Source organism: Neolamprologus multifasciatus, chromosome 20 (genome assembly GCF_963576455.1).
Source record: "Neolamprologus multifasciatus chromosome 20, fNeoMul1.2, whole genome shotgun sequence".
Classification (NCBI taxonomy): domain Eukaryota; kingdom Metazoa; phylum Chordata; class Actinopteri; order Cichliformes; family Cichlidae; genus Neolamprologus; species Neolamprologus multifasciatus.
In genome coordinates, this window is record NC_140458.1 from 11,284,832 (window position 1) to 11,406,727 (window position 121,896).

At 40.0% G+C, this 121,896-nt stretch overlaps 4 protein-coding genes across 9 annotated transcripts; 2 read left to right on the top strand and 2 right to left on the bottom strand.

The window, feature by feature from the left end:
• The first annotated feature begins 16,612 nt into the window (after positions 1-16,612).
• Positions 16,613-20,964, top strand: spmip11 (sperm microtubule inner protein 11). The gene is made up of 4 exons (XM_085145213.1): positions 16,613-16,795; positions 17,188-17,364; positions 17,448-17,571; positions 17,655-20,964. Exons 1-4 carry the CDS (start codon positions 16,705-16,707, stop codon positions 17,701-17,703), a joined length of 441 nt encoding a protein of 146 aa, XP_085001339.1. The 5' UTR covers positions 16,613-16,704; the 3' UTR covers positions 17,704-20,964.
• Positions 20,965-24,543: 3,579 nt separating this feature from the next.
• LOC146494490 (adenylate cyclase type 6-like) lies at positions 24,544-71,588 on the bottom strand. 2 transcript variants are annotated; one of them, XM_085145211.1, is made up of 24 exons: positions 71,363-71,588; positions 66,641-66,898; positions 65,567-66,506; positions 37,496-37,645; positions 35,766-35,887; positions 34,982-35,093; positions 34,625-34,752; positions 34,333-34,491; positions 33,707-33,848; positions 30,828-30,956; positions 30,702-30,730; positions 30,469-30,616; positions 30,263-30,360; positions 28,733-28,820; positions 28,530-28,646; positions 28,287-28,439; positions 27,995-28,170; positions 27,763-27,783; positions 27,386-27,415; positions 27,063-27,195; positions 26,604-26,867; positions 26,312-26,516; positions 26,091-26,215; positions 24,544-24,812 (listed from the first exon to the last, which is right to left on the bottom strand). In XM_085145211.1, the coding sequence occupies exons 2-24, from the start codon at positions 66,658-66,660 to the stop codon at positions 24,684-24,686; spliced, it is 3,618 nt and encodes a 1,205-aa protein (XP_085001337.1). In that variant the 5' UTR covers positions 66,661-66,898; positions 71,363-71,588; the 3' UTR covers positions 24,544-24,683. The 2 variants fall into 2 exon arrangements, with proteins under 2 accessions (XP_085001337.1, XP_085001338.1); XM_085145212.1 differs by lacking the exon at positions 71,363-71,588 and adding an exon at positions 69,996-71,332.
• Positions 71,589-80,176: 8,588 nt separating this feature from the next.
• On the top strand, positions 80,177-109,254 carry cacnb3a (calcium channel, voltage-dependent, beta 3a). Of its 4 annotated transcripts, XM_085145218.1 has the most exons (15): positions 80,179-80,540; positions 81,400-81,492; positions 97,270-97,389; positions 98,504-98,626; positions 98,770-98,885; positions 98,971-99,050; positions 99,151-99,170; positions 99,730-99,807; positions 100,904-100,962; positions 101,077-101,177; positions 101,710-101,861; positions 101,941-102,036; positions 103,018-103,188; positions 103,411-103,456; positions 106,606-106,720. In XM_085145218.1, exons 1-14 carry the CDS (start codon positions 80,460-80,462, stop codon positions 103,438-103,440), a joined length of 1,320 nt encoding a protein of 439 aa, XP_085001344.1. In that variant the 5' UTR covers positions 80,179-80,459; the 3' UTR covers positions 103,441-103,456; positions 106,606-106,720. The 4 variants fall into 4 exon arrangements, with proteins under 4 accessions (XP_085001342.1, XP_085001344.1, XP_085001343.1 ...); XM_085145216.1 differs by lacking the exon at positions 103,411-103,456 and having other exon boundaries at positions 80,177-80,540; positions 106,606-109,254; XM_085145219.1 differs by lacking the exons at positions 80,179-80,540; positions 81,400-81,492 and adding an exon at positions 91,380-95,373.
• Positions 109,255-110,772: 1,518 nt separating this feature from the next.
• On the bottom strand, positions 110,773-120,394 carry ddx23 (DEAD (Asp-Glu-Ala-Asp) box polypeptide 23). Of its 2 annotated transcripts, none has more exons than XM_085145214.1 (17): positions 120,245-120,394; positions 118,747-118,904; positions 118,498-118,617; positions 117,941-118,034; positions 117,791-117,856; positions 116,933-117,071; positions 116,713-116,846; positions 116,056-116,168; positions 115,829-115,972; positions 115,240-115,465; positions 114,956-115,101; positions 114,655-114,832; positions 113,021-113,263; positions 112,774-112,925; positions 112,577-112,685; positions 111,603-111,777; positions 110,773-111,490 (listed from the first exon to the last, which is right to left on the bottom strand). In XM_085145214.1, exons 2-17 carry the CDS (start codon positions 118,902-118,904, stop codon positions 111,267-111,269), a joined length of 2,421 nt encoding a protein of 806 aa, XP_085001340.1. In that variant the 5' UTR covers positions 120,245-120,394; the 3' UTR covers positions 110,773-111,266. The 2 variants fall into 2 exon arrangements, with proteins under 2 accessions (XP_085001340.1, XP_085001341.1); XM_085145215.1 differs by lacking the exon at positions 120,245-120,394 and adding an exon at positions 120,062-120,209.
• Between the last annotated feature and the right edge of the window lie 1,502 nt (positions 120,395-121,896).

The window sequence follows — 121,896 nt, forward strand, 5'->3', positions numbered from 1 at the left end:
TGCAAAATAGTTACTTTAGTGTGTCAATAGATAGCAGTATTACATTTTCGGAGCAGAGATTTGTGGTGCAGATAGTGGTACGGTGGTTGGGTTATGGTTATGGGTTCAAGCTGGCTGTGGCCTCTCTGTTTATGGGTTGAATAATGTCTGTGAAGGTTCTCAGTCATCCAGGTCAAGTCATCGTAGTCTAAGGAGCTTGGAAAGAAAAGCGTCTGGACTTCCTTAAGTTGCTTGAAGACAAGGAGTTTTGTCTTTGGGATGAACTAGTTTTTTGTGGCTGGGTCTGAAGTACACTGGGATGTGGTGCTTGGAGAAGAGTCTCCTGAGTTTTTCTGATAAACCTGCTACATAGGGGATTACAATGTTGTTGCGTTTGTCTTTGTGATCCTCCCTAGTTGTTGTCTGATCTTCTTTTCGGTGCCTCTTTGCTGAATTGATGAAAGCCCAATTACTCCTAAACACAAACTTAACCGCGTAGTATATGCTGTACTGTGTAGCGAGGAATGCTCAGACCTCTACATTAGAGAGACCAAACAGCCACTTCATAAATGCATGGCACAACATAGTAGAGCCACCTCGACGGGACAAGACTCGGCGGTCACTCTTTTGAGGACACCAATGTTCACATTTTGGACAGAGAAGACACATGGTTTGAAAGAGGAGTGAAAGAAGCCATCTATGTCCACTGTGAACAACCATCTTTGAACAGAGGCGGTGGCTTATGACACCAACTGTCTGCCATCTATAATCCAGTTTTGAGATCCCTTCCCAGACGCCTTAACCCCCACTCACATCCTGGGCCTTTTGACCTCAGGAAATCACCCAATGGGGTGGGGCAAGGTCTCACAATGAGTTCACCTGAAACCATATTGTGATTGCTGATTGTGACCTACACCCGTTTTCACACCTTGGCTCATGTGATTAGGTATTGTAAAGGTAAATAATTAGGATCATTTGTCCTTCTTGGGTCGACACTCCCATGGGGCTTAAATCTGGGACTCTTCACCATTTGACCTCAGAAGTGAAGAAGCTTCTTGGATGAGAGGTGAAACGTGTTCAAGCAACTTAAAGAAGCCCAAACGCTTTTCTTTCCAAGGGTTGAATAATCTTACTCTATCTTGACTTCCACCAAAATGATGCATCTTAGTTTAACTTGTTATTCTAAATTGGCCGGAGATCTGAATTATTGCTTGTTTCTCTGTGATGACCTGGTAACCCAGCCTAAGTGTAGCATCTCTCTTTCTGAATAATAGATCTGATGGCACCTGGGAATTGGATATGTGCTTTAGAAAATGGTTGCATATGGAAAAGATCAATTAATGTCACAGTCTTTTTGTCCCCTCAGAAGCAAATACCTGCCACTATACATGTCCAGTGTTACGGATTCAAATATTGGGGATGGATACAAGAGGAAAACCAAAAATAACCACACTGGTCCGGCCGGGTCAAGTCAAACGATGATTTAATGAACACACGCGTGGGAGATGGACACCATACAGCAGACAGCATCAGATCTCAAAATGGTGGAGCCTTGATCAAACTCTTATGGCCTCTAGTGGCCCCCACCTAATCATAAAAGCCTAAACATTCACATTCTTTCTCACACACTGCGCCTAAGCTACGACCTTGGCTCCCTGTTTATCTGCTCCTGGTGAGATGGGGCAGTATGCTCTGTTCTCTTCTAACCAGACAAATAAGGCGATGACTTTCTGTGAACAGTATTTCTTATAACTCAGCAGTATAATGCATCATAAAACAATATCATTCATTCACAATAAATCAACAGTCTAATGTAATGCAAATCAGTTTACCAAATGTAATAGTTATCACCTTCTTCTAATTCAGGAGCATAATGCAAACTAAAACTACATAATAATTCACAATCTTTAATTAGGGGTCTAACATGGCATAAAATAATATCATAATCCGACAATTCCCCCTGATGAGCTCTTTACACTTAAAGAGCTCACTTACACCCTGCAATCCAGTGTTGCCGGGTTCATTTCTCCTTACTCCTGAGGCCCTTTGTCCCCCTGTTGGGTGAACCATATGTGAGATGACCTCTATGTTTGCGCAGTTCAGATGCAAGAAAAACTTTTATTACAACAACAATAATAGGTACAGATGATACTCCCATCACTCCCCAGTTCTCCCACAGCTTTATTTTGGTGCTACCTTATACCCTTCAAACGTACTCAGACTAGAACCTCTGTCCGAGGAGCTTTTAACCTTTTTTTATTGCTGTAGGCACCAGTGTCTTCCAGTCGGTGATCCTCTGCTCTTGTTTGCTTCAACCTCAGGGGTTAGACAACCCTTCAGTCGTTGCACAGATCAGGGGATTATTCTGCCCCGATTTCAAACAATGATCTGTGTATTCTGGGGTCACCGCTGTGTTCCCCAGAAAAAGGAACAGGAACGTGTCCCCCTTTTGACCAAGAGCCTCTCGAACGTCGTTGGTCTGGTGTTCCTGGATTTCCGCCAACCCCTTCATGGTTATTGTTGTGTTTATGGGATCCATCCTTTTGAGGTGACTAACTGGAGCCCAAAATGCCATGACACTTGAACCCAGTTGATGTTTCAGCAGTCACCATGTCTATCACTGCTGCGAAGAATCCTCGTATATCTGTGACCTCGTCTGGTGTCTGTTCCTTTCTCTGTAAGAGACAGAAAACCAAAACACCTCTCTTCCTACCTCTAACAATCTAATGTTGCTGTCTACTGACCTTTTGGTGGTTCAGAATTGGTTTAGAACATTCAGAATGTCCCAAGGACTTATCCTAATTTAGTGTATATGTGTGTAAGCGTGTTTGCATTTAGCCCGCTGCACTGGCATTTCCTACACTTTATCAGTCCGGACTATCGCCGAACGAAGCTTATAACCTTCAAAAGACCGAGTGCCAACTCATTATAAGCACATTTGCAAGATATGTATAAAAATAATTAAAACCACTCATTCTAATAAAAGACATAAAAAACAAATTAGCCATTTCTAATTCTAACATGTGTCAATTCAACGGAGCTAGAAAATTAAAAGAACAGGTTAGTGACCTCATATCTTAGAAAGTATCAGCCTTTCTCCTATCCAGTGTCGTTGCTCCAATCTTGTTATCCTGTGTTAGGGAATGAAATCAATTTAATTGTCATATTAGATCTGTTCAACTCCTGGCTCCGCCCAGAGCCTGCGTCTTCACAATTGTCTACAAACAAAACCTGTATTAACATGAACTTCACTTCAACATGAACTTGTTGACTACTTTTGACACCTGTAAATAGAAGATTAACATGAAGTTATAACAATCACTGTAATACAAATATTAATATAATGTCAATAGCTTCAATAAATGTTCAATGCAATGCTTGTTATATGATTCTGATGTAACAATAATGCTGATGGTAAAATAACAGTAAAACACCCACTTTTTATCCCTTACTGACCACAGCAGGGGCCTCTATGTTTTAATTCAGCCATGAATCCAGCTCACCTGATTCATCACTGAGCCCCACGGGCACTGGCATTTGACAGGGTGGCGCTGCATATTCTTCCTTTAATGTCACTATTTTCAATCTGCTAATTAGAATGCTTAAACATGAAGTAGACTACGTCCACAACAAGTCAATACAGCTGTAAATGTGGCCAATTATCAATCTATTACCAATCAATAACAAACGACAGCTTTTATTTTATGCATGCTTTTAGTCAACCACTCACCCAGAGGATCTTCAACCCCAGAAAATTCCTTCTCCTCATTTAATGAGTCTGTCCTCCTTCCATGCCCTGGTAACTGGTCCATCCAGAGCCATATCATCTTGAAATATACATACAACAAGCCAAACCACACCTTGATCACACCAACCCTTTTCCGCCCTGAAGATGTCCAACGCCATCTTAGTCTGGACTGTCAAAGGTGACTTTAACGCTGACTGTTCCGACAATCCATTTTATAACATTTCCTGGTCAGATTAGCCAATCTCTGCACACTGGAATAAACATAATCAACTTCCCACTTCTGATGATATTCCTCCCTATTCTTTGCAAGTACCCCCTTTTGGTGGCGAGAAACTGTTGGTGTGGTCAAGTGGGTGCTGTAAAAACAAAAGCTCAGGACAGAACAGTTATCAGTCACGTACTTCATACAAAATTAGCATATATTGAATTTCATATTGATCCTCTGAGTGTAATGGTACATTTTAATTTGAATTTATCAAAGCTAAACACATTAACAACAACAACAACAACAATACCTACGAAGCCTTAAAGCGAGACCCCACAAGCAGCTACAAAAAGAAAGTTATAGCTTGCCTTCAAGACTTGGAAAAGGACAAAATCATTGACCGCCTTACTTATCACCGCCTTTACCCAGGGGATGCCATACCCTGCATTTACGGACTTCCAAAAATCCACAAGGAAGCTGTCCCACTCAGACCCATAGTCAGTAGCATAAACTCAGCCACTTATAACATTGCAAAACACCTTGCTACCATCCTTGCTCCTCTCGTGGGGAACACCCCACACCACATCAAGAACTCCACCGACTTCACTGACAAGGTCCAGAAACTTACCCTGGATCCAGATGAAACCATAGTGTCCTTTGATGTAGTCTCTCTCTTCACTTGCATACCCACCACGGAGGCAGTGGAGACTGTCAGAAAACGACTACAAGAAGACAACTCCTTGGAGGACAGGACCAACTTCACACCCGATCAGATTTGCACACTGTTAGACTACATATTTCAAATACAACGAAGGCTATTACAGACAAAAACATGGCTGTGCTATGGGCTCCCCCGTGTCACCTATTGTAGCCAACCTTTACATGGAGGAAGTGGAAAGGAAGGCTCTTGGCTCTTTCAAAGGAAGAGTACCCAGCCACTGGTACAGATATGTAGACGACACCTGGGTCAAAATCAAGACACAAGAAGTGGAATCCTTCACTGTGCACATCAACGCTGTGGATAAAAACATCAAGTTCACCAGGGAAGACACGAAGGATGACTGTTTGCCTTTCCTGGACTGCGCTGTGCACATTGAAGAGAATGGCAACCTCAACATCGAAGTTTACCGGAAGCCCACACACACGGACCAGTACCTCCTGTTTGACTCCCATCACCCTCTGGAACACAAACTTGGAGTAATTAGGACCCTACACCACCAGGCAGAACATGTTCCCTCTAAGCCTGAAGGGAAAAAGAAGTAACACACACATGTAAAGGAAGCACTCAAAACGTGCGGCTATCCTAAATGGGCGTTTTTAAAGTCAGCAAAGAGGCACAGAAAAGAAGATCAGACACCAGCGAGGGAGGATAAGAAGGACAGGCGCAACAACATTGTCATCCCCTATGTAGCCGGTGTATCAGAGAAACTCAGGAGGGTTTTCTCCAAGCATGACATCCCGGTGTACTTCAGACCCAGCAACACACTCAGACAAAAACTGGTTCACCCGAAAGACAAAACGCCAAAACACAGACTTAACAATGTGGTGTATGCCGTACAGTGCAGCGAGGAATGCCCAGACCTCTACATTGGAGAGACCAAACAGCCACTTCACAAGCGCATGGCACAACACAGAAGAGCGACCTCCACAGGACAAGATTCAGCTGTCCATCTGCATCTTAAGGATAAAGGACACTCTTTCGAGGATGCCAATGTTCACATTTTGGACAGAGAGGACAGATGGTTTGAAAGAGGAGTGAAAGAAGCCATCTATGTCCACTGTGAGCGACCATCTTTGAACAGAGGCGGTGGTTTACGACACCAACTCTCTGCCATCTATAATCCAGTTTTGAGATCCCTTCCCAGACGCCTTAAGGCCCACTCACACCCTGGGCCATCTGACCTCAGGAATTCGCATGATAAGGTGGGGCCAGGTTTCACAATGAACTCACCCGAAACTCTGGCTGATTGGGACCCACACCCAGTTCCACACCTTGGCTCAGGCGATTAGAGGATCATCAGGGGGTCCTTTTGTCCCTCTGTGGGGGGACACTCCCACCAGGGTTATATCTGGGACTCTCCACCATTTGACCTTAGAACTGAAGAAGCCTCTCGGATGAGAGGTGAAACGTCTTCAAGTAACTTAAAGAAGTCCAGACGCTTTTCTTTGCAAGCTCCTTTGACTACGATGACCTGGATGACTGAGAACCTTCACAGACACCTAAACACAATAATTTTTCTTTATTTTGCTCTTGTTCTTGTGCAGCACCACATCTCAGCACATGCCCCTGTCGGTTCTATCTTACTTTTCTAAATTATTGACTATTTCAATGGAGAACCTAAATGACATGGACCAATGTTTGTCATTACATATCTCTATTTTGAATGTGACAAGTCTATCATTCCCTTGTTATTCATAGACATCAATAGAGTTTTTTTTTCTTTTTTTCTATCAAAATTAATTGGCTTTTTACAGTGGCCTGCTATGGTTAATAATAACATGTTCAATCATGAGTGAAATCAAAGCTTCTCTTCACTTTAGCATTTAACATTCCCAACAATATAATGTGATACATTAATCGAAACACAGCTAATAAAACACAATTTTCTTAATGCAAACATCAGTAACTCAAAATTAGCAACCAAAGGGTTAAGTCTGCAGTTCACACTCATGTGAAGCTACAGCCTTCTCCTTTAGTCTCTGTCATCCTTCTGTTCCTGCAAAAACAAAACAAAGCAAGACAAAACATCCACCCTTCTTTTACAGACTGGGTGAATTGTTTGTGGGCATTTACTAATCCTAAAGTCGGTACCGTTTTTGTCTCAGTATCAAGTCAGTTTAAACTTTTAGTCGTCAGTCCATCACAGTCCAGTCACATGCATACATCCACACACATTCATACCAGATATTGCTGATAATGGAGTCTCACACGCAACCTATTCGAGCCTCCATCACCAGCAAGATGACGTCATCATTTTAAAGGAAAACAGTTCCTTGTTTTTTGACTGGATTGACTCGCTGCAATCCTTTTAGGCTCAGGACTTCTCATGTGATCAATGTCCCATATAAGTGAATTTCTCCCAAGCCCATTATAATCATGGAGAAAAATACTTTGCAACTATTTTCAGTAAGAATGTTTTATAGCGCTTTAAAGTTCAATCTCTCAGGCCTGGATTAAAGAGCTGATTTATTAAATCAGGAACTCACAAAATACCAAAATATCACCACCGGTGGATCACTCCTCTCAGATGTTCTTATTTCAGTGCACTGTAACAAAAGCAAAAACAAACGTAATCAATAAAATACTCATATAATAACAAATACTGGGGCCCGTTGGAAACATGTCCAAGCATAAAACCATCTTTCTCTCTCTTAGAGAAAGAAAACAATCCAAACCTCACTGATAAAATCAACCTAGTGTTAAGCAAAACCCAAAATCAACCAAAACTTCACCAGAAAGTTTTCCTCCGTCCCGGGACAATATTGTGTAGGCATACAGGTACCGTAACTTCTTTTTGCACTGACAAAAAACATGTTGGACTTATTTGATTCAATAGTGGACACTAGTTGCACACAAATGTTTTGCTTTGGTAGAAACTTAAACAACTGAGTCGAATCAACACAACCTTTTCATATTCAGTAAACCTGTGCATTTTGAGTTCATAAAACACAATTAAAACATGTTCAGATGGAGTAAGTTGAGCTCCTGGAATATTTTAATCCTTCACAATTCTGTCATTTTATTTCAACACTATTCAATAACTTTTATCCAAATTCTACTTGGTCCCTTAAATACTACATGTTGTCTTCATATTGCCTATGATTCAACAAAGTCTAAATTCTGGTTACCATAAAAATTGAATGGGTCTACAACAACTACCATCCTCCTATCTTTATCCTGATTGCAGGAGGGCTGGGAAATAACCCTGAAGTGATAGGTTACGAGGCAGGGTGCACTCTGGACAGGTCACCAGTCTATCACCTAGAAACAAACAACCATTTACACTTACATTCACAGATAATTTAGAGTCATCAATTAACCTAGCTCTAACAGCTGCATGACTTTTCACTGTGGCAGGAAACCAGAATACCCAGAGAGAAACCACTGCAAACTAGCCAGACTGTGGTCTTGCACCCAGGACCTTCTTACTGTGGAGCAACAGCACTCACCAGCATGCCAACAATATAGGAAATACAGGGAAGCTATGATTTCGTGTTGAATTTTGTACAGATCTTTAAAGCCTGAGGCAATTGTGTTAAATACCCGTGGGATGCTTACGTAAATCCAAGGGCTGGCCCCCTTTTCTTTTTTTTATTTTATTTTTTATTTTTTATTTTTTTAAATTTTTTCAGTGTGTTCCTCCTTCAATTAAATCTCAATCACAAAAATGTGGCGCTCCGAAATAAGGCTCACACCGTTAATTCATCATTTTCACTCTGTACCACTGCTCCTTAACAGGCTGTGTGAAGCACAGTAAACAATTCAGTCGAGGCCTTGAGCCATAAACAGACATCACTCACAGACATTGTTTTCATAACCAAACTGCTTTAGACCCTGTCCCCTAAATCTACACAAATGCCCTCTGGGTGACATGAAATGCATTTAACCAATTAACAATCAATGGCTTCTTATTGTTGTAACAAATTCTGTATTTGGACGTTTGTGTGCAGCATTTTGCGTATCAGCATAGCATTTGTTAGTAAAGCATTCTTCATTGCATCAGCGTGTGTGTATCACTCTTCACTGCACAAACATGTGTATGTGTATGTGTGTGTGTGTGTGTGTGGCTCACTTCTCAGTGAATTGAATCAGCATTTCGATTTGTGTGCGTGTGTGTGTGTCATTTCTCAGTGAATCAACGAGTGCATATGTGTTCATATGTGTGTTTCTCTTGCTTCTGAGTCAGTGTATGTAAATGTGTGTGTTTGTGTGTGTGTTTGTGTTCATCACTTTCCTGTTCTGGTGTTCTGGGTAAACCATGGCCTGAAGCCCGTGCCCTGGGGTCCTGCCCTCCCCCTTTTCAGTCCGTTTGGGTCCATTGGTGCTGCTGCCCAAAGTTCTGTCCATACTGGTTCTGGCCCCAATTGAGGCAGTCCTTTTCTCCAGTGTCCTGCATCTTCTCCTTGTCCAGCTCCTCCTTAACTTGACCCTTTTTGCTTCTGTAGGTCCTTCAGGGTTTGCTCCTGCTGTTGGAGCTTCTCGTCAGGTTTGGCAACCTCCTGCTCCAGCAAGCTCCAGCCTGATTTAAAGTCCTGTATCTGGGACTCTAAGCCTGAGTGAAGGGTTCGATTAGCTCCTCCTGAGCCATGCTCAGTTTCTGCTCTGATGTCTTGAGCTCTCACTGAGGGCAGAAACCTCAGAGTCTTTTCCGTACACGTCAGATTGAAGTTTATTGATGTTTTCCTTGCTTTGCTCCACGGCCTTCTGTAGCTCTGCTGTTCGGCTCTTCTCAGAGGTCAGCTCCTGGCTGAGCCCCGACACCTGTACCTTCAGCTTATGTTCTTCTGCTGCTTTTGTCCAATCTGAGGTGCCTTCTGACCTCAGTTACTCCTCATGTCTCTGGCACGCCCTTTTTGCTGCCCGATCCTCCGTGTTGGTCCGTCACTGTCCTGCACAGTTTTGATGCAGAGTTGTTAAGGTCAGCATTTTTTGCTCGGCCTCACTTTTCATCTGGGCTTAATAGACGTCTCGTCACAGCTCTGTCAGCTGAAGCTATCTGGAAATCTCCCCCGTGTAGTGAAACGGGCCTTGGATTTAACGCTCTCCGTCTCTGCTGCATGAGATCTTTTTCCTGCAGCACTGTTGACATTCTCAGGCTGTTGTTGTGGGTCCAGCTGCTGTAGCATTTGGTCAGGGTCACATCAAAGATGGTAAAGGGGAGAGCAAAGATGGTAGAGGGGAGAGCAGGCGTCCAGGTCAGCCTCGGGTTTCGGGGCCGACAAAGCAGCCTGTAATTAAGCATAAAGAGAAAAAACAAAAACAAAACAAAAACAGACGAACAGGAAAATGATGTTGTTTTGGCTGTGTTGTTCAGAGAGGGGCCAGGCCCTGTGTCAGCCTTCTCCCCCCCTTTTTTTTGTTTTTTCTCACTATATAATCAACTCATAACCCACCAATTTGACAGGACAACACAGGTACATGTTAAAATTCTTAAGATCATGTTTAATAATTCAAAAAAGGAATTTTATTTCATTCAGTAATCACTTGTATTAATCAATCAGAGGAAAACATGTCACAATTTGACTCTTTTAACCACTAAATTTGTTGTTTCATCACTGGTTGTTCATACCAGTGTCTTTCTTTTTGAAGTTAATTTGTTGTCCTGCAACCCAGAGAGTTTATTTGTTAGTAGTGGATAAACTTTATCATTTAACATCAGGTGTATGTTAAGTTTCGCTGCTTTAACCTTGCTGGAAATCTTCACGTGTTCATGAGTGTAAGCTGTTTCTTCATTGCGTGTATGTGCGTTTGTGGGTGGGTTATTTTAACTTTTTCTCAAACAAGGCATTTCTCTAATTGTGTGTTTTTAATTTTGTTTCCCAAATTTTGATTTCCCACCTTAAATAACTGCATTCCATGTCTTCAGCCAGGAATTAGAGCTTGCTTGTGAGATTCAGGGACACATGGTGCCAAAAACAATTCAGTGAAAAACTTGCCTGAAAATTTCCAGTGATGATAGCCGATAACTGGAGGAGATGTCCTTTAAGCTTCTTTTTCGGGTGGGGACAAAGTGAGAGGTCAAGCTGTAAAATTTTAAGCCAGAGCTTGGCCTGTCTGTCGTCCCAATTTTGTTAATCTATCCTTTTGCTGCTGTACTCAGGTCTCCAGGTTGAGAGAAATCCACCTGTATTAAGAGACTAAAACATTCATTTACTATTTTTCTTACAACATCCATTTGGTTCATCTGCCTAGATTTTACACTCTCTCTTGGTGCATAGTTCACACAGTCAGGCAGTTGCCTTTTATGGGCATGCAAATTTCCGGTCACTCACCCCCAGCAGCTGCAAAGCCGTCTCTCCTATATCAAAACACAGCCAAACATTAAACATTCACCGTAGTCATTCAAAACTTTATTTGTAATATTATAATCAGCAAAATCAGCGTTTTAATTACAGGCATGTATCATTGTTTGCAAATCATAATTAGAAAACACAATAACACGCTAAACAGGAAGTCCTCTGTGGGCTTCAAAGCAGCCACCTCATTTGCATGTTCACACACTATCTAAAAATAGCTCGCAGCGCTGCAGCGCGCTGTCGTCACACACAGCCTCGTTTCACACTCAACTCTCTATTATATTACAAAGACGTCTTATATTTACAATCACTCTCAGGCCTGAAAGTTTTAGCGCCTACACAATTTTGACAAATTTAAGTTAACGGGTCCAACCGAAGAAAGTCCAACTTTTTTGTAATCAATTAACCAGTATCAGCCTCTAACTGTATCTGGCCTCATCTCTAAAGTCCCTAACTCAATTTAAAGTGTCCAAAAAAGCGCAGATACCGTTCAACACGGTAAGTGGTCCAACCACTAGTTATTTTGGAGTGCCCCAAGTTCCACAGTGACCAACTGACTATCCCTCAAAGAGGACAAGGCCTAGGCGTCCCCGGCCTTGGCAAGCGTTACCTCTGAGCACTGCGCCTCTAGTGGCCTCTAACCACCGTTCTCACAAAATTTATAACACTTTTAAACCGCCGTCAACCCTCTAAAACAAGAGTGTGACTGACGCAGATGCAACGTTATGGACAATGGAGCCTCTAACTCTCAACATGGCCAACACAGATGCAATCCTTTAGACCAATGGAGCCTCTAACTCACAAACTGACCAATTCCCTATCAAACTTCCTGAGCCTCTAACTCAGTATTATTTTCCTTTACCTTGAGCCTCTAACTCAGTATTATTTTCCTTTATCTTGGGCCTCTAACCCAGTATTGTAACTTATAAGCTTATTTCAAGTTTCAAAACTCATGAGATTTTTCATCAAAATCAAAACAGGCCTTCACCAGTAATTTCAGTGAGTAGACTTTTAATTTATACAGTCCAATTTGGCACAGTTTGGATTTACATTCAACAGGTTGTGCCTCACCTTTAAATGTGCCGGCTTGCCCACTCACGTCAGACCACTGGCTCGTGCCTGCCCGTTCAACCACCTCGGACCGTCCAAACCTCCAAAACTTCCATCCCAATACCACAGGACGAGCCCCCAAAACTGTTACGGATTCAAATATTGGGGATGGATACAAGAGGAAAACCAAAAATAACCACACTGGTCCGGCCGGGTCAAGTCAAACGATGATTTAATGAACACACGCGTGGGAGATGGACACCATACAGCAGACAGCATCAGATCTCAAAATGGTGGAGCCTTGATCAAACTCTTATAGCCTCTAGTGGCCCCCACCTAATCATAAAAGCCTAAACATTCACATTCTTTCTCACACACTGCGCCTAAGCTACGACCTTGGCTCCCTGTTTATCTGCTCCTGGTGAGATGGGGCAGTATGCTCTGTTCTCTTCTAACCAGACAAATAAGGCGATGACTTTCTGTGAACAATATTTTCTTATAACTCAGCAGTATAATGCATCATAAAACAATATCATTCATTCACAATAAATCAACAGTCTAATGTAATGCAAATCAGTTTACCAAATGTAATAGTTATCACCTTCTTCTAATTCAGGAGCATAATGCAAACTAAAACTACATAATAATTCACAATCTTTAATTAGGGGTCTAACATGGCATAAAATAATATCATAATCCGACACCAGCAAACACACTTTGCTACTAATATTCCTAATAATCTTCTAAGTACTTTCTTCATAGGTAAAGTGTGTGTTTTAAATGCAAGCAATGACAGTAAAATAAGGTTTGAGGAACCACTGATGTGCAGTGTGAATAGAATTACAACAGCTTCATCATGCAGTACTGTGAATGCACTCACCATCTGTGCTGGCATCATCCTCCAGTAAGATCTCTGTGAGCAGGGCAGCAGGAGCTGTGTGTAAGACACTGTAGACCGTCCTGAGGAGAGCGGACCAGGCCTCATTATGAAACACTATGATCACACTGGTGGTTGGGAGGCCAGGACAACGCCAAAACGTCCATTCCGAACAGCTGTCAGAGCCAAACTGAAAGTTAACCCGTACTAGATTTTTAACAAGGGGTACAGTACTGTGCAAAAGTCTTGAGTCACACACATGGAAAAACAGTATGTAAGGGAAAAAGAGAGTTTGTATAATTCTAACTTGAAAGCCAATATTTGGTATGACCACCTTTATTCTTCAACACAGCCTGAACTCAGGCAAGCTTTCTTGTCATTTCTTTAAGTAGTCTTTAGAAATAGTTCTCCGGGCTTCTTAAAGGACGTTCAAAGCTCTTCTTTAAATGTTGGTTGCCTTTTGTTCCATTTTCTGTCAAGATAACAGACAACTGCTTCACTAATATTGAATAATATTGAAGCAGTCATGACCCAGAGACCACTGATAGGATTCCACTCTGTTTTTCTATCCAGGTATACCTCTACTGTACTGATAATGTGTATGGGATCGTTGTCATGCTGAAAAATGAAACAATTTCCAATCAGATGCTTTAATGTGGTATTACATGGTGGATCAAAATCAGACGGCGCATTTCTGCGTTCATAATTCCATCAATTTTGACAAGATCCCCAACACCACTAGCGTGAATGGACCCCAAACCATGGTAAATGGTAAATGGCCTGCATTTGTATAGCGCTTTACTCAGTCCCTAAGGACCCCAAAGCGCTTTACATTCAGTCATCCACCCATTCACACACTGGTGATGGCAAGCTACATTGTAACCACAGCTGCCCTGGGGCGCACTGACAGAGGCGAGGCTGCCGGACACTGGCGCCACCGGGCCCTCTGACCACCACCAGTAGGCAAACATGGGGTTAGTATCTTGCCCAAGGATATTTGGCATGCAGCCAGGAGGCAGCCTGGGATCGAACCACCTGGTTGACCTGCTCTGCCACCTGAGCTACAGCCAGACTGCAGACACTCACTGTTGTGTGAGTGTCTGCAAAAAAATAACCAGTGAGGTTATTCACTTTAGAGCTCGTGTGTCTTTGCCCAGATCACAGAGGAGGGAGATACAATCACTGGCAAACTGGTTAAACTGGTTTTTCTTAGTCCATTTTACTTTCACTTTATGGTCTTTACCATTTGCGCCCAGTGCCCTGGGATCTTGGAGAGGCCTCTGAAGGTGAGGCTTGAGCTCCTCTTTAAGGTAAAGTCTAGGAGAACAGCTGAGACCTGAAGAATCTGGGAACACGCTATTATGCTCAAGGATGAGTCCCCTGAGTCTCCCCACACTACCAAAGGGAGGTGTGGTGGTTGTGGAGGGGCTTTGTAAATGATGTAGTATGAAATGAACAGCAAACTCAAAAAGCAGGTGATCGCTAACTTTACTGATCGGGTGAATTGATGGCTGAAGAAGCACATGATGAGCACAAGGAAGTGCTGACATAAAAGAAATGAGAGAAAACAGTAAAAATCTTTAAGAAAGCAATTATATAAAGTTTTACTTACTAAGTCATAAAGAAAAGCATTTATTGCTGGCAAATGTGCTGAATGGTCTAAATAAAACCCACCAGCATGCTTTTTTTTTGTTATAGTAAGTATATTATTAAACTCAATTTCCATGTATATACCAGATTTCATATGATATTTATTTTCATCTATGATTGAGTAAGAAGTGTTTACAAATAATATAAAATAAATATATGTGAAAATAATGATCTACAGAACAATTACTGCAGTTAACACAATGTTTATATTGTAAATTCTAATCAGCACTTACACATTACCCATATCCCTATATGGGTCTAAGTGTTAAACCCATCCATTATTGTTTTTTGAATGTGTAATTTGGCTGGTTGTATGAATCATTTAATCAATCAAAAAGAACAACAACTGCTCAAACCGGTTTATTGTTTGGAAGTGATGTTTTATTTATTCCACAGCTTTTACATGTTTTCTTCGCTGTCTCTTGTCTTAGCTTGTTAATTGTCTTTAATTTTCTATTCTTTTAACTTGGATTTTTACTGTTTTCACACTTTTCTTGTATCCTTTTTATCTTTTACTGCAAGAGTTATTTTTAATATTGTATATAAAATTAGATCACAAACACAGTTTAAATAACATTATACAGCAAATATTCTATTTTTGTATAACATGTACTAACCTTTACGATACCATAGGTGAAGTTGTTAGTCTAAAAGTGAGTTATAAAGACATTGAGTTGTAAATTGTTACTTTTTCTACATAGGGTTTTACCCATTAATCAATGGCTTTTAAAAATTTGTTGATATATACAGCAAAACACCTCGTATTTTTAGTTTTATTTCATCTGGGAACTGGCTGTGTTTAAATGCCTTCAGGTGATCTGGACCAAATATTTACAGATCACTAACTACTTCTGACTTCCTGACATTGTTTTGTATGCCAGGCGGCAGTAGCGGTTTTTGATACGGGCAACACGGGCGGTTGCCCGGGGCGGCATCGTGGTGGGGGGCGGCATAACGGGCATCGGCAAAAAAAAATTAAAAATTGCTCGTACTCATGCTGCCCCGACATCAGCCAGCGCATATTGGGAATGTCATAGGCACCGATCGGTTTTCTATCGCTCATTTGCTGGGAGTAAGGACGCCCTCCATTTGCGAGGTGCGCCTGCTGCTTGCGGCACAGGGAGGAGAGGGCGGGGCGGCGGGGGATTCTCTGGCTGGCTGGCGCAGCATCTAATAACCAACACACACTGGTGGAGGCAAGCTATGGTTGTAGCCACAGCTGCCCTGGGGCAGACTGACAGAAGCGAGGCTGCCATATCGCGCCATCGGCCCCTAAGGAAATAATGTGGATTACAGTTGCTCCAAAAAGAAATGGTAAAAATGGTAACAGTAACAGACTAAACTCCAAACAATACATTATGTTACAGATTTTAATATTAATTAGTCATTGTCAATTGTTGATTCTTCCTGTTCTCATTGTATGACGAATTATGATGGCTGTTTGGTAGCCGTTTGCATACAATGCATACTCTCTCTCTTCATATGTGTGTGTGTGTGTGTGTGTGTGTGTGTGTGTGTGTGTGTGTGTGTGTGTTTCTCTGGCAAAATTCAGTATGGTTCCGACAACAGTTTTATGTTAATGTATAATCCTTAATATGTTTTATGTGTGTATGTGTGTGTGGGGGGGGGGAGGGGAAGGGGGGAGAGGGAGTGTTCGCCCGGGCGCCAAACAGGCTAGGACCGCCACTGCCAGGCGGTTTAAATTATTTGTGTGAAATGTTAAATGTATGACAGCCCACACAGATTTTAGTTATAGAGTTATTTGAAAATTGTAGAACAGTGAATTTTGAACCCTTAGAAACCCTTAGAAATTAAATTTACTGGTGCTTTTGAGATATATCAGTATTGATGCTTAAATTAAAAACAAATACTTCATAACGTTAGCGAAACACAGTTTTATAATCACTATCTGTTTTCCTTTTCTAACTGAACCTTTTTTATGCCAATATGATTACAGATTTTTTCTTTGTAATGATGTGAATCCAACAGATATGCGACAGCCCTAACTCGCACCAGTCATCTTTGAAATCTAGCAAGTTATTTATCATTAAGTTGGTTAAGTTAAGGCGGGGCTTGTTGCCATGGTTATGTGTAAACGGAAAGTTCTGGTTTATTTACAGGGGTTTTGTCTCTGGTGTGTCTCTACGGCAGGTTCGGGCAGACAAACTGTGCAACGTTATGACCTTTTTTGGTTTGACATACCTGGGTTATCAGAACCCGATAGGCGATAGAATGATACTGAATCCCCGGGAACCGTCTAATCCTAACGGTAAGGAGAGCTTTGCTTTCGCTTGTGTGAACAATAGGTCTGAAAGCGGGGCTCGGTTGTCTTTTGGCCTAGAGTTACCTAAAGGTTTAGCTACGTGGAAAATTGGCTCATAATTTCAAAACTCTTCAAAAAGAATAAAAGATAGCAGTCTGTATTTGGAGTTGATGGTGTAGACATTTGTAACTAATTTATTAATACCTAATTTATTTTCACAATCTTTTGACTTTTTATTTGGTCAGTAAAATAGAATTAAATTACACTCAGTAATTGCATCTCCCCTTTGCCTTCAGAACTGCCTTTATTCTTTGTGGCATATTGTCCTTTAGGGCCCTTGACAAGCTTTATTAGACCATATTTAGTTGTAACAGCAGTGGTAACATATCTCATTACAGATGGCAACATCAACATCAAAGCCGGGATGCCACCTTCTCTTCAAGAACAACCGAGACCCCTCAGATGTGTAGAGGACCGCCAACTTTCCGACCAGCCTCTTCCCCACAGCACTGACATACACAATGGGAGCCATGAGAGATGCAAAGCGATGATCAAGCGGCTTCAAACACCTAGATGTGAGTAAATATAACAGATGTGAATGTTGATGAGTAAACAGCTGCATCAAACAATGACAGCCTTGGTTTCCTCTGTTCTCCAGCTCCAAACCAGCTCTACATGGTGCCTCTGACAGAGAGCCAGAGGTATGGCTGGATGGTGTCCAAGAACCCTGAGCCATGGATGCTAGTCAGACGGTTTCCCCGAAAGAACAGCGAAATGACCAAGTATGTAACATTTTCAAATCAAATAATCTTTTTGTTTTATTTTTTATAACATGTGAGTGAACTTGTTTTTATTACTTTCATAGGTTTGCTAAAGAAATGTTAAAGACGGACCCGAACTTCAGCCTGTTATGAAAACTTTTGCAGTAACACAAATTACCTCACACATAAAAACAGCAACAAACATGATGTGAAAACGTGAAATTAAACTGACAACATGCACACTTTTAGAGGGGTTTTTTTTGCCTCATGCAATAGTGTTAAGCCTATTTTTGTAATGAGTGTGCTCTCTTTTTTTACATTTAAGTAATTCTTTGAATGACATGTACAGTATTAAGCCTGTAGAAAGTTACTGCTCAGCCAGTTTTTGGAGATGTAAAAATGTTGGAGGGTTGCTCATTAGGAGAAAAACAAAAGGGTATTCAGTCTTAAAGTCGTTAAAGCAAGGAAAAACAGGATTTGCTTTACTCCATAGTAAGGTACAGGGCCATTGATGCATCACTAACAATAAGGGTCCTTACATCTCAGATCATTGAATTTTTAGAACATTTTCAGGGAAACTATCTCTGATTTCTGTCATAATTTTGTGTTTAAATCATCTGGACACAGCAACTTTTCCTTGAAGACTAGTCATTTCAGATGAGTTACTAGTTTTTTTCAATACATTTAATATTTTTTTCTGTGTTTATTTTTACTTGTTGAATTTTAATGCCTCTTATTATTTTTTAAACTCAGTATGACTTATCTGACCCTTCCAGGACAATGTGCATGCATATAAAGTGGGTGTGAAAAATGAAAAAAGTACACATATATTTTACAAAGTTAATGTCTCAGTTTTAATTTGATTACAGTTTGGAAACTATTTGGATATTTTTTCTGTTCAGATCTGCTGATATTGTTGTTTCTGTGGTATAACTTGTGTCATATTTGCTAAATCCAGCACGAAAGTTGAATGAAAAGAGCATTTCCATAATTTGTATCACAAAAAAAAATCATTTTTAGAAAATGTTTTGCATGTTTTAGTTTGCATTATTGTGAAATACAACTATATACAATTTACAGATTGTCACTAGTCATTTTTTGCATTGTTAATTTCTTCTTTTTTTTTTATTGTGCGCTCAAATATGGAACTTTACAAGACTACTTGCATATTTGTTCCACATTGCATGGCAAATGCATTTTCTGAAATTTTTTTTATATGTATCTGTCCCAAATTATAGGTCATGATTTATTTTTATGGTAAGAAAGACCAGCGAAAATTTCAGGCTTTTGGTTTTTGAGGCAATCATGTTCAAACATTGCCTCCGATTTCAAAGTGTGGGAAAAACATGGTGGAAGTGGGCCACCTAAAAATATATATTTATCTTGAAAAGTATTTGATATATAAAGCTAAAATTTTGCAGCAGTTGTTTTATAAATTTAGAATCACAAAATCTTTAAGCAAAACAGAAGTCTAGCAGAAGGCACACAATTATTTGAGATGTAATGAACGAACACAATTCTCTTTATTATTTTTTTCACAATCATGACTAAAGTCAACATTCTGCATTTGACTTATTTAGCTAGAAATAGACAACAGTAGCTGTACAGATTACAAGTTGTACCATTTTTCTACTGTTTAATGCAAGCTGGCCTACTCTGATGTTGTGACATGATCAGAAATCTGACTTAAATGGGCATTGCAATTAAAAATTCCCATCGGGAACTCAGAAATTCCAGCTTCAAATGGAACTCACCATTATAGTCACCATTAGAGTCGCTTTGGTGATTCTTGTATTACCTCCTTACACAGAGGATACACTGGAGCATCCTTTTTGAAAGGAAAAGAGATAATGCCAGCTAACAGTTCATTTTTCATTCCATGCCATGACGTGCTGATATGTTTTAAGACTTCCAAAACAACTTACATTAAACTCACGCCTGATATTCTTGTGATGTCATTGCCTAGTAGGAAAAGGTTGCATAATTAAAGATAATGAGCTCTTTTAAAATTATTAACGTGAATTGAAGTTTTACCATAATTCATGTGTTAGTTGTGTTCATTGCTGTATTGCATTATTTAATATTTCCATTTATTAAGTCATACAAAGCCTTTAAAAAAGGCATCTAATTTCACCTTTTTAGGCAGTTTTTTTCTCTTTAAAGTACCAACCTTGGCAACCAATTTAGATTTTTTTCACCAGTGGTTCTCATTTACATGGCATTAAAACAGCCCCATAAGAAGACAGAGAGAAAAGATTTAAGATGTGGATTTTGGGTTTCACCACAGCAAAACCATGTCAGCAACATCCCCTTTGTTAAGGAGCCATGTGTAAGTGCAGTGATTCCTAAAATAATCAAATAATAACTCTTACAATTACTTTTAGAGTTGAGATGCTCATGGTAATTAAGGTTGGTTACTTACAGTTAAAAACAAATATAATTACGTTTGAAAGTACATATTTCAATTTAAGTCATAAAACAAAAGCAGTGTGTAAGCAGTGTTTGTAGACTCAGAAAGTAAGTCTACAAAGGTTTCAGCTCTGTTACACCAGGTGAGGGATTCTGTCACTTCTGTGCTGGAATCTGGGAATATAAATACGTGTTTGAGCGAATTTAATCTCTTATATATTCATCTCATAAAGTATGCATGACCGCAAGTTCACAAGTTGCAGTAACTGATCCTGAAACCCAGTCCTTGAAGACTTCCTGTTTGGCACTGGAAATCAAAACTGCCAACTAGTATGTGATGACTGAGGCTTCCTATTTCCTATTTGTCTGAAATATATTTGCCTCCTCCAGTGCTGAAGCAGTAAAATCAATACAGTATTGGCTGACACTGGGATCCTTCAGCAGAATGATAATGGTTTGTTCCCTGAAATCTAATTGTGTCACAATTTACTTCTTTGAGAAACACAAAACATAAAAAGATTTCCCTTCCTGTTTATACTCAGGTCAGCTAGTTTCTGTGTTTGTGCTGTGAAGGGTTTCTCCTGTCTCTTCATGCTCATTTGTTGGCTGTTATACATGCTGGTGCTATTATGACTGCCTCAAAGGCCACAACAAAGAATGGAGTCACACCACCCACTGAATAGGGATTACCAAAGGTTTATTAAACTTAGTAATAATCATGGTTCATGTAAGGCTGTATCAGTGGTGCAAAGCCATGAATGGATAAGTTGGCAGATGTATGTTTAGAAACTGAATTAAGGTAATAAGTCAAACAAAACAAAACAAACAGGGTTGCCATTGCATGGAGGCGGTGCAAACACTGTTAGAAAAGGAGTAGTTGGAGTGAAGACAGGGTGAAGTCTCAAAAGGCGGGGTTCAAATGTCCCTGGCATTGTGTGGAGGGACAGGTTTTCCAGGAAACTCCTGCAACACACACACACACACACACACACACAGCAAACCTTGCACAAAAGCCTGTGGCCATAACAGATACCAACAGTTAGAAATCGGTAATATCCATCCAGTTATTTCCCCTTATCCAATTTGAGGTCAATGAATGTGACCCTCAAAGGTCAGAGGGGCTGGAGCTTATCCCGGCTGCCATAGGGTAAGTGGCAGGGTACACCTTGGCCAGTCTCTCAAAAGGCTAACACAGTGAGACAGACAACCATTCACATTCATACCTATGGTCAATCTAGGTGAACCAATTAACCCCACTAACTGCATGTCTTTAGACTGTAGGAGGAAGCTGAAATACATATAAACACCACACAGTAAGGAGTAAGGCCCTGAACAGATGGTGGATTTAAACACAGGAAATACTTGCTGGGAGGTAAAAGCACTAACCGTTACGCCACTGTGCTGCCCTCAGCAGCTTATATATGCCGATAATGTTGGTGCACTGATCATCAGGAGTCTTTTCTCATGTTTCCTGCTGCTGTTGCCCTTTACCTCTGAGAATACCTTGGTTTAAGGGCTTGTTTCCTACACATAAAAATGATGGATTTAAGGTCTCCCTATATAAAAAATCCCTTTTTTATATAGGGATTTTATATTTTTTAAAACCCTTTTTTCTTACAAAAAAGGAACTCAGTTCAATTTAGTTTTAATTATATATCACAACAGTCACCTTAAGGCGCTTTATATTGTAAAGACCCTACAATAATAGAGAAAAAAACCCAATAATTAGACAGCACCCTATGAGCAAGCACTTGGTGACAGTGGGAAGGAATAACTCCCTTTTAACAGGAAAAAACCTCTGGCAGAATAAGGTTTAGGGAGGCTAAGACTACTGGAGGTTTCTATAAAGCAAAGATAATGATTGAGTCACATTCAGCATCATGAGCAAAAATACAGTCGCACAAAACAGCCATTGATTTTTTTTTATTTTTTTCTTCAAGGGGAAATGTTATTTTTCTCTTTGTCATAGTCCTCAACTCTTCTCGTCCTTCAAAACTTTGCAAAAAACAAAACAAAACAAAACAAAAAACTCCCCTTTTCAACTCTTCCAACTCAGGGAAAAATACAAATAAAACAAAAACAAATACGGAAGGATTCATCAGGCCTGAGCAAAAACACTGTTTCAGTAGTATGGGGACAAACCTTCCTTCCCTCTCCTCTTCCCCTCCCCTCCCAAAAGCATCCCAAGAGTTAACAATCAACACAAGTCTATGGACAGCCAATAGAAATAGAATACATACAATGAACATCTTTATAATAAACTCAAGTGCATTTTATAAACTCTTTGCTTTATACGAATCACTCTTCATTGGTCACAGTTCATGTGATAGTTGGTGATCTCCGTTGCATTACTGTCCTCTAGACGCGAGCCCGAGTATCATTGCACAGGAGGGACCAAAAGCACAAGGCTGCGTGAGCTGGCTTTGGTACAAACGTGATCAACTGTTGGTTGCCACTGCTAAGTGTGAGGGAAGAGCTGAGTCAGGGCTGATCCTACAAATTAACAGAAAGCTGCGCCCGGGGGAACCAAGACCTTTACAACGATGAGAAAGATAACGTTAAAAAAAAAAAATAAATAATAATAATGTCGACAAGCCCTTGTCCCTCTCTCTCTCTCTGCCCGAACATTAGCGGTCCAGGCAGGGAAAGCAAGCACACTTCCCGTTTAGTGTTAACCTGTGATTTGTTTTATGTCAACTTAAGGCAATCAGACTCAGCAATCAGTGCTTTCATTTTCCGCTGAGGCGGGTGTAATAGAAGAGAAAATATGTGTAGGCCTACCAACTCGACCTTGTCCTCTTTAAACAGCGTAACACGAGGGATGCTGTTTGTTACCACTGAGGACTTTAACGTGTGTGGAGGTCACCGAAAAGCCTGGCTGAGATTTACAATACTGCAGTAGTGGCATGAATTTAAAAAAACAAAACAAAAAAAGCAAAAAACAAAAAAAAGCACAGTGATTCATTTGTAAATGTGTGTGTGTTTACTGCTATGCTTATGTGAGCATACACCACTTGGGCTCTGCTGCAAAGGCAGCTAATGGTTATTACTTACTATACATGATCACACCTATCGTCAGCTTAAAAATACTGTACTGTACATCAGGACTGAACAGCAGAACTCATTGGCTGCAGTTGATCAGTTGGTACCAGTGAGCTGGAGCTTTACGACTGGCATTTTACAAGAAAGCGTGCTGGTCTTTGATCCTCTTCATCGGAATGGAGTCATCATATTAAGCATAATAATTAATCAGAATCATCATAATAATAACAACATTAAGAATATACAAATGATGGATACAGAAGTGATACAAAATACCCTACGCTGAAAACGAACAAAAATGAAAACCAGATACCACAATCAGACATGCTTCAAAGCAGTTATGTTTGGCAAGAAAGCAGTTTCATTGTATCATAAAAACCTCACAGTGAAAATAGTTATGCCCCTTCAGGATTACAAAGCACAGTATTCAGTTAAAATCAATATATATTAATTTCCTTCATCTATTTCTTCTTCATAGAAGAATCAGGCTGTGCGATACCGATGCATTGAAATCCAAAGTTTCTCCCCCTCCCCCCTGAAGGCTCTGGAACGGGTCTCGGATCTAAGTTCCTTCACTTCCATCTGTACCGAAACAATACGTCTCTGAAAGGGAAGGAGCAGTCGATGGCGGTGTACTGTCACGGCCGAAAAACCGGCTCAAGCTCTAAGGAACCAATCGGACATGAAGTGAGGATGAAGAGGGGCCAAATCCTAGCTGGCTCTACTTTTACTGCTCAGGTATAACCTTCTGATAACATCCTTAGTCGTCTTTAGTCAGTTTTAAGTTAACCTAATTTAACGATCGAGGTCAGCGTTTGAATTTAGGGTTCGTGATATGCTCTTTGCTGCCTGAATGACAGACGAAATAAATGTTTTGTACATATTCTAAAAAAGGGAGGGAGCAGACTTTGTGGCCAGCATTTGGGCAGAAAGACGGAGGGTTCAGGCCCTCTGCTTAAATAACAGAGGTGGAGATCATTGCTAACTCTAGCAAGAACATATCCACACGTCTTGCCTTGCTTTTAGTAAATACTTTAGTCTTTGGTCAATATATTCCTCCTCAGTTTATACATATATTCATACACACACAAATATGCATGTACATACACACTTAAAAAAACGTGTAATAAACTGGATATTTGTGTTTCCACACTTTTTCATAAAGGACCCTTTTTGCACAAAACATCGAGATCGAAATAAATAATTAATGCAGAAATAAAACATGAGTACCTGTTTGTAATTCATGTGAAATTAAAAAAAAAAAAAATACAGAATAAGAAAACAAACGAACAAAAAGACCCAAAGTAAAATAAAAAAGTAGCCGTATGTACAGCGTTAATCTTCTTTTGACACAGGCTAAAAGGCGTTTTAAATAAACAGACTTTGCATCTTTTCAAGAAGCCTGAGAGAGAGGCTAGACATGAGAAAAAACACGTGTCCTTTGACATGTGCGGGGTCCAAAACGGCCGTCAAACGAGAACATTTTCCTCTCATCTAGAACACTTTCCGTTTGAAGTCTTCAAAGTTTCTCTTTTTTTTCCCCCTCTTTGCTCGGGATTCAAGTGGTGGCGTCTCTAGTTCTTAGCCGCTCGCTCACACCGCGAGTCCTCACTCAGTGGTGCCGTGTCCTTGCAGTGGGGGGGTCATCCCAGCATCTGCTGCTGCTGCCGCTGTCTTGGCTGCTAACTGTTGGGCGGTCCATCATTCAGGAAGTAGGTTGTCATTTCGCCTTTACCTTTTACCTTGACGACCCCACGACACTCAAGCACGTACCCTTTGCTTACAAGCACCTGGTAGAGGTCTGTGGTCACCTGTAAAAAGATTTACACAACGATTTACAAAAGAGCACAATATTTTAAAAGCAGTCACTTCAAACTCTTCGTCTGTTTTTGCACTGATAAACTTTTATTATGAAGCTGACAAAATGAAGTCAAGAAATCTTTACATTTAAAACTGAATTAAGCAACTTTTAATTTAAATCATATTGATGCTGGTTAAAATGTAAATAATAACCATTAAATCTTACCAAAAATATTTTAAAAAAAATCATATGTGAAATGTTGAAACTGAGATATTTGAGACCTGCTTTGTTGTTTTTAAAAAAATAAAATAAAAATTATATTCTGGTTTTGTTTTGTTTTTCACATTTAAGACAGTGTCTGAGCTTCTGCTAATAGATAAAAGTTTAAAAACAAATTTTATCTCACTGTTTACAACTTTACAATGCTAGCAGTAGCTTTCGCCAGTTTTTTTTTTTTTTTTGGGGGGGGGGGGGGGGGGCAATCCACTGTCCACAAACACTTCAGCACTAAACTGAAGAGAGACACAGTAAGCAAAAGGCTGCTGAGTTTAGAGAAGCACCCAGCAACTAAAAAGCTCAATATCTGCTCAATAAATTTCTCTCAGAAAAAAATGCAAATAGTAAGCTGCTTTGAGTTCCAATTTTTATTTGACTATTGTTAGTTTTTATTTGAGTATTGTGAGTTTTTACTTCTTTATTGTTCTAGTATACTGTGATTTTTAATATCATGATATCGAGTCTCTTGCTGTTACTTTACTCTTTCAGTTCTGTGATGTCTCTTGTGTTCTTGTTTGAGGCTTGTCTATTGTCTATTGTTTGCATAGTAGTCATGTTCCCTCCCTCAGTCTCATTTCTGCGTTTACACTTTGTTCCCATTGTGTTCATGTAGGTCTCTTACATTCTGCTAAGTGCTTGTATTCATATCTCTATTGGTCTTCTTTGGTTATTTCTTATTTTACTTTGAAGTTTTGGTTTCTTTTACTTCCTGTTTGTCCTCTGTGTATAAATAGTCCTGCATGTGTCCTGTATCTGTTACTTATGTGCAGTCCTACGTTTTTTATTGCTTTAAATTTTTGTTTTTGTTCTGTTTTCATCTTCTTTCTATATTATTTCATTTCAGTATTAAAGCACACCTGGACATCTTATCTCTAAAGTGTTTTTATTTCACATTTCTACAGCAATCTATAAATGTGCAAATATAAAATATTACCATCAAATCCACCCAGTGATATTCGATTACTCCCTAATAACCAATCTGGGCTGATTTTATTAGTTACAAGAAACCTACCTGTATGCAGTCAGGTACACCTGTGCTATCCATACGACTGGCCACATTGACTGTGTTTCCCCAGATATCATATTGAGGTTTCCGTGCTCCAATAACCCCCGCAACCACCGGCCCAATGTTCAGACCTGTCAATTCAAGACAAAAACCAAAAAAAAGTTAAACTGCACCAACAAAACCAGCAACGTATAACCACCGTGTTTCCTCCTCTAACTTCCTCTTACCTATCTTCATCTGGAAGTTGTTGAAGGAATGCTCGTTGATATATTTCATCTGCTCTCTCAGTCTCATGGCATAGTCAGCTAGTGCAGTAATATGGGAACGGCCTTCTTTGTCATAGGTGGAGTCGTTCAGACCTGACGCTGCCATGTAGGTGGAACCGATGGTCTTGATCTTCTCTAGCTGCCTGTACTTCTCCTCACTGATGATCTGAGAAGTAAGGAGATCACAGATTGTGACTGCACCTGAGAAACAAATGACGATCACACGCGGCCTTCCGAGACAGGCTGAGTTTACCTCGTCAAAGTCTGCGATGATCTCGTTAAGCAGCCGGAGGCACTCCACTCCCTCATTATTGGCCTCCAGCTCCACGTAGAACTCGGAGAAGTTGCTGATGGAGGCGAACATGACGGCTACACACTCACAGGACTGGTAATACAGCTCATCGTTACGCCGCTCACGTGCCAGGAAGTGAGCAGCTACGTCCTTCGGTAGGATATTATGGAGGAGGCGACGATTGTAGGCTTGCAGCTCCTCCATCTCCTCCTTCTCCTCTGTGGCCTGGAAATGGAGGTTATTTATTAACTAAATCAGCTCTTATAGACACAGTGATAAAATAATATAATAATTAATTTCAATTAACCATACAACAGCTCTATCACCTTTTTACTCATGGACATGTTTGAGGTATTAATGGAAGATCTTTTAGGTTAACATTGTCAGGTGGCGCCCTCTAGTGGACCCTGATGTCCATACCTGTAATTTCCACAGGAAGTCGAGGCGTGCAGTAGATTCAACCTGTTGGGCGTGCAGGTAGAGTGCCAGGACAAAAACTGTGAGGATCACTGGAGTCATGACCCTCAGGGACACTTTGGTCACAAGAAACGAGCTGCGGAGAGAATGACAAGCAGTGAGATTAAAGAAAGACTACAAAAAAAGCATTAAACAGAGAAGGAAACAAGCAAAAGATCAACAAGAAAATAACATTTAAAGAAAGGTGATGTTTAAAATTGGGCAAAATACATTATAGTAACTGAACAAGATGCAAAAATTAAAAGTAACACTGAATGTAGGCTTACCACTGGTTAGTAGTTTCATTGAAACTGAGCCTTAAATAAAAAAAAAACAACAACTTTTAGTCAGTAGAAATAAATCATTTAAAATGATGATGCGAGAGATATTTACATCAGTAGTCTAAGGATTTGATTTTGATATCAATTTATTTCATGCTACATATTTGCAGCTAAAGTATAAATGGAAGTAGATTTTTAGAAAGAGACAATGAAACATGTTTTAAACAGTGTGGATTTCAATCTAATGGAATATGTATGTATAGAAGTGAAGTGAAGGAATTAAAAGCTAAATCCACAAATCGTACTATTTTGTTTGTGTTCTGACCAAATATTTAAATGGCAATGGTTTAAATGCAAAAACATCAACAATAAAAAAAACTTACCACTGAGTTTCATTTAAATCACTAAAAACAGACAGAAAGATTCAAATATATTAATAAAATGCATTACAGAAGCAAAATCAATGGAAGAGCAAATAAGGGTATTTTAAGTATTTTGATTTATCCTTAAATTACTGAAAATAAAAATCTTCCATTCCCTTTCATCCCTTAAATTATCAGTACAAATGGAATAAACTCTCTCTGCGACTTGTAATTTCACACTTGTTTCACTTACATGGCATTGGAGGTGACAAAGAGGTCTGCATTGTCAAACAGTGCTACTTGTGGCCACTCCACCAGCAGCAGGAAGGTGAGCTGGATGAGCAGCATGAGGGCCAGCTTCCCTATGCTGCTGATCTGCAGGAACACGGAGCAGGCCAGCAGCGTCAGCAGTACGCTGTAGCTGAAATACTGACACAAACAGGAGGCAGCGGCGTCACCAGCACGCATCATCGACGATAGGTGTCAGGAAAACACAAACGCAAATCTGAGACTCTCCTTTTAAAGCGTGTGGACCGTTTGCTCACCTCAGGAAAGGGGCAGGAGGGGCCTCGGCTGGGGCAGATCTCTAGACCCCCCTCGACGGACACATTCAAGCTGCGGATCAGACAGGGAGTCACCGCAGAGGTGTTCAGCTTCTCAGCGACGCATTCAGCCAAACCCGTGGTGTCGCAGGCAAACTGCATGAAAGTGAAGCAGCACGACTTCAAACAATGTCGCACAAAGTTAGTAGCCGCGCTTAATTTGTTTAGCGATAACTTTGATCTCACCATATTAACGAAGGCAGAGATAAAGACGAGGATAATGGAGAATACTCCGACCAGCGTGCTGTTGGTGCGAGACTGGACAATCTTCTTCGAGACAGTCTGCATCGCAGCTGGAAAAATCTGCGAGCGGAAATGATGAACATGTTAAATACACGGTGAAGGCAAGAAAAAGAAATTTGGTATGGAGTCCAGGTGACCTGCTCTACCTTGATGCAAGAGTATATGGCACAGATGAAGAGGATGTTGGCGAGTATGATGAAGATACTGATGTAGATTCCCAGCATGACCGGGGTGCTGCGGGAAAGAATAGAGAACACAGATTATAAAAGGACTATACAAACCGGTACCAGTCCGTGAGTCGCTTGGTACAGGGCCGCAAGAGTTGAGGCTTGGGTGTGAAATTTATGGTTTTCGGGGGTTTTGTTGGTTTGTAGTGTTATTTTTCAAATGTTTTTTATCGTTAACTCGGTTTCCCTGGGAGTTTTCCTGTGTGTTATGAATAAATCTTCTTTTTGGGGGTATCGGCACTGGTTTTATTTTGTTGTATTTATGCGCGACACCTTAAAGGCCGGTCCGTGAAAATATTGTCGGACATAAATCGGTCCTTGGCGCAAAAAAGGTTGGGGACCGCTGGTCTAAAATGAGTGTGGGGGCTTTAATCCATATTTGTGAACATCTGGAAAAGCACAGCAGCATGACAGCCTGTGACTCTAAGGAGGTAGGATAACTAAAAATGTACAACCCGTGAGGTCCTCATCAGTTCTTATTAGTCACTAAAGTGGGCGGAGCAACCTTCGGGCAGGTTCAGTTCACCAACATGTGCAACATGTTGTTCAATCACGTTTTACTGGAACAGTGTGCATCAGTAGGGAAAGGTCAGATCAGCAGTCAGTTACACATCAGGAGTGATGTGTATAATAAACTGCACTCAATCAGCTGACAACAAGGGGCTTAAAGGTGACACAACTTGGACATAAAAGTGGATTTCAGGAGGAAACGTTGTTGCACTGTGAAAGTTTATATTGTCAAAAAACATTGGGAGCTTAAACACTTTGGCGTGAGAAAAATTTAGATATTTCAGAAATAAAGATGAAATTATGAAAACTTTTTCATAATGAAGTCTTAGAATTTCTACATTAGCTGCAGCAGTTTGGTCTTTATGCTGAAACCGACAACATTTCGCCATCTTTAACCATGGCATGCATTTTTAATTTCTCTTTGCTATTTGGGCTGACTGGGACCTGATGAATGTAAAAACAAATAATTTTTTTTACAAGATTTTTGTTTCTGAGAAAAATGAGATCCATAAATGAGGAGATAGGTTTTAATTTTTGATCGAGCAGTGGCAGTATCATGTGCTTGTACGTGAATATCAGGCCCTTGTAGAGCAAAATTTTGTATTTTGGTCTAGGCAACCCAAAATGTGACGTCCACATATGTGGACGCCAGGTCCTAGGAGGTTAAAGTAAAAATACGAACAAGATCAGATCTCATAAATAACATCAGCATGTTTGTTTTTGTTTTGTTTTTTTTTATTAATATCTTAAAATGTTTTACATCATTGGGATTGGATCTTATCTGTAAAAGGACAGATAAATCATTTCAGCTGTGACTCATGCAAAGGTACTCTCACAGAAACCAAGAATAGCTACAAATGAGCCTAACGGGTCCCCTTGATGGGGTTATACACAGAAGCATTCGCAGTAGAGCATTATGGGAATGGGTGAAATACTCACTGTGGAAAAATAACAATCTGTATGAAGGATATGAAGCAGAATACCAGCAGAGTACAGGCAACATAGCCTCCAAAACGATCGTCCACCTTCTTGGAATACTGCACAAAAAAAGAAGAAATCAGAAATAATAGGAGTAGACTTTTCCACACATGGCTGATATTTAAGATAAAGAGCTTTAGGCAATAATGAGGCATCACAGTTTTAACCTTTTTCTCCAGACTGGAAGTCTGGAAGGTGAGTAGAAACTTCTTAACGTGGTCTTTTCTTAGCTGGTCGATGCTGCGAGCGTCAATGGCCCGTCCCAGAAACTCATCCACCTCGTCCTCTGGGTTCATGGCTTCCTGAACGCCACGGCTGCAAAAAGAAGAGGCGCAGACTGAGCAGGCGATAACAGGGGTAACCCAATCAGGCAAAGTGGTGCGTCAGAGTCCGTGCTTACTTGTCTTTACTAGAGGTTTCATCAATCCCCTGGAGAAGAAAGAGAGCAGACAAAATTATGGTTCTGGCAGAAAAGCTGCAGCGCCGCTCTGTCGCTGTGAAGCAGCGCGTCGATGTCGAGTCTCACCATTTGTCTGAAGACTTTGGAGTCTTTGGTCCTGGTGAAGGTTCTGTCGGGAACCCAGCGTGGCATCAGCCCCTCATTAGAGTTGGCTCTTGTCCGCTGCATCTTCGCCATCATCGCCTTCTCCTCCTTCTGCTCGGAGAGAACAACACGAAGGCTTGACCAACTGTTCTCGTGCAACACAACATGGAGAACGACAAAATGTGTGACTGAGGGTTTGTTTAAATTCTGGCTTTCAATTTTCCCACGAGGCAGCTCGGGATCTTCAAGAGGACTTCATTCACAAATTATGCTTTTTCAGCTCTGTTTCCTTCAATAACTATTACATCTTCACTATCTGTTATATCGCCAATGTGCTTCAATACCTTTGTACTTTAAAGTAGTTCAGAAATATAAATTCCTTTGAAATGAATCATTTTATTAAGCACTTCATTCTTTTTTTTTGCCAGCACAACTGGGAAAAAATAATTAACATCCTACTGTTAAGATAAGTGTAACCTGCTCTTACACACAACTCTTATCTGCTGATTTATGTTATAATAATACATGCTTTATAACAGGTCTCATGACTCTGTGATTGGCTGTGTCGCCTCACAGCGAGAAGGTTCTGGGTTTCAAACCATCATTTGCATGTTCCCTCCCCTGGTACTCTGTCTTCCTCTCACGGTCTGAAGACACCATAGGAGCCTAAATGCATTTTTATAATTAATGGAATTGTGTTTATTTCATATTCCGTGTTTCCAATGTAATATGTTAATACTTTTTAAATTGGCAAGACTTCATTGTTTTAAGCAAAAGTGAATATTCATGTTCAAAATAGGATTTACAGAGATGCAGGTTAGCTTCACTGGCAAATCTAAATTGATTGTAGGTGTGAATGCAAGCGTAACTGGTAGACTGTCTCTGTTTTTGCCCTGCGACAGACTGGTGGGTGTATCCTGCCTCTTGCCATAAGACCGCTGGCACAGCCTCCAGTCCACCATGATCTTAGGTTGGATAAATGGAAGAAAGTGGACGGATGTATTCCTGTGCTCATGAATACGATGTGGAAACAGGAGAAGCTGAAAGTAGGCGTTTGGTGAAGGGACGTGTTTGTTTGCGCTTTTTGATTTTGAGACTATAGATATCAGGGGAAATCCAAACTGTGGCCATATTTAATTGTGTTCTTTTTTTATATAATGTTTCATCTTATCAAGCTATTTTGTCCTTTCTTATTGTATTTTACTCAATTTGAGCTGTTTTACAGGTTATGTAATGTTTTAGCCAGAATTCCCCACTATATTTTATCCTATGTCATCTTACATGTTCCTCTTGGATTAGCAGGAGGATTTTCCTTTTTTTTTTCCCAAAGAGGTAGCTGTTTTTCCAGCTGCTGTACTTCCTGGATTATATTTCATATTTCAGCAACACCTGAAGCAACACACTCCCACCAACCCTTCTTTTGGCTTTAGAAGACAGGCCTGTTTTCTTTGGACTGATCGCCTGCTAAAGGAACAAAACTCCCAGTTTGTCAGTGGAATGGTATTCACACTGTATCTATTAAATCTATCTGGTCAAATTATGCCCTTAACATTCATAACTTTCATCAGACTTTCTGAAAACTTTGCCATTTAGACAATCAGATGATTTTTTTTTACTCTTGAAGTTTAATGTCATGGAATTAGTCAACAAACTCAGAGCCAATATCGAACGTTGGAGAGTGCTGCCTTTAACTATGACTGTCAGGGTGAACCCTATTAAAATGGTGAGTTTACTGACTTTACTACTTTACCTACTTGTGGCTACAAGTCACACTGAAAGTCTAAGGCCCATCTACACAAGTCCAGTAGGGTGGGAGGCCTTGGGCTTCTTCTTCCTGAGACTCTACTACTGGGCAGCCAATTCAGGAGCCTTTGTTTATTGGAAGTGGATAGACCAATCCAGTGATGCAAGCAATGACCCTCAGTTCATTGCTTGCATCACCTCAAAGACCTCAAAGATTCTCCAGCGGTGCAATCACAGACAAATTAATTTTTTTTGTTAAGAAATTTGTTAAGAAATAAGCAAATACCGACCCGGATAAAAGTACCAATGCGAAGCTCATAGTGTCTCCTTACATGGCATAACCATTCTTTTATGCCTGGTCAGCTGGATGAGGTGTTAGATGCAGGTAGATGCAGACTGTGACTCTGGCAGATGTGTTACGGACGAGCATCATTTCCTTTGTGCCAAATACGGTCTTCCAAATGAGCATGTATTACACATTACTCATAAAAAAAGTAAGTAAAAAGTAAAAAAATTACATCATTTTTTTACTCGTTACTTTACTCTGTGAAATCCCTGTCATGTTGACACATAAACAGTACAACTCTTCTTTAGTATTTATTTTTTGGCCCTACACGACTGGCATGTTCTCCAGATGGACTGGACCATAGCTTGGTGATTTTTGGATGCTCCATAGAAACCTTTAAGTCTAAATCTCCATATACCTTTGCATATTAAATTAAGGTGGGTTTATTTGTTATACAGATGGAAGAAATGCATAAGTATAAAACAGATATTCAGGGTAGATCTAACAGAAGATGGGGGCCTTGTCTTCAGCGATACCAAATGAACTGTCACAAGCAGTGACCTCCACTTTTTCCTCAAACCAATAGGATGTTGAATTTTGTTTATTTATTTTATTTATGTTCTTGATTCCGTTTTCTTAATGGCAATACTGTCATGACAGTTGCATTGTCATCTGATCTCTATGTATATTTTTAGTGTGTGGCTTTTTGTTGGTCCCTTTCTGGTGGGTTTTTTTTTCCAGGTTCGGCTAGAAAACTCTGACCAATGTCTCAATTTGGTGAAGATTTCCCCGCCTACACCTCTTATATTTGTGTGTATGTTTGTGTACTGACCCGTTTTTGGCTGCAGCCAAGGACCAGGAATGTCTCAATGCTGTTCTCCTTCAGATACGCATTCCTCTCACCTCCAAAACCTGGCTCCACCTCATAGTCCCCATTCAGATACTGCAACGTGGCCTTTGTGATGTGGATCCGCCTGGCAGGGACGAAAAGACCAGGAAGTGGCTTTATGTGGGGTGTTTATTTTTTTTGTTTTTCACATTAAAGGCATACACAGGGGGACAGCAGGCATACATAAATAGCTCCAGAACTACTGCTGAACATAAGTCAGGAACATGTTAGAAATGAATGAAACAATTTCTTTTTAATTTGTTGCAAAACAACGTTCAAGAGCACAGAAAGCTTTTCAAGTCAAGTCTCAAAATGGCCACTTGTACTTCTTGAAGTTCAAATATGATAATTTCATAACAGGAGAGCTTTTAACAACCTCCGACATCAGTACGAACTGTATCACCACGGAAAAATATGAATACCAGACAGCAACAAATTATTTTTGAAGCAGTAGCAATTTAAAAACATCAAAACAAAGGGTAAAAAAAATGATCGCAGTAAGTGACCGTGCATTTGGAGTTCTTAAAACACTGTGATAGTTTTTACAAATTGTAAAAACTCGCTCTCACCCTGCTTTGCCTCCCGCCTCCATGTGATTGGCCAGCGTGACATCATTGGACCACACATCAAACTGCCACTTCCTGAGTCCCAGCACGCCGCAGTGCACACGGCCACTGTGAATGCCGACGCGCATGTTAACGTTGACCCCTGTCACCTCACGCACCAGCCTGGAAAACAGAAACACACACACACACACACACACGAGTGTCTCATCAGCAGTGGGAGGAATATGCAAAACACTGTAAACAACGCAGAAACAAACACCACATACAGGTGCATGTATACACTGTTTTTACTCACGAGATGGCCTCTATCATGTCAACACCCATCTCCACGCAGCAGTGGGCGTGGTCAGCCCGGGGTTCAGGCAGCCCGGACACGCAGTAGTAACAATCACCCAGAATTTTAATACGGAGACAGTGATTCTCCTGAGGAAGAAAAGACAACAGGACAAGATAAAAATATAAATAAAAACACACATCCCCACAGGAAGCACTTCATACTTCTCACCTGCTTTTAAACTTAAAACAAAGAAACAGAAGAAACAGCAAAAGATAAAAAAAAATAAATAATCCACTATCAACACTCTGAAACAACCCTTTAAACTGCCAAACTATCCCTTTTAGAAACAGACACAAGTAATGGAAGACTGCTTACCGACGCCAGTTTGTCAAAACGGGCAAAGAGTTCGTTTAGTGTCATGACCAGCTCCTGAGCTGTGCACTGAGACGCCAGGCTGGTGAAACCCTCGATGTCTGCAAACAGAATACTGAGGACGAGATGAAGAGGAGCAAAAACAAAACACAGTTAATCCTCGATCATGAGAGATAAAAACCAACGAAGTTGATTCAGGTTGATTTAGCTACACCTCAGCGATATACTATTGCATTATGTTACTATCAGGGCAGATGACCTTGAGAGAGGAAGGGTGTTTGACCTTAAAGCATCTGTGTGTGCGTGTATGTGCGTGCGCACGCGTGTGTGTGTGAGGGACTGAGTGCACCGTGTTTGCTCAGTGCTGTAATTGAATGTGTGCTGAAGCTTTCCATCTTTGGGGATTATCTTATCTTGGCTGCTGGTGATTAAGTATTCCCTCACTAGTGTTAATTAGCCTCCACTCTGCCAAACCACTCTACCGTCTTCTGACTCTGTGAGCGCGCTCAAACATGTGTGTGTTTTTGTGTTTATGTGTGCACCAATGTGAGTTAGCCATTCTTAGGATGAATTTATGGTATGATTTTGTTTATTTTCTCTTCATTTTATGGGATTAACAAAATCCTAACAGGCTTTTTTATGCTTTACAATGTCACATGTTTTTCAGTGTATCACGATATGATCTCTCTTACAACGATTATAGAAAAGAAAGACGATTTAGTAGCTAAAATCTGAATTCATGGGTTATATGTTACGTTAGGTGTTGAGGCCACACGCCCCAGCTGACCTGACATTGTCGTGTTTCTGGATATAGATCTTATGAAACATCATGTCTTCCTTCTTGGCATTGATGTCAGCCTTCATCTCCATGGCAACATGCCTCGGCAACACTGAAAGCAACAGACGTTCCTGGAAATCACAAAAAATAAACAAGGAAATGCAGATCTTGTCAGTAACAATTTTGTGGTTACATTTCTATATATGTGTTTGTGCCTGTGTTCATATTATCCCATTATTTACAGAGACATTTAGAACTGATATCTTAGAGTGAGTAGCTCCGTCCAGATTTAGGCAGACAGGACGTGTTTTTTCTGATTTGTCTAACAAGTGTTGTCAGTGCATGCAGAGCCTGATATGCTGCACTTTTCTGCACCCCAGATGTTATCCTTAAACTATCAAAAATAAAAGGGTGCCCTTTCCTTTCATTATCATGAACATGTCGGCATTTTTCTTTCCATCGTTCATGGAGGAACATCCCGTCAGCAGCTGAAAATACTTATCCTATCCATTTGAGAGACAAAAAAATGCTTTTTAGTCCTCTGGATTCAGTAGCATGAGCTAAAAACTACATTTGTTTGAGGAAGTTACTTATTTCATTAATTCAGTTTGTCTGTTGGCAGGAGAACACAAAGATTAATGGACAGATTTGCATTGAGTTTTGATAGTGAAATTTTTCCCAAGTTAGAAGAATCATTTGATTAGCCTTAGACAGATATACATATATTTCTTTATATAGTTTTATATAAAGATGTCTTTTGTAGGACCCAGGATTCTGTCGGAGCACCACACAGGAAATGGATGTCAGCACTGAGCGTGTATTTATTGATACCCTGTTTTCTGGGTTGGTCTATTGATGCTGATCTCATATGCCTGTTGCTTCATTTTATGGACACTGTGCTGTGAGATGGTGCTAATTCTTGGGTTTAGAATAAAAAAGCCACTAGAATGTACCACTGTCATGCCTTTACAGTCTATTGCTTGTTATGCCTCTCTTCAGCCCTCCTCCATTGTTGATAAAGCCTTGGCTGGCTTAAGAGTGCCTCAACTTCCTGCTACATCTCATCATACTCTTCACTCAAATGTTATTCACGGTATGAGTTGCTATGTTTAAATTTATTAATTTAAACATAGCAACTGTTTCAAACAACTCTTGTCTCAATCTCTAGTTTTTGTTGTTGCTTCATACTGAACCACAGATAGTTCACTTTAACTGACATACATCTTTACAAAAAGAAGAAATAAATGGACTGTGCAGGCCGTACGCTTTCAGAAAGAGTCAAAACATTTCAATAGTGTCTTTCAATAATGAAACTGTTTGAGTATGGTGGTGTTGGTGGAGAGCCCTCCTCCACACCAAAAGAGCTCATCAACAGCCAAACCAGGAATCAGCAAAGGTTTACATGCAGGTATATGTACTCATAAATGTACTCATGTACATCTGATGTTCTTTTTCCTGGAGGACGTGCTTGTGTAAGTGATACTGTTCCAAGTAAAATGAGGGTGTTATATAGAATGTAGATAAACTCCTGACGATAAAAACGAGTCAAAGGTGTTTCCAGCGTCTTGGAGAAAGCAACCACCATGAATTAGGAGTGTCGCTAAATGTCGCAACATCAAGATCAAAACGATAGAACATTTATGTTCATTTCTAGTCATTAAACACTGACCCTGCAGAGAGACTCTTTGTGTTCTGTTGCAAATAAGTGCTGGGAGATAGAATTGTGTGTGCAGGTTTACCTGTTGTTGATTCTCCCTCTGCAGATGAAGCCGGGCCTGAATGTATCCTCTGGTCTCCTGGAAGGCTTGTCTCTGGGAAACCTCGGCAGGGTAGTGGGTACAGATGCCAATGATGTTGGTGCACAGGAAGATCAGGACATTAGCACTCACCTGGAGAGAGTGAATGGGGGGGGGGGGGGGGGGGGTAAGAGATTATAAAGCATTAGAAAAGAAGAAGGAAGAGGAATAATCAAACATGCACTAGCAACGCAGCTTTTACTGCTAGAAAACGGTCTGTATTAGGTACTTTAATCTTTATAACAGTAGTGGCAGTGATGCAAACAGACTCAGAGATACAGGTGTTCAACTTCACTTGTAATCCTTCCATAAAAGGACACAAAACAATAACTGATGGCAGGGTTTGTGTTACACTCATTGTAAGGGTGAAACTACGACACAAGCGGTGTGAGTTTCATTCTGCTGGTTACCTTTTTTGTCATTCTGACATTTCAGTTCTCTGTTTGTCTCAAGAGACTCATGACTGTTTGTGCATTGAGGCGCCTTTACACCGTGGGCCGTGTGTGAGAGAAACTTGGTAAAATATTCCATCGTCAGTCCAAAAATAAAAGTCCTAAATCACAGACGGCCGGTTTGAAGCTTTGCCGACCAAAATCGAGTCAAGACAGATGGTTTCCAGCAGGCTTCAGGAAGTAACAGAAACACTCACATCCTGTTAGAGCCAATGCTGATTTAATAAAATGCTGGCTGTTTTCTGTCAGCTATGGAGTCTCAAATAAACAGTAAAACAACAAATTAAAGTACTATAGAGGCAAATACTTCAAACAAAAAAAGCATGTTGTGTACTTTTCTCAGGTTTGCTGCAGGACAGATAAAAGGCCAGGTGCAACCACAGGACCTGAACAAAAACATTAACACATAGTTAAAAATCACATAGTTAAAAATCAAACGAAGCCAGAGCATCATGTTTCATTCTGGCTTCGCTTCACTAGCTACCTGTGCTTTTTAGAGTCATCTCTGACTTTACTTCACCCCTACACTCCTGTCCGAACTCTCAGGTCATGTGACCTAAGCAGAAGCTCAGGGGGACAGAGCAGTCTATTGCTGCCCCGAGGTTATGGAATAAATTGCCTTTTTGCAGTTAGACTGTGACCAACCATGACCTAAAACTCGTCTTAAAACACAATTATACTTCCTTAGTATTGAGCCACTGCAATACAGAGATCTTACTTCTTTTTAGTGGATGGTGGTTGTTTTTAATCTGCTGCGGTGTGGCATGTGATCTGCATGTGATTGATTGTCAGGGCTACACGTCCGTACAGCTATTATTCTAGGATTCTTAGAAGTTCTTGTTCTCCTAAAGCCTCAGTAAAAACACCAACCTTCTTGTGATGATGGTAAAACCCTCAATGTTTTTTGCAAGTAACAATAAACCGGTTGCCTCTGGGCGACCACTTTTTAGATCAAATCAATTACACAGGTTTCCTTGTGGGACACAACCTGTCCCCTTGGTTGACCCCTTGGTTTGCTGCACTAATTTTAGACAGACTGGTTGACTTTTTTTATTCCCAACATATGAATATAACTAAAATAACCAGATTGGCTAAGGGTTGAAATAATCAGTGTTTAGTTGATGACAATAGATTGCTAGCACAATCACACATAAACAATCTGAGTCCGTCTCTGCGCCTCGTAGCTGGTGTATTCTGGTCCTATGTGAGAGCGAGGTTTCAGAGCGCGTCATTTTGCAGTTGAATCGTCAGTCTGCAGCAACTACATCGGTGTTTGTGGAGGAAGTTCAGAACTTCTGTTTCAGATGTTTAAGGTTCTGATTTGACTCTTAATGTAAGTACTTAAATCGAATTTCTGTGTATGTAGACCTTAACCGATTTGCTATTTTCACCAATCTGTCAGTTATTTGCAATATTATCACAAACAGATTGCATGTAACTACCAACTGAACCTCGTTCAATCACAAAATAATAGCAGATTGACTCCATCATATCTTAGTCTTGACACATCAAAGTCCCTCTGAAGACAGCAGCTGACTGCAAGTTGTTGTAGACGTGCTCTTTAAAGACTCTTTAAAGGTGACAAGGTCACATAAAATAAATAATTGAAATAATTTTTGTTGTTTTTTTGTGGTCTCCAAGCACCGTTTTCATTAGTGCGACTGTAGCATAAATAGATCACAAATGCTCATAGCGCAGATCACAGATCGAATATAGTCCAGGAAATCTGTAATGTGTAACATAAATGCTCTGAGCAAATGCCTGCTGATTAGAAGTCTAAATGAAATCTAAGTGGTTCAACCTGGCCAATGGAAGCACACGTCTGTTTTTTTAACATAACATTTGATCGATAGTTTATTTGGTTGCGAAATGATTGTGATCAAACTGCTACACACAGCAACCACTCTGCAGGTAAACAGACTAGTATTACTGGAATAAAGGCATCATTATGCTGTTCCTGTATGTCCACATTTAAATGATGTTTCTCATAATCGTGATCAGACTATTTGTATAAGCCTTTGGATAGTCAAAATCCAATCTCTGTACAGATGCCTGGAAAAGTCATCGTCTGCCACCATGTAACATTTATTAATAAACAGAATAAACGTTACATGGTGCAAATTCAGACCGAATATGAACTAGGACTTAAACAGATTAGAACACTGCTTCTTCTGAATATTTATATTAATTTCATATCTATTTATTTTTAAATTATTTCTCCAAAACTAGTAACACACACACACACACACAACCCCGTTCAGCTATCTTAGTGAGGACCTTCATTGACATAATGGTTTCCCTAGCCCCTTACCCTAACCATTAAAAATGAATGCCTAACCCTAACCCTTACCCTATACCTAACCATAACCTAATTGTAACCCTGACACTAAAACCACATTTTGAGCCTCTAAAATGCCTTCAAAGTTGTGAGGACCGGTGAGTGCGTTCTCACAAGATAGCTAGACAGGATTATACACACACACACACACACACACACACACACACACACACACACACACACACACACACACACACACTTCCTGACAGGAAATGGTCCTGATTGTGGGATCTGTTGTCCCCTCTACCCCTCACAGCCCACTGACCACTTAATAATATTTGCAGCTTGGCTGTGTGCTGCTATCTTATTTTGAAGTGTTTGTGGTTTAAAGCGCTGCTGCCATGGGATAACCCCCAGTATCCAAAAATAATAATACAAATGTCCCCAAACGCATCATGGGGATTGCTGCTGACCCCACATAAGACCACTTCCTTCAGAGATGTGCTCTTGTTTACAGCTTAAATGTGACACCTCTCACAGTAGAGGATACACTTAGACAGTAACAAAGGTTGTCTGTGCACCAGAAGGAAACCCAGAGATGATACATCCTGCATCAAATATCAACAGGAGCAAAGAAACAGATTTCAGGCCTGTAAAGTGGAAACTTCAATCCAAAATATTTTGTCTGTGTTACCCAGCGGTTTTTAACAGGGAAATCTGCTTTCCAGTCCTTCTGCTTAGTGTCTTTCTGTCACCAAGTGTATCACACACTGACATCTTCTGGGTGGAAATGGAAATACACAGAGATACTTTGTGCTTCAGGTAATGCTTTAAACATACCTTAGAAACAAAAAAACAGACAAAACAAGACCATGAAAGAGCAAAGACAGCACTTTTCTTCAACTATGTAATAGCTATTTTACACTTACTTTGACCCTGTTCTTTATTTTATCTATGCAAACACATAAAAGATTCCTTATTAAAAGCTTGTTTAAAAACAAAACATAATAGAAGTCAGCAAACCTTTGTGCACTGTTAGGTATTTTTGGAAAACAGTTCAAGAATTTAGGCGCTCCTGAGTCCCGTGTTGTCATGGTCTCCGTTTTAATTGTTGGTTTTGTTGTTTCTTTGTGTTTTTATTTACTCCTGCCTTTTGTGTTGCTACCCCTCTGTCATTGACTTGAGTGTTTCATGTCTCGGTGTTAGTCATTTTCCATGCGAGAGGCTCGCGACCTGTTCGGGATTCACCCTGAACAGAGCCCTGAATTTGATAAGCAGAAGATGGATGGATGGATGGATGGATGGATGGATGGATGGATGGATGGATGGATGGATGGATATTTTTGTAAATGATGGAAACTGTAAAACCACAACAAGACATTTAGTGTTATAAAGTTAAGATAAGGGTTAGAAGCCAGAAGCAGCCATTACTGAGGTTTGGAATGCTGACTTCGGGATACAGAGACCTACCACCATGCTCTCTTAGACTAAAATTCATAAATACTATTGTGCTCAGTATAGTTGTTGATACTGACATCAGTACAGTCAGCTAAAATATTTTATATGCTGCAAGACCATCAGAAAATGATTTTCTGTTAGTGACATACAGAAAACAGGTTTCTGGTTTCAGTGGTCAAGCTGTCGCTAATAGATTGTTACAGCCTCCACGTCTCTAAAAACAAGACAGGCCCCGCAAAAACTGGAAAAAACGTAACAAGATTTGGTTTAAAACCTATTTTTTCCAAAAACCATGATGGACTAAAACAATTAATTATATTATGGTGAGCAAAATGAGAGCCAGACTTTATTATGTGATTTTATGTTACATAGAATAAGCCATGCAAGTACTGAAACAACCAAAATGTGCTGAAATCAAAGATCACTAGACTAGATAATGGTATTAACTGTGTGCATTTTACTTTATAGTCAGGTTTGGCATGCATGTCTCAGTGGATTGTTTCCAAATTCTTTGAATGTCTGTATTCATCAGTGAGCACATATTATTGAAAGTAAATAGAGAGATTTTACATTACCTGACTTACAACAAGGCTAAGACTAGGTTAATGCTGTACAACGAGCGCCTTAGGCCTGTCATAACACGTGACTCGGTTTTGGAAATGCTGCTTCACAGCACGAGGTGATTTAGAATTTGTTTGGTTAATCTCAGACTCGGTAACCCAAAAGAGATTCTTAATCTCAAGATTTTCACTTGCTGGTTAAGTAAAGGTTAAAAGAGTCTGAAAACACATTTCTGCAAGAACTTGTTATCCTTTAATGTTAAGTAGTGCCTTTAGGGTGTCCGTATAGCTCACTGAGTTGAGCAGGTGACCCATATGACGTAAGGCTTGGGTTTGAATCTGCCCCGAGGCCGTTTACTCTGTGCCTTCCCTGTTCTGTCTCCTCTCCACTGTCCTAACACAATAACGTCTAAAAGCCCCCCCCCCCCCCCCCCCCCCCAAAAAAAATAGAACCTTTAAAGGTACAGCCAGATAGCTCAACCTTTGCAGCTTAATAGACTAGAGTCGCTCACATGTGGAAACGGTACTTTAAAGTTAATGCTGGGAATCTTCAATCTCGTTTTCCAAAATTATAATACATTTTTTAATCCCATCCTCAGACAGGATCGACTATTCCTCCTCATGAGTGGTTTTAATTTCTCTCCTAATTTCTGAAGCGGCTTCTTTAAACATTCTGCATGTTATGTGTTTGTGCATTTCTTGTATTGCAGCTTTATGATTTTTTTTTAATTTGATTTCTTATTTTTTTAATTTAATTTTTATTTAAGTGCACAAATTGAGAGTACTTGCTAAAAAAAAGAACAGCCTTTCTACTGTCCCAACACTGATCAAAAGAATCCTGCTTAACTAGAGAGTTTGCATGATTAAATATATATATATAAATATATATATTGCAGCTGGAAAGTAATTCTAAGAATAGCAGCAGAGGATTAAGGTAAGCCAAGGTGACATAGTTTACAGAGCATCACAGACATGAGAATAGAAGCAGATGGGTAATGGGGACAGGAGTTTAAAAAGAAAGTAAACACAGGGCAGGGCAAAAAAAACAAAAAAAAAAGAGAAAGAAGGAAAGCACATAATGGATAACGCAGATAAAACTGAAGAATGACAGATGTTGAGGGGAGGAAGGAAATTAGTGGTAAAAACAGAAGCGGCATGAGGAAGGAAAAAGACAATGTGTGGATGACAGGAATAAGAAGCGTCCCAGTAAGAAAGGGAGGGAGGGAGAGGACAGATATGGGCCACAGTGACATTAGGCAGATGGCTCAGAGCGCTCAGCTCTGTTTACATTACTCTCACTGTTCAAGCAAAAACAGGCATGAGACAAAAGTGAAACCTGCAGCACGATGCATGTCTGCAGGTGAGAGCGGCCTGTCGGTCTGAACGTGGGTGAAGCTGAGACTTCTCTACATGCGAGCGGGTCTTCTTTCCAATATTTAATGAGCTGCAGTATTTATCTGTTGAGATCCATTTAATGTCCGCATCGCACTCCAAGCGTCTGAGCGTGCAGCCTTCAAACTAATTGCTTGCTTTTCTCAAGAGGGCACAGGCTAGTGGGTTTACAGAGTACACAGTAAAGTCCTGTGTTTACGCAACAGCACTCCACCTCTTTAGCAGCTCGGCTTGGCAGCGTGTACCTGCTACCTGTAAAAGGCCACCACACCTGCTCGTGTCCTCTAAGTTCAACAACACCCTCATTTATCTAAGGGCGTCACTTTTCCCAGTTTAATCCGGCGCCATTATAATCTCGCCACTACGCATCAGCAGGTGAGATTCACGACTGGACTGAATTACCAGCTCGGCTTACAGCCCACTATAAATGTTATATTCGGTTTGCGAAGACCGAAATGTATCACGCCACTGGAACGTCATATAGTTTTTTTTTGCCATAAAAGCAGTTGTCATTTTCCCGTGGGTGACATGATGGAAGCAGCCGGCCAGTCTGTGGAGAGGACCTCAGCCTAATCCCTGGATATCAAAATGGCATTATGTAAGAGCTGCTCAGATCTACACAGGAAAGCCAAAACAGCAGTAACACTGGCTATTCTGCAGCATAGATTAAAATGCACTTAGTCACAGAAAGCCCCCATCAGCTTACAAAGAACACGAGGGTATAATCAATAAATGATCAGCATGACTATATGGATGCATTGCTGAATCAATAACAACCTTAGTACAAAACAAGCAGGGTGTTGCTCTCATATTAACCTCCAGAGTTAATATATAAATAAAAAAAAGACTGCGTAATTATTTATCAGTAATAATCTAAAACTGCTGAACTTTGTCATCATGAGCTGAGAAATTTAAATTAAATTTTTTTTATTTATTTATATTTATTGATTATAAAAGTACATTTTTTGCTATGATAGAGGAGTGCTTAATTAAATAAATATCAAATATGGCTATAGAATTTTGGAAAAATGCAGAAAACAGTGCAATATTAAAGAACAACAATATTAAAGATCTACTGATGCCAGAACATCTGTAAAAACTAATGCTCTTAAGTTTGAAAAATTCTCTCAAATGGCTTCAGCTAAGAGTTGGACCTATAGCTGATAAAGAAAGACTTTCATCTTTTAAAAGATAAGCTTAAATTCACTTATATTGAAAAAAGAAAGACAAAAAGTAAAAGTGAATATGGTTACAAACCTCATTAATTACTAAAGAAAAGTAAGAATTGCTGTCTCTGCTAAGATGATTGCTCATAATTATGATTAAAATTAGTTGTACTAAGCATTTCAACTGCAGCCTCTCAGCAAGGGATTAAAGTCAGTAGGAGTCGTCCTCTGGGGATCACGAATGTTTGTACAAAATGTCATGGAAATCCATTGAAAAGCTGCTCGCATTTCCGTCCCCAGAGCCACGCAGCCAGCAAGGCTAAAATTAAACACACACACTAAACAAATGAAGTGCTACATTTGTGTCTTCACTTGTGCTGTATGTGTAAGCATTTGTCACAACAGCAACACTACACCTTTTCTTCTCTTCCAATCAAAGCGAAGCTCCGAAGCTGCCAGGCGAGCGATAAGAGGAGGGGGGTGGTGGGCTAATGGAATATCCAGAAAATGTATTTATAATTTCTCTCGTCCTTTTATGATGGGATCAGCACGGCGGCCATTTACTTTAACAGGAAGTCTGCGGTCCTGACAGCGAGCCTATAAACATTGACTTTTAAGGCCATCGGGCCCCTTTTCAGACTGACAAAGAGGGTTCTTTAAAGTGGAGAGAGAAATGCGTGACAATACGGACAAATGACATGTTTGAAAGTGTCCAATGAGACTAAAACAAATTTAGTGCATCAGAACGGCATTATTTATAACAGAAATATTTTTACATTAGCAATTGATCACACAGTTTCAAATCCAGGGAAAGGGATCTCTTGTAGCTGCTCAGCTGCACACACATCTCTACGAGGGATTTAAATGTTTTTTTTAGCTTCAACTTTGGTTTACTTCACTGTAGCAGGAAGCTGTTATTAATGAAAAACACTTTAAATCCACAAATTGGAAAGTTAAAGAATAGCTCATGAGTATGGGGGAGTATTTACCCTTTAAAAGCCTGATAAAATTCCTCAAGAGGCAGCGAAGAACAGAAAAAGAAAACAGAGCAAGGGTCCTTGAACTTTCGATGCCAAATAAAAAGGAACCACACAGGAAAGACGCACAAGTCAAACACATTTAGTGAGTGTTTGTTATGTGTCGGTTAAACGATGGTGGTTTGTGTCGGCAGACGTCATTTTTATGCTGGTTTATAGTATTTTAACCTTTGCCTAGGCGACTGTAACAATTCAACAATTCATTCGTCTGTGTTAAGAAGTTTTAGTCTGATTAAAAAATATTTAGAAAAGTGAAATGAACTGTGGATGAATGAAATGTGCAGCAGAGCCTTCCCTCCTTGTCATTCAAGGGCCCCTTAAAATGTTACCAGGAGATTCCAGGATTTTTTTTTTTTGTGGGGTGACACAGGGGACACCCAGAACAAGGCGAGGGGGGAGGGATACTCCACTGGGACATATTATCCCTACAGAGCACTTCACTCTCAGTCACTCTCAGAGATTGCGGGGTCACTTCTGGTTCCTAGCTTACAAAAGCAGAACGGGAGGCAGAGCCTTCAGCTATCAGGCTCCTCTCCAGTGGAACCAGTTCCCAGTTTGAATTCAGAGGACAGACACCCTCCCTAGTTTTAAAACAGACCTCAAATCTTTCCTTTTTGATAAAGCTTATAGTCAGAGCTGGATCAGGGGAACATGAATTATTCCTTACTTATGCTGCTTTTGGCTCGGACACTTAAAATTTCTTTTCCACTTCCATCTTTTATGCATTTCCGTGCATGAAGTTTTGTATTCCCTCTCCCATAGTTTGTTTTTTGTCCTTGTCTATCTATACTCCCCTCCCCCTTCCTGTAATAAGGGTGTTCTTCCTTCCCACTGTTACCAAGTGCTACCATAGGGGTTCATTTATTCTCGAGAACAAGAAAGCGCTTTGAGGTAACTTCTGTTATAAATCAGCACTATATTAATAAAACTGACTGGAAATGAACTGAATTACAAAGCTAGGGAGCTTTATCCATAATAATAAAGCATTTATTATTAGAATTTGTTTTTTAAAACTGACAAAAAAAGAACCCCAAAAAGTTGATTCTGTTCCTCAGCTTTTTGGGATTTTCTTACCTGGATGATTGAGCGTGCATCAAGACAAGATATAAATCCCATGGAGGTTCAGACTTAGTGGAGTAGAAGCAGAAAGTCAGATAACATAGAAATACTAGTAAGCAGTATTTCTACAAGTACAAATATTTCCATAAGGTACTTCAGTAAGGTACTGTGACTACTAGCTGAATGACACTAGAGGGCTATGAGATTTTGAGGGGGGAGAGAGCAGTTCCACGCCATTCCCACCATCTTAACATGCACCTGCCTTCAAACAGGGTGGACTTTGATTTTTTAAAATGGAAATATAAGATATATAAGAAAAGATGAGGGTGATAACAGGTTTGGCAGAAACTGTTTTTACTGTTGACTCAGAAAAATCCAGTATTTGTACTGCAAATTTAAAGGCCAAGAACAAAGAAAAAGTGCTGAGCAGATAAAGGAATTAAATTACTTAACACTTCACTCCCGCACAGACAGTTCAGTGAGGCTGATATCTGGCACTCACAAGCCAGTTTCATTACAAACCACACCCCCGCCTCAAAGCAACTAAGGTTACAGTGCAAAGTCCAAGCGTCTCTTTCTTTTCTTCTCGGTATGTTCACATGGCGCAGCAGTAGGTGACCTGCCACCCCCTCCTTTAATCCCCCATCCTGCTCCCCATCCTTCTTAACAATACTCAGCCCACACCCAGCCCGGTGCACAACAAGGCGTTTGTGTGCATGAGTGTACAAAACTATCAGATCACGGATGACCTTAACTAAATTTCCCACTGACACACGATATTACTACTACACCACTTTATTTATCCAGACCTCTTTAAGTGACAAGTCAGTTGACAAAAGGCAGTGAAATGAAACCGAGCACCAAAGGCTCTCTCTCTCTCTCTCTCTCTCTCTCAGGATGTGAAAATTACACTTATAATCCCTTTAGACTGGCTGTAAACAAGAAATATGACGTGTTTCATCTTTTTAACCGAGATGGTCAGATTGGAAACAAGCTTTGCTGTGACGTCCGTACAGGTATTATGTTCAGTCTCGTGTCTTAACGTTCAGGTAAAAAGAGCTCATCTTTGGCCTTGTTCTACGTGGAAGACCTGATGATTTTTGCATATATCTCGATGTTGTTCAGGCATCCTCTCCTTCCCTCTCTCGCTCTTCCTCAGCGTGAGCTTCTCTCTCAGTCTTGTGAAAGGTTCTGCTTAGTGCTGGCCCAAAACTTACACCCACGGAGGCTGTGAATTATCAGAGATGGCAACGCAGCCTTCACTTAGCAACTATCACCCACATTCCTCAGCCTCACTCCAAAGACCTGCAGTCCCCCCCCCCCCCCCCCCCCCAGATTTGGGGAGGGTGCAGAGTGGGGGACCAGGGGGAGGTAATGTGTGCTTGGCTGGTGTCTTTGTCAACATACCAAAGTCAGAGGAACATATTGCATTTTCAGGATGCTCTGGCCCTGATTTCCCTCCTATGAGCAACTCTTCATCAATATATATATATATTTATATATTTTTTTAACTCACCAAGTCATTGAGAAGCTGCTAAAAGGTCACTTAGAGATTAAAAATGTTCAAGATGAATACATTCGATCGACGCACCTTTCAGATTTTTTGTTTCTTAGGTTATGCATTAACAAGCTTGTATTAAAGTAAGATTCTTAATGCAAGATTAAATAAATGGGACACCGTTCCTCTCTATTGGAATCATCTTTTGCATTTGGTTTATAAAATGTCATATTTTTTTATTTTAGCACTTCATTGCTATTCATTTCATCTCCATTGTGTTATGTGTTCAGCAGTCACTTAGTTGTGCCGAGAAAAATTTCCCCACAGCATTACATCCTCACCTCCAATAGCATTAACCGTAGATACCCTGTATTTTCTCATTGAGAGTGGAACATATACATACATAGTGTTAACTGTTTATTTAGTCTAAGCCAAAAGTTTGAAACTCTGAGAGCATTTTAACCTTCTTACTGACAGACATCACCCACGGCCGGCCACACTACACCAAAGTAACAGATGAAGCATTAACTGACACCATTACATTAAAAAAGTTCCTGTTTTTTCACAGTAGATTATCATTATTGACTAAATCAATAAACTAAAATGAAATAATAAGCAATTCATTTAAGTATCTAATGGTCTGCTAACTCTTAATTGTGGAAATAAAACTGGATCACTTAGCTAGCTTGTAAACAGACATTCGAGTGAACAAACACACAGCTTAAGCTTTTCCAACATGTACAGAAATCATTAAGCCTAAGCATCTGTCCGTGAGAGTGGCTTCGCAAAATGTCAATTAATCGACGAACTCTCTCGACGTCGCTTCACCTCAAAGAGCTTGGCGTTGTCCCTAAATACACTGAGAGCATTTCAAGGAGACACGGAAAAAAATTATTTACCTAGAGCGAAAACTGCGCGACAAACAAGATTCTGAATTTATTTATTAAGACTTTCTCGCAGAGGGAGTGGTGAATGATGGGATATTATTGTGGAAACGATCCCAGCAAGAGTGCAAGTCAGAGGCTATCAGCCTTTGAGAAGCATCTGGAAGTCCTTAGAACATCTGTGTTAGATCAGGCTCTGCAAACCACACTCTCGCACCTCAAACACAATGACAGCGTTTCAGTCCCCACAAAACCTAAGAGTCTCTCCCGTAGGTTGACTCTTATCTTTCCTCGAGTGGGCAGGTTATTTATTTCCATATTCTTTCATTTCATTTATTTATTTTTTTTCCCGCCTGCTCTGACTCGCGCTCGCTGTCACTTTCAGCCTTTGTGAAAGAGTCTGTGTGTGTTTGGTGCCAGGCAGCTGCTGGGTTTGTGTACTCAGCCTGAGCCTCATGTCTACATGCAGCTCACACTGCCCTTATCTGAAATGACCAGAAACACATCAACAGATAAATATTCAAGCCCCGCCTGCTCATTCTGCTCCCTGGCTCGGCCGGGTGGTCTACGAGCGGAGCGTCAGCCGCTGAGACACATTTAAAATCTTTTTAAACAGTTTGGAGAGTGGTCACCTGTGCAGTCCCGTCGTGCCTGTAACTTGTCAGAAGCAGTAAAGTTGTGATGAACAGCAGAGCAGAGTTTCCCAGGAAATCCTTTTTTCCACGACACCTTTAATCAAACTGTTTAAAACACAGTTTCCAAATTCTGTCATCCTGTCTGTCTAAACCTGACAAGAATCAGCGTCATTTAAACAGAAATAGCACTTTCTCGTGCAAATACGGTTCAGTTTGCTAATAATTAAAGTACAATGTGAGCACTTTGCATACTCGTCAAGAAAACATTTACCAGCTGCAAAAGAAGATTTTCAAAAAGTCATCCACTCTCTTCTGTTTGTCCATTTCTATACAAGAAACAAAAACAGATCTGATTAATTTTTTTAATATAGTAAGTCGCTTTGTGGGATTGCATAAAACAATGTCCTTCCATGAGTGGAAATTTAAGTATGACTCAAAGAAACGGTGCTTCAGACCAAACACAGTCTAGAATCAAAGAGCCACGTTTACTCAGAAATCATTTATGCAGATACCTTTCCACCAGGCAACAATAAAACATTTATTCATTATTTATTACTTGCAGCTTGCCTTAGTTACTGATTAAAGTAGGTTTTTAGTATATTGGACTTTCTGCAGTCTTGTGAAAAATGACACTACATCACACGACTTCATAGCTTGTAGAACCACCTTTAGCACCAGTAACTTCATATAATTGTCGTCTATATGGCTTCATCAGTCTCTCTTGTTGTGGAGGAATTTTGTTTTCCTCTATTTTACACTATACTACTTTACAATACAGCTTCAGTTCACTGAGGTTTGCGGGCATTCATTCATGCATAACTTTGGCACACAGAGGATTTCATGGTTGACGCAACGACTGCAAGGTGCCCAGGTCCTGTGGCCTGAAAAACAAGTCCACATCATCACCTCTTCCCCTCTGACTGACAGCTAGCTGTGTGAGGTGTTTGTGCTGACACGCTGTATTTTGTATTTTTGCCTTGTATTATTATTTACAGTGTTATTATTCTGGTCAAAGATCTCCACCTTGGGCTTGTCTGTCCAAAGGACAATTCTATAGAAATCTTGTGGGTTCGAAGCTGGGCAACATTGTGATAACACACACCTGAATGCTCCAGACCAATACAACAGCTTTTATATAGGTGCTCACACTTGCTGATGATTAATTAATAAAAGTGCACCAGATTAGCAGCACCTGGCTGCTATTTACCCACTTAATTCCCATGGAAGCAAAAAGGAAGTACTAAGTTTTCTTAGTTTTAGAGTTATAAATGGGAAAAAAAGGAAAACTGATGGCTCATGTTATATCTGAATACTTTTACGCAACTGTTCTCAAAAGTGTAACTTATTTGCAAAGCCGGCAACAATATGTTTACTTGTAACAAATATTGTTTTGAAGCTTGACTGCATGGTCAGACCAACTCTTTCACTCACTCAGATGTCTATTAATAAATCTGCCTTGGTTTTAATGCATTAATGCCAAATCACAACAACAGTCGCCTCAAGGTGCTTAATATTGTAAGTTAGACCCTACAATAATACATACAGAGAAAAACCCAACAATCATATGACCCCATATGTGCAAGCACTTTGGTGACAGTCGGAAGGAAAAACTCCCTTTTAACAGGAAGAAACCTCCGGCAGAACCAGGCTCAGGGAGGGGCGGGGCGATCTGCCGCGACTGGTTGGGGTGAGAGAAGGAAGACAAGACAAAAGGCATACTGTGGGAGAGCCAGGGATTAATAACAGGTATGATTCAATGCAGAGGTCTGTTAACACATAGTGAGTGAGAAAGATGACTGAAGAAGAAACACAACGCAAATACTCACATGAAGCAACTTATTCTTACTGAGCATTTTAAAACTCCTTACCCATCAGTTTTTGTAAGCAGGGACAGAGACAAGCTGGGGGTCCTGAAAAACTATGCAACACACACATTTCCTTTGGCAACCAGGCAGGTGTGACTTCTGTGGAGAGAGTGCGACTTTTAAAAAAAAAGAAAAAAAAACAAAAAAAGAAGAGGGTTCTGGCACTAGAGCTGCAAAAACCTTTTTCATTTATTTTAATGGCAACAAAATCTGCATAAGAAGAAAATCAAGACCCGTTTCACACAATCATCAAGTTGTCTGGAATACGTGGGACCCCCCGCAACGACGCACGGCCCGGCAGACTGAGGAATAACTGCTGTGATAAAACAAGAAGCCTCATAGAGGAGTTACATCAGTATTAGAGGAACGTAAAGGAGATGCAATTAGCAATAAAGCCAATTATTGGCACCCAGAAAAGAAATCTGTATAAATAACAGAACCGTACAAGGCCGACGATTCAAGCAAGTGAACTCTCTTTAAAAGCTGTTTGTCTTTAACCTCCTAGGACCTGGTGTCCACATACGTGGACATCACATTTTGGGTTATTTAGACTAAAATACTCAATTTTGCTATACATGGGTCTGATATCCACTTACGAGGACATTATACTGCTACTGTTCTATCAAAATTTTAAACGAATATCCTCATATGTGGCTCTTATTTTTCTTAAAAACAAAAATAAGGTTGAAAAATAAAAATCTAGTAATTCTTTGTTTTTACATTCATCGGGCCTCAATATGCCCAAATATCAAAGAGAAATTAAAAATGCATGTCGTGGAAGAGTTCGGGTCTTAGGAGGTTAAGGCCTAAAACACACTCGCCGTTTCCACAGCAGTTGGGGTTACAAAGATGCACAGTCATAGCAAGCTGACCACAGATAAGCTTCTCTGAACCAGACAACTGGCAAACAACATCCTGTGTATCCCTCCTCTCGAGTCCCCACCACCTCCGCTCATATGACCTCTTCCCTGTCATCGCCATGTTTAATTACGGACTGTCTCAATTCGACAGCAGGGGGGAGGAAAACAAAGCACAAATCTATCCAAGCAGCCGAACAGCATCGTGTCTAGAAAGCACAGACCCCCCTCCAATGGCTGCCCCCCCCCCCCGACCCGAGCTTTATGATTCTCAGAAGGAGAGGTAAATGGCAGAAATCAATTTTGACCTGATTTCTGAAATGTTTTTTTTTCTCCCATCTTCACTTGAGGCAACGGTTACCGAACTGGGTCTTGGCTGCTTGAGTCGTAGTTGTTTCCATGGCAACACTGGACCAACTCAACACGAGCACTGAGGGAGACACTTAGCGATGCTGTTTATTCCCCATCAGTCTCAGAAGTGATGCTAACTCCTTCCCCTGCACTCTTACTGGTCCACAGATTGGCATACTGGGTGGTGTTGGTGGTGTTACATGTGTGAGCATGTATGTGCATGTGTGTATGTGCATAGTTAAGTTAATGCAGGCAGCTATGAAATGTGCTAACATCTTTTGAGCTTTGACTACAGTGGCTTTATCTTCAAAATGCAATAATTCTTTACTGGATTAGTAGCGTGGAGTACTGGTACATTATTCTTAAATTATTGTTTAAATGTTACCCCCACAGACACACCAAAGAAAAAAAAACAACTAGAATTTTATAATGACGTGCCCGAAACACAATTTACTACTAGGTACAGTTAGGTCTGAACACACAATCTTTGTGTCTGTCCAGCACAAGAGAGCATTTTTAAATGATTTAACAGCAGACTTTTAGCTTTAATTCCAACATTTTTGCATTTTTATACGCAACCTATCATTTTCAGAGCCTCAGAATTAATTGGGCAGTCTAGCATAATTTCAAATATAAGGATTGTTTTTAATTACTGGATGAAAATCCTCTGTAGTCAATGACTGCCTGAATACTAGAATCCAAGGATACTATCAAATGATGTGTCCATTGAGTGTTCTGCTATACCTTTTTTGCAGCTGTCTTCAGTTTCTGCATGTTTGCGGGTTTTGCTGCATTCAGTTTTGTATTTGATAACTGAAAAGCATGCTCTATTGGGTTGAGCTCAGGTGCTGACTTGGCCATTTCTTTGCCTTGAGAAACTCTTCGATTGCTCTTGCAGTATATTTTGAATCATTATCTATTTCCATTGTGAGGAGAAGCTCACTTGTCTCAATCGGAGCGGAAAGAATAGCCCTGGACACTTCACAATTTGTCCTGCTACTTCTATCAGCGGTCCATGCTATATAACTGCTTCTACCATGTTTGACGGGTAATGTTTTGGGTTATGACCTGTTTCTCTTCTAAGTTAACAAGTTAACCTTACTTTCGCCTGTCCAAAACTGTGCACACTTTTTTGTTTTCTGGTAAAGCCTACTCTGGCCTTCATATTCTTGGGTGTATCCAGTGGTTTGCACCTTCTTGTAAGCCCTCTGTATTTACAGTTGTAAAGCTGTCTCTTGAGTGTAGACCTTGACAATGACAAGCTTACCTCTCTGAGAGTGTTTTTGACTTGGTTAGATGTTGTGAAGCTACTTTTCTTAACCAAGGAAAGAATTCTGTCATCTTGTTAGGTCTTTTGGAACCTAACAAGATGACAGAGTGATGGTGAAGCAGGGTGAAAGTGTGGGGAATGACGTGCAGGAAATGGTGAAAGCAACACTCAAACCCAGGCCCTGCAATTGCCTTCAGTACCAACATAACAAGACGAGCTACTATATGGCTGTACCAGTGTGTTTCCTCTTTTTAGGAATGATTGTTGATTTGGCCACTCCTGAAATTCCTATCTCCCTTATCAGTTTGTTTTGCTATATAAGCCTAATAATGGCTTCCCTGACTTGCACTGGCATCTCTTTAGGCATCATATTTAAAATGACAGTGAAAAGCTATAAAATGCAAATTCAACACTCCTTATCAACCAAATGTCCAACTACTTTTGAGCCACTGAAATTTGGTGACTGTGTATAAAACATGGTTGTAATTCCTAAACAATTCATGTAAAATGTTCACAACACCCCTGAAATTAAAGGTGAACGTCTGCATTTCTGTCACATATCAATTATTTGATTTGGTCTACAGTAGCAAAACTACAAAAACTCTTTGTCCAACAAAAAATGGACCTGTGGAACTGTGCCATACTAAGCACTAAATAACTGCATTTGATCATTTTCCAAAGTCAAAAATAAATTTCCCTCCAAATTCTCTTCACTGTGTTTTCTGTGTGTGTCCCATCCTGGTTGTGAGCCTAGCGTACATGTGACAGGTAGCCTCGTTAAAATGCTGCTGCCGAGTTAAACACACAAATTATTTATCAAGGAGGCTGTGGAAGGATTACGTGTGGAGAATATCAGATTCTGCTCCGTTCCTCTTTCCCTTATTCTATAGCTGCGGCTTTGCACAGGTGGCCATCGCAGGCTGACGCTTCTCCCACTGAGATCCAAGCGCCCCCCATCCTGATGCATGATGCACACACAGGGTTACTCCAGCACCGGGAGATGCTGAAACTGTAAACAGCTGATATGGTCTGTGTGAGGTTTCCTCTGATGGAAATGCATCTATTCTCTGTGAAACCTCATAGAAATTTGAAAATTGAGTGAACAGCCTTTTGGAAAGTTTGACGTGAAACCCCAGGGGGTTTGCATACTCTAATCTTATCTAACAAATACAAAATACTTATTAAATAAGAGCTAGACAAGGAAGCCAGTGTAACAAATTGACTCAGGGTCCTTCTAGTCTACAAGGAGGCCTGATTTGCCCTCTGTGCTCTTTCTTAACCCGCCATCTCATCTGTGGCCAAAACTCAAATACCCATTCATCTACACACAACTTTAAAAGATAAAGGAATGGTTGGGCTATCTGTGACTATACAGCGTTAGAGGCCTCTACCCTAGTGAGGCTAGTGTGTTTCAGGGCATGTGAAAGAGCAGGCCCATGTGTATCCACAGAAAAGGGGGATAGAGTGACCTGCCCGTTGCTCTGACGCAGGCTCTGATAAGACTGTTCCATGTGACGCAACAGTTAGCAGAAACGCCAAAGGCCAGGTATTTTTAGGAACCAGTCTTTGACCTCTCACGGCACTTGTGTCAACAACATCTCCACGACAATGTTGGCCATTGTTAGTGGCCGTAAAGCAAACAACTCTGCTGTGCGAAAGGTGCGAGCGTGAGAAGATTGTGCGACAAAAAGAAGATCGAGGGTGCAAAAACAAAGTGTGCAGATTCAAGCGTGCGTGCTGCATGTTTCTAATTTAATGCCGAGCACGGAGATAGACAAGCACATGTCAGTACGGACGCAGAAACGGACACCCACACACAGGCGAGCAGGCGAGCAGGACCATTGTTTTGTGATGTTATTTCCCAAAGAAAAACAAAGAGCAGCAATTCTGACAACATTCAATAGAGGGGAGAAGGGAAGGCGTAAACCATAACAAAGCGTGTGTGTGTGCGTGTGTGTGTGCGTGTGTGTATGAGTTGACAGGGGACATGTGTACGTACTGTACAGTTACAGCTAATTGATTTCAGCTGAGGAAGTTTGAGGAGCACAGACATCGTGACACAAAAACAGCAGAGTGAAGCTCACGCAACTCACGTAACAGGGCGAACACGAACCATGTTTAAACTGTTAGTGTTTGTTTCGTAAGCCTTATACAACAAGGTCGATCAAACCGCCACATTTTGTGGTTTACAGTGCGAGGCTGTGCGGAAAGAGATGATCCTCGATTCTACAGCTGTAAAAACACACCTACCAAACCAAATCCAAGAGCAATAGGGAACAACCACAAGGTCTTCATGTGTTTTGAAAGGTTTGAGGACCAGAAATGTCATGGGTTGTACAAGAAGTACCCCCCATACAGCGACTACACACTTATGAGATGTCTTCAAGAGTCTTAGCTGGTCTGAACATGTCTGAGAAATGTACAAAAAAAGCAACCCTGAGCAGAACACACATCCTAACACTCACATTCATGCAGAAATTTGCTGTAACTTCATTAAAGTTTATTTTATTTTGACGATGGCATATTAAAGTTGCTCCATAGGGCAGTGATATACAGTTTGCTTCGGAGAGGAGACACAGACCAAGGGCGTCCAGGGTGGAGCTACCCGCTATGGCAACCCCTTATGAGCCAAAAGCAGCTTCTTCTTCTTCTTCTGGTGGTGATATATCCTACTTAACAAGTCACAGTAATACGATGTTTAAAGCAGTAAAGGTCTGTCTTTTTTGTCATCATCCACTGAGTTATAAATATATAGAGACAGACAAGCTAATTTAGCTTTTCACCTTAAACTATTCAGTTTGCCAGTCAAAATGTCAGTTTATAAAAATAACCACAGCAAAACCATGAATCTTTTTGTGCCTTTGTTTTGAGTCTTTGAGTAGAGTGTTGCAGAAATTTGTCTTCAAACCCACAAATTATTTTGTATTTTTGCACTTCCTGTTGAATCCTCATGAAGGTTTTTTTTAATGGCTTGTCCATAATTTTGGACAATCAAGGTTCAAGTGAACAATGCCCCCAGGCCAGGAGACTGGTCCATGATCATCTGACAACCACCAGTCATGAGGGAAAAGTAATGGGTGACCTTCTCCATGTCCAATCCTTGGCAACCCTTGAAAAACTACAGGCAATCTGTTGTTAACCACACCAATCATTAGGTTTCCTGTGCAGCACTTTCTTTGCATCTGATTTCATGCAGCAAAATCCAGCAACCTCCAGGAAACAACCAGCTGGGAAGTACACATATTTCCTGAGCATCCGGTGGTTATATCACATCCAATATGGACAATAAGACTTCACAAAAGCTTGAAACACTTTCATTTCTTTTTACAGCACAGAATCTGTACTAAATATGCCACTTGTGAATTTCAAAGCCAACGAGCAGCTAAAATAGTTTGAAGACGGCGTTGCAGACGTTCATCACATCCCACACGGGATTTGGTGACTATGAGACTCGTAGTGACACTAAAGTCCATTTATTGTATTTATACTTCAAAGGTATTGTTAATTTTTAAAGATTATCCTGCTGAACAAAAGGTGTCATAAACTCTTATTTCTCACAGAACAAATCTTCCAAGATGAATAGACTGTGAAAAAAGCCCATTTACTTTGGTGGTTAACACACTGACCATTCATGACACAAACCCAGCCTCAGGGGATCACAAGCTAGTGTACTCTCAGTGTTGGTTCCAACCAATGTTCCCTCTAATTTTTCATGTGTCTGAGCGAACACACAAACTCCCTGAACGGTCCCTTGGACAACTGTGAGCAACAGCCGACGCGTGCACTGTGGTCACGCCAGCATTGAATCCATCTAAGTTACATGGTTTATTAAAATAATCAAATTACAGCATTTACATTTATGTTATACTACTTTTAATTAACTGCTTTAGCCCACTTACAATGAAAATTTAAAAAATTTTGTTCATGACCTGTGTAGTATGTTAACACTATTGGAAGTAAAAATAACTTGAACTCCAATTTTGAAAGCACAACTTTCTTTTTTTTAAATAAAGCTCTGACTTGTATTATGAGTATGAGTCTGTGGTCTGGGAGAGAGTCCTGTAACTCGCGGTCTGCAAAATACAGTAAATAATGACCAATGTTGGGCAATTAATTATACAGTTACTTCTTCAAAAAAGTAACTGAGTTTTGCAAACATTAAAGTTTCTTGCAGCTATTTACCTAAAAATGCAGCCAAGGCGGTTTTTAAATAAACCTTTCAAAATATTTACAGAACAATCAGCTGTTCTGCATCAAATTTGATGCCACACAAATTATTTGTGTCACTCCAAAAAATTATTTCTGTCCACTAAAGGAGAACAACAGCTTGACACCTGCAGGCCTGACAACAGGAGATGTATCACTCCTGTAACACCTGTAACATTCAGAAGTCGCCTCATTGTTCTGACACACACAACAAAATTATTGACTACACTACACACTAACTACACAAGACAACACGCTAACTTTAGACTCCAAACACGCTAAACGTCGCAAATCTCTCACATCTCAAACACCGCCGTCACTCCTAAAACTTCCTCCCTTCCTAAACAACTAAATGCCATGTTGCCATATCATTTTTTGATTGGTCCACATGGTACATTTTTCCAACAATAGGAAAGGGTGGGGTTTTTGGTTTTGTGTTTGCTCACAGGCAGAGAGTGCTTTCAAGCGTTTTCCTTATAAAACACAGTTTTTACCGTTTCTTCCCGCAGTAAATAAAAACAACAATAGTATTCAGGGAAAAAAAAGACAAACATTGTATATATTTTTATCGTAACTCTGGTTTTACGTGACCTATCGTCACAATTTAAAAACTGGTATGTGTGGTAAGTCCACACTTTTTCCGTCAATTGTTCCGTCTGTCCTGCTCACATCTCCAATGGTTGTACACGTTGTCATTAACGTGGCTTCACTCCACATCAGCCACGCTGCTTTGCTAGCTAAGGACGCTGTCATAGCCTGTCAACGTTGATTAGCTGCGTATATACGAATGTGAATCACATCATTAGCTGCACTATGGGATAAGGTGGCATCGTTCTAATCCCAAACTGGAGCAGCCAGTCACTTACCGACTAACACTGCAAAACAGAACTGTTAACGTATTTATTTTAATTTCAATTCAGGTTAGATTTTTTTTTTGTGCGCAACACAGATTTTATGTGCACAGAGACCGTGCCAGCAGTGCGCAATTGCGCTTGTGCGCAGCTTAGAGGGAACATTGGTTCCAACCCTGAGTAGGGTCAGAAAGGCCATCCAAGATGGATGTGCCATTGTGACCCCTTGCAAAATAAGCGAGCAACAAATTTTACTTTCACTCAAGGAAAGCAGGGCAATAAAAATAAGTCATTCACTGCCGATTTGTAAATGTAAGACCTAACCAGGAACTAAACACCATCTTTTACTAAGAGTCTCAGTTTTAACCCAGACTAAAACGCAGTTTTTCTGACTTATGCCTGATTTAGACTTCTGCGGGTAATCTAAGTCTTACCTTACAACGTAACCAGAAACCCCTTTTAACTCTTTGCTGTAACCTTCCGAGTTGCAGGTAGCTGCAGGAAGGTTACAATGCAGGTTTAAAAGAGGTTTCTGGTTATGTCGTAAGTTATGATGTAGATTTCTAAATCTAGTCTAGATCAGGCATACAACAGGGTCATCAGTGGTTCCAGCAGTCCCAACTGTCCAGGGTGTATCCCATCTCTCGCCAAGATTTAATTCTACCTGAGTATGCAGTATAATATCTGCTTTCTATAAATACTAAACTATGCAGGAATAATAACAGCAACAATTTCCCCAAACTTTATTACTTTTTATTCATTAACAACGTTCTCTGTGGTTTCAGTTCATCGTTTCTCTTTGACTTGATTATGACTTTAAATGATTTCTGCAAGAAGCAAATGAAACTAGGGTTTGATGCGGAGCTGCTCAATTAATCGAATTGTTTCAATTTCAATGATAATTTTGGCATCCATTGCTATTTAAAGCATGGCAAGTGAGAAAGATTGAGTACTGCACTGCTTTAGTTGTTAATATTTCTTTAATTCTGCCTTTAATCAAACCATTTTCCTTTATTTTTTGCCTCTTCGTGCATGTCCAAATTTAGCTATAAGACTGAGCTACGATAACCTCAGCCAGTGATTTATTTCTGTAGGTTTTCAGCTGAGATATAGGTAAAGTTCAAAGAAATCCACTGAATTACAAACAGAATTTTCTTCATTTTTTAGCTTAGCATATCAACTATGCTTGCACAGTCTTTGAGTAACTGTGTTAAATAAAGGTGTTGCCCAAAATAATTGTGATTAGGATTTTTACCATAATCCAGCAACCCTCCCGTAATATGCAATAAAACTAACCCAATTTAAGTGATGCAGATTAATCAGCTTCACTCTGACAGAAAATAAGGGAAGTGAAATAAGACATCTAGAGTCTAACAAACTCTCCACCCTAAAAAAACAAAACAAAAACACTATCTGCATTTACATCATTCGTCATGCCCAGTTTTCGAATCGCCTGCACCAATCACCTGTACTCATCCATCCAAACAGAAAGCCGGTTAATGAGTTATGGGAGAAAGAGGAAATAGTTGCAGGCAAGCGTGAAGCAGTGATTGATAACACTGAATTAGCTGGTCACACAGTACACAAGCGACCTTAGGAATTAACAGCATAGCTGGGCTGCAGCGATCTCATGACTTTCATTCACGTAACGATGGCAAACAATGTAAGAACATGTGATGGATTACACTATGATATATCGTGCCTGATGTGACAGAGCACGCTGTAATTACTGAGTTCCCACGAATCCCTAATCTACTCCTGTGCTACAGTAATTAATTTATAATAAACAATCACAATATTATAACACAGGAGTCGGTAAATGCATTAGAGTGACAATTAGTTAAGATTACGCCTAATATCCCCCCTATTGTTTCTTAGTAATGGCCTTCCTATTTTGTTTTGCATAACTTTTCCCAGAGGAGAAGACAGCTGTAAAACAGCTAAGGCACTACAGAGGCCAAATATCCACCATATTGCCCCCCCCCCCTCTTTCGGCCTCACCCCCGTCACCCCCACCCTGAGAGAAAAGTACAAAGTGTCCCTTGTGTGAGAGCACAGAGACCTGAGTGATACTGCTTTATATCATGGTATTCTCCCACTGTCACACAACAGCACACATACGCGCACACACATACAGCCGTCCAGCTGGGGCGGTTCATTCAGCCACTGACCTTCAGTGAGCCCCTAGGTCCTTGGCATGACGCACAAACAACACACTGTACAGCGAGACCCATAAGCCCCAAAGTACATGTAAATACGCACATACAACGTGGTGACAAAACCCAGCAGAGCCGTTTACAGTTCACACACTAGCCGCCCGATCAACAGCATGATGTCAGTGTTTTAAATGCAGTCAGGGATATGACTGAGAGTCAAGTTCAGTCAATCTACAGTGAAGTTCATCACTATAGATCCAACGTTTCGTTTTGCTTGCATATTCAAAGCCTCATTGTTTCCCCTTTTTTAATTAACCCAAAACAGTTGGAACCTGAACGTAGTTGCTGTTGTTGTGAATAAATATTTTATCTATAGCGTGTCGGGTAGGTACATAAAATTCCTATCACACTGTAGTAAGGCTCAGTTTTATTTTTGCCTAAAAAAGCAACAAACTCATAACTAAACTGACCAGTTTCGACAATGTGTTTTATTGAAATTAGCTGATTTTCAATAGAAGTTTTTGAAAATGACTAATTATTTCTGCTTTTTTAAAATCACACTGCAACAGAAATTCATTAAAAATCTGCATTGTCACATCACAGCAAAAAGGTTCTCGGTTTGAATCCAGTCTAGGGCCACTGGGGCCTCTCTGAGTATTCTGGCTTCTTCCTAGAGGCCAAAAACAACCTAACATGGGGTTGGGTTAATTGGTGATGTAGATGTGAATGTGTGCATTAGTGGTTGTCTGCCTCTATGTGTTAGCCTGAGAGAGACTGGAAACCTGTCCAGGGTGTACTTTGCCTCTCTCCCAACAACAGCTGGGAAAGGCTCCAGCCCCCCGGTGACCCTGAATTGAATAAGCGGAGGAAACTGGATGGATCATGTAGAATATTTACACCAAGGATGCCATTTCTGTTCATATTTTCTGTTAATTGATTTTCTCATTGGTTTGGTTTGGTTGTGCTTGTCAAAAATTTGAGTGTGTTTTATTTTACTGATTTTAATTAAGTCCAGAAAAGAAACCTTACTCATATCAGTGTACCATCACCTAACTTAGCAACTTTCAGCTCCATGTTTTGGTTTTGCAACATGAAACTGTTTCTGTTCTGTTTCCTGGCTCTTATATACTCTGTTTTCAGCCCTTACAGCCAGCTTATTCCATTAAAAAAAATGCTATGAGAAACCCAAAGTACACCGTAAACTCCAACACCGAACACAGAAATACAGATTACCATTCATACTCACGTTCACACCTATAGCCAGTTCAGTTTACCACCAATGAACCAAACATGCATGTCTTTCGATTGTGGAAAGCAGAAATACCCAGAGGCCCGGGGCGAACATGCAAACACTACACAGAAAGGCACCAAGTATATTTGAACAAAAACTGGATCATCAAATCATCAGGAAGGCCACTCCCAATGAATCTAACTTAGCTTGTTGTCTCCTGGACGTGTAAATACAGATTGTTTTGCAAAGGTGACATTTGAGAGATCACTATTAGGATGTTACAGGCTTCAAAGCATTTACAGATGTTCTACCAGAATGCAGTTTTAATATAGATACCTCTTAAATCAATCTGAGTGCTCTTATGCTTCTCTTGCATAACGCCCAAGAAGAATAAACATGGGGATAAAAGCTTGGCTTAACACTGTGTTTCTTTGACATGTCAAAAGAACAAAAGTAAGAAGGTACTATTCTGCTGTTATGCAGTTTTATTACAAAGTAAGGAACTAACCGCCATTCCTGTTGTTATTGCTATGGTATCTTAAAACCTGAGGGGTTTTTAGAGAGTAAAAAAAATGATAATATATCAGTCAATATGGTTTGGCTATATAAAGCAGCAACTTTCAGGGTTGTAGAAATAAAGCCAACAATTAAGTCCCAAAAACTGCAGTTCCTCTTTGTGCCACTTGAGGCTCTGGCTCCAAAGCTGAGTAAACCCTCACACTCCCTTGTTAAATGCTCCGCTTAACAGCATCAAAACTACAATGCCCTTTAGCCTCTATAATTTGTTTCCTCCTCATGGAGTTAGGGGTGTGGCCACTTTGACTGGCAGATGTGGTAAAATAGGCTGCTATAGCCAGCAAGTCACAGACTTCAGTTGGACCGCTCAACCATGTTTGTGGTTTTAGGAGCATTAAACGGAATTATTATGTTATTGTTAGCTACCTTAACAGCAGTATGTGTAAAACCTAAATGTGAAAACGCCGCCTGTTTTTGCACCACCGTCTGCTGAGCCGCAGCTGCTTTGTTATCATTACTAAATGAACCCAAGCGCTTTTTTCCCCTGTAAAACAGCTTTAATCTCACAACTACCAATACATCTGTAAGTAGGGATGGGTATCGTTTAGGTTTTATCCGATACCGGTGCCAAACCGGTACTTTTGAAACGGTGCCGGTGCTTAAACGGTGCTCAAACCGGTGCTTAAAGAATGGAGAACACAAAATTGGTCCAAAAACATCTTATGTTCAGCTGTTTTTTTGTAAAAAGATAACAATGTTAGCCTTTTCTGCAGCTATAGGGGATTTATGGTATCACTCTTGGCTGGAAGCAGTGCTTAATCAATGGAAAAAACACAAACTTTGTCCAAAAACCTCTCATGTTTAGCTGTTTTCCACTTTTTCTTTGGTCATTTTAGCCTTTTTGGCCAGGGTGAAGGGAGTATCTCCCATCAAACAAGAAGACAGCTGCATGTAACTATGACGGTGTTTGCTAGTTCACCTTACATGCATTAATTTAATAACGTGGTTAGCCTACTAAGCTACTCACGCAGAGAAGAACGGCTGCTGCTGCCATCATCATCCGTCATCATTTCTGCTACACTGGCAGGGCTAGGGGCCAGGACTCTCCTCTTCGGGTTTTTGGGGGATGTTGCTAACTCCGGGTCCGATAACAGGCAACCCACCCGCAGTCGATGCGCTGGTGTGAGGTCTTGCAGCAAGCTATCAAATACGGCGCATTTTTCGGCTTTTAAAAAAAACGCTATCCGTCGCCAGGTGTTTCATCGGATTTGAGGTGTTACCTTCTTTGACAGTATCAGCTTAAAGCACTTGTTGCAGGCTGCTGAGTTTGCATATTTTGCTGTGAAGTACAGCCAGACTTTTGACCGCTTCGCCTTGGGCATTTTTAATCTGTAGCTCTGCTCTAAAAGAACGTACGTACATGGACCCGCCTACTATCCGGAAACGTAAAATGATTGGCTAGAATCTAAAGTGTATCATTCCATACCAGTTGGTGGCGGTAATGCACCTTTCAGTTGTTTGCCAACCGCCAATATAAATGTAAGGAAGAAGAAAGTGTACCACAGCTCAGGAAAAAAAAGCACCGAAATAAAGCACCGAAATGTGCGCTGCTTTTCGGTCTGGTTACTACCGTTTATGTCAGAACCGGTGCCATCATGGCACCGGATACCGGTACCCATCCCTATCTGTAAGAGGCCAATATTGGACATTAACAGGGTGAAAACCATTTGGGTTCCTGTTTGTGGTGGCGCTCTGCTTCAAATGGATCTGGTCATTCGAATACTATTTAAATGTGGGAAAATGGCATTCTTTTTTTATTATTCAGGTTGGGGGTTAAAAACTTTGCTGGAGACCTCAGCATATTGATTCAACCAATGCTTAGCTACACTCTAAGTCATTTATAATGAGTGACTCACCCAAGGGCCTGTGTGTTTTAAGAGGATATGAGAGTATGAACTTGATCATGAACTTCTGAAAAACAGCAGGATAACAAATCAATAACCACAGAATGGGAAGAGAAGAAGGACCTGTTCCCTTGTCACAGGGGTCACCACAGCAGTTAGCTCTGCATGTTTCATTTGGCAGTTTTATACCGGATTCCCTTCCCGCCACAACCCCAAAGGAGATCTGTATCTGTGGGCTGGAAATGAACCAGCGATCTTTCACTTGCCAAGCAAATATGTATGGAGACAAAACCACAGAACAAAAATAAAGCAACTACTGCTGGCCATCTGTGTCACTTCACATGAAAAGCAAAGACACCACAGAACATTCAGACATCAGGCTTTTTACCTGTTTCCAAAGGAACTTGTCTTCCTGGTTGATCTGCCAGGTGGTGACCACGTGTATGATGGACAGCACTGCTCCACTTAGTACCGCCGCCCTCATCCTCACAGGCAGCAGAGTGTAGATGATGTAGATGAAGAACACGGACCACCAGATGCCTTCCGAAGCACTCCTGGGTGCCACCATGAGCACCCCAAAAACCTGTACGGACACTAAGACTCCGATCACCAGGTAACTGACCATCCACATGTAGTCCTGGTGGAAGCCATTGCGGTTGCACACTACCATTAGAGCCATAAAGAGCGCCATCGCCACTGAAAGGGCTGACGAATAGGCCACGTGAGGGGCGGCGTGGACACAGTGGAAGGTCAGCATGATGCCGCACACGATCACAAGTACCCCCATGAGCATGGTCAAGGAGCTCTGGTTCAGCCTAAAGAAGTAACGCTGGTATAGACGCTCCAGTTTGCGGGACTGGAATTTTTTCGACTGGAATACTCGTACCACCCTGAGCCAGCAGTCCGCAGCCGTCACCACCCCCGCTGCGCCGTTGGGACCTTCGTCGCCCATGTCGCTGCTTCCTCCATTACATCCCCCTTTCCTCCCTTTTAACTCCCCGTCCTCAAAGCCCAGGTCAACCGATTTCAGCCCCACACCTTCGCTCGGAGCCCCTCCCCTTTTGCCATAGTGGTCCTCCTGCCATCCGCAACGGACGCCGAAGTTTCCCCCACCTCCCATGGCCCCTGCCCCCCCTCCGCGGTGGTGCTGATGGAGGGGGGCTCCGGAAGGGGGCTCCATAGCATCGGGGTCCCGCAGACAGCTCATGTAACGCGGGTTGCAGAGAGATGAGCCTCCCTTCCGTTTGGACTTCTTGCCATTGCGCTCCCCCCACGCAGTCTTGCGGTCGTCCACTCTGGCAACTAGGAAACCACTGAACCAGGACATTCTGTGTGAGCAGAGAGGAAAAACATTCAGTACAAGAACAGTTCAGATAACAGCCACAGCACTGATACCACAGTGGAGGACCAATACACCGTTTTACTCCTCGCCTCGCCTGGAGTAGAGGAGTTGTTCGTTTACCTGTTGGGGTTCTGGTACATGTCCCAGCCCTTTCCCCTGCAGCCGGTTCACTCATTTATCCCCGTGGACAAAATTCTGAAGACGCAAGGAGGTGTTTTTAGGAGCCACTCTGCAGGGCCGCAGGGTGGGAGTGACTGGATGGGGGTTAAATGGCGCACAAAGCTCCAGATGTTTGTGCCAGAGCCAGTGATCAGAGATCAAGATTAATAAGATGACCAGTCTCTGCTGCCAGGCCTATCTCCACAGCTCCTGCTGGGTCTAAAGGGAAAAAAAAACAAACACACACAGAAGATTGTACAGTGACAAACAGGAAAAGGTGAAGCAAAAGAAAAAAACATTTTTAAGTAATCAGGTGAAACACACAAGCAGCCTGTCACTGATGCTAGTAGTCATACTAATAAACTCTTCTGACACACGTTTAGCTCTTTTAATAGCTCGTTAGAGGGGGGGGGGGGGGGAAGCTTCTCCATGCGCAAATTGACAGGAAATAAAATGCATCATACTGAGAGCAAAATGCACATAAATCTAATTTCCTGGAAAACCAGACACACTAGATATAGTCTGAAAATGGATTCAGAGCAGGGGGAGGGGGCCCAAAATAGCATGTAGGTGTGTGTTTTTTAAGGTGAACCAGAACTTGCTCCGTTTGACACCCCCCCCCCACACACACACACACACACACACACACACACACACACACACACGCGCGCGCGCACACACACAAAAAGACCAAAAAACAAAACACCCTCTGGTATAAACACAGAAATTTGAAGGCAGGTGGGCTTGAAGATGCAGAAAGGTTCCTTCAAGCTCTGCTGATAATCACAATCAACAATAAACAGACGAGTGAAAAATGGAGATAAACGCAGCCGGACAACAGGACACTGTCAAGACAGGAGCAGCATATACAACATGACAGGATCTGGGGCACGGCAGGATTAAATCACAAGTTGTTCACCTATATTTTCCCTTTAGTTGTACATAACACACACAGCATTTCATACATACATTTTCTTACATGTAATTCGTCGTCTGGTTGGATAAAATTTAAAAGTAGGGATTTTCTGTGAACTCCAGAATAAATGAAATGAAACTTTTGGAGTTATGCTTTTCCTGAAAATTGCTTCTCTCCATCTAACAGGACAACACTCAGAGCACACTCTGTTTTATTAACCTTTAAAGACTTCTATGTATGTTTACTTTATGTGGTTTATGATCTCGAATATTACATCTCTCTTAATGCCATGCAGTTTAGGAGAAACTTTTTTTTGTCTTCTAATTTAATTTGATAATCATAATCATATTTTTTTATTATCACTTATATTTGGTAACCAAAAGAAGACATAGCATATGGCACTCTAATGCCTGCCTTTATGTTACCTTACAAGAGAATGACCCCCGTGAGCTCCACAGAAGAAAGACAATCGTATCCATGCATCACACACAAAAAGAAAATTTGTGTGTGTTTTAAGTGTTTTAGAAAATTCTGAACAATTGAAAGTCATAACAAAACATGAGTGATGGTTGGAAGTGGAATCTTCGAATTGATGATTCTTTTGCTGTCTTTCACACCATCTGCGCCGACGACTTACATCATGCGATGGTATTAAAAATCTAACTTTCTCCTGAGTCTTTGGTAAGTTCAAAACAATCCTCTGGCAGTGAAGTGTTTAAGGTGTATTTGGGGTTTTGCTTTCCTCTCATTGGGCTGTTAATGATTTATCCAGAACAATAATTTGGCAGCAAAGTAAGCTTGAACCAAGGTACACATATTTAGCTAAAGGCACAATTTCCTGGTTCAGTTCGGTGAAGAAAGCTCGAGTTGCTGTAGGTGACTGACAGCTGAAATGTTTTTTGTTTCCATCATAAAGAAATACTATGACTATGACCAAACTTTTGATTGGTACTATATACGTATACTGTAATATAACATGATAACCTCTTAACATGTACCAGGTAATCTGCAACCTGTTAGGATTGGGTTTTGTTGTGACCACCTGCTAAATACTTAAATTTTCACAAACTAGAAAATGTTACATTTTAAAGCTTTTTCTTTTGGGTGTTTCAAATGATCAAACAATCCATAAAAAAGGCTGGTCGTTAACCAAAACTTAACCCTAACCTTAGCCCCAGATGGCCTAACAATGACCTGACAAAGCAAGTTTCAAATAATGAGGTCAGCAATTCTATGAACCAACCAACCCCTGACAGGAAAAAGCTTGAACTTCAGAGTAATGTTTCATTTTTTTTTCTACTCTGGCTCTGTATGATGTCAACAAAAGCAGACATTTGTATTGTGGTCATGTCGGGCGCACAGATGTTCCAACAGAAGAAATGAGCTATAACAACTTGTCTCAGACAGAGAATGAACTGAGGGACTGCACAAAGGCCAAGGAGATAGATAAGGTTTATTTTCAAACTGCTTTGAATTATGCAAAGCTACTCTAGCAGAGTTCAAGTTTAATATTGTGAAGCTTGAAATGGGCCCAGCAACTTCCCTTTCAAATTACTGTTAATAAAAGTTCACTTTTGTCTGCTATTTTTGTTTGCTTGTTTCGATCTCAAATGCCTAAAGTAGCAAAATCATTAATTTCACTACTCACTACTGCATTTTGCTATACTGTGTATAAGATAATGGCTTGTTTAATAACTCGTGCTGGCTTTAATTAATTATAGGACGGCTGGTTTAAACAGAGGGTGGCCAGTTTTTACAGACAGTGGTTGAACTTCAGCATATGATACATAAAGGATAACTTTGAATCGTGCAGAGCCACTCTAGCTGAGTCCAAGAATAAGAATGTGGATTAGGACGTGCAGAACTGTGTCTGTTAAAATGGACATGTCTGTGGAATTAATTTGGGAATTTGTGCTGACCTGTTCAAATTTATTGTGTTTCTACCTGTTGTGATATCACTATTAGAGCTCTCGTGTCATGGAAAATACACACAATAACAGTTTGACGTTGTAATCATTCACTGTAAGCACTGTTAAAGTCCCTTATTGAGTTATAAAACGTCTGTCTGCCAGATACCCTCAGCTCCGTAGTGCAGAGTCAAACGCATAACGCAGGAAACGCACAGCCGCTGCTGCTGCTGCACCCGCCGCCTCCTCCTCCTCCTCCTCGGCCGGTATTTTCACCGGAGAGAGGCACGATGTGTTGTTGAAGCAAAAATAGATTTTCCTCGCTATATCCTGCTGCCTGCATGCGCCTTCTCTGGCACGTATCTGTCCGAGCTGTAGCCTATTCCTCCTCCCTGGCAGCGTATCGACAACATTCAAGGAGAACCACCAACACCACCTCACCACCCTTCTCTCTCTCTCTTTCTCATACACACACACAAACATACTTCCCTACCCTCTTCTCCCACCTCCACCTCCCCGGCTGCGTCCCTCGCTCCCCTGCACAAGGTCGACCAGCTCATGCCCATTTGCAAACGTCGCGGAGCTGCCAGCCGCTTGTGTTTGCATGGTGCCTGGCTGCACTCTCCGCCCCCCAATCCCTCCCCACTGGCTCTAGGACAGGCAGGGAGGGGAGGGGGGTGAGAAGGGGGGTGACCGACCGATTCCTAAGGGGCATTTTAAACCGGACAACTGGCCACAAACAGCGAGCATTCAAGTCACTCATTACGGGGCAGTAGACATGTCCGAGGGCGCGCATGCATGCGTCCCTTTCTCCCTGTGGTGCACTTCTCATCCAGAGGATAAAAATGCAGGAAAAAAAATAGTATCAAGCAGTTAGTAGTGGGTGGGGGGCACCAAAGGTACGCTGTGGATTTTGAAAGGGCAATTTACGCATATTCTGCGGCCCTGTTTAGCTCATGTGCGGATGATGTGCTTGTGATCCTGTGCCTAAATGCCATGCACAGACAGGCCGTGTGTGAGGGCCCACATTCAAACAGCGTAGGCTTCTTGTTACATAACACCACGGCCTGTGTGACAACCATAGCGGGGACCATAAAACCATTCCGCCGCGTCCCGTATCTCAACTTAGGACACAACACGCCTCTGTCAGCGATTTATTCTCTTTTTGTCGTCCCCCCTCCTCCTTCTCCTCCTCTGTCCTTCAGTCTGCAGCAAAGCAATAGCTCACAGGATTAGTGCACTGACAAACACGAGTCTTGGGTAAATAAACAGATTAGCATTATATTTATATTATTGCTGCTGCACATTCCTCAGCATCAGTCAGTGCAAGGAAAGCGAGCGATCGCCTACCAAAAAAAAAAGAGAAATCCACCGCATTCGAAAGGCAATTAGCGCATAAAGAGAGGCTTGGAGTTTAAAGTTATGTCATTAAAAAGATCCGAATCATTATGAGCGCCTCATGCGAGATGCAAGCCAGCCCCGTAAACACCCGTCAGCGCTGTCAGCTGTGCTCGGAAACACAGGCGCACGGTGATGCTCATCCTTTCCCCACTGCTACACAGATATGTTGTTTTTGGCCGCCAGTGGAAAACATGTACTGGCCGCGTATCCTCTGCCACCACCGCCGCCACACCGCCGCCGATGTGAAGCAGAGGCCTCGCAGCAACTGTCGCCAGCCATGTCATTCACTTCAGCACAAATGGAGTACTGACAGCGAGGTGGCACGGGCGTCTGCGGCGCAGCGCAACAGCGCCCGAGACGTTTGTGTGACAGGAGAACATATTTTATATATGTCGGCCTGCGGTGTGCAGCAGCAGCAGCAGCAGTTTTTTTTGTTTTTTTTTTAAAGGACGGACTCACCGAGATCATCTTTTTCTATCCGCCGACAGGAGCGCAGCACACAATCCGATTCGGCGCGGTGGTTGTCGGTAGGGGCGCCCAGGGTGGAGGACCATTTGTAGCCTAGCGGTCCAAGGATGGTCCGGTTAAATTGGTCACCCTGTGGTGGATCTCCTCCTGTCGTCTTCTCGCTCCACTCCCTTGCCTCTCCTCCCCCTGACCCTCTCGGCTCCCAGCACCACTGTCAAGACAGGGGGAGTACAAACATCACACTTCCGTATACGATTTTCAAACTCAAAGGCTGCTGCCGCTGCAGAAGAATCCTAAATGTATTTGACAGAAGGAACATAAAAACTACACATCTTACAATTCAGAGATTTAGTTGATCTTAACACTGCACGGATTATGTACGAAGCACAAAACGATCTGCTGGCAAACTGCGTTCCTAGGCTGATGTTTAAAGAGGCAGAGGTCAGTCAGGACCGATGTTTACGTCTGTCAAAAAGGGCGCAAACTTGTGGGGCTGCACGAGAAAGTTTAGAACCTTTATTATTTTCTTTGCTCTTTTTTTGCAAAATATAGTTATAAAATGTATGTAAATTAATGTTGTTTTATTTTCCCATGGATATTTTCCGTGATTATAATTGTTTCTAAACTCTTAATGACTGATTTATTTTGTATTTAGCATTAATATAAAAAACCCTAGAATGTAAGTAAAAGTATGAAGTTGAAATCCCAGCAGAGGATTGGAAATCAGCCGGTGCTGTCACTCATACTCACACTGTGAATACATGCTTCTGATAAACACACATTCAGTAGTTATCGAAGTGTTAGAGGCTCAGAGGATCAGTGGAAAAGTACGAAGTGAATCCAAACTGATTGAAAATTATCTTTAAGGGTGAGAAACAAGCAGCATTTTGCTGATGCTTTATTTACCTGCAAATTCACTTGCACCCCTGTAGGCCCTGAATGTTTTTGGTTTCTAAAGGGTGACATCATAGAAAATGTTTTAGAACCACTGTTATATTTGGTGAACAAATAATGTATGTGACTCTTGCCAAGTTAAATCATTATAATTACATCTATTTCTTATACTTTGTCAACTTTGTAATATACAGTATTATTTCATTTTGTTCAGTCTGTTACTGTCTTGGAGCAACTGTAACCACATAATTTCCTTAGGGATTATTAAAGCTTTCTGATTCTGATTGGTGTGTCTTTTTTTTTTTAAATATAGTTAAACCATCCAAATATCTTAAATTTACAAAGTCTGATCACAGGATATAATAAGATTTCACCTGCATACTAAAAAAAAAGCATTCATAATGAATTGTGTTTGAGTTATATCATCGCATTGATGCAAGCCAGCTGTTTGACCCCTAATTAAAATGCAGGACTAATGTGATTCTTTGCAGGTTTTAGCCCAGTTTCAGAAGCAGAATTGGAATCCATTCTTTTAGTATTAAACTTCTTCTGTGCAGTAAAGTTCAAAGACCCATGATGGGTTTTTTAATCAAAACTAAAGATTGCAAATAAAAACATAACGGGCTCTAGACAAACATGAAGGTCTGTGTTTGTGAAGAAAAAAAAAAGCAATAGCTTTGAAGCACAGTTTACCTCACAGTGTTACATATAGTACGCATGCAAGTATTTCTGTGGATGAGAACAACAGGCCTTCTTTTACAAACTAAAACAAGTTTTAGCAGAAAGTTAAACAATATTTTTGCAACACCCAGTTTTCTAATGATTAAATTGCTGAATAACTAAAAGAACTGCATTCATTTATATAAATATTTAATGCATAGCTTCTTATCTGGGTGTTCATTTAATCTAGTAACCCAGTAATAAAAAAGAAAAGAAAAGAAAAGACCTTGACAGCAGCTAAAAGAAAATTGACTAACATGAGTATGATTGTTTGTTCTTCACGCCTATCTTTTTTTATTCCATTAAATCTCAACTATTGCATCAGCTTATTCACTTATTGTGGTCCTCGCACGTTCCAATTGTGGCGTTTTCGGCTTTTATTTTGACATGAAAATCCTCTAATTTCCGGCGTAATGCTGTCTAACTTTGGCTGCTTTGACGCAGCTCCGCTCCGCCGAGGCGCGCCGCTGCTGCTCACACCACTCTCTCATTCCCGCTTTCACTCGGCACGCCCTCTAGAGGTGAAGTCTGCAGCAAGCCGGGCAGGTCAAACACCTGCTGTGATCTCCAACAACACTAAGGGGAGAGAGAGAGGGGGGGGGGGGGGGGACTGGTATTAGGAGGAGAGTAAAGAATTAACCAGTGTAGTAATTTTATTTATTATCTTTTAATTTACTGGATTTATGGAGACAGACATACAGCGAAAAGCAGTTTTATGGAAATTTGATCTCTGCAATCCCTTCTGTGTGCTCACATTGCAAGGATTTCGAAACATCTCTTCAGGACTTAACTGTCTGATTAATCTGATAAGTTCAAATTTTTATATAGAAAATGTGATTGTTCTTCTGTTTCAGAGCCATAAGCTATAAGACCTACACAACATGACAACCTTTAAAGTTTACCCAAAATGTATTTATTGAGGTATTTTTTTCAAGTGAAATATGAGAAAACAGATAAAACATCTTGGGTGCCAATGCTTGATTCTTTTACTCTTTGTTAGGCTTTACATTAAAAAGTCGGACTAGTTCCAGCTTTTAACAGAGCTTAAATGTATTTTTCAGCTGTAAAAATTTAACATGCCTATCACCTGTTATTAAGTTACAAAGTTATAAGAGCTCAAAAATGCTGTAAAAATGTTAAAGTTAAAAAAAATAACAAAATGTAGACGCTCCATGTACCCCAGGGCCTGTTACTCTGAAAATATGTATAGCTAGTAAAAAAGACCCATTACAGATTTGCATAGCTTCATTAAATATGGCAAAGTTCTAAAAGTACCAAACAAATACAGCTAAATGTGAGAGGGTCAGGTCAGAGACATCCACAGTTTGTTTGTGTAATGACCCAAATCCAATGCTTTAGGTTTGGTTTCAAGTATGCTTGATATGTAAAGATCTGAAAGATTGTGAGGAAGAGATATTTTCTTCTTCGTCTTTGTAATCCACAACAAAGACGAAGGAGTTAAACTTTTTTTGAATAACTTATTCTTATTTTAAAACTGAACATTTATTTCTCTAGTGTATTTTGATTAATACTGAATTACTTACTCTTGCTTACATTTGTTGTGCTAATTAATATTTATTATATTGATGTTCCCTAATTGGGTATATATGATGCATATGTATGATGCATTGACCTTTTTTTTCTTTAAAAAAAAAAAAAAAAAAAGAGATCACGCAAACATTTTTCTAATACTAAAATTTTTTCTCTATATATTTAATACTCTTAGTTAAAATATTTTGTTCTTGTAACATATATTTCTTCTTCTTAGTCTCTTGTTTTTAGAAATTAAACAGACTAGTAAAAAAAAGTAGTAGTAGTTCTTGATGTGGGGCAGTTATATTAGATATATTATATTAGATTATCCCCCCCCCCCCCCCCCCCCCATTGTACTTTAATGAATAATTTATACAAAATTTTAAAAAAGTTATATAAAGAGTTATATATTTGGATTAGGTTTAGAGTTAAAGTTAAGGTTAGGATTGTCACCTATTCCGACTTACATGTGGACCTCAGAGGGTTGATGCCTTCTTTGGAAGAATACAACCTGCTAAACGCAGTACATAGATACATTCAAAACAATATAGTTAGTTCTCTCACAGCTTTCTCTGTAAAAATCAAATGGAATCAGCTTTTAAACAATGTTTGTTCTGTATATAGTTTCCACTTGCTTCTGATTTAATTAAAAACAACCAAAATAATATAAGTTTACAGTAAAATCCAACAGCTCCTGTAAACTCTGTAATCACAGTCATTTCTTGGAGATGAACAGGGTTTGGTTTCTAAGCAGTGCCTCTTGATTTATCGTCAGTGCCTAAACTAAATCAGACAGGACACTACAGTGGTGTTTACAAAGGCTGACAACTCATAAAACTGAGCCTTAAACAAACAGAAATTAGCAGGTTACAGTGGACAAGCTTAAATTAACACTGGTATTTAAGCTGTAAACTTGAACTTGAGTGTCCAGAACACAGATGCACTTCACGCAACGTCCCACAACAACCAAGTTATGCCAGTAACTGCGATATAATAGACATAATCTAATACGTTACTGTCCTAAAGAGACAACACATGAAACGAATTATGCTAGATAACAAAAAAGAAATGAACTCCAAATTTTTAAAAGACCACTACATGTGAGGTGGGGATTTTTTGTGGTAAAATTGATTAGTTATAAAATCATCAGAGACTTTGTGGTACAACTTGTGTCCATGTCAGAAATTATTATGTTTAATATTGTACTTTAAATTTTTATTGCATGGAACATATTCCTGTCATTTTAACCAAATTAGCATAAACATATTGACACACTGAATTGTTATGTCAGCATAAAGAAAGCCGTAATCATCCTGGCCTCTTATAGCTCAATCTGGTCAATAAAAGCCATTCAAGGTTTGCCTGTAGTTTTTAAAGTGCTTAAATAATTCAAGTCAAAGCTTGGTGTTGTTAAAGCTATGTTATTGTTTAGATTTAGCTTTAGGATCTTTGGTTTTCTGAGTTTGAATAGCAAACTGCCAGCTGTCCAAGTTAAAAAGGACTGCTGTTCGGGAAAACTAAGATAAATATAATAAATAATTAATGAAATTATCTTGAATGTGCAATCTGGAATTACTGATAGAGCCTTGTTTCAATTCTTCAAACCTGTCCAACAAACCAGTAGTTTATTCCCAGTGTGATAAAATAGACAGCGTATTGGTGAAACTGCCTGCTATTTATAATGTTAAGAGATAAATAAACATCCACAGTTGTTAAGGAGGTAGCCAACAGTGGAAGAGAAATCACAGGAGAGGCTCATGTGAACAAATAATAAAATAAAATAAAATATCAATAAAGAAACAATCAGTCATTGATGATTTTACTATTTATTTAGTTTGCTGTAACCCATCTCATGGCAAGTTGTTGGTGCTTGTACCATGGGCACCATCTCTGCACCAGAACCATATTGATGGGAAAGGGGCAACTGGAGTCTTTGTAGGACAGGCTTTGGGTGAAAACTGAAGCAAATAGTGTGTGTGTGTGTGTGTGGAGGGGGGGGGGGGGGGTCTTCGATGTCACAGGATACACAGACAGCTGATTGTTGCTAAGTGTGGCTAACTAAACATCTTACCTTCTACAGGATGATTTCTGTAGGTTTTGCTAAATGGATCACCTCTATTACTTTTACTGGGTATTTTTTGGAATAAGAAAGGTCTTGTTCATATTTAGGTCCACATTTAACAACAGGAAGAGAAACTGGATCTGCATGCATCTTAAAAAAGCCATCAGGCAGACAAAACAGCTACAGGGTGGTAACTAATTTGAATAAAATTTGACTATATCACAAATGAAAACACCATGGATGTATCACTGTTTGGGTATTTATAACTTTACTGAATTTACAAAAAGGTTAAAAATTGCCTGTAACTCAACTAGCTATAGAGCTGTAATGGGATTTTTACAGCTCAATGTGAAATGATAACAGCAAAGCAGACCAACTCTTGACATACGGTGGTCTTAAAAGCAGGCAAACTATTGGAAGCATAACTTAAAGTCAACACACATAATTCAGTTGCTGGCCATCTGATCACTTTATATTTGCACACTTTTAACTATTGAGAAATAAAAGATTTAACCCAGGGGTATCAAACATATGGCCCACAGACCAGAAAACCGACTAAAAAAATAAATAAAAAAAAAGCCCAATCCAGCCAAACAGGATGACTTTGAAAACTACAGAAACCATGCACACCCGCCTTGTCTGCATTACACTGTATTTACTCTAGGGAGCGTGATGGAGAATGGAAAGGAAGTCATGAAGAATGGTGTCGTGTTATGAAAGTGGTTGTTTATCCAAGCCGGAGGTTTGAATCACGATCACTTACAACACTTTCTTACTGACAAATTCATTTCCCATTTCCTGTTATACCACACCAAAGTAAGGTGGCTAAAGTAAGGAGTGACTTGTAGTTACTGTAGAAACATTTGTTTTGTTTTTGTAATGACAGCAGACTGACCAAATGTGGAAAAACTGACACATTTTGTTAAAACTAAGCTTTTTTTTTTCTTAAGACAGGTCAGGCTATTCATCATCTACTGTGGTTCAGTTTTCAGAATATACATGTCCTTGTAAGGGTAAAATTTCAGTTTGTTTTCATTGGTTATGAAATTGTTTCACTGTAAGTTGCTGCTGCAGTTTGCTGTTGAGAGGTCTTACTGCTGCCGTTTCTTTTTACACTTTATCTACAAATGCATCGAAAGTAATTTTACACTAAAGATTAAAAGGTGTAATGGCAAAAATCATACTTTGACACTCAGTCCATTGGAAATCAATTTGTTATTTCAACTTTCAATTTTATGTTCCACCCTTTCCCATCTAAGATACCATAAAATATTGATTATCCTGGGATATCATAGCACTTAATTTCTCACTTATCCTTTCAATTTTATATTTTCACTTTTATTTCTAATTATGGTTGATAGGAAATATGTACTTTATGTGTAGTGTTAGCTTTAGGCAGAGTGTTTTCTCCCCAGAGGGGAAACTCTGGAGGTGTCTTGTTCATGGCCTGTACTGGGGGTAAAGGGCGAAAAAAGAAGAATGTCAAAAGTGGAAAACTACAAATCACTACCAAGGAACAAGTTGTGCAGATTTTTGTAGAATATGAAAGTGGTGGAAAGTGATTCTCAAATTACTAAATTCTCTTATATACATGTTTCTCAATTATTTGAGTTGAACGGGAAATGTGCAGCTCAGAAAGCACTTCTGCATGGAAACCCTAAAGACTGCTCGACAAAACATTAATAACAAATAACAGTAAATAACAGTTTTAATTATTTTGGGGACAAAGGGTGGTGATGAGAGTGCTTGTTTTAACATACAACCCACAGTGCAACCAAACCCAGTGTCATCAGGTATTTTAGGTCTTTTAACATCAGACACCAGTACCCAGGCAACCTAGCCACAGGTGATCAGTCTCCAGCTTGTGTCTAGGTGGCTTAAGTCATCTGCAGATCTCCCCTTTTGGTCCACTGCCATCTTGATGTCTTCTCAGGTGCATTAATGATGTTCAGTCCCTTGATCCTGAGCAATTTCATGGGCTAGTACAGTGAGGTACAATCGGTCTTCCATGCCTTGCTTCACCTGTAAGCTTCTTCTACTTGGCAAGAAGCCTGGTCTTCTCAGGAAATGGTCAATTCTAGTAGGACCACCAACTGCCTCAGTGAGTCTGATATTAGCACCATATTAGGTCTGAGGTTTGTCAAGGCTATGGTGTCTCCCCAGGTCAACTTTCTGCCAGTCCCAGGTTGCTGCAAAAAGACCCACTGCTGGGTCCATGTGCTGTCGTGACTTCTCTCTAGCACTGACAAAAGCAATAGACCACTTTTGGTTTGCATCGTGTACACACAGACCTTGCCGTTGCACACTAACCATACTGCTGGAGCAGGTTTCCACCACCCCTGCTCTGATCTCTTACTTGCCCAACTGGCTGCTTCCCTTCCCCTTTTTCATATTGAGGTCTTGAGGTACTGCCAAGACCTGGCTGACCTACTGAAACTACAGCCCAGGTCTTTTGTCTGATCAACAGAATACTATCCTATGACAAAAGTAACCCTCAGGGCTTCTTTTTTTTTGGTCAGTTAGAAATCTCACACTGAACACATCTCAGCATTAGTAATGTGCACTGTATTGTTGCACACAGACAGGCCTAATCTTTGTACTACAGATAATTTGACAGGATTTGTAACCTTAAATCAATCCGATCATGTGCAATTTCACCAATATGTCTTTTACTGTCATAACAAAGAGTACTATTATCTTAACTATCTAACCTAAAGACACACATCAGTGTCAATCTTGAGTGTGGTATAGAAGGTTTTAAAAGAAGAAAGCTGTAAAAGTGACCTTTATTAAAATTCTGCCTCAGATTAAATTTATGACAAAACTCTCATTACTAGACATTACTTGCACCACAGTGCTTCCTGGTGCAAATTAAATGCAAAGTCTAGCTTCAGTTTTTACACGTTGCAAAGGTGTGTTGTGTTGTGTTTTGTTGTGTTTTGTTGTGCTTGGTGTCGACGTGGGACAGTTTCCAATTTCGTTGCACTATTGTACTAGGTATGACTGTGCAATGACAATAAAGGGTTATCTTATCTTATCTCATCTTAGTCGATCATACTGGAACATTTAGCAGGCCAGTCCTGGCTTGCTCGCCTGCATTAATCCAAACCTACTGATTTCAGATGGATTAATTATGAAACGAGCTTAACTAGGTTTCATATAATCCAAGTTCACACTACGTAATCTATTAGACTGCTGGGTATCTGTGATTAATAGCTCTTAAATGACCTATAATGTATTTATACATTATTATCAATCACCAATAAAGCACTATAAATGATGCCTCGTGAGAAAGTACCACTTTTACTGAGGCAAAGGTGATCAAAGAAAAACAAACCCGTTCAACTAAAATCCACCTCTCCTCTAAAATATGACTTCAAAGCTGCCCTCTTTGAAGGTTCCACATTTATTTGACTGCGGTTTCAACTATTTGAATCCTTCTTTGACAAGCAAATATTATGCACAGACAAGAAGGAACACGGCGTTTGTTTGAAGCCAGGCACTTCTAAAAAAGAAAGAAGCCAAATGTTGCCTGTAAGCAGGTCTGAATTGATTTTTGTGTCATTTTAATCAACGCCGACACCCCCGGCAGAGTCTCACACTTAGTACGGACCTGTACGGTTCGCTCGTGCGCTGATGCTTCAGCGTTAACGGTTTATTTTAGCTTCAGTATTTTCCCCCACTCCCTTTACGTTTCTCCGCCACAGACTTTTTTGTTTTTATTCGGGAGTATGAGCTAGCCTTCCCGTCAGCTGAGTTTGGATATTAGTGTCCGTTCCCCCCTCGCCGCTTCTTCGCTCTCTTCACTGTATCTGATGCTTCTTGTTTCCTCCAGTAACCCATGTCTATGTGCATCCCGCCTCCCTGCGCTCTCAATATATGGTGCAAGTCAAAATGTCCAAATCGCCCGTAGACCCTCTGTCTGCCGTGGAAACCGGCTCCCAGTCGCACTATTTCCAGGTAAATCCACTCACTTTACTCCAATTTCTCTCGCATCTAACTCCATCTTCACCGAGAAAAGAGGAAAATGGTTCATTAGTGTGTCAGATGCTACTTGTTGTTCAATCTGAGGCGTCGCGTTTTGGCAGCGGGCTACTTTTTTCCGTTTTCCCTTTTTTTCACCTCCGCCTTTTCTGAAACTGCAGATTGATGCTTGAGCCGGTGAGCGGTCATGTATCCTCATATTATGGCTATTAAACACAGATACACAGTTTAACACATCCTTGGGTGTCGATGTATTTGCTGTTTTGATCTCAACTCGCAGATCAGGCCTTTGCATTGATGCTTTATTATTTATTTCAGTGCATTTTTACCCTCCGTGCTACGCTTCATCCACTCCAGTGCAGGGAAACCAGCACACACCAGTAACATTATGGGACTTTCATGCAGGATTTTATTGGTGCAAATGTGCAGGCCGTGACTCTGGACTCACCTGTAGCCTGAATCTGAAAGGCTTTCTCCTCAGTTTGATGGGGCTCTGCATTAATCAAACCACCATGTGAAGCCGAATAAAGACAGCCCCGAAATATGTGTGATTCTGGCAGAGTTACTGCTTGCTTTGGTGCAAAGCAGCTATTTTGCACTTAATCACCATACATTTTGGCTTTTGCAGTCCTTAAAAGCCAGCAGTAGATTTATTTTTTGTATGAATAATATAAATCTGCAAAATAATTAGTGACTAAAGCACTGAAATAATTATAGTCAGCCTTGCTGCCAGTATTACTGCTAGAGAGTTGTTGCATCCCGTTATCTATCGCCATCCATCTACCCATTCCCCTTTTTATCTCTTCACCTGTGTGCATCTCTTTCTTCCTCACAGCTGCCCAGGAAGTTGCCTAAACGCAAGAGCCGCTTCAAACGCTCAGATGGCAGCACATCCTCCGACACTACGTCCAGCTTCATCAAACGACAGGTAAAAGCTCCTTTTGTGCCTGGATTGTCTCACTGCAGGCCCATTATTGCACACTGATTGTTAGTGGGTGGAAAAGGGTGTAGGTTCTGTGGAAAATATAGGTCGTGGTGTGCTCTAAATGTTGGAATAAAGCTATAAGGTGCTTGAAATTTGTCATCAGAGCCAATGTCTCTGAAGTGTCTGGTTGGCAGTAATACAACTTGCATATTTTTTTTTAGGTATAGGCTGTTGGTGGAGGTGGGGATGGGGCTGTTAAAATACCTGCATGATTCTCTACTTATTTTGTTCGTATCAGTGTGACAGTTTCTGCTCTGCATCTTCATCCACAGCGCTTTTTCCTCAGTTGCAGAGGTTGCTTTGCCCAGTAGAGGGTAGCATAATGCTTGACAAAAAGTCCAACCAAAATCCCAACACAGCACAGTATTTTTTTAATTAATGTTTTCAGGTCAGACATGTGTGGAAGACTCAGATGGAGTTTTAGTGTTATTTAAGAAAAAAGGTATCTGTAATTGGAAACAAAAGGATTCTCCATGTGATGTTGCTGCATAGCTATTTTGAATGGATTGTAGAAATGGGCAAGGGGTGGGAAAGATTTTCTCAGATGATCATATTGACTTTAAGTGAAAGGCCATATATATATATATATATTTTTTTTTTAAATGTTTATTTATAAGATTTTAAGTTCAAAGTTACATAACGGCACACCAGACAAAGGACATAAGATACAAAAACAATAACATTTAAGCACAGAAAAAGAAAAAACAGAAACCAAACACAACAAAAAAAAACCCAAACAAGAAAACAGGAAAGAAAAATAAAAAAAATAAAAACAAAATAAATAAATAAATAAATAAAAATACACCAGTTAGCCAGTACAAATCAAAATTTCAAAAGAAACACCATTGTCCAAAGAAGATGATCTTCTGTGTGAGGTTAGACAGGGCAACAGAGAGTTCACCAAGACCAGAGATGTGGGAAACATGTCCAGGAAGGAACCAGGGTCCGGCAGAGGTGCAGTTTCACACAAACAAAGTGCAGTCAAATGGGTTAAAGTTTATGTTAAATTCCCATTAATATGATTGAGAAAAGGGCCCCAGATTTCGACAAACTTAAAATGGGTGTCAGCCAAACGATAACGAACCTCTTCAATATACAAACAAGCAATCATCTCACGTAGCCAAACCCTGAACAGTGGAGGAGATGGTGATTTCCAGGCTCTAAGAATAAGTCTTTTAGCTACAATCATGCCAAACATAAAGGCTTTCTGAAGAGGACGTCTGAGTGCCAATGAGGTTAGGGAGCAGCCTAGCACTGCAAGTACACCATCCGGCTCTAATTTTAAGTCATAAATCCGGTTATATATATTAAATATCTCTGCCCAGAAACTCCTGAGTGTGGGGCAAGACCAGAAAAGGTGACCAAGGGTTCCATCCATTGCTTTGCATCTGTCACACAAAGACGAAATAGACGGAAAAATGCTGCATAGCTTTGTTTTAGAAAAATGCAAACAATGAAGGACCTTGAACTGTATAAGTTGTAGTCTGGCATTAACAGAGCATTCTTTAATCGAAAGGCCATATATTGAACAGCTGAACTGGAACATGAATTATTTTAAACTGTGTTAATCTGATAGATGGTGTTTCAGAAACCGAGAAATTAGTTAAAAAATAAATAAAAAATGTGTCAATACGATGTACTGACATGAATATATATGTATACTGATGACATGACTTTAATTAAATTTTAATATTTTTACTTTAGAAACATAAACGTGTTACAGTTTGTGAACAAATCATCTTAAATATGAAGTCATTGTAATGTATTGGGTTATTTAGCATAATAGATCACTTGAGATAGTTGCCACTCAGCAAAACTATCAAATTTGGCAGATATGAGAAAACCAGATGTTTAGCTTGTATCTGCAATGTGCTGGAGTTAATCATAGAAAAGTGTTTTTGCAAAAAATAGTGGAGCACCCTCTTTTGAAATCAAATTAAAAAGCTTCTTACAGTAAAGTTGTATATCGTTAAGGTGCTCTGTTGTTTGGTTTTGTGGAACATTGAGGGTTGGAATCACATGGACCATGTGTCGGCTCTTCCCATGTATTTTCAAGTCAGTTGTCATGTGCCGTTTTGGAATTTGGATTTAAGCTGCATTAACAGAAACAAAAAACCCAATTCCAGAAATGTTGGGATGGTATCTAAAATGTAAATGACACAGAAGGCAATCATTTGCAAAACTCATAAAATCCACATTTATTTACAATAAACAAAGTGTAACGAAACAAATCAAATGTGTAAAACTGAGAAAATGTAGCATTTTGAGAAAAATACTAGCTCGCTTTGAAATTGGCGACAGCGAGACCTGTCAAAGTTGGGACAGGGCCATGTTTACCACAGCATCCCCTCTTCTTTTAACTGTAAAGATCTTGGAACGGAGAAGTCCAGTTGTTGGACCTTTGGGAGGGAAGTGTTGACCCATTTTTGTCTGATAGAGGATTCTAGCTGCTCAACCATACTGGTTTATCTTTATTGTATTCTCTGGTTCATGATGTGCTAAATGCTTTAAGCATGGTCTTGCTGAGTCTTAAAAAAAAAAAAAATTCTGGATGATAGCATATGATTAAAAAAAAAAATAAAAAAATAAAATACATTTAAATTTTGATTTATTACAGCCAAACAGTTTTCCACTTTGTTTCAGTCCTTTTTAAGCTTTTTAAGCCATTTTTGCATCTCTGTATGATCACACTTTAACTTGTATTTGTGGATAGTATAGAGAACTGTGTTCAAACAGCGATTTCTGGAAGTGTTCAGGACTGAATATCACAGGGTCTCACTATTGATTTTCAGCGATGTCCCTTGCACACAGAGATTTCTCCAAAAATCTGTTACTTTTGATATTATAGATGATGATATACTCAAAGTCTTGGAAATTTTACATTCAAGAACATGTTTCACTTTTTTTTTTTTGCATATTGATGAAACTCTGCCTCTCTAACATACTTTTTATACCCAGTCATATTACTGATGTATTTGTGGTTAAACCTGATTAGTTGCAAAATGTTTCTCCAGCCATTTCTTTTAGTACCATTTACTTTTTTTAACATTTTGCTGCCTCCACCCCAATGTTTTTAAGACATGTCACTGCAATTAAATTCAAAAGGAGCTAATAATTTTTCTTAAAATATTTCTGTTTTCTATCTTCAATCGTGAATAAGGATTTATGAGAGTTGCAAATCATTGTATTCTGTTTTTGTATACATTTACATGGCATTCCGCCATTTTTGGAATTGGGGCTTTAGTGGGACTTTAAGTAAGCACTTCCCATTTTTGAAATATGAGGATTTACAGTTTATCATCTGCTACTTCTCCCAACTTTCCTTATCTGGGACAAGAGTGGAGTTATTATTTCAGGAGAAGTAGAAATACTCTGTTAACAGTAAAAGCCATGTGCTCATAATCTTATTTACTGTGACCATAAATATATCAGTAGCAGCACACTTAAAATACCAAAGGCAAGTTCTTGCGCTTCACAATAATTCACCTTAGTGCACTTTGCTTAATACACCCATAGATGTATTTATTATCAGTGATGGTTGTTTGTAGATTATATTTCAATTTAACTGCCATGGTATTACATGTGGTGTTCCCCAAGGGTCAGTGTTGGGACCAAAACTTTTCAATATATACATAAATGATATTTTTGATGTTTCTCAAGTACTTAAACTCATACTGTTCGCAGATGACACCAACATATTTTTCAGTAGCGATGATTATACTGATCTTGTAATGACCGTAAACAGGGAGCTAAAATTAATAAAAAAATGGATGGATATAAATAAATTATCATTAAATATAAATAAAACTAAAGCAATGTTTTTCGGTAATTTAAAATATAATATAGAATTACCAATTATCATTGAAGGTGTACCAATTGATAATGTGAGTGAACACAAATTTTTGGGAGTCGTAATTGATAACAAAATTTCATGGAAACCACACGTCAGACACATAAAAACCAAAATTTCCAGAAGCCTCGCAGTTTTGAACAAAGTGAAACCATACCTTGATAAAGATGCACTTCGTACTCTGTACTGTACCCTGGTTCTTCCATATCTTACATATTGTGTGGAAGTGTGGGGAAACACATATAAAAATACAACTAATCCATTAGTCACAGTACAGAAACGAGCACTGCGTATTATTCACAAGGCTGGTTATCTAGATCATACTCACAAACTCTTTCTTCAGGCAAAGTTACTTAAATTCCAGGATCTGGTTAATTACAATACATCTATAATCTTATACAAAGCCTTTAATAAACTTCTACCTAAAAATTTACAAATTATATTTGAAATTCGAGAAAGGGTTTATAATGTGAGAGGCTTCGGGGAATTCAAATTACCCAGAACTCGAACAACCCGTAAAGGTTTTTGTGTGTCTGTATGTGGTGTGAAAATCTGGAACAGTCTGAGTTTACAACTGAAACAATGCAAAAATATTCACAGATTTAAATTCCTCTACAAACAGTTGGTCTGGTCACAGTATACTCAATGATGGTTTTAGTGTGCTCTGTAATGTCTGTTCTCTTACCATTGCTGGTATGGATTCCAAAAAAAAAAAAAAAAAAAAAAAAAAAAAAAAGTGTGTATGTATGTATATGTGTGTGTAGATATATATGTATGTATGTGTGTTTGTCACTATGTAATTATTATTGCCTGTTACCTGTGAGCTGCCGTGGAGATGCTTGCTTGTTTTTTTGTTGATGAGTGAGTATAGGGGTGGGATTTAATAAGTTTTCTTCGTCCCACTCCTTTTCAGGTAATTTTTGTTTTTTGTTTTGTGCACTTTATGTTCAATATATGTATTTTGTTGTGCCTGAAATGAATAAATAAATGAATGAATGAATGAATTCCTGACGTCCCCTCCCTAAAGAATAAAAATAAACCATCACAACCAACAACCAATGCACCCTTATCAGAAATATTGCAAAGACAGAAAAAATCCTGAATAAAAATTTGAGTGTGAATTTTGAAAGATGGTCTCAATAGAGCCAAACAGCAGCTGAAACAGGAAACATATGAGCCAGCCATGCCTTTGCACTCATGCAGCAGAGATAGAGGTACACAGCAGTTTCACTAGTGTTGCGGCTTATCTAAAACTTGTTAGTAAAGATGTAAGAAAGTGTACTTATTTTGCCAGCTTACCGCATCCATTGTCGTGGTCCAACTCGTAAGCTGTGACAAATAGGAGGACAGTTTCAAAAGTGCACAACTGTATTAATTAAAACAGACCGGCACCATACTTGGCAATATGAGGTGTGTTAGTCAGTATTATCAGTGTGTCAGCAGTGGGATGAGTGTTTGAATGATGAGTGGAAGGTGTTGTTTAGTATAAACTCCGAGCTAACAGGGCTAAAGCAGACCAAATAAGAAGCAAATGTTGTAAATGTTTCAGGGAGACCAGCCAGGTGCTCCCACTTACACTGATTAACTCCGCCTACAAGGGACCTTTAAAAGGGAAACATAGCAGGCCTGGAAAAAGTCAGGTAAACTGAGGTAAAATAAACGAATAGATAGATAAAAAAGGCTTTTTAAACATTATTGTTTATTAAGTTTTTAACAGTTTATTTTATTAGATTTGAGTGGCAACTTTATATTTTAGGTTTTTCTGTCCTGATGAATATTAAAGTTACTTGTCTCTTTATGATTTTGTCAATTACAATTTTCTTTTGAAAAACTATAATTGACAGCCTTTACAAAAAAAAAATCAGTTCAAAATGTAATTTTAATAACAAAATATATTATTAAACTTTACAAATCTCCGCCTACCCCCAGTACACTAAGTTAACTAATTGAAAATAAAGACCTTTGCTTCTTGGAAAGAGGCATAAATAATTAACTGAAGATAAGACGATATATATTCAACTTTATCTGACATATTTTACTTTACCAAACAAAAGAAGGTGCAACATATTTCTTTAACAAAGCAATTGTCAGGCGCTTACATTGTTTTCATTACATCATTTTGCTTGTCTCCATAATTTTCCTCATTACTGCTTTGATCCTGTGACTGCTCATACTGAGGCTGCTGCACTTTTAGAACAGATGTATTAAAAACATTTTCACACATTGTGTTACATTTTCACACAGTTGCTGCATTTTTGTTGTTGTTTGTTTGTTTTTGCGCCTGGATCTGAGCTCTGGGTAGCTTAAGCTTCAGCTACTTTCCCCTTTGTTAGCTTCTTTAAATGTCCATGCTCGGCTGGGTGAAGGTTTCTGTGTAGAAATGTTTTTGTGGCGGTTCCCCCACAGTTTACTGTGACTGTGAGTGTGCAAACGATTATTTGCTCACACCACTGTGCATAGACAAAAATGTTTGTGTCATATGTGAGACTGAGAACATTGAAAATCAGACGATTCTGATTCCTGGCTGATCAATTTTTACTCTGATTCCTTGCACTTTGAGAAAACATTTAACAAAAATAACCTTGAAAAGTCAGTTGGTCAGATAATCTCTCAAAGTAAAGCTGAAGCTATTACACTAATAATAAGCAGTAATATCCTTAACCGATTGAGTTAGTTTTAATCAAAGGTGCCAAATTTTAGCATTTTAAACCCTTTGTGTTGTATTACATTATAGCAACTTCCATCACTTTAGGGTTTTCTGCACTGTTTTGTGAGTGTTTTATAGACCAGATGACACCAGACACCCTTATATCCACAGTCTTGTTCTTTTGGTCACTACCCACAGCCCACAGATGTAGATGACTGTACAAACTTTTGTTACCAGTGAATCGACAGCTTCGCCTTCACCCACAGCTCGTTTACTATCTTTTATGATACAAATAAGCAGCATCTTCTTAATTTGAGAAACTAGAAGCAGCAAAAATTTGGTAAAGTAGTTGAAGCAGTTCATTATCCACTTCTTAATTAATCTCCACATTACGTTTACTTAGAGGGTTTTAAGGGGTAAAGGCATCATGTTCCTTTCTTATAGGTGTGAATAATCTACAAGCATAAGGGTCTGTAAAATAAATAAATAAAATACCTCGATTTCATCCACAGAACAGGAACGAGGAACAGTGTAACTGACAGGCGTGAGAAAAAGAAGAAGGAGAAGGGGGGAAAAAAGGGCTGAGCAGACATCTTCTTCAGAAGGGGACATTAGTTATCCGGATCGCGAGGCTTAATGACAATCTCCAGATTTCCAGAGAATATTGCACGGTTTAAAATATTCATGACTCTCATTTTGAAGGCCTCGGGCAATGTGATGTGTGGGTTCAGTGTTCACACAAGCACCTTTTTGGTTTCTTTTCAATCATTACCTTCTCTCTGCAAGCACAACAGGCACCCCGCCTCCTCCTGCTCCCATTGCTGATATGACAAAGTGTTTTATGCAGAAGGAGTAAAATTCACAAACAGAGCAGATAGTTTCTTGTCTGTGATAGGGGTGGGGTGTCTATGTAGGAGCAGTGGAGTATGACTCATTTCTGCAGCAGGATACAATAAGCAGTATGGATGTATGTGTTATATGTAGGACGCAAGGCTTTGAGACCGGAGGAGAAATCTTCAGGGGGTGCATGATAATAACAGCAGTTTCTTCAGTTTCTCCTCCGATGAATTGGACTGTAATGGAAATGAGTAAGAATGTGATGTAAATTTGAAGAGGCGGTTTGATCAGGTGACGCAAAAGCTGCACTCGTTGTTGTGTTGTGATGTGATGAGGTAAGAATAGAAAAAGAAGGTGTTGCCGGTGTCTGCTCCAGTGCAGGTTGTAGTGAGGTAAGGTGATGGGACATAGTGCGGTCTGTCTGCACGCAGCATGTAGTTTATAGAGAGGGAGGGACTGGCAGCATCACCATCACCACATCAACTGAGTAAGTACAAAGACTTATAATACAGTTAGATTCTTCTTCTTCTATTGATTTCCTAACATCTCTAAAGGATCATGTTGTAGCCGCTTCACCTGTCTCTCTTTTGCTTTGTCTTCCTCTTTCATGCTCGTTGTTTCGCTCATTCGTTCACCTGTTTGACTTTATGATTGCCTCAGCTGCTCTTCACACCTCTTCTGAGTTTTGCAGTTTGACATGCAGTATGCCTGATCTTGCCTTCCATATTGATGTAACCACAGACTGATTTATTGCAGTGTGTTTCAGAGAGCACTGTAGCTCGTGGAACTCGCTGACGTTGAATTACGACCGCACAGCTAATCGAACACTTTTTGAAATTAGATATTTGGTTGCTGGATATCCTGATTGCTGGAGCTTTTGCTCAGAATATTTGCAAAGAGGGAAAGGGTTTTCAGCCTGCTGAATAATGTATTTTGCTGCTGCTCTGGATAATCTGCTACCTATGGTTTAATAAAACCATAGAAATTTGCATTAGCATGCTGTCCCTGCATTTTATTTCTCTCATAAAAGAAGGAGTCTCTGTATGTATTTGATCTATACACTTTGAAAATCATTTGGATTTTTGGATTTTCTGTTAAACTCAATGTAGACACGAAACTTAGAATCACGACCTTTTCATAGAAAGTACTCCGGGCCGTACAACAGATATTAACGACTAGCCTCAGAAGGCTCATTTTAGGCATCATCTTGGTTAAAGTTTTGTCTGTTTTCTGTGTCTTATACCTGCCATTAGGGCTGGGCTATATCATACCGTTCACGGTAATACCGGTGTAATGTTGGGCAACGATAGGAAAATGAAATATCGCGATAGAATATGGGTAAAACGCGGATGTGCAGTGCCGTTGTTTACATACGCACATGGCGGTGACGCAGAATGAGAAGAGCGAAAGTGCATCGTTAAATGAAACGGATGAACCAGAATTGGTTTGTAAAAATGCTGCAACTTTGGGTTAGCTTTCATCTGTCAGATACACAACAAAGCACTACTTTTGGTAGCGCATGCTAGCGGGCCGTCGTTATTACCGTGTTTTTTGGAAAATACGGCAATCTTAAAATCAATCCTTTGATTTTTCTGAAAATCGACAGTGCCCCTTATAATCCCGTGTGCCTTATGTATGAATTCTGGTTGTGTTTACTGACCTCGAAACGATTTTATGTGGTACACGGCGCTCGAAAATCTGTCAAATGTTTCAGTACGACTTTGCTAAGCTACAAACCTGCACCGCTTGATGGATTGTCAGAGCATTATGTCTATCGTAGGCAGGAGCCTCGCGGAGTGATACGTACCGTGCTTCAACATAATATTACCGTATTGTGTGTGTATAACCTTTTTTTAAGTTTTGTGGATATTATACATGGTTATGCTGAGGATATGTCGGCCAGTTTCCACTGGAAATGCCTTTTGGTTAAACTGTCAGCAAGGAATTTGCATTTGCACTGTTAATTTTTTATATAATTTTAATGCACTTAAAAAAAGCTGCTTGTTTAAGTGAAAATACATTGATGGGTTTTTTTGCACTAATAAAGTTGAGGAGTTGTAAAGTATTTTGTCTAGTGTCAATTATATCGTCAGTTATATCGTTATCGCAGATTTTCAAATGTATATTGTGATAAATATTTTTGGTCATATCGCCCTGCTCTACCTGCCATATGATGGTATTTTTCTGTTTCAATTCAAGACCCTCAATATGTACTTCTGTTGAGAGCATTTAGCCGTCATCCCACAGCTTCCTTTGCTAATGTGTTTATATTGGCCTAAACATAGCTCTGTAGCTAGCGACGAAGTAGGATATCATTATACAAAGAGTCCAACCAAAATTACCCTCTAAATGTGACTGGTGTTTAGTTTAAGGTTTTTATTTACATCTAAAGTTACAGCAGTGTGATACATTTTTTACTTTCTTAACATGCCAAAAAAAATCTCGATCACAATATTTTTTTCATATAAGTCAATATTGACATTTATCTACATTTAGTTTGTTAGTTAGTTATATAAATCAAATCAGTGACAATACTGATTTGACTTTTGATTTAAAATAATATCTATTTTCTAGTATAAGTTAAACATGCTATATATACTATAGAAGAGCGGTCCCCAACCCCCGCGCCACGGACCGGATTCGCTTGGTGCCGGGATGCGAGAGTCTAGGCTTGGGTGTGAAATTTATGGTTTTCAGGGGTTTTATCGGTTTTTAGCGTTATTTTTTTTATCGTTTTTATCTTTAACATGGTTTCCATGGGCCTTTTCCCGTGTGTTATGAATAAATCTTCTTTTTTGGGGGGTACCAGTACTGGTTTTATTTTGTTTTATTTATCCACAACACCTTAAAGGCTGGTCAATGAAAATTTTGTCAGACATAAACCGGTCCATGGGGACCACTGCTGTAGAATATTATAATATTACGTCTTTAGGTATGTACAGTAAACTAAAATCTTTATTCTGACGAGTTAAAAGCATAAAGTGTTACTGAAAAAAAAATCTAAATGAAAAACTACATTTTTTTTGTCAATTCCAAATAAATACATAGAGATTCATTCAAAATGAAATCTAAATCTGCTAAAACTATTAAAAAAAAATTAATTTGTATAGATTCAAACTGGTTTAAATTGTTGGGAAACAAAAACATAAATAAGACAAAAAACAAACAAAGCATTCTGTTTAAATATCCTTAGTATAAATGTAAGAAACGCTCAAATGTAAACAAAGGAGAACATTTAAAAAACTCATATTCACTCGACTGTGGTCGGCTTATGCTCCAAAGCAAAAAATAAATGAGAAAAAATTTACAGCCCAGGGAGTGCAGTACAGTCGCAGTGAGGTGGGCAGCGAGATTCATACACGGATCAGATGAAATCTGATGCGGTAGAGAAGTGTGACACAGCTGTTCAGCTGTCTCTCTACACTCAGTGTGTTTATGGCCAGGGAGTTAGTAACAAGGGTCAGTTACATTAATCAGCTGCTAAAGTTTTGTGTTTTTGACTGTACTTACTGACATCAGGTGTTACCATAACACAGGCGCTTGCATTTGTGATACATCTGTGTCTCTTCGTTTTTGTCATAAGGCATGTTATGGGAGAAAGAGTCTTGTAAAGTCTTGCATTGTGCAGGTAAATTGTCAGCTGTGCAGGGATGGCACTGCTTGATTTTCTGTTGTTGTGCTGGTGTATACAGCTGTGGTAGCCCATGCCTCCTAGACTCCTCAGTCTAACCTGATGTGGCTCCAACTCTGTTCCAGCCACCTGATTGGTTTGGCACAGTACTATTCTCATTGTCATTGGGCTTTTGTGTTGTCCTTCAAAACACAGACGTTCTATAGACTTTAATTATGTCTCATATCACGGAAAACCTATTTCGCATTAACTATCTTTATCACTTTATTGCCCAGTCCTTCAGTCAGAACACGGTGTATCATCTTTAGATTCCAGCTAGCTAGATTAAACTCATACATCCTGTTTTTGTCAAGTTACACTGTACAGTAACACCCGAAACAGCTACACTCATCATTTTATTAGAGCTGAAAGAATTTGGACCATTCTTAAGCCTCATTGGTGCCTCAGTGTTTGTTTGCTTTTGGGAACAGAAGGAGCATTTGGAGCCCTGAAATGGCTAATGATGTCAGAGTTAACAAGTGAGGCGTTTAGGGAGAACTGTTAAACTGTAAATCTCAGCCTGGGGAAAACACTGGAGTTACAATGTGACACAGTTCTAAAAAATTGTTTGTCACCATGTACGACTTGATCTTGACATTGAAATAAAGTTTCAATTTGATTATTTAGCAGCTTCTTCGGTTTGCATTAGCCCTGGTCCTCGGGTCACTTCAAATTTTATGTTTAATAGTGGCTTTGCAAAAAACGCGAAAACACACAGACAGTTTCTTTTTAAGGAGGAAGGTTATGTATGTGCGTGCATGACAGCTTTCAGGACCAACTGCCATCACATGAGATGTTTAGAGAATATCTAAAGTATTGATTAACAAATTCTGTTCACTTAACATCACTGTAAATATGTGCAGGGCATCATTTTATGCATGATATGAACACTGAAGAACAGCAGTTTACACGGTAGCACAACAGTCTGTTAACAGCTGTCACTATATTCAAGAACAGGAAAGACAGATGGAGGATAAAGAAAAGAGACCAGAGAAGCTTCAAAATGAGTTGTGATCAAGATAGAGGTTGTGTCTGCTTTTTGTAGTTTATCAGGTGAGGCAAAGATATCGTTTTAGTCAACGCCAACAGATTCTTTTTTTAAACATAACAGGCACAAATGTCATTTTTGTTAACAGAGGCAAAATGAGATCATTTTTAATTTTTTGTGTGGTTTCGCTTTATTTTTGCTTATTTTTTTTTAATAATAATGGAATTAAATTTTTTAAGTATTGTATACACTCCTGACAGAAGTATGAGCCAACGTGTAAAAGCCCACTTGTGCAGTAATAATACCACTATGGCATACTGTGAAATACTATTGTCAGCAAAACAGAGGGCAGGTATGCATTGTTTTTTGCTGTGTTAGCCACATGGCAGCAGGGATGGATGCCAGTCTGCTGATTGCCAGGATTTACTCAACAGCTATTGGATGGATTTTGCCCAGACTTTAAGAGGATGACGAGACACTATTATACATTTAATGAGATCAAACTTTCAGTTTGTCCAATACTAATTACAGAGTCACTTCAAAACTAAAGACCTTCACATCAGTCTCAGCTGGAGCTTGTGTTTACTGGTCTTTGTTTTCAATGGTAAGGTCATGTGAGTTTCCCAAGGTTTTGCTGCCTGTAAACCTTAAACTTCATGTAGCGACTGCATTTTCACATTGAAATCAAATTTGGGAGAACAAGTAAACAAGTGATAAATTATGTCAATGAAGGTGAAAAAGGGTAAAATATAAAATGTTAATAGGGTTAATACAGTCAATAACTTTACATCTGATTTTTGGAGGTACTTGCGTAAAATATACACCCAATTTTTGTATTAACGGCAGCTCAAATTACTACACATAATATTAAAGACGTCACATCATAGGGACGAACCCACATGTAATTTAATCCAAAGAATGCTGCTGCTTTGTTACCACAACACATGTACACATGATGTCTAATATCAGATTAACTGAGTTTATGCCACCTTCTCGTATTTAGCAGCTCAAAAGCCACAATTTTTCTTCTAATAAGATTTATCAACATCATAAATCAATAATCAGTTGTTCCTTGTTGTTAATGGGGTTGTGCTTCTGTAAAGTTACTCTACCATGGCTAAGAAATTCATTAGTCTTGAGCCAGTAGTAAAGAAATCTCTACATGTCTTATCAGAAGGAGGGGGGGAAAGAACAGAACAGTATCAGTGAAATCCGCCTAATCAAATTAGTGTGGAAATCCTCTGTTGTTCGGTCCCTAGTCTGTAGGATGACTTGGCCCTCTGAGGACTCGACTAGTTAGATGACACACTTCCCTGTTGGACCCTCCCTGTGGAGTTGGGGCCAACAGTGTTGCAGTGTGTGAAGAATAATCACAGAAGCAGAGTAGGAAGGAACAGAGTTAAATTTAGTCTGCAGACAGGGACATTAGCAGCAAAAAAAAACCAGAAACAAAAAACAAGACATCCTTAGAAAACACAATAAGGATGTTCTTATATTGTTACACTCTGCAATGCAGCCAAGCTTCACCTAAAAGACGTTGGTGGTAAAGCTGCTCTTTGGAGAATTTAACAGTTGGTAAGTTAGTGAGTGTGCAGCACAGGTGCATGCTCCCCTGTCTAAATGTTATTAACGAAAAGCTCTCTGTGTTCTAACATCATTAAAAGGCACTCTGACATAACACCTTTCCTCTGCGCCCACCACCATATTTATTCCGCTTTTATGTCTGTGTGTGTTTGTGAGCATTCCCAGTGAAGACAGGGATCGCTGTTAGAGTGAGAAAATTCACATTCATGTCTTTATCAGACTCTAGCGCCGTCCTGCTAATCAGCCAGGTATGCAATTCTCTCCGGTATCTGTGTGCGTCTGTCTCATGTGGTCACGGTCCCTCCCTCCACCACCACCACCTCCACCTCCACCTCCCTCTGTTTCCCATCTTTTCGTGTATCTGCAGTAAGGAAAGATATGTAGGTCTCATTCCAGTCCTTCACAGCATTTTATTCTGTCCTAATCTCATCTTTCCCGTTAGATAGCCTGTCTTTATCGTTGCATAAAACCTCTCGCATCTCCATCACTCACTCGTAAACATCCTCTTTTCAGTATGTCTTGTCAACAGTATTCACCCCCCCCCCCCCTTCTCCCCCCCCCCCCCCTCGCTGTCTGTTTCTACCCGTTCTTTCTCACCCTCCTTTTTTCTGACGGTGCTGCTCTCTGGCACTGGTGCAGTGTTGCCTTGCAGAGCTTCTGAGTGCTAGAAATCAGATCTAGTTATCTAACAGACACCACCACACCAAAAAAAGAAACGAGGAGAGGTGTTCGCTTGCAGTGGTACTGTAGATGATGATTTATTTTGGATTGCATGCATGCGTTTTGAAGTGCAGAGAAAGCAAAGGTGCTGGCTGGTTCTTTTTTTGTTTGTTTGTTTGTTTTGTTTTGTTTTGTGGAGGGGGGGGGGGGTATGTCTGGACACTTTGTGTATGTGTGTGTGTCTATATTATGTGCCTGTACTTCTTTTTGTTTTGCTGTTGCTAATTGGTCCTCCAGAGGATCTGTTTGTATATGTGGGCAAGATGGATGATCGGGACTGAATCGCTGCACTCTGGAGGAGAGGAAAACCAAAGTGAACTGTATTTCTGCTGTTTTTTAGTTTCTCAATATTTTGTCTTATTTACAACAATATGGCTGATCATGTCATTTAGACTGCTGCAGCTACTTGTGAGAGGTTTACCTGAGCATTTTCATGACCACCACCACAGATTTTTCTTTCTCTCCTGCCACATCTCCCTTTGTATTTTGTCTCCTCTGACTTGGTTTTCTTTTTGCTGACAGATTCAGGACTGAGTTCCTTAAGAGAAGCCAAATATAGGAGAACTCACACGCTCACAGGGACACGCAGTAACCAAACTATTACTGTGGAAGTCCATTTGTACATTGTATACAAACTGCAATTGTTATTATTACTATTGATTGAATCTGTGGGGCTATTTTGAAAAGCCTTTTTTTCCATTAACAGTTCAGAACCATAATATTAACTTTACTCCCACATGAGATCAAGAAAAACCGGAAAACGTCACACTTGAGGTACTGGAATCTGATTAAAATGTTTACCTAAATATTTCCCTGTTCATTTTTAGTTGATTGACTAATTGATTAATTGACTAATGGTTGCAGCTATTTTAAGAAAATGAGAGTTTTTTGTGAATAAAAGAAGGACCTATGAAGCTATTTTCACTATTTTAAAATAGCTCTTTGTTTGCTTTATCCCTCGCCCTCAGCATGACATGCTAGCCATCCTTGGTATGTGTCCTACAATGAAAAATGATAACCAGCCTATATTTTGCTAATGAGGAGATGTCCTTGGAGAATAAACAGGGGAATAAATGATGTATATATGCTGCACTGTGGGGGATGATGGACTGGATTGGGGCCAAGCAGGAGAGAAGAGGAAGCTCTTGCCTCCTTTGTGCTATATTTGGCCTCTCAGAAGATGGCTGGTGTGGGAGAGCAACGCATTGTTTTGTAGATGCGCACACATGAATGTGTTCATGAGTACAGGCACATATTTGCATGCACACCTGCACTCAAACAAACGCTAAAAGGGAGAAGCAGATGAAAGAAAAAACAAACAGTAATACAGCCTAAGTAATCTTAACATGACTGGATGATCTTCATGTGACTCACTGAGTTATTAAACACTGTGTCACTAACATCATGTCACTCTTTCCCGACAGGGGTCAGCTGATTCGTACACCAGTAGACCATCTGATTCAGACCTGTCAGCAGAGGAGGACCGCGAGGCGTATCGGCGTGAAGCCGAGCGCCAGGCACAACAGCAGCTCGACAGAGCTAAGGTACACCATACAGTCATTATCGTAGCTACACATTGCTGTGTTTATGAACGAAAATGTCTAAGAAACATTTGGCTCTATCTCTCCAGTTGAATTTTGAAGTAGAAGAGTCTAGGTTGTAGGTAAAAGTCAGCAAAGGAGATGTTAATGTGGGTGCTTTTACAAAGAAATCTGAAAATCAAATCATTTTTCATCATTTGTGCTGTTTGATACTGCTAAATTACCGTTAAATTGTCAAGCTTTGTTCATCACTATGAGCAAGAGGCAGGAAGTCATTTGTTATGTCTATGGAAGCATCACTATTAATTTTAAACATATCTTTCCTAACTCTGTAACAAATAAATAGATCCAAGAGTATATTTTTAATGAGTTGATATTAATTGGTAAAAAAAAATAAGCAACAACAGGCCCAAGATAACTAATGGATTTGTCAAATGTATTTGCACTAGTCTAAGTACCTTTGTCTTTTACAGTTGTGCTAGTTTACTTTTCAGAGGACAGTTGGAGCAAAATAATATTATTTGAGTTGACTATGACACATTATGCTACTGTAACCATATTAAAAGCTTTCCAACAAGTTTTTTGCACCAGCTTCTACCTGATACTTTTCTGACTGAATATTATAAGTGAGCAAACAAGCAGTGCGTTGACATAACTTTAAAAAAATTGTTATTAGAAAGACGGGTTGTTGGTAAAGGAGGCATCTAAACTGCTAACACTTTGCTGTTAGTGCTTCTGCTAGCTGCTGCTGTTGTGCGGTGAAGTAAACAGAACAATATGAAAGGTGACATCATGTGACACCATATGCACAATCACTGTCACTGATTTCTGAGTCAGGATCTGACCATTATCCAATGTAAATGTTGTATTGGTGCGTTCCTATTTGAGCCACATATTTGGCATATTACCACCCGGTCACATCCTTTGATGATCTGCTAGTCTGATCACCATCTTTTGTGCTGTGTGATTGCTTGCTGATTCAATCAAAGGAAGTCTGTTTTCAAGTAACAAGGAGTTGATCTATTGCACTCTGTTCTTGTCCTCGAGTCTCACATGTTTGCAGAGCATTTGCATCACTGACAAGTCTTCTTCATGTTCTTATTTGTTGACACCACAGTCCAAACCTGTAGCGTTTGCAGTAAAGACGAATGTGAGTTACTGTGGAGCTCTGGATGAGGACTGTCCAGTCCAAGGAGCTGCAGTCAACTTCGATGCCAAAGACTTCCTGCACATCAAAGAAGTGAGATTATCTGTTTTGAATAATACTAGTACTACTACTACTACTAATAATAATAATAATGATAATAATATGCCCTTTCATTATATTAAAACAAGACACATGCTGTATGTAAACCAGTGCTACTTTTGAACTGAATTTAACAGAAGTACAATAATGACTGGTGGATCGGCCGGCTAGTAAAAGAAGGAGCAGACATCACCTTCATCCCCAGCCCCCTACGACTGGAGGCAATGCGACTGAAACAGGAGCAGAAACAGAGGTCAGCTATTTCATTTCATCTCAGGTGATCTATATCCACAAAACAGCTTTGGTAATTCAATGTGTCTTTGCTGCTGCTTCTGCAGGAAAACAGGAGGTAACTCCTCAAGTTTAGGAGACATGGTGACAGGGGGCTGGAGGACGACGCCGCCATCTGCAGGTGAATGTAAGTACAGCAAACCTTCTTCTGGTCCTGAAACAAAAAGCAGCTTCTGCTGTCTTTTATCAGTTTCTGTCACTGATTGCTATTTTTTTGTTTTCACAAGCTAAACAGAAGCAAAAACAGGTAGGTTCTGGTACTTTATGATGATGTAGAATTTGCTTATAATTCATGCTTCTTCTTTTTTTTAATTTTTCACTCTAAACAACACAGAGTTTGTAGAAGATAATACTGAATTCCCTAAAGTAAGAGAGGCCATGGAAAATAAACAAAAATAGGTTATACAATTAGAAACTACAAGCAGGCTTGGTGTAACAGATTGTGAGTGTAGGAGGTTGCTTAATTGTTTTTTTTACAGAGTTAATATTAAAATAATCACTGCAGTAGTACACTGGAAGCACCTGATCTTAAAATGGGTGATTTTAGCAAAACCTTTAACTATTTTACAACTAACCAATCCCTTTTCTGTCACCTGTCTCATTGTCGGGTTAGTTGATTAACTAATACCAGTAATTATTGTTATGTAATGTTATAAAACCAAAATGCATTTAATCAACTGGTTTTTTGGTCATTGTTTGATTGAATATGAGGGTAAAAAACAACAAACAAACCCAACTCCCATCATTTCTCACCCCTGTTTTCGCTGTTCTTTATCCCCTTTCCTGTCCTCCTCTATTTCTGGTAGGAACATGTCCCTCCCTATGATGTGGTGCCCTCTATGAGGCCGGTGGTTCTCGTGGGACCATCGCTGAAGGGCTATGAGGTCAGCTTCTCCCCATTTCACCTCCAGCAGACAGAACGACTGCTTTCCTCTGCACTATTTGCTCTGTTCACACTGCCTCGGCACTGCTGCATTCGTTATTAGCTCGTGTGAATTTGTCCTTTGAAAGTTATTGGAAAATATTCAAATATTAAATGATGACTTTTTTGCTATTTTGTCTACACTCATAATGAGAAAATGACACTATGATTTTGCATTTATGAAAGTCCTCAGACCCTGAATTTATACTTTGTTAAGGGCCATTTGGCAGCCATTACAGTTTTTGGAAATTTGGAGGATTATGCAGTCTGTAATTAACACTACTTACTACTTTTAGGAAATTAGGATCAAGAATTTCATCAAAGCTGGACTATTGATACAGTTGCATGTTTATGTCTCTTTTTTACTCATAAGTTATTTTTCAGTAGACAGTTTCATCCTTTTGCACAAGTAATTGTTTTCATGACTCCTGTACTCAAGCTTTTGTCTTTTATGAAGTAACTGTACTTTGACTCAAGTGGACTTTTTGGGTTTCTGCCATGTGATTGGCTAATTAGACATTTAGCGAACAGTCAAACAAGTGTACCTAGTACGCTTTACTGTAGTAAGCCAAAACATTTTATGTTTTGTTTATTTATTTGAACTGTTTTGGTAATTTTCAGAATTTTACTTTTTAGTTACTTATAAATCTTTGACTTCACTAAAACCACTTTGCAGGATTCAGATCTTAAAATAATCTTTATTTATGTTAAGCTGGGCCTTGGTGCTAAGTACATTTTATCCACTCCCTGAAAGAAGCTGTTTTACCTGCCATCCTCCCTTCAAAATAGCATTCTTCTGATTGGCTGATTAGCAGGTGGAGGGGTGGATCCACTTTCACTGATATCGTACCAAGCCAAGAATAGAAAAAAATGTCCAGAGTCAAGTGTTAAGAGCAGTCTGAAGCATAACATTTTGGTTTATTTGATTTGACCATGTTTAGCACTAACATGAACAACTCTAGCAGCATACATTTGAAAAACAATAAGAGGAAGCAGGATGTCTTAGGCTTTTAATTACAATGTGTTTGTAATTCATTGTTTTTCTTATGTTCCCAAAGGTGACAGATATGATGCAGAAAGCTCTCTTTGACTTCCTGAAACACAGATTTGAGGGAAGGTCAGTAAAATGGGGAGATTATATTATAAATCAAGTAGTTGGTGAAAGCCAGGCCTTTATTTCAGTAAAAGAGTTTCAGTGTATATTTACCTGCGTTTTGCAACTTGTCCACAGAATTTCAATCACCCGTGTAACTGCCGACCTGTCCTTAGCCAAGAGATCTGTCCTTAACAAAAGACCCATAATGGAGAGATCCAACACTCGCTCGAGCTTAGGTAAGCTATGCTGATGCCAGTATGAAAGTTCCACAAGTTTCTTTTTTCTTTCTTTTTTTGAAGGGAAGCAACTTTTTTTTCTTCCATGTATTTGTTGAGTTTTAAACTTTACATTGACACCATCATTAAACAAAACAAAACCAACATAACAGAATAAAACAAAACAGACAAAACAAACAACCAAGAATACAAATAAATAAATAGAGAATCCACAGTGACACATATTCCAGTACCATCCGGTGCCATTGAGTCTTAGATGGGGCCGTGTCCGCGATCCAGTTCAAAAATACACATTTCCTTGCACAGAACGTTAACAGTGCATAGAGCTGCTTTCCAAACTTCCCCCTGATTTTGTCGTTTGCTACTCCAAGTAGCATGCACAATGGAGTGCATTCAGAGTCAGTGGTAAAGATCTTATCCAGTTCACACTTTATGACAAACCAAAATTGTTGTATTTTGAGGTTGGCCACCTCTATTTTACATTTAGGGAAGGGAATCAACTTTGATAATCTAATGTTTCTTGTCTGTGCAGCTGAGGTTCAGAGTGAGATTGAAAGGATATTTGAACTCGCCAAAACCCTGCAACTGGTTGTTCTGGACGCAGACACCATCAACCATCCCGCACAGCTCGCCAAAACCTCCCTTGCACCCATCATTGTCTATGTTAAAGTTTCCTCACCAAAGGTACACCTTGCTCATGAACATTAGATTAAGGCCGTCTTATCTTTCTTGGTTTCTTACACCATCTGTTTCTTTTTCTCAGGTGCTCCAGAGGCTGATCAAATCCAGGGGGAAGTCTCAGAGCAAGCACCTGAATGTGCAGATGATGGCTGCAGACAAACTCTCTCAGTGCCCCCCTGTGAGTGCTACAGTTTGTAATAAGTCCATACAGTTTGGACATTTTATATGATCATGTAAAATGATTTTACAAAAAGTATATTCAAATATTTAATATAAAAAAAATCATCTGAATTAAAGGCTTGAGCAGTGTGTGGCGTGGTTAACTGTTAGTATCTACAGGGGCATTAAAATATGAATAAAAAATAAAGGTGGAGTTTTAGCAAAACAGCTGGTTAAGCTTATTGCACTCAGACATTCTCATAGATGCTAATCTAAAAGTGCTCCTGAGCTTGCGCCTGTTCAACTTGCCTGTTTTATTAGACCAGGCATGGTCAGAGCTGTCTTGTCATTGCTTTCCTTTCTAATGTATTGAAGAGTTATTAAAAACGTTTTCACGTGCCATCTCCTCTACATCTCACAAGTTGGCCAAGGTAATTAGAAAACTCCTTTGAAGCTATAATGCTATCACTGAAGCCCGTTCATTTGCTAATGCTAGCTGTGTTTCCACACAAAGCGCAGGTCATAACTGATCTTGAAGCAGTGAAAGCAGACCAGCGGCAGCTTGCCTCGCACTCTGCTCTCCCCTTAGTTTACCATTAAAGACCAGAGGTTTATCCGCAGTGCCCATGCGCAAACCACCAGAAAAAAAACTGCTGGCCTCTCAGCTTGCCTAGCACCAGTTATTGTTAGCAGGAAAACAGACACCCCCTCAGAGAAGGAGACGACTACACTTTGCTATGTCATGAAATAAGCACAGCTTTCAGCGACAATAGCCAACTACCTAACACAAGATGGCAGTAATGTACAGACTGGGTGCGCATTAATTGACAGGCAAGGTGCTGTATGACAGCACTGTCTGAGATGAAAGGAGAGAGATCGCTATAGTTTGGTATGTTTCAATGTATTTTACTTTATTTCTAGATTTAATAATGCAAGCACTGCTTGTCCTAACAGAATGCCACTGAGTTACAGTCTAATTTTTCATGTTGTACATTTGTAGGATATGTTTGATGTCATTTTGGATGAGAACCAGTTGGAAGATGCTTGTGAGCATTTGGCTGAATACTTGGAGGTTTACTGGCGTGCCACTCACCTCCCAGGAAACACCCCTCTTAATCCACTATTGGAGCAGAGTCTCATGACCCCGCCTTCTGCCATCTCTAGCCTACAGGTAAGTTTGTCTCTGAGTGTGTACATAAATCAGGAGAGCGTGAAAATACGCTTTTAAAATAATGCAAGACTTTTGACAACGAGCCTTGTTTTTTGAACACATTGTATGTTGTCACTGTCTTTGCCAGCTCTTCCCATCTCAGGCTTCACTCCTGTGTTTTGTTTAATTGTCTCCAGTTGTCTTGTCTGTCCTCTCACTCATCCATGCTTAACATCTTTGCAGTTTTCTGAAACACAGGAATTAATTGAATGATCGCGTACAAACTGGGGTGAGTAGTAGGGTTTATATAATATGTATATATATTTGCACCCCTCTTGCGCACCTCCGACACCCGAACACGACCCTGCGGCTGAGACAGTGAATGAAAAGCATTTTATTCATTCAAATCTCAGAAAAGATTAGACCTGGTGTGTTTTTGTTTTTCTGCTGTTGTTTGTCTTTAATTTACTGCATCCTGCCTCTTTTCCTTTACTTGGATGGTTTCAGGTGAATCACTGCTCCACAAGCTTTATTCACAAAGCAGCTAAGCTCTGTCTCCATTTTAATACTACAATTGAAATATATTGGTTGTGTTAAATCTAACTTTCCCTATTGTGTTCAGTTTCCAAGCATGCTTTGTGAATGCTGTCCCCGCTCACTGTGGCACATGAAGCTACCTGAATGATGCTAATTAAAGCGAGTGATGGGTGCTTAACCGATGCTTTCACCTGAACTAAATGCAAATTTACACAAAAAAACTGAGTCCACAACATCGGCAAAATAACTTTTTACCTCCAAGAGGAACTTCCTGAACATCCATTCAGCCGTTTCACTTTTTTTTTTGTTCAGTGTCTGTTGTATTAATCTATACACACACCGATAAAACAAAGGACTTTGAAGATAACAACACTGCTGCACTTCTGCATGCCACTTATGAACACTATCACCCTTTTATGTTGCTCAGCTCTGTGTTATTTCTGCAGTTTACTTACCTGCGGTTTATGACACTGACTGCAGGTTGATTAAAGAACAAGTAATCCCAGTTTTCTATAACTTGATATTTTAGAAAATGCCACAATATCTCTGAGCTTATACATCACATTTGCTATTTCTTGCAATTTTAGTAAAAATAGGGGTTTTTTTGGTCATTATATAGGCTTTTTTTTAATGTTACCTACAGTTGAGGTCAGAAGTTTACATACACTCATCATGAGCATGAATGTCATGGTCATTTTGGCTTCTTTCTCCAGGGTGGAATTGTTGCACAGCAAACATTTTAATAATTCGAGCAGTGCCAAGTAGGTGCACAAGTTTGAATTTATTTTGAATTTTCTCTAATTCACACAGGGACAGCAGTATATATACAGGCTCAAACATATACATACACTGGCAGCATCATGTTCTGGGGCTGTTTTCCTGTCAGCGGTACTGGTGCATTACACAAAGTGGATGGAAAAATGAAGAAGAAGACTACATGCAAATTCTTCACCTTTACCTCAGATCACCAGACAGCTGGACAGTTGAAACATGGAGATAATTGGGTGATCAAACAGGACAACGATCACAAACACACATCAAAAATGGTTTTGGACTGGATAAAGCTAACATTAAGCGTCTGGAATACATTTTGAAACCTTGTGGAATATGTTTAAAAGTCGGGTCTGTGCCAGAAAACCAAAACAATTTATGAACTCTTCCAATTCTGCCAGGAAGAGTGGTCAAATGTCCAGGGAAGAATTATGGCAGAAGGTTGTTGATGACAATCAAAAGCATGAGGTCGAGGTGAATCTTGCTAAGGAACATTTAACCAAATATGTATAATATGTATATATTTGAGCCTGTGTGGATTACAGAAAAAACAGAATAAATTAAAATTTGTGCACCCGTTCATTTTTTTCATTAAAGCTGTAGAATTATTCCACTGTGGAAAGATAACAGTTCAAAGAAATCATTAGCATTAGCAGAAATCAAAGCCCTATATTACCATGACATTCATGTCGATTATAAGTGCAATGCAAACTTCTGACCACAACTGTAGTTCTGCAGCTCTGTGTCACGGAATTAAGCTTTTGGGTTACGGTAGCTTACTTTACATTGGAATATCCATCCATTCATCCATTTTCTTTACCATTTATCCAATTCAGGGTGGTGTGGGGCTGGAGTTACATAAGAAAATATAGCACCACAAGCAGTAGAGGACGTACTTACATCTTTTATCAATCGATATCAATAGTTTGTGTTGTTGTCTTACTCTTACTTACTGTTAATGCAATTCCGATGTAGAAGAGAGATTACAGAGCCCACAGTCCTCAGGCCGTATAAAGAATCATAAAAGTAGCATTGAATTGCAGAGGTGTCCAAGATATGTACAAGGAATTGTAAGTGGCCCGCCAAAGGGTCCAATGTGGCCTACTAGTTAGTTTTTCAATTTGTAAAAACTGCAGACATGCACGGCATTATTTTTGTGACTTTTCTCTGTATTTTGTATTAGGAAGTATTGCGGTGTTAAGAGTGATCGCATTATAACTTTTTATGTGAGCAAGAGGTCTGAATCGTCATCGGTTTTTCAGCAGTTTTACTGACAAAGATATCACATATATATTTCACTTAAGTTCTTTTGTTTTGTTTTTGTTGGGGTTTTTTGCAATGACGATCTGAATGTGATGAAATTGCACTTTTTTCTTAAGACAGCTGAGGCTTTTTCCTATCTGATTGTAAGGGATTGTTAGTGAAGATTGAACCTTTTCAAACACTAACACAAAGATACAAAGATGATACATTGTTTCATTGGTCATTATTCAGTAGTTTTACTAACCAAGATCAAATAAAACTGGGCACGGCTCTTCAGCAAAAATAAAAGTGACACCTTTGCCCTTTATACTCGTTTAATACTCGACACCTGTTTAAACAGAACAAAGACTGTGGTCTAAACTGTACCTAAACTCCTACAGTAGGTGTCACGTTGTGTTCAGTAAGAAGCTTTTTAACGGCACACGTGGGTATGTGAGGAATGATTTGAGTCTGCCATATTCTATTGGTCTCTGAGGGTAATGCTAACTTTATGCTGTTCATGGAAAAGAAAAAAAAACAATTTTGTATGAATCGTTTTAAAGTCTTAATTTAAATCTACTAAAAATAAACATAAAAATTGACCACTTAGAGCGACGGTTGGGCATTGATCTGATCACACTGTGATCAGAGACTTGGAGAGCTCAATGTCTTCTGTAGGCTCAAAATAGTCACTTCAGTGGGAAATAATGGGAAAGAAACCAGAATTTTCCTTTCAGACAGACTCCCACAATTCCTTCAAAGTCCTTATTGATGTAGTGTTTGCCTTATTTTGTGTTTTTCCTTCGAGATGATATCCTGAGTCCAAGCTTTGATGTGACTCTGCCTTTATTTGTATTTTTTTCCTGCATGACCACTTGAATCATCCAGAACAAGAACCAGCCGCAGCCTTGTGAGACAGCAGGCTTGGAGGGTGATGAGGAAGAGGAGGCCGGCGAGGAGGCCCACTCCCCCCTGGAGCAGGACAGTCTTATGCCATCTGACGAAGCCAGCGACTCGCTTTCTCGTGGCCGGAGGGGGAGCCCCTGTCACAGGGGGGGCGAGGAGGATGAAGAGGAAGAAGAGGAGGAGGAGGATGAGGAGGATGAATACGCCTCTCCCTGCCACGCTCGCACATATAGGGACATGTACCCATCTCACCGCGGGCATACGGGCGGTGCCCACAGCGCCAACGGGCACGAGTCACAAGACAGGCTGCTTCAGCGTGAAGCTCAGCAAGGTCACAACCAGAGGAACCGCCAGCGTAGCCGCCCCTGGCCCCGAGACACCTACTGAGACAAGGGGCCCCTCCCAGCCTCCAGCTCCCCCCCAAGCCCTCCACCCACCGCACAGTCCCAAACTAGCAACTTAGAGATGAAATTTGTTCCCAGATTCGCCAAACTTTAGTGCCAATTGGAAACAAACACAAACAGATGCCCAGCTTATCGACCAATCACAATCTTCCAGGGGGCCTACTCACCTCTGAAAGGGAAAGGTTTCAGGCTACCAGCTGTACGCAAACTCAAACTTTAGCTGCTTTGCCTAAGGTTTCTCTATTGTAGGATGTCTCATATACTGGCCTTAAAATTCCTAAGACTTTTAACGATCTTTACTATTGCATGTATAATTTTAAGACTATTTGCACATTAACGTCAGAACAGGAAGTGAATGACCTTTATGGATAAACTAACGTAGGAATGTCTACCGCTGAATCAATTATGGGAAATAGTAATGCATTTGATTCCAATGTATATACTGAATGGGCACTGCTACTTTATTTGTTTGATTTTGTTTATATGGACTTGTTTGTTGCCATCCATGTGTTCGGTGAACGGAGATTTTTGGAGAGACATTGTACAGTCTCTAAACAGTTAAAACGTAATCGATATGAAGCTGCAGTACAGCATCAGCGTCACCTACAGTGCAGTACGTTCTGGGCATCGCTCGTCTTTGCTGTTGCACAATCACTCTCTTAAGAAAAAAAAAAATCTTTGAATGGGCACAGAGAATGTAAACACAACCATGAAAGGGAATGTTTTAAATCTTTTAAAGGATGAATTCCTTGCCAAAAAAAAAAAAAAAAAAAAAAAAAAAAACACGCTTGTTTACATCCACTCATACACATATTTCAAGCACATGCTGCACAGCTGCAGCTCCTCTTCAAATCCAGGCTTCAGAGAATGTAAGCTTGCATGCCTTTTGCACCTCCAGCACCACTTGGTCGCACAACCTATCGCCCCGTAAATTCGATTGTAGCACGTTATTGATTGTAGCATCCACAGTTTCTAGACTGATCTCACTCCCCTTACATCCACCTCACTCTCCTCGGATATTTTTTGTGTGTCGAACATTGTTTGCGTACTGCAGTTTTACAGCTGGTTTTTACAAAGGCGGATCCTCAGGTGTATGTCCTACAACACTCATCGCGCTCAGCTCCATGTAACGACCGTGTCGTGCTCCCCGAGGACTTGTAGCACTCGTGACACGTCATTCTGTTCCTGCGCCATTTCTAGTCCGTGAGCCGACAACGAGGTGGACGCAATGCTGATGAGCAGCGGCCCAACTCTGTTCATTACACAGGGTGGATTGTTGTCACGGCCGGCTGATAGGAAACCCTGGTTTACTGCTTCCATGTGTCACAGGTATCTCTATCTAGTGTTCTGTATATTTTAAAGAGAAAAAAAATCAGCATGATTGAAAAAAAAAATTAAGAAAAAAATCTATGCAAGTGTTGCATGAAATCTGATTGTTTCTTTTGAAGTATTTTAGTAATGCATCGATTCTGACTCTCCTCGTCGTCTTGTAGTGATAGTCTTGTCTTTGGGGCTACTCACTCCTCGCACCACCAACAACACGATTACTAAAAAGATCTGTTTATTTCTTCACACACCTTTAACACTGAGGACATTCTTCCACAATAAAGTCACTCACTGGGGGAAAAAAACAAAACAAAAAAACCCCCGTCCCAGATCAGGCCTTTGATTTTGTTAATTTGTGATCTAATGAGTGGATTATCTAAGCCCTGCATGTCTTAGTTCAACAATTAGCTCCTTTTGTTATATTTTGGCAGAGTATGTTTTTCAACGCGGACCAATTTAGCAACTGATAAAACAGTTGAAGGTTTTTCGATTTATGAAGCACAATTTTTACAAGAGTTATACTTCAGTTTCCTCTGTCTTATTCTGTATGCAATACAAAGCCTAACATTGAAAAACTTTTAAACGCCTTAGACCATCTGGACTTCCTCTTTTGTGTGAGTAGAGAAAAAAAAAATTGCACTACTTTTTTTTTTGGGATGGTTGCTTTGTAATGCAATAACTGCACTAAATATAACCATATATCCACCAGACTACCACAGCGTGCTAGCGTGACCCGACACGCCTCTTCCCTCTATTTATCAAAAGAGACAGCAAATGTGTAAAAAAGTGAGACATTTCCTGCCTGATGCTGTATAGAATGCTTTCTATTTGAAAATAGATTTACAATGTTAAGTAAAATATGAATTAAACTAAATAAACATGACATTTTATGTACTTTTAATGGTGTAACTCATTTGTCTTTCATTGTCATTTACTGACCAATACCTATAAGCATTTATGTGTAGCAGGAAAGGACTGTCTGCCATAAGAATTAAGTGGATCTCCAACTGGATTAACAGAGTTTCAGTCAGGATTCAAAATTCATCACTGTACAAAAACACTGTGAAGGTTATGAATGATTTTCCTATGGCTGCTGACAGTGGACTCATCTATGAGCATCTGATACCAATGACATGCATTGGTTTGCATGAGCATGCAATATGTATTAAAGGTACTGTGCTGGAGTGGTTTGAAGCATACCGAATAGATTCCAATTTGTTCATGTAAATAGTGTCCTTTTCACACAGTAAAGTTAATTACGGAGTTCCACAAGGTTCTGTGCTGGGACCAATTCTATATGCATTATACATGCTTCCTTAGACAGTATTATTAGAAGGAATACCTTACATTTTCATTGCTATTCAGATGATACCCAGCTTTATCTATCCATAAAGTCAGATGAAACATACCAGACATCAGGAATGTCTTATAGACAAAGATGTGGATGACCTCTAAGTTAAGTTATTATACTGGCCTAAAAAAAATCTTAGAAACATGGTGTGTAACCAGGTACTTACCCTGGGTGGCATGTCCTGGCTTCTGGTAACACTGTGAGGAATCCTGGAGTCATTTTTTAATAGTCTTTGCCCTCAAATACAAGATCTTGAATAATCTATGAGGTATTTATCTTAAACACCTCATAGTGCCCCCAATAGAGCACCACACTCTCAGACTACTGGCTTACTTGTGGTTCCAAGGATATTTAAAAGAAGAATGGGAGGCAGAGCCTTCAGCTTCCAGGCCCCTCTTCTGTAGAACAAGTCCCAGTTTAGACACCCTCTCTACTTTTAAGATTAGATTTAAAACTTTCCTTATTGATAAAGTTATAGTTATTCATCGTTTCAAAAACAGAACTTTCTGCCTCTCTTTGTATTAGCAGAAATGATTGAACTTCAGTATTATGGCGTTATTGTGACGTCCCACTTAACTACCACGTAATTGCCAGGTAATAGTTCGATATTCCTTCATTTTCAAATGTAAATTTTGAAGAAATAGGGAGTTTTGCATTACTCTATCATTATTACTGCAAAGTCCAAAAAGCCTGCCTCAACAGCTGGTGATTGGACTGCCAGGGCCTCCGCCCAACACACACTGCACCCGACCCCTATGGTGCCTCCTGAAGGTGGTGAGCCACATGGCATAGATAAAGGAAACAGTACAGATATGATAAACACATAAAGAGCTTTAAAGAGTTTTCCTATATAAAAGATAATGGGGTCAAAGAGTTTTTCTGGTTAAATAAAGGAATAAAAAGGTTAAAGAATATTGGTGGGTAATACCAAGAGGAAAACTAAAGGAGATACGAAGAGCTCTATTATTGGCATGTTGAAAGGAAACACTGCTCTTCTACTTGTGAAAACTCCACATTTCGCGTGTAATTTAATGCAAAAAGAGAAAAAAAACTCAGTATGACAGTTAAGAAGCTCAAATTTGCTGTATTCACATCATACATTTAAAACAGCTGTTTCCATTTTAATCAAATGATGTATCTGAAGCAAAGAAAACTGGTGTCACTTCTGGTAAAGGTTTCTTACATAGAAAACTCAAATTATGACTAAAAACACAGCACTTACTGCTCATCTACACTCACATCCTGCCTGTAATTTGGTGCATTGGGTATTTATACAGTACAGATCAGATCAGATCGGGGTCCTGCATACTGCTCCTGGCTCTGGCTTACAGACGCAAAACAAAGTTATCTTAAAATCCACCCACACTGATGAGAACCAGTGTGCTGACGACTTCGGCACCAGTTACTGTGTTTCTGCACGCACAGATGGGACCAAAACACAAAGACAAGGTGGGAAAGAACAACAAAATGTGTGAGAGTAACCTAGAGAGCAGATCCTGAGAGGGAGAAAAATAAACAGTTGGTGGGGTTTTCCCTTCCCCCTTCAGTTGATAAAGGTCATTTTAGGCAAAAATGGTCTCCTCGCGTCTCTTCTTGGTCAGGATGGTTCCAGGTTTATGCTGAGCATCTGGATGGTTAGCCAGCTCTGGAGGGCAGGTGGAGACGGGACTCTCGAGGATGGCCTGCTTCAGGTCGTAAAACACCGCCGAGTCCTCTTTAGTGAGGAAAGTCATGGCTACACCACTCTTACCAGCACGACCTGTACGACCGATACGATGGATGTAGTCTGCAAGAGGAGAAAGGGCAACAATGATTCAGTGAATCATTTAGCGATTCCTGTGGCAAAAATGAAATTTCAGTCAATAAACAAACACTGCACACCAGATGAGGCCTCTTACCTTCGATGTTCTTTGCCATATCGTAGTTAATAACCATGGAGACGTCTTGGATATCGATACCTCGCCCAGCAACGTCTGTGGCCACCAGGATATCTTTGGCTCCCGCCTTGAGATTGGAAAGTGCAAACTCTCTCTGCTCCTGGCCTTTGCCACCGTGCAGCGTGCAAGCATTGTACTACAAAGAAGAAGAGAAGGAGGAACAGTGGAGGTTAATCTTTGCTCAAAATATTTAGTATTTTAGGAAATCAGAAACCAAAGTGAATTAAAATTAAACCTCCATCTGAGATTTATTGGCTTTCTTGTGTATTTTGGATAAAACCTCCGACAACAAACGGCGAAACTCAGCATTATGTCAGGATGCAACACTAGCACTGAACACTAAGTACAGCTGAGGCTAATACTGTGCATTAAAAAGCTGTTGTTGCCTTTTAATGTATCTGGTTTTCCAAATTTTCATAACTTCTTTATACTAAAACTGTGGGTTTTTTGAGTGATTAATATAATTTTAGTGCAACAAGACAATTTGATCTGTTAGTAGGAAAACAAAAACTTCTAGGAATATTTCTCTTGTGACCTTAAATGTATCTGAGCATAATTTTAAGGCAATCAATCAAATATTTGTTGATATTTCATAGAAAATGTCCCCAGAAATTTCTACATGCTGGCACAAACATCAAATGTCATTTATCTGTTTATCCATTAATTGATTTGGTGTATTATGAGTGGCAATGCTTCAGGTCTTTATCTGTAGGAAAATATTTAAAACCTCTAAAGTCCAAAATTCTGTCTTTCACATATTTCCAAAATCATCCAGTGAGCTGGACTGGAGTCTTTCTCAGGCCTATTCTGGTCCCCGGGCCTTATATTTGACACCCCTGACATGATTGTTACTGTTTTTACTCCAAAGCATGAAGCTTCTACCAAATCTCGACCCTAAATTGAGATCCATTGTGGTTCAGGTTACAGTGACTTACCCCCATCTTCTCCAGTGACTTGGCCAGCACGTCGCAACCCTTCTTCTGGTTGACAAAGATGATAATCGGAGGCTCGAAGCCGTGCGACAAAACCTCCAGCAGCTTCTTCCTGCAAAGGGCACATTATACAAAACATTTAGAATCTTGATGCAAGTGAAATTTTTGCTATTTAAGATTAATGCTTGCATCCGTCTCACCTCTTCTCTCCCTCCGACATAAGCAGGACCTTCTGTTCGACTCTCTCGTGAGGCTTTCCAGCAGACCCGATGTACACCACAGCAGGACGTCTCAGGTAGCTCCTGGCCAGTCTCTCCACAGCGGGAGGCATGGTAGCTGTGAACATGACCGTCTTTACGGTGCAATCAGACACACAGTCAGTGAAAACACTCAACAGATAATCATGTGGTGCCTTCAGAAGATTCCAACTGCTAAAGAAAGACCTACTTGTCTGTATTTATGTTTCCCGGATTCAAAGTTCATCGTCATTTTCTCAGGGTCCTCCGCCTCTTCGGTGTCTGGCTTCTGATTGGTCACCGGGATGTACTCCAGAATCTTTTGGACGTCGGGCTCGAAGCCCATGTCAATCATACGATCGGCCTCATCGAGGACCACATAGGTGCAGCGGCTCAGTACCAGGTAGCGGTTCTCCAACACGTCAATCAGACGGCCGGGCGTGGCAATAACGATCTGTTAGACGATGTAAACAAATATGACGCAGGTGAACAGATGATTTTCAAGTAGAATCCTCACCTTATGGATATAAAGCCAGGATGGACTTCCTGCCAAAAAACACAGTGTAAAGTCTGTGTGTATTTAAACTGCTAAGCTACCAGCGTCTGAGAATGAGCCATGTGGACTGTTTGTACCACCATCTGTACCGCTTCCCTCTTTCTTTACTCACATAATATACACACTGACAGAAGCACTACACATCACAAACACACACAAAACATACAGACGGTTTTCAGAAAAGACATCAATAGATGCTCTATGCCATAGACATGAAACTGATGCAGTTTTACCATTCAAACAATGACAAATCCCATGATACTGATGCTCAAAATTAGTTATAGAAACAAAGTATGAAATAAACTTGGAAGCGTGGAAATTATAAGAGCAAGAAAAAAAAAACAAAAGAAAAAAAAACAACTGTAAAAAAAAAAAAATGCCAATTTGGAGCCCAATCATGAAAGCACAATTCTTTATGCCTTCATCAAATTTATTAAAGATATTCATGGCTCGGTGAGTTAGCCCACAACTCTGCGCTTTTTAATTTATTTACAATTTGGCAAATGTGCACAATTTACATCCTGCTGAATTTGTTCAGCAGCATCTTTCAGTCCATGTTTTGAATGTGCACAAAACTATCAAGAAGCATGTGTGTATTATATCTGTGTTCTCCCATTAAGCTCTTAATGTGGCAGACTGTAAATAAAGATTGGAAACATTCTACTATAAACAGAGTGAATCAGGAGTGTAACCATCCACACACATTAAATAAACTTGGCTGCAGGCTGACAGCAGCCAAGTCTGCAAGAAAGCTGCCAAATTTAAGAGCTAGTGGCAAACAAGACAAGCAGTTTGGATTCTTTATTCGGCAACGCTGCTTCTGTTTAACACAAGCAGTGGATTGGAGCTTTCATTCTCTCTTAAGCTTGTTGTTCAGGTGGTTTGATAAAAGACCTTTTTTGTTTTTCGGGGGGGGTTTATCTCTGAAGGTTCTGGTTAAGGTTACAGTGAGTGTTGCTGAAGAAGCGTCTCTCACTTCACCTGGACTTCAATTTCCTGGTTGAAGTATCGTGTGTGTGTGTGTGTGTGTCAGAGACTAGAGCCTGCAGCTCCTCCATAAACTACACCTGTGATGAGATCGTTACTGCTCTGCAAATGCAACAGTAGTCCTGCACCATCTTCGCCTTTCTGCTGAGTTTATTTCAGTAGCCTCATGGGCTTCTTTTGATGTAAAAATACTGACAGCAAACAAAAACTACTAAAAACTACTTGTTAGTGAGGCTTCAGTTTGCTTCACAGGCAGAAACACTTTTTTTTTTTTTTTCTAAAACTAGCCCTCTCCGTTTTACCTCACAACCCATCCTGAGTCGGAAGCCTTGGTCCTCTCTGGAGATTCCTCCGATCACAGCCACTGTTCGGATGCCGAGCGGTTTACCAAACTTTATGGTTTCTTCCTCGATCTGCTGTGCCAACTCACGAGTCGGAGCTAAGATCACAGCATAAGGACCCTGGTCTGAGTCTTCGATCCTGCATCCAGTCATACAGAGAGCAAAGGATCATAAGAGATAGTAGAGGCACAGTAAGACAGTCCAAATGCAGAGTTATTATTTCTGAAATTGCTGAAGATTATTGGATCTTAGACACCGTTACCTGTCAATTTTTGGCAGGGTGGTGATCCAGACCAGCAGTGGAATCAAGAAAGCAGCAGTTTTACCGCTACCAGTCTCAGCCACACCAATAATGTCACGGTTCTGTAAACCAATGGGAATGGCCTGCCTCTGAATCGGCGTCGGATCCTGGAGAGAAAAAAATTAATAAAAAATTCCTTAGTGGAGACTGAACTGAACACAATGAAAAACAGTGAACAGCTACAAAATAATTTAAAAAAGAAAAATTACAAAACACAGAACCAGATAAGTTGAACCCTAGCTGACCTTATAGCCGCATTTGTCGATGACCTCCAGAATGTGAGCAGGCAGCGGGTACTCCTTCCAGTTCCTGATGGGATTTGGGATTTTTCCTCCCTTGGTGGTGATGCTATAATCCTCTCTGAAGATTCGCCAGTCTCTGTCTGTCATCTCGTCCAGCTTCTTTTGAGACCAGTGTCTGTCATCCCAGCGCTGCTTGGCCTCCTTCTTACGCATTTTCTTCAGTCTTGTCCTGAAGTGAGATAAAACAAAGATTAGATGGGGGGTGGGCGGAAGCTGAAGGTGAAACTATGGATATGGACATAAGCTTTCAGACTAACTTTGATTTAGCTTTATTAAAAACAGACTAAAAAAATAAATAAAGACTAACAAAGTAGCCTAAAAGTAAGAGAAAACAGAACATTCAGACGAGGTTACACATTGTGTTGAGCTACTTGAAACCAATAATCACATTCTAAACATCACATTTCTTACTTTTATTCTGTGAAATCATGCAAAACTACTCTGGTAAAGAATAAAAAGTAGGAAATAAGCATGTCCCCTACAAGCTCCATGTTTTAGATTCGACTGTATGCTTTTGCTCCACTGTACTCACTCCTCCTGCTCCTTCTCTTCCAGCGTGCGCCTTTTCTCCATCAAGTCACCATAGAAACGCGACTGCTCCCTTTTCTGCTGCTTTAAGTCGATGCCGGCGATGAAGCCTCGTCCGTACAGCTGCACCTGATGCTTCTCTTTGTAACTGGAAAGACCGATCACGAGAGTTTAGCGAGGGAATGCAAAGACCTAATCTGTGGATATATCTTGTGCTCACGATCCACTCACATCGGGTTGTAGTCGACCGAAGTGTCTTCAGAAGCATCCCATTCAAACACAAATTTCCTGTCGTTCAGGTGGCGAGTCCGTCGCCGTTTTTTGATCCCACCTAGATAACGCTCCTGTGAATAATTTGTGGACATCGGTTTAAATTCTGCTTTTCCAGTTTCCCCTAGGAATTTTCAAGCCCCTCAAAATAATAAGTGGAAGTTTTGTGTGTTGATTTTGACTTTCAGGGCTCTGCATGGACAAGCACCAACATATATAAGTGAACTTTTACATCCATACATTCCCAGCAGGTCCCTGAGGTCATGTGACCAGGGCTTGCTTGCTGTCCAACACACGAGGCTGAAAACAAAAGGTGACAAAGCTTTTGGAACTGTGGCCCCCAGATTGTGGAACTCTCTCCCTTTGAGCTTGAGATCTGTGGACTCAGTGGTCGCTTTTAAAAAACAGCTAAAAACTCATCTTTTTAAACTTGCTTTTTGTTGATTTTTATTTTTAGGTTTTAGCTTCTGTGAAGCACTTTGTGATTTTTATCTTGAAAGGTGCTATATAAATAAAGTTTTACTTACTTACTTTACTTACTTAGTCTACACACAATAAAGTTTCTGTCAGCCCAATCTGTACACAACTGTAATTGTAACTCTTTCTCATGCAACTAACCTTGATAGCCTGGAGTTCTTTGCCTTTATCTTTCTCCTCTCTGAGCTTCTGTCGCTCATCATCATCTTCATTGCCGTTGTTCTCTCGTTCCATTCGCTCCCTACGCTCCCGTCTCTCCCTTTCCTGAGGGTCCTCTGTAACAAAGAATCACGGTGGTTATCGACACGTTAATATCCTGTAATTAAATGCAAACTGTTCCAGGTTAGAGGCTGAAACACACCCAGCATTTTTCTCCCTATGTCCTGAAACGTCCTTCTCTTCTTTCTCTCCTCTTCAATCATCCTCCTTCTCTCTTCAGTCTCTTGCTCTCTGCGCTTCAAAGCTTCGGCTTCTCGCTCTGCTTTTGACAAGAACTTGGGCTGAAAAACACAAAGCAAAATAAATAATATTAATTTGGAGAAAATATAATCTTAAATTGAAAAGTTAATCTCCCAGATGAAGAGCAATTCACAAAACATAAATGCAAAAAAAAAAAATAATAAAAAATTAGTTCAGGACTAGTTCACCCCGTGCAGGGCATAGTTTTTGGTTCCCCAATCTGGAGTCCGGAAGGAGCTCAAGCGAGAGTGCTTGGTAGCTGGCCATTAGCCCACAGGACTCAGTCGGGCACAGCATGAAGAGGAGACATTGGCATGCCAACACCTGCCAATGTGCCGTAGGGGTCGGATGCAATATGTGTTGGCCTGGATTTAAGTGGAACCAGTTTCCTAAAGAGGAGTTGACTGTGCTACAATCTGGAGTCGCCTTCAGTAACAGGAGGTGGGCAGGCATGGGTATAATGTTAGGGTTATTCATGGTGGACACAAGTGTTGCTTCCCAACATCTTTGGGTTGGAAAACTGGTTCTGACTGCTATTTAGGCTTACAACAGTTCAGAGTACCCAGCCTTACTGGAGTCACGGTGTGGTGTGCTGGATGCTTAGCCTAGGAACCGTCTTGGTGTTCCCATGGATGAGCTGGAAGGAGGTGGGTGGGAATAGGGAGATCTGGCCATCTTTGCTTAAGACTTCTGCCCATGTGCCCTGGCCCCAGAAAAGCTTTATAAAATGGACCAAGGACAGACGGATGGATGTTCTCACCTTTGCCTCAGCTTCCTCCTCTGCCTTCTTCTTGGCCAGAAGCTCCTCCAAAGACAGCGGCTGGACCTGAACAACAGCACATGTCAAACACCCAAAATAATAACCGAAGTGGCAGTTCAAATTTACACAAACACTAAACCAGATTTTTACCTTTTCCTTCTTCTTTTTTTCATCCTCCTCATCTTCTCCTTTTATATCCTTCTCTTTCTTTATTTTGGCATCCTTTGATCTTGGAGAAGCGCTTCTATAGATGACAAAAATGTAAATACGGCAAAACAGAAATTTAGCTGAAGTGCTAACTGTAGCAAAATCAGAACGTCTGGATGTTTGGTAAGAGTTTAGTTAACAAGTGAGAAAGTGCAGCTGAGAACTGACTTCTGAGAAGAAAGGTGACTTAAAGGGAGAGGAGGTAAAACTGCTTCTTTCAGACATGGGATGAACTAATGGGCAGGATCGAGGCTTATTTATGAGAAAAAAAACCTCACTGCTAACAGTTGGCCTTATCGGCAATAGTCATGTCAGTGCCAAAAATACTGTGCACTGAAAATATTTTGACTTAAATTGGGTTTAATTCCTTTGAATATCAAATTTTTGTTAATGTGAAAAATCTTGGCGTGTTATTCAGGCAAACATGGATTATGAAATAATTATGACTAAAAATCTCCTTTGCCAGCTTTGACCGAAGAAGCTTAATCAGTGTCACATACCTGGATCTCCTGCTGCGATCTTTATCGCGCCGATGGCTGTCTCTGTCCTTACGGCTTCTGTCTCTGTCCTTATCTCTATCTCGGTCCTTGTCTCTGTCCTTGTCTTTCATGCGTCGATCTCTATCGTAATGACACAAAATCACACAGACACAAAAAAGCTTATGGGAAAGATAACACAAGTACGCAGTAAGATTAATAGCTAGAAGTCAGTCTGGTGTTCCTGATTGGTTCTTTTTGTGCAGCGGTTACCTTTCGGGAGATTTAGAGCGGTTTCGTTCACGGGAACGATGGCGCTTGCGGGAAGGTGAGACTTTACGATCTCTGTCTCGCGAACGGCTGCGTTTCCTCTCTCGGTCTTTGGTCCCCGAAGAGTCTGCATCCTTCTTGTCTGTGGAGTCAGCTGCCATCTGCACAAAGACCAGACATTAAACTCTGCTTTCACTGCATTTACAAAAGTGAAAACTGTTATCACACTGCAGTGGCAGGACATATATTAATATTAAATTATATTTTCTTTATGTACAATGAGTACAGATCATGTGTTTGTCAGCTGTTACTGTTTATATATTGCTGTGTAAGCATCTCCAAAATCCAGTTTTTCTTTTCACCTCTAATTGAATTACGCTCGAGTTCCAAAAAATACTTCACAGAGAAATAAAAGGCATACATTTCCAGCAAAACTATATGAACATTAGTACCTACTTCCTGGGTTTTAGCAAATTGTACATTCATCATGGTTCATTGCATATAAGTTGACTAAATTTGAGAAAAATTCCTAGCCTGGCCATCCTTGATTTCCCAGAAGAAATATTTCAGGGTGATGATACATTTATTAAGAGACAAGCTGTCAAATTAAAGCTTTCTAGTGTTATTTTGCTCATAAGACTATTTTTGTGATAAAGCTAGGGATATTTTTGAGCCTATTTAGAGTTTTCAGTGGAGTCATTTTCAAATAGCTTTATCTGGACAACTACTTAAGCAATGTCATTTCAATATTTTAGGCCAAATATCTGTTTCTATTACTTGAAGAAAGTGGGAGTCTCTGGTTCAGACAATATTGAAATTGTGACACATATTTACATTATTCATGCCATATATCTTATCAATAGCAAAAGAAGAAGTAAAAAGGGTAGCCTGATGATGTTTTGTTTTGTTTCTGATCATGCAAGGAAGGGTGTTGCAACCTTTGTCCGTTTGTGTATTTAGCTTAATCCTTTGGTCTAATTTTTCTGTCTGCAATTTCTGTAATTTTGATCATTTTTTAATGGCTGACAATTTTGAACTCAATCAAATTGTGAAATACGAGAAGAGAAAGCACATAAAAACAATAGTAATACAGAAATAACGTATGTTTTGTGGATGCAGAAGTTTCTTATGCTCTAAAAACGGGTATCAGGATGTGCCCCAAAAACAGAAAATAGCTGTTATTCCTCAACACTCTCCGATAGAAAACGCGATTAAACTCTTAGAGCAACAAATAACGACACATTTTTGGTGCGGACAGAAATTACAAACCAATAACGAAAATTACTAATTTATTAAACGAGAAGAGAAACTGAATTACCTCCTATCCTCTGCAAAATAAATGCAGCAAACTAGCTAGCCTCTTACGTTAGCTAGCAAAAAGGCTAACTATCTCCAGGAAAGCTGCTCAAAAGAGCTCCGGTTAAACCAAATTAAAATCGGCTAATCGCAGGTAGGACAGCGCAGTCAGAGGCTCTGTTACTTACAAATACTTAGCGCTTACCTCAATCACTTGTCAACAAAACAGTTGCGATTTATCTACGCTTCAATAAGACGCCATGTCGCCCACAACGCGAACGGAAGCACGCCAGGAATTGTGGGAGCTGTAGTACTGGCTGTTACGAAACAGTGGAAACTAGCGGCTAAAAGGCAATGTTTGAAACTACATTTCCCTCCCAAAAAAGTACGTTTACGCCAGGGCCCTCAATGTTTAGCATACAGACGCCTAAATGCCTGAACAAAAGTACTTTTTCTATTATGTTGTATTTTTGTCATTTTGGGCACGAGGTGGCGATAGGGTTACGAGTTACCACGATGAATAGAAACTACAGGTCTGTAAAAAATGGGTTTTTTTTTCAACTGCATGGGATATTTTTGGTAAATTTTATGTTTTTTAGGGTGCTGAATCCAAAACTGTTCTCCATTTCCCTCCGTCATTTCCCTCCATTCATCAGCTGACCCTTCTCACCCTGGACACAGTCTGTTTGACCTGCTCCCCTCAGGCAGGAGGCTCCGGTCCATTCGCACGAGAACCATAAGAACAGTTTCTTCCCCTCTGCTGTTGGACTCATGAACAATAACCATATGACTGTTCGCACCACTAACACATGACCTTACACTGTGTTCACAGCATCATTCCATTTTTGCACTGATCACCACCTGCATTCATGTATATATCAATCTACTTAGCACTTTTAATTTTATTTTTATGTTTATTTAAGCGTTGTCTGACAGTAAGTACCGCAGCAATTTCCTAATGTTGTAAACCTGCTCAACATTTGGCAATAAAACCCTTTCTGATTCTGATTCTGATCACGTACTTCTTTTTTTTTTTTTTTTTGCAAAACATGTGGAGTTTACATTTTAAAAAAATCAATATTTTTTTTGCAATTAACTATGCATAATTTTTCTGAGATTTCTGAGATTATTTCGCTATGAACAAAACAAAGCTGTTGGGACATGCTTTTTTGGGACGTGTAGGATAGGATCAGTTTAAAATTGGAAATTGTGCATTTAATTAAACTAAAAACACGAGTTTTGCAAGAAAATCTGACAAGATGGAATATTTTCCCAGTTTCAGTGAGTAAAAATCTATAAGAACCAGTCAATATATCCTATGCAGTATTTTGGTTGCAGACCTGTGGAATCTATCTATCTAAGCTATTTCACACAGTACTGAAAGATATTTTCAATTCTGTTGGATGTTGTCTTCTTGGCCTGTTATTGCCTGATAAAACCCTAAATGCTATGCAGACCTGCTGATATGATGAAACAGTGTTGTCTGCTGAGCAGCACTTAGGCTATCCTTTGCAGCAGATTAAAATTCAAGAAGTGCTGTTCTGTTAGTGCCAAAGCTAGAATATGTTCTTCCCTGTAATCATAGACATTCTTTCTTTGTGTGTGTATGCATGTGTCTTATGATGAAAGACATTTTAGATGGTGCTTTGCTTGACTACAGTCTGGATTGGCTGGATGCTGATTCATATTCTGGACGTGGATTTTCTTCCAAGACGAGATCAAAAGAGATTTATGGAGCCCTTCTGAAGGTGAACAGTTTCAGTAGGAACAGATCAAAGATGATGGTATAAAAATAAGAACGAAAGAAAAACACACACAGACACACAGACACACACACACACACACACACACACACAC

What these genes read in the sequence shown, in the direction of transcription:
- LOC146494490 (XM_085145211.1), bottom strand. Translation starts at nt 66,660, where the DNA reads ATGTACCAGAACCCCAACAG. An exon ending in GACATGATAGAGGCCATCTC is followed by an intron (nt 34,492 to 34,624) that starts GTGAGTAAAAAC and finishes TCTGTTTTCCAG; the next exon opens with GCTGGTGCGTGAGGTGACAG. An exon ending in TTGGCTGCAGCCAAAAACGG is followed by an intron (nt 30,957 to 33,706) that starts GTCAGTACACAA and finishes CTCTCCGAGCAG; the next exon opens with AAGGAGGAGAAGGCGATGAT.
- ddx23 (XM_085145214.1), bottom strand. Translation starts at nt 118,904, where the DNA reads ATGGCAGCTGACTCCACAGACAAGAAGGATGCAGACTCTTCGGGGACC. An exon ending in GATCGCAGCAGGAGATCCAG is followed by an intron (nt 118,035 to 118,497) that starts GTATGTGACACT and finishes TGTCATCTATAG; the next exon opens with AAGCGCTTCTCCAAGATCAA. An exon ending in TATGGCAAAGAACATCGAAG is followed by an intron (nt 111,491 to 111,602) that starts GTAAGAGGCCTC and finishes CTCCTCTTGCAG; the next exon opens with ACTACATCCATCGTATCGGT.
- cacnb3a (XM_085145216.1), top strand. Translation starts at nt 80,460, where the DNA reads ATGGTGCAAGTCAAAATGTCCAAATCGCCCGTAGACCCTCTGTCTGCC. An exon ending in CCAGCTTCATCAAACGACAG is followed by an intron (nt 81,493 to 97,269) that starts GTAAAAGCTCCT and finishes CTTTCCCGACAG; the next exon opens with GGGTCAGCTGATTCGTACAC. An exon ending in ACTTCCTGCACATCAAAGAA is followed by an intron (nt 98,627 to 98,769) that starts GTGAGATTATCT and finishes TGAATTTAACAG; the next exon opens with AAGTACAATAATGACTGGTG.
- spmip11 (XM_085145213.1), top strand. Translation starts at nt 16,705, where the DNA reads ATGACCTTTTTTGGTTTGACATACCTGGGTTATCAGAACCCGATAGGC. An exon ending in GCGGCTTCAAACACCTAGAT is followed by an intron (nt 17,365 to 17,447) that starts GTGAGTAAATAT and finishes TCTGTTCTCCAG; the next exon opens with CTCCAAACCAGCTCTACATG. An exon ending in AAGAACAGCGAAATGACCAA is followed by an intron (nt 17,572 to 17,654) that starts GTATGTAACATT and finishes TTACTTTCATAG; the next exon opens with GTTTGCTAAAGAAATGTTAA.